The sequence below is a fragment of the Myxine glutinosa genome, chromosome 1 (genome assembly GCF_964187855.1).
Source record: "Myxine glutinosa chromosome 1, kmMyxGlut1.1, whole genome shotgun sequence".
NCBI lineage: Eukaryota > Metazoa > Chordata > Myxini > Myxiniformes > Myxinidae > Myxine > Myxine glutinosa.
Window position 1 is genome coordinate 413,904,905 of NC_136261.1, and position 138,057 is coordinate 414,042,961.

At 43.8% G+C, this 138,057-nt stretch overlaps 2 protein-coding genes across 3 annotated transcripts; both read right to left on the minus strand.

Annotated features, from left to right (window-relative positions):
• Positions 1 to 16,587: 16,587 nt before the first annotated feature.
• LOC144889612 (uncharacterized) lies at positions 16,588 to 28,121 on the minus strand. Its single transcript, XM_078770553.1, has 6 exons — positions 27,883 to 28,121; positions 24,799 to 24,949; positions 24,540 to 24,707; positions 17,261 to 17,330; positions 16,969 to 17,136; positions 16,588 to 16,799 (listed from the first exon to the last, which is right to left on the minus strand). The coding sequence occupies exons 2-6, from the start codon at positions 24,852 to 24,854 to the stop codon at positions 16,764 to 16,766; spliced, it is 498 nt and encodes a 165-aa protein (XP_078626679.1). The 5' UTR covers positions 24,855 to 24,949; positions 27,883 to 28,121; the 3' UTR covers positions 16,588 to 16,763.
• Positions 28,122 to 29,693: 1,572 nt separating this feature from the next.
• Positions 29,694 to 76,299, minus strand: LOC144888255 (uncharacterized). Of its 2 annotated transcripts, none has more exons than XM_078770544.1 (3): positions 75,008 to 76,299; positions 66,062 to 66,199; positions 29,694 to 30,205 (listed from the first exon to the last, which is right to left on the minus strand). In XM_078770544.1, the coding sequence occupies exons 1-3, from the start codon at positions 75,426 to 75,428 to the stop codon at positions 30,171 to 30,173; spliced, it is 594 nt and encodes a 197-aa protein (XP_078626670.1). In that variant the 5' UTR covers positions 75,429 to 76,299; the 3' UTR covers positions 29,694 to 30,170. The 2 variants fall into 2 exon arrangements, with proteins under 2 accessions (XP_078626670.1, XP_078626669.1); XM_078770543.1 differs by lacking the exon at positions 29,694 to 30,205 and adding an exon at positions 62,917 to 65,885.
• Between the last annotated feature and the right edge of the window lie 61,758 nt (positions 76,300 to 138,057).

Below are 138,057 nucleotides of genomic sequence, written 5' to 3' on the forward strand. Positions count from 1 at the left end.
GTCATTCTATCATTCTATCATTAACCCTATGATCACTCGATCAGTCTACCCTCTCTGAACGTAGAGATCAATTCTCTGCCCATTCTTTCGTTGATCCAACAAATATTTTGTCATTCATCATTTTCTTTAATCAATCTATACTCCTACTCGACTCATCTCCATCCAATATATTCACAAACAGAACCCGATCGCTATTCAGTCTCTGTGCCTTTATAAAGTGAAAAATTTCCCTCAATGATCGAGTCTGTGCGCCACCAGATCCACAAATCATTTTGAGATTATAATAGATGGTCTGTCCTCCAACGATGTGGCGTCTATCAAAGTTCTCAGACCATTCATAAATACTTTTCCTTCCTCCTTCTAGAACTCCCATCTTAAGATTCAATCTTTGATCAGTCTTCTCAATAGGAACTCCCATTAACGTTTCTAACAAATCAATCTAGTACTTTTCACATTCATTTTGTTTTCCATTCTTGTACCAATTTTGGCTTTTCCTCCACTCTTTAGTTTGATAACAACTATCTTCTATCATTTATACTTTGTTAAATCCGAATGGAATACAATCAATTCCACCCTTTAAAATGTACCTTTTATCATCATAGGCACTCAATGCTTGTTTGTTTACCTCTTCCGTATATATATCGTGTTTATAACTCCTAATTCCATTAATCTTCCTAAATGATCCCTTTTTAGTTTTCAAACAATCATAATAATCACTAAAATTTATAGTCTCCTTAATAACACCCTTTTTAACCCCCTTTAACTTCTTATCCGTCTTTTCAATTCCTCCCACGATATAAAGACTTGGCATTTAATATGGAATATATATTTTTTCTTGACTTGGGTTTACTTTCTTAACTCAGTATATCAATCGGGCGAGTTTCTTTTACACTTTGGTGATTTCTTTGTTAAAAGAACCATGTCACTGATTGTCTGTCATCGCAATAAGTCAACAACAGGATTATATCACAGGTGGCGTGGAAAAATGTACGGACAGGTGCATTTGATGATTGGCTTCACAGTCGGGTATACAAGGGTTGTTGCATTCTGTATTAGTGGAAAACAACTGCTGCACATCTCCAAAAGTTATTGCCGCTTCCTCTGGAGATGGTCCGTCAACTCGACAATGCTGTTTGTCATGGAGTGGTGGCTTTATAAAATTACGGCATGAAACAGCATGCTATTGCTCGGCAGTATGGCATCACTCAAGGTCAGGTGTCAAAGATCCTGAAAGGAAATGCTCAGAGGGGTGTCCCTACTCCAATACCGAGGCCAGGACGTCCCCGCAGAACCACAAGGAGGGATGATCGCCAGCTGCACCGGTTAGTCCACAATGGCCGTACCAAATCAGCTAATCGGCTTCGGGCTGATTGGCAGCAACTGACAAATGTGCCTGTATCCAGAAGGCTAGTCAACCAATGACTGGTTCAAGCAGGCTATCGTGCCAGGCGTCCCCTGAGAAAGCCACACCTGACCAGACAACACCGCCAGCGCCGATTGCAGTGGGCCAGAGAGGACCGTCAATGGCAGCCAGGACACTGGAAACATGTGATCTTCAGTGACGAGTCTAGATTTCTGGTCTATCGTCAAGATAGCCGCGTCCGAGTGTGCAGACAAGTGCATGAAGCGTACAACAAAGATTGTATAGTGCCAACAGTCCAAGATGGAGGTGGTGGGGTGACCGTTTGGGCTGCTTTTCATGCAGGGGCAAAACTGACCTGGTTGTTCTGAATGGAAACCTGAACCAGTTCAAGTACACGGCCATTCTGGAAGAAACATTGCTTCCATTTGCTCATGCAGCCTTTCGAGGAAACTTTGTCTTCCAAGATGACAATGCACGGACTCATCGTGCTCGCATGATCCAACACTTTCTTGCTGACCGTGGTGTAGAGCATATGGAGTGGCCTGCCATGTCCCCGGATATGGATCCGATAGAGAACTTGTGTGCAGAATTAACACGTCAAATCGACCACTTGGACCAGTAGCCGACCTCTGTACGTGAATTGCAGAAAGGCTATTGTCACTGCATGGCAAGCGATTCCTGTCCAAACCTTGGCAAATCTCGTGAACAGCATGCCTCAATGTGTACGTGCTCTCCTGAATGCTCGTGGGGGTTACACGAAGTACTGAACTGTAATTTTACTGTCTGTAATCCCAGCCGTAATTTAACTTTTGTTTTTGTTAAAAAAAATTTTGACTAATGTGCAAAATAAAGAGATACTTCTGGAAAACGTACAGAAGTTTAACACAGTACTGTCCATGAATTGAGTTTGATATCAGTTTACATCACTTTCAAGGATCAATTTATTTGTTTCGAAATGTCAAATGTGGTTTTTGTTTCTTTTAAAGGTCACATTAACAAAATCTAGAATAATTTCAACATAATTTCAATGAACTTTTGGTTCTAAGACATCTTGAAAAGTAAGTTCACCCCCACAAAAAAAAATTCCATATTAAATGCCAAGTCTGTATTTATAAGCATATGCTTTTGATCTCAACCCCACAAACTCTGTCATAACATGTCCTCCCATCTCTTCCTTAAACTTTCCAATAACCTTCTTATTCTTTGTTGAAAACATTTCACTATCTGGTGTATAATTACTCGTATCATATACAGCAAGATCCTTCTTCATTTCAGAATAAACATCATCAGTCTTAATCTCTAGGATGAAACTGTCAGTATCCATATACAACAAAGTCACATTGTTTTCATATCTTGGTTTGAGGTTAGTATAATAATAATCATACATCAAGGACTTTGATAAATCAAGACTGTCGTCCCAATGTAGATTGGCTTGTCCATTTCAACACTTTCTTTCATCATATGTATAGCACAAAAATTTTCTGTGAAGATTTCTGCTCTGGAGAAGCTTGGTCTGTTGATCAATTTTGAAGCTTGTTTCCATGATGTTGATAGACGAATATTTTGTCTCTTGCGGACATTCTCCATCATCTTTCCAAATACAGCATTGTTCATCAGCTTGTAAAAGTCTTTCTCAAAATCATTCTTTGATTCAGTCCGACACCTAGTATTGTAATCAATGTATTATTTCAACCAATGACTGGTTAAACTTGAGGATTCTATGAACTTTCTCAACCTCCAATCCAGCCTCCATGCACTGTTTCAAATTGCATTGATGAAGAACATAATTCTTCTCATCATAAAGTGTAGTCAGCAGTTTCTCTGTAGGCTTTACACTAAATGATTTTTGATAATCACTCAGCCACTCTTTCTTTGGTGTTTCCTTTTCACAAGCAAATGGAAGATCTTTGTGGAGGTTATGGAGTTTCTCAGGATATTTCAAATCAACTTCAAAATAATATCCAGAATCTGAATCATCAAGGTGTGAAGAGTTAAGAACCTTTTTTAGAATGTGATTGTAATGCTTTTCCTTTGACCACTTCAATCCACCATAAGGAAGTGCTTGAGACATTGCCCAGCCGTACAAGTTGTTCGCATCATAATACATCAGGTAGGAGCTCTCTACCGATGGATCATAATTAGGAATATGCTTGTTATTTGCTGTAGCATATCTCTTTGAGCACACTTGTGAAATGCCACCTCTCTTTGCCTTCTCAATCATCAGAAGCATATCAACATCCGTTATGAGATCCAACTCTTGTTTGGTCATCTTTAGCATCGCACTCCAAGCCAGTCCGGGGGCAGTGTAGTAGTGAGCAGGGTCCAGCCCGTACCCAGTATGGCAGATTGTTCTGAAAGCCTCAAAAACATCAGCTAGAAGAAGAACATCAGTTTTCAGATATAGATCATGATATTCACCCAAATCGTTAATATTATAATGGCTCCAAACATCTTGTGCGTGTTGGTAATCAGAATCTGAAATATTTGAACGGTTGAGTTGGTTGTAGAATGAATCCTTTGAAGGGAGTTTTGTCTCAGCAAATCTCTCAAATGAATCCATATAATCATAGGGGTAAATTCCCTTTTGTGTCAATAGACTAGAGTCTGGGTAATATTCTGAAAGACATGGGAAATCATCGAGATTATTAACTAAAGTAGCAAGAGGAGACGCCATGAATTTATAAGTATCCAGGAATCTGATTTGTGTAAATGGAGTGGTATGAATTGTTTTTGTGAATGAAATATATTTCTCATCTGTGTTTGGAATTGCTGAGATACTTCCAGAGGTCTTTGAGAGTTCCTTGATAAATAGATGCGTATCATAATGAGCATTGTTATGAAGAAAGACAGGAATGAAAGAGGGGAGTTTATAATTAATATTACAACTTTGATGAGCCGGACCTCTATATTTACCAGTGAGATGACAATGATCTCTAACCTTTAAACCTTCACCAATTTTCTCCTCACAAATATGGCAGACAGCCTTTGGCTGCCCAAATTCTCTTTCTTCTTCTTTTGTTATGGACATTGGTTTATTGGTTTCTCTCATTATCTTGGTTAATCGAACACAGTCTTTTTCTAGTCGTTTCACAAACTCCTCTGGGGCATCTGGGCCTCTATACTTTACCAACTTATTATACTTCTTATCCACAGACGATTTAATATAATAACAAAAACCACAAGGAGTATGTTTCTGATATTTGCTTGTGTAAGATTCTTATGGGTTTGATGAAACGGTGTCAATATTTTCCAAGATGCTTTCAAAATCAGCGTATATGACAAATGGATATTTTAATGTTTTTTTCTCATCCTTGAATGAAATTTTTGATCCTTTCTTAGGCATGTTAATTACTATTGACACATGTTCACTACAATATGCAATATGTTTATCTAACCTATCTTGTGAGTAGAAGGAGTTAAGACACCGTTCACAAACGTATGCTTTACTCCCCCCACTCTTAACTTGTGTGCACACCAATTTAGAAAGATCTTTAATGTATGCATAATGTGATTTCTCATCAGAGTTAAATGATAGGAGGTTAACATGACAAGATTTATGATCATCAGTGAGTTTCAGAATCTGTACTTTATTTTTCTCAGTCAATCCGTAAACGTTAACGGATATATTATTCTTCTTCTCAAATTTTGAAATGTCATTAAGTGTCATAGGGAAATCAAGATCAGGGACATCCAGTTCACTCTCAAATTTATTATAGTGGGAGACTCGTTCAACATGATGGTTGGATGGAAGAAGATGAGCTAGGATAGACCAGAAGAAACATTTATTATCCTTATTCTTAATATTAATAATAGCTTTTTTATTTTGAATCACAGGAGGTAGATCAATATATGAATCAGAGTGAAGAGGGTCAGATTTAAGAACGTGGATATCAATAAACAGTATTCCATCAATATTGAAACCACTTCCAGTAATAGTATGCTCAAGTTCTTGTTCTTGTTTGATCAGTTGATCATAAACGGGATTGACCTGATTGTATGTTGTTATAAAGTGTGTGTCTGTTCTCATGTAAGCTGTGTCAGTGAAAACATCACCAGTGAATGGATCTTCTATTGAGATTTTCATTTTAATACCCATATAGAACTTGATTGATTTCAACTCAATAAGAGTCTTTTCAATAAAATCTTTCACAGAGGGTTTGATGATATCCACAGCCTCAACAATTGAGTTGGGGCCAGGAGGATGAAAGTCAAATATGCGTATTCTGATATGATTTTTGAAAGAACCATCAGTATTCTTAATAGTAAACAATTTTGACAAGTGTTTGTTTGTTTTAAGATGGGCTTTAACCCCCTTCTTGAGGATGGTTGTTTTACAGACCTTACAATATTTTGTTTTAGGTGGAAGAGGGGAAAGTTTGTGAAGAATGTTGTATGTATGTTTTGCTGTGAGCATATGTTGTTTATAATATTTTACTTCCTTCTCGCAAGTATCACAATAAACCATATTTATAGCGTGAGAAAACGTGGTGTTTTATATATATCGCTGTGCTTAAAATAAAACACTTTTGAGCTTTACAGCTCCATTTTATATATATCGCTGTGCTTAAAATAAAACACTTTTGAGCTTTACAGCTCCGTTTTATATATATCGCTGTGCTTAAACTAAAACACTTTATCACTCAGAATCATCTGAGTCATAACTATCACATGAATACTCAGAATCATACTCGGAGTCATCAATAAAGCTACTCTCATAACTATCATTTGAGCACAAACTATTAGTATCATAACTATCATCTGAGTTCAATGAAATACTATCATCACCATTGTCCGAGTTCAATGAAATACTATCATCACTATCGTCCGAGTCAATGAAATAGTAAAATCTTCACTGCTGTAATGACTCATATTTAATTAGCAGAAAAAACCTTTCCATCCATATCAATATACTTTCTTTCATTAACGGATTCAATCACTACATTTTTAATATCGAAAGTTATCTTAAAATAATCTCTAATTATATTATCATAGAACGAAATTACATTTCACCAGAAATATTAACGTCATTCATTTTACGTAGATCTACACCCTTTGGATTATTAAAGTAAATACAAATTTCTCCACGAGTATTGTTGATGGTCTTATCATTCTTTTTCAAAGTATCGCGATGGATCACTTTTTCAAGCTTTGAATAAATTGCCAGGAGTAGAGGAGAAACTTTTGTTAGATTTACTTTAATGGATGTCTTTCCTGACATATTTAGAGCTCTTCCTTTAAATGAAATAGAGGGGCTCATGCTATTCTCCATTATTGGTTTAATCCAAAAATTCCCATATTCATCTTTATTCAATTTTACATCTTTGACATATTTTTCCATATCTTTCCATAAGTAGAGATTGATTGAAATTTGTCTTTTGTGCTTTGAAACATTGTATTTATTAACTAATAAACTTGCGTTTAGTTTAAGTAAAAATTTACTGTTTAAATATGATAAATTCTGAAGGAGATTGAGAATTTCCAGACTCTCCATATGATAATTTAGAAATCTGCCACCATTGTGGTAGAATAGCGCTTAATAATGAGGGTTCATATAAACAATGTATTTTCTTTGATTTAATTTTAATTAATGATAATAAATAAAAAAATATATATATATAACTCCTTTAAATTAGAACCAAAAATGAATTACTTTGCAAGATTAATAAGAGAGATGAATGTTAAGCATTATGATGATAATACACCATTTCTTACAAGGGAAGAGACTATTTGTATGGAGGAAATGTATAAGGGTTTAATGATATTTATTATTCAAAATAATTTTAATGGAAATGTTAATACAAGATACTATATAAATATAACCACCTTTAGAGGCCATTTTTCCCCGCAAAGCGGGGGTTGGCCTTTTTTGGGAACCGTGGTTGTTGTTTTTTGGTCCCCTTTTTGAAGCAATGTTTTACGGCCGGATGCCCTTCCTGACGCCAACCCTTTTTGCCGCCTTTAACGACAAACAGGGAATTACCAGTGAACTGGTACTCAATTAGCTGACCTCGGAAGGATGACAGGCTGAGTCAACCCCCCTGGCGTTAATTCAGTGATCGACCGGGATTCGAACCCAGGATCCTAGGATCCTAAGCTGGCACCCTAGCCGCTAGCCCAACACCAGGTGTACGCCAAAAGAACAAGATACTATATAAATAAAATAATGAATTATTTTGAAATTAAACCTGAACTCAGGATAAAATATAGAGTTTCTAAAATAGCTCAAAAAAAGTTAGATGACTTGTTTTCCAAATATATAAATGAATGATTTTTTATCCGTTTGGGAAAATAAGATAAAATTTAATAACCATAAAAATCTTCCAAATTCGTTGAGATGTCTAATAGTTGGTTCAAGCAGATGTGGAAAAACCTGTTTACTTTTAAAGATGCTCCTCAGCCCTAATTTTTTAGATTATGATAATTTAATAATTTTTACAAAGTCAAGTTTTCAACCTGAGTATCAACTACTCTCACAAGGTTTTAATGCGGGTCTTAAAAAGGAAGACATTATCGGTTTATTTAAACTTCAAAACAAACTAAATGATTATAATATTGAAGATATAATACAATTATTTTGTGATACACAGAAACCGAAACCAAAACCCATAACTTGTATTCTCAGTGATAATATGGATGATATACCTTCACCCCAAAATCAAAAAAGAACCTCGTTATCTTTGGTGATTGTGTTAATGAGAGAAACCAAACAGTAATGGATAGCTACTGTACAAGAGGGAGACATTCTTCTTGTAATTGTATTTATCTTAGTCAGTCATATTTTCAACTCCCTCGGCGCTCAATAAGAAACAATGCTAATACTTTTATTTTATTTAAGTTAAATTCAATAGATGTAAATAATTTTTGGAGAGATAATTGCTCTACGTTATGTAGTAAAAAAGAATTTGAAAATTATATGAAACACACGATTGGAAAATATAAATATATTGTTGTGAAACAAGATGAGATACTAACTGATATTTTACACACATAAATGACAACAATTATTATTAATCTTTTGGGTAAATCTGCTTCAGGAAATAACTTTCATAAATCTAAACTCTTGAATAGTAAAAATGAAAAGATTGTAAGTTTTTTTTTTTAAACACCCTATGATTCGTTTTGTAGGTACGACAACCAGAGCAATGCGACCAGGAGAAGTAGAAGTGAAAGTTTATTACTACATTTAAATGGAGGAACATATGCGATTGAGGAACAAAGGTCAAATATTTGAGGAGGTCTCTCTTGGTTCTACAAAATATTCACATTGTAAGAGTGAGTTAAAAAGGGTAAAATCTAACGGTCTTGGGATTTTAGACCTGAAGGAATGAGACAAATTATTAAACATTTGCGTGGTGATGGAGTTAAGATTTTATCATTCAGTTTTGATATCGATGAGGAGACTCAACTCAAACGTATGAAAAGCAGAGATACAAGTATTAGTGCAAATTAATACCAATAAAGAATTTGATGAAATATTTAAAGAAAAGGATTTATTTCAACACATTTACTATAATGACGAAGAAAAGGCCCATTGACCTTTACAATTCATTGAATGATATTTTTCAATAAATAAATACAGAAGATGAATACTGAAGAAAGAGCAAGAAAGTTTAAAGAACATCAAGAGTTGGTTTCAAAAGTTGTAAAGCAACAGGAAGACATAAAGAAGAAAAGGAGACAGAAACTGACGAGTGAAGAAGCGTTTGAAAGAAAACAAGAGAAATTTTTTAAACCACTTTTAAAAACTCAACAAATGATTTCACCTACAGTTCCCACGGTAGAATTTACTCCAAAAAAACTTCAAATGCTCAAAGATTTTAGTCAAATGACAGAGCAAGAACTTGGAGAATTAGAATATGATGATGAAGGATTATTTTGGAAACTTGAGGAGGGAAATCAACCCCCTAATTATATTGTGGAAGCTCTTCAAAACAATGAATATTCAGCGGATTCAAAAACCAGAGCAGGTCTCATTCCAACAGAAGAACCAGCACAGTTCTATCTTGTGAAAGAAAAGGTATTGATATTTAATGATAAATTGGTGTTCTTAAGTTCTGTTCAACCAAATGTTAAATTATCCACTAGATTAATGTTTCTTCTCACAAACTCCGGATTCAGCGGTTCAAAATATTTTCATGAACCACGTGATATAGAAAGAGAGGAAGATAGAGAGTATATTGAGTTGCTAAATGCACTTGACTATGGAGTTTCTGTTGCTGGTAAAAGTAAGCAGAATGAGAAGGAGAAACATTTTATTGATGCTTTAAGTAAGCTTGGTTCGGGTGTTAGTTTTCTTCCAAATGACCCATCACAATTAGTTAATAGCCTATTATTGCTGTTCGGTAGGAAGAAGGCTGGAAACAACAATTGTTTTAATGAAGCCTCAGCCATTTTAGATCAGTTGATGAATATGAAAATAATTAATAAATGTCAATACAAAGATATTTTATTTCATATTAAATAAGATGAGGAGCACAATTCTTAGTTTTAATTTCACGACAAGTGATTACACAGCTTCATTCCCTTACCCACTACAACTTAACCCCACAAAAGAATATGAGGCATCTTTATTGTCAATGGAAACTTATAATACCTTGTTTAATATCACAGAGAAAAACAACAAGTTTAGTTATAATCCAGGAAGTGGATATAAAACTATAACCGTTTCACCCGGAGCTTACGAGATTTCTCAAATATCTTCTGAAGTCTCTCGCCTTATGAAAGAACAAGGTGATGAACCAAAAAATATTGTAATAGATATTCAAAAACACACTTCAAAATCAACTATTAAACTTAAAAATAATTATAAAGTTGATTTCACGATTGAAAAATCGTTTAGAGAGCTATTGGGTTTCTCTTCAAAAAAGATTGAAACTAACGGGACGTTTTACAGTGATAATGTCATTCAAATATCCTCCGGTATAAATTCAGTATTAATTCATTGTGATTTGATTGATGGTGCTTATAACGATGGAATAAGAACAAATACAATATTTCCATTCAGCGCATACTCAACCCCGATTGGTTATAAATTTAATATGGAACCAAAAAATCTTGTCTGTTTACCGGTGTCAGGAAAGACCATATACAGACTAAATTTTAGGATAACCGATCAAGATAATCATATGATTTCCTTTAATGAAGAAATTATATCCATCAGAATTCACCTACGTGAAGTTTTTCAACAAATAAATAATGGTTATTGTGAGAAAACACGAGTTGGGAAAATATAAAATAATTACAGGGGATGGGATGTTCCTTTCACCATACTATAAGGGTGAAGGTATGTTTCTTGGTAGAGGATACTATAAACCGAAGAGACAACGGGGTGTGGGGCATCAATTTAGAAATAAAGGAGAATGGATAATTAATACTCTAATGGGTATTGGTTCAACCATTCTTAAACATAAAGACCTAATTGGTTCAACTGCTTCTGCCGTGGGCTCAGTTGCGGGTGCTATAAAGAGTGTAAAAGATGCTCAAAAGGAGTCTCATAAATTACAATCAATCAAAGAAATTAAAAAAGGTAAAACTCAACTATCTTCACAAGAACGACAAAAAAATCATTAAAATACTTGGGTCAGGGTTTCAACGATTTTAATGCTACATAAATACAAGTATGGAAGCGATTGATAGTATCTATGATTTGGATGATACGATTATCATTTCAAACTCCACTAAAAAGGAAGACTATTTTAAGGTAAATGCTATAACAGGAACAGACTGGAATTCAAACGGAACAAAAAGTTTTGAAATAAATAATCAACAAACTTACTTGAATCTAGCTGATAGTTTCTTGCTGTGTAAATTTAAATTCACTAAGGCTGCGAATAATACTAATGCTACACTCGTAAATGATTTCTTCTGGAAAATGTTTGATAGTGTTCACCTGTATATTGGAACACAAGAGGTTGAAGTGGTTGATTATGTCTCTGCTACATCTGAAATGATGAAATTTACACTATATTCGTTTTGTGATAGAATGGGTAAGGGAGCTGTTGAAGGTTTTATTCCTGATATGTCAATGGGTACAAACGCAGACCTTGGTTATAGTCAAAGGAAGGCAATGTATAATGATGAAACAAAAACAGAGAATAGTTTTACCGTAGCAGTACCTTTGAAAGGTATATTTGGATTTTGTGATTATGACAAAGTTTTGTATGGGCTTAAAATTAGATTTCAACTCCAAAGGAATGATAATGTAAATAGGTTGCTTTTTGGGGTTGAAAATGCTTTTGGCGACAATAATAAATTTGTTATTAATGATTTGTGTTGGTATATCAGTGAATATACTCCTAATCTTAAAACGGAAGAGCTGTTAAATAGAAGACTTAACTCGAAGAAACCGCTAAATGTATCATACCTTAAAAGAAGATCTCAACACGTTAAACTGGAAAACATTATCTCCACTTGGAATTTAGGTGTTGTTCAAGGAAAGCCACGATACCGATGGCTCATTTTTTTAAAAACAGATGGAGAGGATGGTACTGATAAGAATAATGCACTGAGTGATAATGCTAAGGTGAAACAACTTCGGGTTTCTCTTGATTGGCACATTTCATCCGCGAGATAGATTGGAAGTTGATTGGGGAAAAAATGATTATGCGGAAGCCTACAAGTCTTACAAAAAGGTGTGTGAAAGCAACGGTAATAATGATCCTATTTTGGATATGACTGCGTTTCAAAAACTTTATACAATCTATGCAATTGACCTGAGTTCTCAAAAGGAAACTATAAGGTCTAATAGAGTGGATACTTCTCTATACATTGAAAGAGGAGAGAATGAAGAAGTTGATGCTTATTGTTTGCTTTTGGAAAAAACAGAATTACAGATTAATACAGATAATGGTGTTATGATTAATATCACATAGGTTTTTTCTCATAAATAAATGAGTAGGAAAGAACCGGTATATGTTAATCAAATCAATCTTAATAAATTAACATCTTGTATTCAAAATCAAAAGCCTTGTATTATTAATGTTCATACAATTCAAAGAAAAGGAGCAGTAAGAATTGATGTTTTACTCACAATAGAGCAGGTAAAAACACTAAATGATGCTGGATCACTTAAAATTAAAATGTCAAAACCTATGTTAAAGAAATATTCAACAAGGGAAACGAGTGGAGGATTTCTCCCATTTCTAATTCCTTTATTTGCTGGTTTAAGTGCGGCGGGAGCATTGACTGGTGGTATTTCAGCAGCGGTAAAAACTGCAAACGAAAGGAAGGCACAACTAAAAGCACAAATAGAATTGGAAAGACATAACAAGGAGTTGGAGAAACAAATTAGTGGAAGTGGTCTAATTGTAGATTTTGTTCAAAAACTTGAAAGCCTACCTGATAAAGCCAGATTGTTGGTTGGAGATATGCTTTCCTCTATCACTCAAGCGGGTGTTAAACTAAATAAAAGGGGTAATGGGTTATATCGTTCTCATAAATAAATGGATGAATGGTTTAAACAATTTGGAAAGAATACAACGTCAAATATTGAACTTGCTAAGTATTGTAAAAAAACAAAAAATTGATAATGTGGTTATTTGTATGAGAGATGAATTAACAAAGTTGCCCAAGAATACAAAGAATATTATTATGAATTTAGACACACAGAATGGTTCTCATTGGGTTTGTATTCATAATAGTCAGGATAAATATTATTTTGATAGTTATGGTATGCCACCACCTGTTGAAGTAATACAATTCTTACAGAATGGTGTTTATCAAACATTTCAAGTTCACGAAGTTAATTCTAAATGTTGTGGCCAATTATGTTTATATGTATTATTTCAACTCAACAATAAAAAAAAATTTATGATGTCATTTTTAATCTAATATAAATGACTTATGTTGGAAAAGATGGTTCTATCTTTGGAGAATCCCCTCAGGATATTGATTTATCAAATTATTATACAAAGGCACAGGCTGAAGGACAAAAATATAGTATAAGTAAAAATATTAATATGAAAAATACTTATAAATTAATCAATTACCCAAACCCTACAGATGCGAATGACTTCATTAGATTCAGTGATTTATCACAATATATATCTTTAAATAAAACAGCACGTTTTGTTAAACAAGTAAAATTTACAACCACAACACCTGGTTATACCGCCGTACACCTTTCCTCATTCAATTTAACTATCTGCTTACAATTGAATTTTATAAAGAAGGACATATAGTTAATATGCGAATTAATAAATGGGGGTATGATATGCCTGATTTAGGGTATAATTGGTCTTTTTCAATAAACTTAGAAGACCTACATGATTTAAATCAGTCTCGTAAAGAAGAATATTATCCACTTGGTGAGGATAAGGAGTTATGTGGAAGTACAATTAGCAAACAACAAATACATTATTTTAAGAATAGAAAATCATATGACAGCAAAACAATAGTTTATATGACAAAGAAGGAAGGTAATGAGATAAGGATAGAAAGTCGAGGAATACAAACCGATTTGGTAGTGGGAAGGTGGAGTGGTATTACCTGTCATAATATTAATCTCACATATATTTCTGATACATAAATGGCAGGAAGAAGACTACAAGAGAATTATAATTTTTGTATTCAAGGATACCTACAAGAAAAGGGTGCTCAATTTTACATACCGTATGAATTGGAACATATACATGGAAATTTTGTCATTAAAAACTGGCCTTTGCTAAACTCACATACTGATATTGCTAAACCCACAAATAGAGACTTGATTAAAATATTAAATAAAAATGAACCTCTCAAAGTTATGAAATATAAAACTCTTTTAGAAATCATCAACAAATCTTATTGGTATCCTATTATGAGAAAAATAATTATAGATACAAGAATATCTCAATATCCAGATGAATATATGTATAATATTCTTTGGGGCCCAAAGTCAAGGGTAGCAAGGGAAGGAGTTGAAGAGGAGGAAAGAGAGAAAAGAGAGAAGGAAGAGAGTGAGAAAAAGGAGAAGGAGGAAAGGGAGAAAAAGGAAAAGGAGGAAAGGGAGAAAAAGGAGAAGGAGGCGAGGGAGAAAAAGGAGCAAAAGGAGAAGGAGGAGAGGGAGGAAAGGGAGAAGGAGGAAAGGGAGAAAAAGGAGAAGGAGGAGAGGGAGGAAAGAGAGAAAAAGGAGAAGGAGGAAAGGGAGGAAAGAGAGAGGGAGGAAAAATATAAAAATATGACCATTCCTGAGATTCAGAAAAGATTGGATGTATTATGGCAAATAAATCAATCTCAATGCACCGAAGAGGAAAATAAAGAAATGATGACTCTTACGAAGATATTGATTTTAAAATTTGCTGATGTGAGTTCAGGGAGAAGATATACATGATGAAGAAGAGAAAGGTCATAGAGTTGATGATGTTGGTGTTATTGATTTTAGTTAGTTTTATTTGTAAATAAATGGAGGAGAGAGTGAAGACATTTCTGAGGATTCTTTATGTTTTAAAAATAAAGATCGAAATGTATATCTTGAAAACCCAAAAGGCTTTGGCACTATGTAGGACTTTTTCTAATAAATAAATGAGTTATTGTGTTAAGTGTAAAAAGAAAATTAATACGAAAAATATATCGTATGTTAAAGCTAAAAATAATAGAGTTTATCAAAAAGGAATATGTCAAGTGTGTGGGCTCTAAAAAGTGCCAATTCATCTCTCCTAAAAGTGGAGGAGACACACAAAAGTTTCTGTCAGGAAGTAAATTTACAACAACTGGAATTCCTGGGGAACTACATCTACCTGGATATTCTTTCTGTGGTCCAGGAACAAACTTGGACAAAAGATTAGATGAGGCTGACAATCCTAAACCTTGGTCTAAACCTATAAATAGGGTTGATGAAGTGTGTATGAAGCATAATATTGCTTATGGGAATTCCACTACATTGGATGAAAAACATGAAGCAGATAAAGAAATGTTGTATAATTTGTCTTTGATAGGAAATCCTACATTGAGAGAGAAAGATGATAGGTTTATTGTGAAAAAAATGATAAGTGCCAAATTGAAATTTAGTCTTGGTTATTCACCCTCAAAAAACTATTAGGCTCTAATGATGTCATCAAAACTGAGGAGCTTTTGGCTGAAGAATTACACAAACCTATAATCACCAAGTTTAAAAGAAGGAAGGTTTATTCCAGACACTGACCACATATGGTCCGCTGATTTAATTGAATTGAATAATGACAGGTATGCTTTAACCTTTATTGATTTTAGGAGTAGATTTACCTGGGTTGTTCCTTTAAAAAATAAAAAGGGTGGTACTTTAATGTTAGCCTTTAAGCTAATATTTGATCGGGATAAAAGGAAACCAAAGAAGTTATGGACTGATGAGGGAACAGAGTTCTATAATAAAATATTTATGAAATTTCTTAAGGGGGAGGGTATTAAATTATACAGCACCTTTAATGAAGGAAAGGCAGTTGTTATTGAGCGTTTTAATCGCACTTTGAAAGAGAAATTATATAAAAAATTCACACAACTCGGTTCTCAACAATGGGTATATTTAATTCAGGATATTGTAGATAATGACAATGTTACAGTTCATTCATCAACAAAATCAAAACCGTCAGAATCATTTACAAAATTAGAATATGAAAAGGAGATTAATTTGAGAAAATCGAAGTTCAAAGTTGGTGATATTGTAAGAATATACAGATGGAAAAGTCATTTTGAGAAAGGTTATACAAAAAAATGGACTAATGAATTATTTTAAATCATTGATGTAATGGATACAGTCCCTTGGACCTACAAATTATATGATATGAATGGGGAAGAAATCTTGGGTTCATTTTACTCACAAGAATTACAAAAATCAAAACTGATAAGCCATTAAACAACAACCATTCATACTTTTATCCACCCCACCCAGATGAGTTAATTTAATTAGTAGTAATAAAAAAAATAAAAAATAAAAATCATAAGCCACGCCCACAAAGACCCCGCCCACACAGACCCCGCCCACACAGACCCCGCCCACACAGACCCCGCCCACACAGACCCCGCCCACACAGATCCCGCCCACACAGACCCCGCCCACACAGACCCCGCCCACACAGACCCCGCCCACACAGACCCCGCCCACACAGACCACGGCCACACAGACCACACCCATCATCCCCCACCCCTCTGTGTGCCCCCACCCTTGACCCTTCACCCTCCTCATCCCACCCCCACCTTCCCCACACACACAAGGGGAGGGGAGAGGTGGGATGAGGGGGGTGAAGGGTCTTTGGCAGGGGTGCACTTCCCTTTCTTTTTTTCCTTTATTCTCTTTTTGTAATTAAGAATGAAATAATTGTAGTCAAAACAAATATAACCATATATAAATAGTGAAAACCTAAAAATCCTTATATTAATAAAACATTTTTCTTGAGGTATATATTCCAATTCCCCCCAGCACAAGCCATCAATTTCTCCCCAGCAGAATTCAAAGGCAACAGATGTCTCCAGGTTTTGAATCTTTCTGTTAAAGACAAGAGGGGAGAGAAAATATTAATATAGGGTGAAGCAAGGAGAGGATATGAGCATTGTGATTATGAATTGATATGAGCATTGTGAATTGAGATATGAGCATTGCGATTACAACAACGATTTTAAATAATGAGCATTATCAATCGCACACACACACATACCTCTAAAAGATCAAGCTTTTTGTCAAGATCATTGAGTTGAAAATTTAGGGTATCACAGGTTGGCAGGAAATAACCACTCTTTGGTAAATCATGGGCAGCCCACTCATAGTTGTGGTCATCGAGGTCGTGATCGTGGTTGTGGTCATCGTTCTCAACAGGTGTTGTATTCTGTTTGAAAAAAGAAAGAAAAACATGAGGAGAAATGATTAAAAGATACATCGTATTGATAATGAATAAATAAATGTCAGCTCCCGTTTATTGGTGCCAGTCAGAGAGATGAATAATGAATTACCAGGGTCAGACTCTGATGGTCGTTTTGGACAAGAGACAAAATCTCGTTTGTGTCTTCTTCGAGGTTAATACTACAGACCAAAAAAAAAGAGAAATTACTTCGTTGAAGAAAGCCACACAAAACATATATATATATATATATATATATATATATATATATATATATATATATATATATATATATATATCTATCTATCTATCTATCTATCTATCTCTCTCTCACACACAGACTTGGCATTTAATATGGAATATTTTTTTGTGGGTGTGAACTTACTTTTCAAGATGTCTTAGAACCAAAAGTTCATTGGAATTATGTTGAAATTATTCTAGATTGTGTTAATTTGACCTTTAAAAGAAACAAAAACCACATTTGACATTTCGAAACAAATAAATTGATCCTTGAAAGTGATGTAAACTGATATCGAACTCAATTCATGGACAGTACTGTGTTAAACCTCTGTACGTTTTCCAGAAGTATCTCTTTATTTTGCACATTAGCCAAATTTTTTTTTAACAAAAACAAAAGTTAAATTAAGACTGGGATTACGGACAGTAAAATTACAGTTCAGTACTTCGTGTAACCCCCACGAGCATTCAGGAGAGCATGTACACGTTGAGGCATGCTGTTCACGAGATTTGCCAAGGTTTCGACAGGAATCGCTTGCCATGCAGTGACAATAGTCTGCTGCAATTCACGCACAGAGGTCGGCTGCTGGTTCAAGTGGTCGATTTGACGCGTTAATTCTGCCCACAAGTTCTCTATCAGATTCATATCAGGGGACGTGGCAGGCCACTCCATATACTCTACACCATGGTCAGCAAGAAAGTGTTGGATCATGCGAGCACGATGAGGCCGTGCATTGTCATCTTGGAGGACAAAGTTTCCTCGAAAGGCTGCACGAGCAAATGGAAGCAATGTTTCTTTCAGAATGGCCCTGTACTTGAACTGGTTCAGGTTTCCATTCAGAACAACCAAGTCAGTTTTGCCCCCTGCATGAAAAGCAGCCCAAACGGTCACCCCACCACCTCCAGCTTGGACTCTTGGCACTATACAATCTTTGTTGTAGGCTTCATGCACTTGTCTGCGCACTCGGACGTGGCCATCTTGACGATACACCAGAAATCTAGACTCGTCACTGAAGATCACGTGATTCCAGTGTCCTGGCTGCCATTGACGGTGCTCTCAGGCCCACTGCAATCGGCGCTGGCGGTGTTGTCTGGTCAGGCATGGCTTTCTCAGGGGATGCCTGGCACGATAGCCTGCTTGAACCAGTCATTGGTTGACTAGCCTTCTGGATTCAGGCACATTTGTCAGTTGCTGCCACTCAGGCCTAAGCCGATTAGCTGACTTGGTACGGCCATTGCGGACTAAACGGTGCAGCTGGCGATCATCCCTCCTTGTGGTTCTGCGGGGATGTCCTGGCCTCGGTATTGGAGTAGGGACACCCCTCTGAGCATTTCGTTTCAGGATCTTTGACACCTGACCTTGAGTGATGCCATACTGCCGAGCAATAGCACGCTGTTTCATGCCGTAATTTCGTAAAGCCACCACTCCATGACAAACAGCATTGTCGAGTTGACAGACCATCTCCAGAGGTAGCGGCAATAACTTTTGGAGACGTGCAGCAGTTGTTTTCCACTAATACAGAACGCAACAACCCTTGTATACCCGACTGTGAAGCCAATCATCAAATGCACCTTTTTTTTTTTTTTTTTTTTTTTTTTGTATACAAGATCGAGGCTCGTGAAAGAGCTAACATTAATCACACAAAAAGACAAACCGACACACAAAACACAAAAAACAAGGGGAGCGGTAGACAAGATGGGGAGAGAGGGGGAAGGACACAAAAGAGAGGGGGAAGGACACAAACACAACATTTGAGAGCAGGGACATCGGGAGGACTTGGGGGGAGGTGGGAGAGGATTAAAACATATGAACACTGCAAGGACTCTGGGGTGAATTACCGGGGGTAGAAAAGATCAACGTTTTCGATGGGGGAAGATAAGAGATGGTGGTGAACAGCTGTTTTAAAGACCTGGAGGGAGGAGTGGGTTGAAGGGAGTGGGGGAGTTTGTTCCAGAGGCGGGAGAAAAGGGGAATGAAAGAGTGAAGGTGAGCAGAGAGCCTAGACTTTGGCAGTTTAACCAGAAGAGGGTTGCAGGCAGATCTTGTGCGACCTGAAGGAATATTGGGGGGACAGAGCACAGAGAGAGCTGGGGGAGCAAGGCCGGAGAGGAGTCGGTAGAAGACAGAAAGACCACCAACCTGCCTGCGGTGAGTGAGTGAAAGGCCCTCGGCGTTGACTACATCGCAGGAGATTCCAATGATTCTGAAAGCTTTGGCCTCAACAGCGTGAAGCCGAGCAAGGTGTGAGGCAGGAGCACCAGCCCAGGGGGGGGGAACAGTATTCCATTGAGCTGCGGATGAAAGCCTTGTATGTGGTGAGGAGCTCAGGTGTGCCAAGGAAGGACTTCGCACGATGGAGGATGCCCAGTCGGCGACTGGCTTTGGAGGCCAGCTTGGAAATGTGGTTTTCCCAAGAAAGATCATGGCAGATAGTGAGACCCAAAAGCTTGAGCGACAGAACTTCTTGGAGAGGATTGTTGAGAAAGTAGATGGGAGGGTTGTCCAGTCGGTCCTTTCGGAGAGACATTGTAAGAGTGTGAGATTTGTCAGGATTGAAAGACATGTTCCACTTGTTTGACCAGTCTGTGATTTTGTCCAGGTCTGCAGAGAGTGAGGAGGCTGCAGACTGCCGATCTGAGGGATGAGGAATGGAGCGACAGAGAGTAGAGTCGTCAGCAAAGAGATAGAGAGGATTTTCAAGAGAGTCAGAGAGATCATTGATGAAGACCAGAAAAAGCACAGGGCCCAGAACACTACCTTGGGGAACTCCAGCCTGAACAGGAAGAGGAGATGAGAGAAACCCATTCAGGGCCACACGTTGACTACGACCAGAGAGGAAGTCCGCCAGCCATGCGTGGAGATTTCCATGGATAACAAATTAGGAGAGTTTGGAGAGCAGAGCAGGGTGCCAGACCGTATCGAAGGCACGTGAAATGTCAAGGGAGACAGCTCTAATTTCCTGTTTGGCGTTGAGGACCTCCATCCATTGTTGAGAAAGCAGAAGCAGCATGTCCAGAGTAGAGTGACCAGGTCTGAAACCAAATTGATGATCAGAGATCAAGCCATTGGAGAAGAGGAAAGATTTAATATCTGAAGCAATGATGGATTCCATGACTTTGCTGATAATTGGGAGAAGGCTGATTGGTCTGTAGTTGCTGGGATCTGTTTTTGCACCTTTTTTGTGCAAAGCGGTGATGTTGGCTGATTTCCAAGCAGATGGCAGATGACCTTGAGCAAAAGAGAGGGTGAAGAGAACAGAAAGAGGGAGTGAAAGTGCAGAAGAACATGATTTTAGGACCCGTGGGCTGATGCCGTCAGGACCAGTTGCAGAATCAGAGTCGAGGGTTGACAGAAACTTTTCCACCTTGTCAGGAGGAAAGGACACAGAGTCCAGGAGCAGCTGGGTACGACTGGGTACGGTGGGTACAGAGAGGGATGGGTTTGGGACACAAGATTTAGAGGCAAACACAGAGTTGAGGCATTCAGCTTTTTCACGTGCGGAGTCAGCCGTTAAGCCGTTTGAGGTGAGGGAGGGGATGGAGGGGGAACAAACACCAGAAACAGATTTGACCAGACGCCACCAGGATTTGGAAGAGGGAGACAGATAAGAGAGTTCGGTCTTGAGAATGGTGAGATATTGTTTCCTGGCTCTCCTGAGGGTGGACACACACTTGTTTCGGGCTTTGTGAAAGGAAATGAGATTTCCTTCCGTTGGATTTGCTTTCCAGGAGACGAAAGCAAGTTGTTTCAGGGCAACAGCCTCACCACAAGATTCCGTGTACCATGGACGGGAGGAAGGGTATGACAACTGAAGACGAGATGGTATAAATCTGTGCATGAGAGAGAGCAATTTACTTTGAAAGAATTCCCAGGATGAGTTGATGTCAGAGGCGGTAGAGATGGGAGACCAGTCCAGATGATTGATGGCTGCTTGAAGACCGTGCCAGTTGGCCTGAGTGAAATGCCAGACTCGTCGACGCTGAGGAGGCTCTCTGAGAATGGTCAGAGAGATGTCCACTTTGACAAGCACATGATCAGATGAGCCGATTGGAGCAGAAGAAGAGCAGCAGACATTTTCAGGGAAGTTTGTCATAACCAAATCCAGAAGAGAAGATGCTCCGTTGACTGAGATCCGGGTCGGGAAATTGACAGATTGTGTCAGTCCCAGTGAGTCGCAGAAGTCCTTTGCTGAAGAGCCATGGCTGGTGAGAGAGGTACCCACACCCAGCCAACTGGCATGGTGACAATTGAAATCACCACATATGAGGAAGAGAGAGTTGGGATGGGTAGATAGAAGTTGGTCCATATTATCAGACAGTGAGATGTAGATGGAGTCATCGCTGATTGGTGGACGGTACAACAAACATATGAACAAAAGGTGGGAGCGAAGGGGAAGCCGTAGCCAAAGGTATTCCTGGGGGTGAGGTGGAGAGAGGGCAGTGGAGGGCGAGTGAGGAAGAGAGTTTTTTATAAAGATAGCAACCCCACCTCCAGGACGAGGCTCAGGTCTATCATACCGGAGGAGGGAGTAACCTGGGAGAGATACCAAGGCATCAGAGACATCATGAAGGAGGAAAGTTTCTGTTAAGCAGATCACATCTGGTTTGTCAGAAGCAACCTGTATGGAGAGGTCAGTCAAGTTTGAGCGAAGGCCCCGGATGTTTGAGGTCCATACCGTTAATGAAGAGGAAGGGGGAGCATCGGGTCCAGAACAGGGGGGGGAGGGGTAGGGTAAGATGTGGAAGAGGAGGAAGAGGTAGGGAGAGCTGTTGAAGGTGTGTCAGAGATTTCAGAATAGCTTGGAGAAAGGGAAGAATGGGGCGGACAAAAGGTTTGATGGAGATTGGGTGAGGCACAGTGAGGTGTTATTTGAGGAGGGGGAAGAGCAAGGCAGAAGGTTTGGGGAGATGAAGGTGAAAGTTGGAAGGAGGAAGAAGCAGGGAGGATGCTTTGAGGAGGAGGGGTGAGAGGGGAGACTAGGAGGGGAGGAGCGAGGGAGAGTCTCAGAGGGGAGGGGTGTGGGGGGAGTTTAGGAGGGAGGGGAGGGAAGGGGCAAGGGGGGAGATTTGAAAGGGATGGGAGATGGGGAGGATTTGGAGGGGAGGGGTGAGATTGGATTTTGAAAAGTGTACGATTCATGGGAAACGAACATTTTTTGCAAAATGAGTTTGAGACCTTCGAGTCAAAAATACGTTTGAGGACACTGGAGGAGGGATGGAGTTCTGGATAGTTTAGGGAATGTAGAAAGGAGGAACTGTAAGAGATGGTATTATATATATTTTTTGGAATGAATAGATTTGGTGAGCAAGACGAAAGCATCCTTTTGTAGGAAAAGAAGAAAAGGGTGTTATAATATATGAGAGAAAATAGTTGTTCAGGGGAGAGATTATACATTTCTAACCGCGTGATCGCGACCGAAGAACGAACGAACAAAAAGAACAAATAAACGAATAAGACCTGGGAAGGAAATAGTTTTTTTGGGGGTTTTTTTTTTTTTTTTTTTTTGTGTGAGTACAGATATTAAACAAGGAGGTACGGGGTGAACGACTGGGACGAAACAGTGAACGAAAATAATTTCAGCGCATTCGACGAATCGCTGAGAGAAAAACAAACCACAAGGTCGGAGACGGTACGGTAGTCCAAGCCTACGAGTACTAGGCCGCAGAATACTCGATACCATTAACCGACGATTGTGTATACATGTACGAAAAATTAGCACCGAAAATTTTCCAAAAGATACGCTATAGGTACATACACCGAATGATAGATACAGTCTCGACAAAAACACGATTGAGAAATATCACTTAGCTTCGAAAGCGTGAGCGCATGGAGCAGCTTCGAAAAGACGTCAGGCCTGTCCGTACATTGTCCGTACATTTTGTCCGTACATTGTCCGTATTTTGACCTGTCCGTACATTTTGCCATGCCACCTGTGATATAATCCTGTTGTTGACTTCTTGCTGTGACAGACAATGTGACATGGTTCTTTTAACAAATAAATCACCAAAGTGTAAAAGAAACTCACCAGATTGATATACTGAGTTAAGAAAGTAAACCCAAGTCAAGAAAAAAAAAAAATTCCATATTAAATGCCAAGTCTGTACATACACACACACACACACACACACACACACACACACACACACACACACACACACACACACACACACACACACACACACACACACAAACACACACACACACACACACACACACAATCTCGTTTTTTCATTTCTGTTCCTCACAATTCCATCTCTCTCTTTTATTCACAGACACACACACACACATACACACCCTCACACACACACACACACACATACACATACACACATCTCGTTTTTTCATTTCTGTTCCTCACAATTCGATCTCTCTCTTATATTCACACACACACACACACACACACACACACTCGTTTTTTTCATTTCTGTTCCTCACAATTTGATCTCTCTCTTTTAGTCAGACACACACACACACACACACACACACACACACACACACACACACACACACACATCTCGTTTTTATTTCTGTTCCTCACAATTGGATCTCTCCCTTTTATTCACACACACACACACACACACACACACACACACACACACACACACACACACACACACACACACACACATACACACACACACACACACACACACAATCTCGTTTTTTCATTTCTGTTTCTCACAATTCGATCTCTCTCTTATATTCACAGACACACACACACACACACACACACACACACACATACACACACACACACACACACACACACACACACACACACACACACACACACACACAATCTCGTTTTTTCATTTCTGTTCCTCACAATTCGATCTCTCTCTTTTATTCACAGACACACACACACACACACACACACACACACACACACACACACACACACACACACACACACACACACAATCATCTCGTTTTTCATTTATTTTCCTCACAATTAGATCTCTCTTTTATTCACACACACACACACACACACACACACACACACACACACACACACACACACACACACACACACACACACACACACACACACTCACTCTCGTTTTTTCATTTCTGTTCCTCACAATTCAATCTCTCTCTTTTATTCACAGAAACACACACGCACACACATCTCGTTTTTTATTTTGTATCATACCTTTCACATGAATCTTCTAAGAACGGTGAAACATTAAATTCATTCGTCGGGTGAATATTCTGAGCCCTCCATCTCGGAGGTAGGTTGTTCAAACCCGTATTCAGTTCGTTGTGAAACTCTTGAGGAATAACTTGAAATTCTGCCAGGATATTCACAATATTTGAATTGCTGTAATAAAGAGAAAAAATATATCATGAGTCATATAATTAATCACATACAAAGCTCTCATTAACAGTGTTTAACACCAAACGAAACTTACCAATGTCCTGGTGAGTATTCTTCATCAGAGGAAAGACTGGAATAATACAAGCTCATCTTCGTTCGCAATGTTTAAAATTGAACTGAATACGGCTTTTTATAATGAACAAAATGTATTTTCGGGAAGGAACTGCTTGTCAGCATTTGGGAAACTGAGGGCGTATGTGTGAAAAACAGGAAATGAAACAATGAGAACCTTTGGGAAGTGATCCAAGTCATAAAACATGTCATTTCTCAAAAGTGAGCTATTAATTAGAAAAGGTTCGAGTATGGTAGCCTTGGTATATAAATGGTAATATCTAAAAAGTTAATGTTAATGTTAAAAAAGTAAAAAGTTAAAGAAAGAAAAGCTAATGGGAGTTCCTATTGAGAAGACTGATCAAAGATTGAATCTTAAGATGGGCGTTCTAGAAGGAGGAAGGAAAAGTATTTATGAATGGTCTGAGAACTTTGATGGACGCCACATCGTTGGAGGACAGACCATCTATTATAACCTCAAAATGATTTGTGAATCTGGTGGCGCACAGACTCGATCATTGAGGGAAACTTTTCACTTTATAAAAGCACAGAGACTGAATAGCGATCGGGTTCTGTTTGTGAATATCTTGGATGGAGATGAGACGAGTAGGAGGATCGATGGATTAAAGAAAATGATGAATGACAATATATTTGTTGGATCAATGAAAGAATGGGCAGAGAGTTGATCTCTATGTTCAGAGAGGGTAGACTGATCGAGTGATCATAGGGTTAATGATAGAATGACCATAGGGTAGATTGGTAGAATGATCGAATGATCATAGGGTTAATGATAGACTGGGTAGATTGATGAACATCGGGAGAAAAGAGGGCGTAAGAAAAAAGGGTAAGATTTTTGGGTGGCAGAGAGGGTATATGAGAAAACCCCATGTAAATAGATGGGATGGTCTGGTGGTCCAGGATCACCCTTATTGATCTACTCAAGGGTTTTAACCAAGGCTCTACCAAACTATTTCCAATTTGAACTCAAAATGCTAGTTAAACAACATTTCTAAGAATTAACTTCAAAGGGTCAACAAATTCATTTTATAACAGATCTAATTCTCATCCAATAATTTTCCTTACCAACTGTCATATTGTAACACTTTAATAAACCTTCGAAAAATGTCTCCCAAATCAATAAATTCCCTTTTTACTTTACAAATACTCATCTGTAAATGATGTATTCAATTACAGTTTCTCCCAATTTGTTTGGCCTAAATGGCCGCAAAAGTGGCTGCCAACATGCAGTACCTTTTTATCTACCAAGCAAGTATTCTCCCACTTAAGACCTCCACCAAATTTTTTTAAATCTGGGATTTCTAATTATATGGATGCACACTCTCAGGACATTTCAGGCTGCTGTTAACAATCCACTACGATAAATTAATTCCTTTACCCACAATTAATTAATGAATACAAATTGAGGATATTATCCTTATCACATTCATTTAAAGATTCATTGTTTTATGAAAATCAATATTCGTTAAAATCTGGTGTTACCTTTTTTTCGGTATCAATTTCAGCAAGATTTTCTTTACTAATCTTTTTTTCCCATATGATCTACGTCTAATACACATAAACACAACACAATTTATATGCTGATAAAATTCAAGTTCATATATATCAAAAATCCGTGGACAGAGTATTCTGATAAATCCATATAAGATCTCTTACAAATTTGGCTAATTTTGTACTCCCACATTTTTTATTTTTTTTTAAACATGAAGCTGATATTCATAAATAGCTTTTATTCTCATATAAATTCTATCAAAAATGCAATCCCAAGGTTACTCACAATTCCTTACTATCAATTAATGGCTGCTTACTACTCAGCACATCAAATCTTTGTATTCCATCTGCCTTGACAAAAGAGATTATCTTCATAATCAAATTGTCTTTTTATTTTATTTTACGGATTTTATGGATATTTAATCCCATCCACATCAAACTATCTATTTCAAGAGAGGCACACTGTCAGTTTTAGCAATCTTTTAAGAGAAAAAATACACAAATTCATACATTATGTATATTTGTTTGCGTTGGAACCATTATTTGCAGATCAAGATGGGTGTTTCATAAAATTTGTCCCTCAATTTTAGAAATGCAGTTACACAAACAGATAAAAAATAATAATTTATTCTTAGAAAACCCCTATAATGTCCACATTGAAATCACCCTTTTGGTTCCCACAATAACTTATCCAAATTTGACAACACACCCGTTTACATGTCAGTCGACCACTGACCAATCAATCATGCAAAGCAATTAGTCCGAAATTCCCGCCTGATCATCATGTGACTCTTGTCACTTGGTTCCCCAAAAAAATTGCAAAGCAATTGTTCCAAACTCTGTAAATTCAAAAAAAAAAAAATTTTTCCCCCAAAATGCTCCCTAAAGCCACATTTATAATTGGCAAATATGAGGCTTCCAGAATGAACTCTAATCTTGGATCTTTTAATTCTATGTTCCAAAAAATGTCCAATTTCGGCATTTGATCAATTAATTATTATTTTGTTAATACGCAAAAAATAAATCATTCTTGGTCCGAAAACTTTTCAGACACAAGAAGCATCGACAGTTACTCATGTTGGTCTAGTGATCTTATCTGTTGAGGCCAATCGTCATTTGGGATCTGCAGCAATGAAGGCCTAATCGTTGTCTGAGGTACCAGTAAGCACTGGTACCCTTGATCTTGGTTTTTCCCTATGAACCTGTCTCCTATTTGAATATGGACAACGTCGTCCCCAGTGTCCCATATTTCCACAATTAAAACACCTGGCCTTGTCATTGCCTGTTCTTTCAGGGCTACCTATCCTATTACTTCCTAGTTTTCAATTCTTGTCCTAATCTATCCAATCGACTTCGCTCAAATGTACCATTTCTTGGAAACTCCTTGGCATGTCCCTTTGTCCACAAATACCAATTCTCGATCTCCCTAATGGCCTCTACACCATAAAGATTGTACATAGAATATGTACAAGTACCTTTTCGTGGAATATCTGGTTCAACTTTTCTACCCTGACAGGCCCTATTTCCCATTTCGCCTATAGGAATGTATTAGGCAAACCGCTGTGTGGTGTGTCTTCTGAGGTTGGTATGACAGTCGTTCTTCACTGGTGATTCCAGGAAGAGTCTCTCCAACTTTCAATTGATGATGGCAGCTGAGTCCAGGAACACCTCCTTTTTGTACCACCGTTTCACCAACCGATCCCCAAACTGATCGGACAGGTAAATGACCACCGACAGGTGGGGAACCACCTATCGGTCCCTTGTCACCAAAGCCAAAACACTTTTGCGGAGGCCAGGTAATTGTGTTCTCTGTCAAAAAGGCACACCAGATATTAAGCATAAATATAAAATATATATTCGGACCTTTCCTTCACTTTTGTCAACTTACCACCTTGCTCATTTTTGAAGGTATCTTCACATTAACATAAATATTCTGATTCCACATTGATTTCACAATGTGGATTTTATCACATTTTTAATCAAACTATCTTCGAATGAACTCAAAAATCAAATCAAAAATCAAATCAAAATCAAATCAAAAAATCAAATCATCTTCCTCTAAAAAAAAATTTTCCCTAAAAAATCAGTTATTTCCCAATCTTCTGATATCCACTCTAATCCATTTTCCTATCAAGTCTTACAAAAGAGCCTGGAAGAGAATGGAAAATCAAAAGCTCTATCAAAAGAACAATAGTGTGTTGTTCCAAACCCACCACAACAAAAAAACATCAGCCAAAAAAAAATCCTACTAAAATTCAATAGAACACCATTTAGCTCAATGCACCCTAATTCCTCATTTCACGAGTAGGAAACACAATGCCGCCTCTTGGGGGCCCTCCAGGGAGCGAAAATATGCTTCCCACTCATCCTATTACCTCCATCAAAAAAGAGGATATTACATTTAAATCCGTTTGTTTGTCTGTCTGCACAGAACAATTTTGATTTTCTCTGCATTCGTTGATATGAATTACAGGAAAATTCCATCACAGATAAACCTCACATGTACAATTTTGTAAAATCATAATCATGTCATTGATGACATGGTATAGGCACCATAATTGTTTTAACACAACAATCTTAAAATCACCGAGAAAAAAATCCTGGCAAAGATCCACAATCCCCGATTGCTGTGTCAATGGTAATATTACCGACATAACATATCAATATTGATTTATAATAAAACAATAAAATTAAGATATAATATCTCATGGCAAGGGGCAATGCCACCTCATGCCATGCCCGATGGTTCAGGGAAAACAATAACGTTTACCTGCAGGACATATGTCCACCCAGGCAAAACCTACCCCAGTCAGTTCAACAAAACCCCCCAAAAAACCCGATATAACGCTGATCTGGACCACACCCTACCACAAAACACCCACCAGCCTTTTCGGTGGGGTGGGTGGGGGGGGGGGGGGGGTGTAGAATGATGGATGATGAAAGGGATAAATTGCATCCAACACCAATCCATGTTGAACAAGGGAGGAATTCATGGTTAACATGCATCACATAGATTCATTAGTGAGACGAAATTAATCAGACAGATGTGAGACAGTTCATTGGAAAAAAAATGTCTCAAATGTTTCAGATGTCATGTTGCACTATGGCTGCATAATGAAAGCCACACTTTCACCAGTGGCTGCAGAATTGTCATCCTGTTGACAATTAAAAGTTGGAAAACCATCTCAAAATGTTTTGCCAAAAATCATAACCACTTCAAAATATTAACAATTTTGCTCCAATCATGCTCAAATTATTTTGAAACTCTATTTAACCAAGAGAAAAAAATGGATGGAAGAAAAAAAGAAGAAAATAAGACTAAAAAGGGAAAACGAGAAAAAAGAGAGAAAAAAAACAAGACCTGGACTCAGTAAGAGGCTGCAATAAGGGTTTGAGGGGAGGGGGGCGGGAGCTGGCGGGAGGGATGGGGGGGAGGGGAGGGCAGGACAGGTAATACAGGTGTTTTTTGGCCTCGGGGATGTTGGATGCTTCCATTGTGATGACTGCAACTTGGTTTCTGGGTCGTACCCATAAACCCAGGACTCATCACCAGTGATCACTGTGTTGAGGAAGCTGGGATCGCTGTTCACAGTCTCCAGCATGTCCTGTGCGATCTCCAAACGGAGTTGCTTCTGCTCAATCGTTAGCAGCTTTGGTACGAACTTCGCTGAGATTCTCCTGAAGCCCAAATCCTCCTTCATAATGGAATGAACGGTGTTGAATCTTGCAGATCGTTTCCACTTGGGAATCACCAAGCTTTACACAAAATTTGATGCAGTAGCGTTGTTCAAGTTTTTCCGTCATTTTGTCAAAAACGAAAATCCAACGGCGCTCACTTACATGTCCTCACTCATCGGCGGTCTGCCGTCGAATGACAGCTTCTGCAGGTGGGAAAAAATTCACGCGTGCGCATTAGGATCGCCTACATATGTGCACCAATCAACGCCTCCCTAGCTTCTTTTTTTTTACGCACGAAAAATAAAGGTCGGATACTTTTTGAACACAGTAGTATCAGCGACAATACTCCCAGTCTTAAAATGGAAGAGATGTTGAATAGAAGACTTAACTCAAAGACCCCCCTAAATGTATCCTTCCTTAAAAGAAGATGTCAACACGTTAAACTGGAACACGCTACATACAATGGGAATTTGGGTGTTCTTCAAGGAAAACCTCGATACCTTTGCTCATTTTTAAGAAAACAGATGGAGAGGAAGGTACTGATAAGAATAACGTGGTGTGTGATAATACTAAGGTAAAACAACTTCAGGTTTCTCTCGATGGAACACCTTATCTGTGAGATAGAGTGGACATTAATTGGGAAAATAATGATTATGCCAAAGCCTACAGGTCTTACCAAAAGGTGTGTGAAAGAAATGGTAATCAGGATCCCATTTTGGATATAGTCATGTTTAAAAGTCTATATAAAATCAATGCGATTGACCTGAGCGCTCAAAAGGAAACTATAAAGTCCAATAGAGTGGATACTTCCCTATACATTGAAAGAGGAGAGAGTGAAGAACTTGATGCATATTGTTTGCTCTTGGAAGAAACAGAACTACAGATTAATACGGATAATGGTGTTATGACTATCATCACATAAGTAAAAACTAGAAAATATATTTTCGTAATATATAAAAATGAGTAAAGTAACAACTGACGTATATATTAATCAAATCAATCATGATAAACTATCGTCTTGTGTTCAAAATCAAAAACCTTGTACGATTAATGTTCGTACAATTAAAAGAAAGGGTGATATAAGAATTAGTGTTTTGCTCACAAAAGTGCAGGTGAATTAAATAGTACCGGTTCACTTAGTTTTAAAATGTCAAAACCTATGTTGAAGAAATATTCACAAAAGGAGATAAATGGGGGATTTCTTCCATTTTTAATTCCTCTATTTGCCGGGTTAAGTGCAGCAGGAGCTTTGACGGGTGGTATTTCAGCAGCGGTAAAAACTGCTAATGAAAAGACGGACCAACTGGCGACCCAAAAAGAATTGGAAAGACATAACAAGGAGATGGAAAGACGCAAGGGGTCGGAGAAACAAGTTAGTGGAAGCGGTGTAATTGTAGATTTTGCTGAAAAACTTGAAGGCCTGCCTAATAAAGCAAGATCGTTAGTTGGAGATGCGCTTTCTTCTATCGCACAGATGGGCGTAAAACTAACTAAAAGGGGGTAATGGACTATATCTTTCTCCTAAATAAAAAGAAAATTTATTTTCGAAAATAAAATGGAGGAGTGATTTAAACATTTTGGAGAGAATACAACGTGAAATATAGAACTTGTGAAATATTGCAAACAGCGAAACCTCGATAACGTAAGTAGTTGTATGAGGGATGAATTAACAAAGCTGCCTAAAAATACAACGAATATTATTATGAATTTAGAAGCTAATACTGGGAATGGCACGCATTGGACTTGCATTCATAATAGTCGGGATAAATATTATTTCGACAGTTATGGGCTTCCACCGCCTCTTGAAGTAATTAAATTCCTACAGTATGGTGTTTTTCAAACATTTCAAGTCCAAGAAGTAAATTCCAAATGTTGCGGCCAATTATGTTTACACGTATTATTTCACCTCAACAATAATGGAAAATTTTATGGTATTATATTAAATCTTATGTAAAATGACCTACGTTGGAAAAGACGATTCTATCTTTAGGGGATCTCTGGAGTCGGATTTTTTTTTTTTTTTTTTTTTTTTTTTTTTGTATATTGAATCGAGGCTCGTGAAAGAGCTAACATTTACTTCACAAACAAATCAACCAGACAAACAAAATATATAAAAAGCGGGAGCGGAAAACAAGATGGGGAGAGAAGGTGAAGCACACAAACACAACATTTGAGAGCAGGGAGATGTGTGGAAGGGAGAGGGCTTGGGGGGAGGAGGCATGGGAAGGGGGGGGGGGTGGAGGGAGAAGTATAAAACACAAGGACACCAATGACTTCCAGGACAGAAGTTGGGATTTCAAAAAAGTGGAATTGGGGTGAAATTAGCGGGGGTAGAAAAGATCAAGGTTTTGGATGGGGGAAGATAAGAGATGGTGGTGAACAGCTGTTTTAAAGACCTGGAGGGTGGAGTGGGATTGAAGAGAGTGAGGGAGGTTGTTCCAGAGGCGGGAGAAAAGAGGAATGAAGGAGTGAAGGTGAGCAGAGAGTCTTGATTTTGGCAGTTTGACCATAAGAGGGTTGCAGGCAGATCTTGTGCGACCTGTAGGAATATTTGCGGGACAGAGCCCAGAGAGAGCTGGGGGGGCAAGGCCAGAGAGGAGTCGGTAGAAGATGGAAAGACCACCAACCTGCCTGCGGTGGGTGAGTGAGAGGCCCTTGGAGTTAGCTTCATCACGGGAGATTCCAATGATTCTGAATGCTTTGGTTTCAACAGCGTGAAGACGAGCTAGGTGTGAGGCAGGAGCACCAGCCCAGAGGGGAGAGCAGTATTCCATTGAGCTGCGGATGAAAGCCTTGTATGTGGTGAGGAGCTCAGGTGTGCCAAGGAAGGACTTCGCACGACGGAGGATGCCCAGTCGGCGACTGGCTTTGGAGGCCAGATTTGAAATGTGGTTTTCCCAGGAAAGATCATGGCAGATAGTGAGACCCAAAAGCTTGAGTGACAGAACTTCTTGGAGAGAATTATTCAGAAAGTGGATGGGAGGGTTGTCCAGTCGGTCTTTTCGGAGAGACATCGTAAGAGTGTGAGATTTGTCAGGATTGAAAGACATGTTCCACTTGTTTGCCCAGTCTGTGATTTTGTCCAGGTCTGCAGAGAGTGAGGAGGCAGCAGACTGCCGATCTGAGGGATGAAGAATGGAGCGACAGAGAGTAGAGTCATCAGCACAGAGATACAGAGGATTTTCAAGAGAGTCAGACAGATCATTGATGAAGACCAGAAAAAGGACAGGGCCTAGAACACTGCCTTGTGGAACTCCAGCCTGAACAGGAAGAGGAGATGAGAGAAACCCATTCAGGGCCACACGTTGACTACGACTAGAGAGGAAGTCCGCCAGCCATGCGTGGAGATTTCCATGGATACCAAAAGAGGAGAGTTTGGTGAGCAGAGCGGGGTGCCAGACCGTATCGAAGGCACGTGATATGTCAAGGGAGACTGCTCTAATTTCCTGTTTGGCACTGAGGACCTCCATCCATTGTTGAGAAAGCAGAAGCAGCATGTCCAGAGTAGAGTGTCCAGGTCTGAAACCAAATTGATGATCAGAGATCAAGCCATTGGAGAAGAGGAAAGATTTCATATCTGAAGCAATGATGGATTCCATGACTTTGCTGATAATTGGGAGAAGGCTGATTGGTCTGTAGTTGCTGGGATCTGTTTTTGCACCTTTTTTGTGCAAAGCGGTGATGTTGGCAGATTTGCAAGCAGATGGAAGATGACCTTGAGCAAAAGAGAGGGTGAAGAGAACAGAGAGAGGGAGTGAAAGAGCGGAAGAACAGGATTTTAGGACCCGTGGGCTGATGCCGTCAGGTCCAGTTGCAGAATCCGAGTCGAGGGTTGACAGAAACTTTTCCACCTTGTCAGGAGGAAAGGACACAGAGTCCAGGAGCAGCTGGGTACGACTGGGTATGGTGGGTACAGAGAGGGATGGGTTTGGGACACAAGATTTAGAGGCAAACACAGAGTTGAGGCATTCAGCTTTTTCGCGTGCGGAGTCAGCCGTGTGGCCATTTGAGGTGAGGGAGGGGATGGAGGGGGAACAAACACCAGAAACAGATTTGACCAGACGCCACCAGGATTTGGAAGAGGGAGACAGATAAGAGAGTTCGGTCCTGAGAACGGAGAGATATTGTTTCCTGGCTCTCCTGAGCGTGGACACACACTTGTTTCGGGCTTTGTGAAAGGAAATGAGATTTCCTTCCGTTGGATTTGCTTTCCAGGAGACGAAAGCAAGTTGTTTCTGGGCAATAGCCTCACCACAAGATTCCGTGTACCATGGACGGGAGGAAGGGTATGACAACAGAAGACGAGATGGGATAAATCTGTGCATGAGAGAGAGCAGTTTGCTTTGGAAGAATTCCCAGGAAGAATTTATGTCAGAGGCAGGAGAGATGGGAGACCAGTCCAGATGATTGATGGCTGCTTGAAGACCGTGCCAGTTGGCCTGAGTGAAATGCCAGACTCGTCGACGCTGAGGAGGCTCTCTGAGAATGGTCAGAGAGATGTCCACTTTAACAAGCACATGATCAGAAGAGCCGATTGGAGCAGAAGAAGAGCAGCAGACATTTTCAGGGAAGTTAGTCATAACCAAGTCCAGAAGAGAAGATGCTCCATTGACTGAAATCCGGGTCGGGAAATTGACAGTTTGTGTCAGTCCCAGTGAGTCACAGAAGTCCTTTGCTGAAGAGCCATGGCTGGTGAGAGAGGTACCCACACCCAGCCAACTGGCATGGTGACAGTTGAAATCACCACATATGAGGAAGAGAGAGTTGGGATGGGTAGATAGAAGTTGGTCCATATTCTCAGACAGCGAGATGTAGATGGAGTCATCACTGTTTGGTGGACGGTACAACACACATATGAACAAAAGGTGGGAGCGAAGGGGAAGCCGTAGCCAAAGGTATTCCTGGGGGTGAGGTGGAGAGAGGGTAGTGCAGGGCGAGTGAGGAAGAGAGTTTTTTATAAAGATAGCAACCCCACCTCCAGGACGAGGCTCAGGTCTATCATACCGGAGTAGGGAGTAACCTGGGAGAGATACCAAGGAATCAGAGACATCGTGAAGGAGGAAAGTTTCTGTTAAGCAGATCACGTCTGGTTTGTCAGAAGCAACCTGTATGGAGAGATCAGACATGTTTGAGCGAAGGCCCCGGATGTTTGAGGTCCATACTGTTAAGGAAGAGGAAGGGGGAGCATCGGATACAGAACAGGGGGGGGGAGCGGTAGGGTAAGATGTGGAAGAGGAGGAAGAGGTAGGGAGAGCTGTTGAAGGTGTGTCAGAGATTACAGAATAGCTCGGAGAAAGGGAAGGATGGGGCAGACAAAAGGTTTGATGGTGATTGGGAGAGGCGCAGTGAGGTGTTATTTGACGAGGGGGAAGAGCGAGGCAGAAGGTTGAGTGAGATGAAGGTGAAAGTTGGAAGGGGGAAGAAGCGGGGAGGACGCTTTGAGGGGGAGGGGTGAGAGGGGAGTCTAGGAGGGGAGGAGCGAGGGAGAGTCTCGGAGGGGAGGGGTGTGGGGGGAGATTTGAAAGGAATGGGTGATTGGGAAGATTTGGAGGGGAGGGGCAAGGGGGAAGATTTGAAAGAGATGGGTGATGGGGATGATTTGGAGGGGATGGGCAAGGGGGTAGATTTAGAGGGGAGGGGTGATGGGAAATGGGATTTTGGGGTGATGGGATTTTGAAAAATGTACGATTAATGGGAAACGAACATTTATTGCAAAATGAGTTTCTTGAGACATTCGAGTCAAAAATACGTTTGAGGACGCTGGAGGGAGGATGGAGTGCTGGAGAGTTTAGGGAATGAATGAAAGATGCACTATAAGAGATGGAATTTTTTTTTGGAATGAATGGATTTGGTGAGCAAGTCGAAAGCATCCTTTTATAGAAGAAGAAGAAAAAGGTGTTATAGAATATGACAGAATACAGGTCTTCAGGGTTCAGATGAGACATTTTTTAACAACGTGATCACAAACAGCGTGGTCGAAGAATGAACGAACGAACAACTAAGAACGAATAAACGAATAAAAACGGAAGGAAATGTTTTTGGGTTTTTTTTTTTTTTTTTTTTTTTGAGATTTTAAAACAAGGAAGTATGGGATGAAAAGACCGTGAAAACAGAGACCGGAAAAAAATTTCAGCGTGATCGGAGAACCACTGAGACAAAAACAAAGCCTAAAGCCAAGGTTGGACACAGTAGCCTAGTACTACACTTAGGCCTCAGAATACACGATGAGAAAGACCGACGATTCTGTACACAGGTACAAAAAACAAACGCCAAGAATACTATTAAAGACACCCCAATAGGTACATACAAGACCAGTTTCGACAAAAACACAATTGTGAAAAGTTACTTAACTTCGAAAGCGAGCGTGCATGGACAGCTTTGAAGAGACAAGACCTCCAATCTTGCGCATCATTGTTGATTTATCAAATTATTATGCAAAGGCCCAGGCCGAATGACAAAAATATGATAGAACTAAAAATATTCATATGAAAAATAGTTATAAATTAACCAATTATCCGAGCCCCACAAATGACAATTACTTGGTGAGATTAGGTGATTTATCTATATATATAAAGCAGTAAAGTATGTTTGTTTGTTTGTCCTCTTATAACTCGAGAACTACTCATCGCAGAGAAAAACCAAAGGCATATTCGGAATCAGTACGTCTCAGAGCAACTACAGCACACCTTAAATTTTAAAAAACTTCGGGTTTTAAAATTAGCGTATTAGTGCAGAAGCGCTAGCAGAAGAGGGAGGGAATCGAAGGGAGGGAGCGCAGCGCTCCCTCCAGCGCCACTGTATGTTCGTTTAATACGTACGCGCTTTGATGGGCGGGGCGTATGGCGTTCATGAAATGGTCGAATGCGGAAGTGCTTGAAGCCGTTGCGAGCGACTCGCACGATCTCTTGTCATGGTCCACAAGATTATCACAGAGACGTGCAGCTTCCAGCATTACGAGATATGATCGAGACCTAACTTTTGAGGCCAGTCCCAGCCTTCTAGGCCCCGTGGTTGGTTCAGACGACCCCGACAAAGGACGTGTTGGATTTTATCGCGAGCCGATTCGAGCGCCGACGTGCTGGCGAACAAAACCAGTCATATCTTTTTAACGCGTGGTTCGATTTTTTACAAAATAAACTTTTTCTTGAAGGGCTGAACCGTGCGCTCACAACGATACCGAGTTTGACCCTGAGAGAGCCGTTTTGCGCCGGCAAAGGCGCCTTGTTTTCCGTGATGACCATGTCGTGCTGCATAGATTACCATAAATTATAATGTATTACCGGCGGCGCGTTCCGTGACGTCACGGCTCACTTAATTGCAATTATCTCTGGGATTCCTTGGCCGAATCGTACCAACTTCTATATATATAAAGCAGTAAAGTATGTTTGTTTGTCCTCTTATAACTCGAGAACTACTCATCGCAGAGAAAAACCAAAGGCATATTCGGAATCAGTACGTCTCAGAGTAACTACAGCACACCTTAAATTTAAAAAAAACTTCGGGTTTTAAAATTAGCGTATTAGCGCAGAAACGCTAGCAGAAGAGGGAGGGAATCGAAGGGAGGGAGCGCAGCGTCTCCCTCTAGCGCTTCGCAGTGCCAGTGCTTCTGTTAGCGTAATTAGCGTATTTCGGAATGTTAATTTTTCAACTTCATTATTCGGAATCAGTACGTCCCAGAGAAACTTCGTAATGTTAATTTTTCAACTTCATCCGATTGACATGGGACCAACGGCATGTGACAGAGAGTGAAACATACATGCTACATTTATTTGACGGCAATGAGTTCCGACTTCCGGGTTCGTGCCGCCAACCCTGTTAGGCGCCTCTTGCGGCACACAGGGAATTACCAGTGAACTGGTACTCAATTTGCCGACCTCGGTAGGATGACAGGCTGAGTCAACCCCCCTGGTGTTAAGGGGGAGGAGGAGGGGAGGGGGAAGAGGAGGGGAGGGGAATGGGGGGGGAGGGGGGAGGGGGAGGTGAAGGGGGGAGGGGAAGGGGGAGGGGGGAGGGGCCCTTCTTCCCCCAGGCACCCCCACACCCTCCCCTCCCCCCCTTCCCCTCCCCCCTTCCCCTCCCACCCTTCCCCCTCCCCCTCCCCCCCATTCCCCTCCCCTCCTCTTCCCCCTCCCCTCCTCCTCCCCCGCCCGGCAATGCCGGGTACTTCTGCTAGTTACAATATAAATCCACAGAGAAAACGGCAGATTTTGATAAACAAGTAGAATTTACAGCCACAACACCCAGTTCTCCAGACCATACACCTTTTCATATTAAATTTAACACGTCACTTACAATTAAACTTTATAAAGAAGGACATGTAGTTTTTTTTTTGTTTTTTTTTTTGTATACAAGATCGAGGCTCGTGAAAGAGCGAACATTAATCACACAGAAAGACAAACCGACACATAAAACATATAACATCGGGAGCGGTAGACAAGATGGGGAGAGAGGGGGAAGGACACAAACACAACATTTGAGAGCAGGGACCGAGAGACATGGAGACATCGAGAGATCTGAGAGAGGGCGAGGGCTTTGGGGGGTGGGGGGGCAAGGGAATGGGGCGGTGGGAGAGGTATAAAACATATGGACACTGCCAGGACTTCCAGGAAAGAAGTTGGAATTTCAAACAAGGTGGATCTGGGGTGAATTAGCGGGGGTAGAAAAGATCAAGGTTTTGGATGGGGGAAGATAAGAGATGGTGGTGAACAGCTGTTTTAAAGACCTGGAGGGAGGAGTGGGATTGAAGGGAGTGAGGGAGTTTGTTCCAGAGGCGGGAGAAAAGAGGAATGAAAGAGTGAAGGTGAGCAGAGAGCCGAGATTTCGGCAGTTTAACCATCAGAGGGTTGCTGGCAGATCTTGTGCGACCTGTAGGAATATTTGGGGGACAGAGCACAGAGAGAGCTGGGGGTGCAAGGCCGGAGAGGAGTCGGTAGAAGACAGAAAGACCACCTACCTGCCTGCGGTGAGTGAGTGAAAGGCCCTCAGAGATAGCTTCATCACGGGAGATTCCAATAATTCTGAAAGCTTTGGTTTCAACAGCGTGAAGCCGAGCTAGGTGTGAGGCAGGAGCACCGGCCCATAGGGGAGAACAGTATTCCATTGAGCTGCGGATGAAAGCCTTGTATGTGGTGAGGAGCTCAGGTGTGCCGAGGAAGGACTTCGCACGACGGAGGATGCCCAGTCGGCGACTGGCTTTGGAGGCCAGCTTGGAAATGTGGTTTTCCCAAGAAAGATCATGGCAGATAGTGAGACCCAAAAGCTTGAGCGACAGAACTTCTTGGAGAGGATTGTTGAGAAAGTAGATGGGAGGGTTGTCCAGTCGATCTTTTCGGAGAGACATAGTAAGAGTGTGAGATTTGTCAGGATTGAAAGACATGTTCCACTTGTTTGACCAGTCTGTGATTTTGTCCAAGTCTTCAGAGAGTGAGGAGGCTGCAGACTGCCGATCTGAGGGAAGAGGAATGGAGCGGCAAAGAGTGGAGTCATCAGCAAAGAGATAGAGAGGATTTTCAAGAGAGTCAGAGAGATCATTGATGAAGACCAGAAAAAGCACGGGGCCCAGAACACTGCCTTGGGGAACTCCAGCCTGAACAGGAAGAGGAGATGAGAGAAACCCATTCAGGGCCACACGTTGACGACGACTAGAGAGGAAGTCCGCCAGTTAATATGATAATTGATAAATGGGGGTATGATATACCTGATTTGGGGTATAATTGGCTCTTTTCAATAAACTTGGAAGACCCAAAACGTTTTACTTGGTCCCGTAAAGAAGACTATTATCCGCTTGGTGAGTATAATGAGGTATGTGGAAACTCAATTAGTAAACACCAAATACATGAGTTAGGAAATTAAAAGAATATATGATAGCAAAGCAATGGTTTGCATGACAAAGAAGGAAGACAACTGGGTAACTATACAAAGTCAGGGAATACAAACCGATTTGGTAGTGGGAAGATGGAACGGTATTACCTGTCATATTATTAGTCTCCTTCCGGTGTACACCGGAGGGGAGTATAGGTTTGCACTCCATCTGTCCGTCTGTCAGTCTGTCAGTCCGTCATGCAAAGACAGTCTTCCGGACTTTTTTTTTGCTGATCTCCGAATGGTAATTATTTCAAACTTGGTACATGGTTTTCTCATGATAAGTTACAGATCAAATTCGAACCTCATGACGTTTCGATCATTTTTGACAAAGTTATTTCACTTTGAACTTTGGTAATTTCCCCAACAGTTTTCCGGACGACAGACTGCCGGTAGGGGACATGTATTGCAGCGCAATACTCAGAATGCTTGTTAATCTTACTTATATTTCAAAAACATAATTTATTATTTAATTTGAAATTAAATAATTTCAAATTATTTTTTATCAATTGTATGTATTCACTCCTCATCCCTTGTTACCCCTACTACCTCTTCCCTTGCTGCCTTTACCACCTCTTCGATTGTTGCCCTGACTTCCTCCTCTTCCTTTGCTACCCCTGCTACCCTTGCTATCCCTTCCCCTACCCCCTCCTCTACTACCCCTGCTATCCTTGCTTCCATTTACTTCTCATGCCTTGCTTCCACTTCTTCCTACCTCTCCTCTTCCCTCTTCTCCTCTTCCCTCGCTTCTAATTCCCTCTTCTCCTCTTCCCTCGCTTCTGATGCCCTTATACCCCTTTTACCCTCGCTTCTTCCTCCTTCATCTTCTTTCTTTCCTCCTTCATCTTCTCCCATTCCTCCTTCATCTTTGCCAATTCCTCCTTCATCTTCTTCCATTCCTCCCTCTCCCTCTCCTCCTTCTCCCTCTCCTCCTTCTCCTTTTTCTCCTTTTCCCCCTTCTCCCTCTCTTCCTCATCCCTTGTTACCCTTAAAGCATCTCCCCAGAGAACATTATACACATATTCATCTGGATTTTGAGCTATTCTTGTATTTATAATTATTTTTCTCACAATAGGATACCAATAAGATTTATTGATATTTCCGAAAAAGAGCTTTATATTTCATAACCCTGAGAAGTTCATTTTTATTTAATATTTTAAACAAGTCTCTATTTGTGGGCTTTACAATATCTGTATATGGCCAGTTACTAATTACAAAATTTCCCTGTCTATGCCCCCAATTCATAAGAAATAAAAAATTTTACCCCCTTTTCTTGCAAGTATCCTTGAATACAAAAATTATAATTCTTCTGAAGTCGTTTTCTTGCCATTTAATATAAAATATAAAAATTATTAATCATCTTCAATTGGGTCAATAAAATTTTTGAGCGTGCCAAAAACGCTATTACAACGTAAAAATAACGGTTTGGGGGTAATATTCTCATTCATTTCTGCATATATTGCAATAGGATTACTCGAAATAGAACCAAGTTTCCCAATACGCATAAATTGTTCTGATTTAAAATAACCGTGATAATCAAATTTATTAGTTATCCACTCCTCATCCTCCTCTCTTTCTTTCTGAATTAGTGTAAGAAACAATCTTTTTTAGCATATGTGTCATCTCAAAAATAAAAGAAAGAGTATTATTACTACATTTTATTTTGATGGTTGGTGCTTTAAACGATCGACAAAGTGAATTAAAACTTGACGGTGAAATAGGGGTTGGAACCGTTGGATACGTTTGAATATTTGCGGGAATTATATTTTGAACAGATTCTATATTAATCCCGAGCCACAAACTAGAATTATCAACCAATGATTTAAAAAAGTTCATTAGTTCATTTTTGTATATCCCTTCTCAAAATGACTTTTCCATCTGTATATTCTTACAATATCGCCAACTTTGAACTTCGGTTTTCTCAAATTAACCTTCTTTTCATATTCTAATTTTGTAACTGTTCATGTCGGGTTTTTTTTTGTCGATGAATGTACTGTATTATTGTAATTATCAAGAATATCCTGAATTTCCGATACCCATTGTTGAGAACCAAGTTGTGTGAATTTTTAATACAACCTCTCTTTCAAAGTATGATTAAAACGCTCAATAACAACCGCCTTTCCTTTATTAAAGGTACTGTATAATGTAAGACCATTCTCAAGATATGCTGTTGTAGAACTCAGTTCCCTCATCGGTCCATAACTTCTTTGGTTTCCTTTTACTTTTATTAAATATCAGTTGGAAGGCTAACATCAGGGTATTACCCTTCTTGTTTTTCAGGGGAACAACCCAGGCAAATGCACTCCTCAAATCAATAACGGTTAAAGCATACTTATACCCCTTATCATTATTTAGTTCAATTAAATCGGTAGACCAGATGTAATCAACGCCTTTGGAATAAACCTTTCTTCATTTAAACTTTGTGATTATAGGTTTATGTAACTCATTAGCTAAAATGACTCGTTCCTCAGGTTTAATATCATCCTTAGAGGTTAGTAGTTTTTTAAAGGCTTTGCCCCTTGTGAAACACCTGGATACCCAAGCCCGAATCTCAATTTAGCGCCTATCATCTTCTTCACGATAAACCTATCAACTTTCTCTCTCAACGTTGGATTTCGAATTAGACACAAATTATACAGCATTTCTCTATCGGCTTCATGTTTTTCATCCAATGTAGTGGCATTACCACAAGCAATATCATGCTCTCGACACATTTCATCAACCCTGTTTTTAAGTTTAGACCAAGGTTTAAAATTGTTTTCTTCATCTAATCTTTTATCCAAGTTTGTTCCTCAACCACAGAAGGAATACCTCGGTAGATGTAGTTCTCCTGGAATCCCCGTTGTTGTAAATTTAGTCCCTGACAAATACTTTTGTATATCACCCCCGCTTTTAGATGTGATGTATCGACACTTTTTAGCGCAGCATATTACACATTCTCCCTTTTCACAAACTCTATTCTTTTTATTTATATCGTGATATATTTTTAGATTTAGTTTGCTTTTTACACTTGACACAATAACTCATTTTATTATTACATTAATTATTATTATTTTAATTATGTACATGTTTCCATTAGATCGACAATCAATTCCATTGTTTAAAATAAACATTTTATCATCATAAGCTACCAGGGCCTTCTTGTTCATCTCCTCTGTATATAATTGGTGTTTATAACTTATCGTATTCATTTTTCTAAACTCCTCTTTCTTTAAAGTCAAACAATTATAATGATGTTCAAACTCAATTTCTTCTTCGATAACACCCTTCTTTTATTCCTTTTAACTTCTTTTCACATCTTTCAATATTATTATCATCAATATATTTATAAGCATAAGCCTTAAGCTCTCAACCCAATATATTGTTACGGACCGCGGATAGGATGTTGATTTGCCGAGCGGATGGCGCCGCGGCCCTAACAGTTACCCCGACTAACCCGATTCCTGAACGTTGGCCAAAATCGCGCCACAGATATTCAATGGGGAAAAGACAAAGGCGACACGGATGTGAAGAAGAGGAAGACAGAAGTAGGGAATACGAATATAATTTATTTGCTATTTACAACCAAAAGTAACCAAGGAGAAAGAAGGATAATAAAATAATTTACAGAAGAAATCAGAGACACAGTGCAATGCTAGCTTACCTACAGTCTTAATTAACCCAGGACAGAACAAACAAAAACGGACTCACACGGGGAATTGCAGAGTGGATTGGCTGGAAGGAGGTGGGTGGCTGGAGGGGGAGGAAGGCACGGAGCTGGCTGGAGCTTGATCCCGCACGAGATGTCGGGCTGGACCTCGACGGCCGCTGATGCCACCAATCCTGTCGTGTGCGCGGGTAACGGGTCGGAGCTGCTTGGTGGAGCCAACACGCTGGTGGGGGGTCTGGCATGACGGGTTCTCTCCTCTCGCTTTCTTAGTCCAACCCAGTCCAACAACTTCCTCTTTTGCTTAGTCCAACTACTTCCAGGCCTTTCTTTGTTCTGATCTCCTCCCTCCTCAACTCTCTCTGGGGGCCTCTGCCTCGGGTTATATCAGCCCCACCCTTGACCCTTCTGCGAACCTCCCCCAAACGTTCTTTCTCCGCCCTCTAAAGCCAAACCCTCGTTCTCGGTTGGTCGGCAAGGGCTGGTTCACTCCTCCCCTCTATGACGAGGTGGAGACACGCCCTTCTTCCCCGACCTTGCCTCGTGGCCAATGGTGGTTTTGGGGTGATTCGAGCTAGCCCCAGCCAAAGGGCAGCAATGGCGAATGAAGAAGACCGCCCAAAATGCAGTTGGCAATTGCAGCAAAGTGGACGGCAGATGAAATGCAGCAAAGTGGCTAAACCTGGCACTTGGAAGATGCCATGTCGGAGGGATCTACTTTATTTAATGCAGTGCAATGGAGTGTCAAATTAATGGAAGACAAACCCTTAGCCTAATACACATAATAAGATATAACTGTCAACAAGGGGGAAATCTATGATTGGCTAACGTGTGGTGTTTATGAACTAATTACGGGACGCACTTTGACCTTTATACATAACTGGAGCAAGGAGGGCGATACTTTTACAACAATTTACACAACAACAACAAAAAAAAACATTCTCATATCCGCAACACTGCACCCTCCTCCTCTTAGGCACGTCCCGGGCCTATGAACTTTTACCTTAGTGTGGCACGTAGGTGTAGTTCCCTCTACATTTAACCTGACCCTGAGTGCGACAGTTTTAAAACATAAATAAATATGTCCCGCTGCTACGTTGCACCCTACCTAACAGACTCACGCCCACAGCTAACCGAATTGCGGGTTGGTCTTCAAACTATACATTTACGGTGGGGGCGCATTATTTACAATGGCTCTGCTTTTATTTACAATACTAACCCAGGACCTGTGATTGTTCTTTTTGGGGGGGAGACAGTCTGCCCTGCATTGATGCACCATGAAAGCACCCAAAAATGCACCAAAGCACCCTCAAGCACCAATCGGTGCACAGTCATCACAATTCTCAATAATAAAAATAACTAAACAAACCCTGCTGGTGGTCTCTTGCTCTTCGGCTCCCTCTGCTGGCTATTGCTATCTTCCTGATGTTGCCATCTTCTTTGCTGGCGGCCTATTTGCAATAATAAAATGCACCCAACGTGTCCATTTTTATTTATTTATGGCCCACAGGGCCGACTAGTGTGGTTCACCTGTGGGGCATAGGTGCCCTGTGACCCGGGTCCGCCAGCAAGATCTCGGGCCTTCATGGCCGGTTCCAGCAGAGGGGCCATGCCCCAACCCATGGGGTCCATAAGTGGTGCTCGGCCACAGACATGTGGTCCATAAGGTGGTGCATCGATGCAGACAGCTGTGGTTGCGAGAGGTTCGGGCGCACAATGGCGGACTCACGCACGCTCCCCTCGGCGCCCAGTGGCGCACAGGTCCTCATGTGGGAGACAAAGGGGGAAAAGACAGATGAGCGAGGGGTAAGGTCACAAGGGTACACATCAATACAGGCAATGCAAGGCGAAGTGCGTATGGAGAGCGAAGTGAGAAAACCTCGTCCCTACCGTACGTCACCACACCGTCACCTACTCTACCCTTGCCCTTACCCCATATGTACAAAATCTACACATTTACAAATTCGTCGCTAATGTCACGTCTTCCCCATATTTCCCCTATACCAAATTCGTCTCCACAATCCCTCTATCCAAAATTTGCCATCACCCAATTCATCATCAATCCTCATAAGGAGGAAGAGATGGAACAACAAAGCACAATGTCACACCCACGTCATGATGCGTCTCACATTCCAAACATTTGCATCAAAAATAATTTAAAAAACCAACAAACCATGGCATGGTGTGGAGTACCATCGTTACCTCAGGTGAGTGGATGCAGATGGTGCGAGGAGACCTTCATCCTAACTACTTTCTAAATGACTTTAACACACTTTACACTACCCGGGGTCTTTCCCTGCCAATCCATTGGCCAACTTACACTATGGGTTCTAAAAACCAATTCCCATTGACCAAACTGTGGTGCTTCTCAATTTGGGGTCTCACTCCCCCGATTCATCTCCCTGTGCCCTTGCACAATTTCCGGGCTGAGTCGTGTAGCTCTCCCAGCAGGTCTACCCACCTGCACACATCCACCACTGTAGTTGCCACCCGAGCTTACCTAGCTCCTCACCCTAACCTATCTAATTGGGGAAGGCCCCTCCTGGCTCTGTCACCCCTTGGTGCCCTCTGGCACTGGGCTACCCGGGTCCGTCCTCCGGATCCTCGGGCCCCATCCACAACAACTACCGGCTCCCAGAGCCCACCTGCGGCCTCACCTGGCCGACATCCTCACAGTGGTGGAGTGCCCAAACCAACTACACACACTAACAGGCTACACGCCCAGCCATTTCCACGTCACTAATGCACCCAATCAAATACCATTCCTCCACCACGCACCACAGATGCCAATATCCAACCACAATTTACCTGTACCCTCTAACTAACACTTAAACTACCCTCCCCGGGTATTCGTGATGGGGGTCCATTCTTCCCCCATTCACACCTTCGCACCATCCACTCCACTCCACAGTTTCCACCATACTCACTCCACGACCATCCATTCCAATACTCCATGTATTCCACACTCCATGTAATCCATACAACCATTCGCCATTCACCTGTTGTTGCACACCTGTGCAATCACACCTGGTGCCACCTGCACCCTCCTTCCTTCCTGGACCATTTGGTCAACACAATACACATCACTATCACTCACTCAAACACTGCTCCACACACCTGTTCAGTTGCACACCTGTGCAATCACACCTGTTCCTCACACACGGCATCATCTGAACTACCTGTTGCCCTGCTAACTTAGTGCTCCCCGTCTTCCCTTTAAACTAAGCACATACCACATCATTATCATCCAAACTAATCTACCTGCGTCCCCACTACAGGTATCATTGTCACTACCTAATCTTACCGTTACCTAAGGTCATCTTCTCTAGATCCCTATCATTATCCTAACCCTCCCAGGCTAGTTTTCACTGCCAAACGCCATAAGACTAGTGCTCCTTTGCCCCCGTCTGTGAGAGATGGCAGAGTTGCCATCCCATCACATCGGGTATCTCAAACTACCAACCCCCCCAGTCCTCTGACGCTACGAGCCCCCGTCACAAGAGGTACTGGGTCCTGCCTCGGCATCTAGAGCCGAGGCGATCCAAGAGGGCGCCTGCTCGCTGGCATAAGGTCTTATCCGGTCAGCATGGACGATCCGAGGGAGGGCCCGTGGCCCCATTTTGATCTTAATGACCACGTCACACATTTGTGATAGGACGACTCCTGGGCCTTGCCAGGGGGAGGTGAGTTTTGGGCACCTACCCTTCCGCCTCCGAGGATTAAAGAACCAAATCTTCATCCCCGGAGCGTACTGACTCCCCTGGCTCCGGTCGTCGTACCTGCGCTTCAACTTGGCCCCCGCCAGATGGAGCTGGCGGCGGGCGAAGGCATGGACCCGCTCCATGCCTTCCTCCAGGTGACGTGCGTAACCCTCCCTCGGCGGTGTATCCGTGGTGTCTGGCACGGGACCGCATAGCAAGTCGGCGGGAGCCCGTAACTCCCGCCCATACATAAGCAACGCTGGACTGCATGCGGTGGCCCCGTGCTGGCTGGTTCGATAGGCCATTAATAAGTACGGGAGATGTTCGTCCCAGTCATCCTGACGGGTTGTGGTGAACAATGCCAGTTGTTGGATCAATGTTCGATTGAACCTCTCCACCATCCCGTCAGATTGTGGCCGCAAGGGCGTGGTTCTGGTTTTTCGAATTGACAGGAGTCTGCACACATCTTTTAGTAATTGGCTTTCAAAATTTCGACCCTGATCGGTGTGCAGCTCCTGTGGAATCCCGTGCCGACATACAAATCCTTCCACGAAGGCCTGCGCTACAACCCCGGCTTTTTGGTTGGGGAGGGCGTAGGCCTCCGGCCACTTGGTGAAATAGTCCAGTATAACAAGGATATACTTATTACCTTGGCGGGTGCAGGGCAGCGGTCCTAGAATATCCATAGCCACCCGCTCAAGGGGGGCCCCCACCTGATGCAATTGAAGGGGGGCCCTTATCCTCCGTGCTGGTCCCTTTTTGGCAGAACAGGCGTCGCATCTCCAACACCAGTCCTGTATGTCGCGCCCCATATTCACCTAATAGAACCTCCGACGGACCCGAGATATTGTCTTTGACCTGCCCAAATGGCCGCCGGAGCGGGTACCATGCACCTGTTGTAATATGACGTTCTTGAATTTGTCGGGGACTATCACCAGCCAGGAAGTCCTATCAGAGGGAACCTCCACCCACTTGCGATACAAGATGTTATCTTTCAACTCCAGGGTCTGCCACTGAGCCCAATACGCCTTTGTCTGCACCCCGAGGGGGGTGACCTCTTCCCCTTTTGGTCTTTGCCCCAATCCCACTCCTGACACCAATTGTTATGGACCGCGGATAGGATGTTGATTTGCCGAGCGGATGGCGCCATGGCCCTAACAGATACCCCGACTAACCCGTTTTTCACCCCCTCTATCTGATTCTCCTGGGCAGCCATTCTATTTTCCACCCCCGTTAACCCATTTTTCACCTCTTTTATCCCGTTGTCTAACCCCTCAAATTTATTGTCCATCTTCCCAATTTGGGCACTGGTACCCCTCGCTTCGTCCCTCATTGCTCCCATTTGGCCCTCCAATCGCTCACTATTCCTTTCCATCATTTGTCCCATTTCTCTGCTTTCCGCCCTTGATTTATCCAACTTTTCATCTATTTCCTTACTTTGCACCACGAAGCTTGCCCTGATTTGCGCCATAAAGAGGTCCAATTTCCCCAATGCCGCGGACATGGCTGCCGCAGCGCCGCTATTTTGTGCCTCTGCAACCACGGGCACGGCTAAATTTGGTGCCGCTACACCCACGTGCGCGAGGGCGCCATTTTGTGCACCTGACACCTCCTCAACCACCTCATTGCTCTCCTCCTCCATTTTTCCCACTTCGTCCCTGGGGTCCTGGGTCAATTCTACCCCCTCTAACTCTACCCCCACCAGCATCCGATCGCCTTGACTATCCATGGCACGACTCAATTTGGGATTTAAAAAAACAAATTTTGGCCACTCCAAATTTTGACCAAATTTTTTTTTTAGATGTTTAAAAATTTGGTTCGGGCCTCGAATTCCACTCCCAGACACCAATTGTTACGGCCAATTGTACAATTGGTGTCCCAAAATTTGGGCTAAATAAATTTAGTCCCAGGTTCGAATCCCACTCCTGACACCAATTGTTACGGACCGCGGATAGGGTGTTGATTTGCCGAGCGGATGGCGCCGCGGCCCTAACAGTTACCCCGACTAACCCGATTCCTGAACGTTGGCCAAAATCGCACCACAGATATTCAATGGGGAAAAGACAAAGGCGACACGGATGTGAAGAAGAGGAAGACAGAAGTAGGGAATACGAATATAATTTATTTGCTATTTACAACCAAAAGTAACCAAGGAGAAGGAAGGATAATAAAATAATTTACAGAAGAAATCAGAGACACAGTGCAATGCTAGCTTACCTACAGTCTTAATTAACCCAGGACAGAACAAACAAAAACGGACTCACACGGGGAATTGCAGAGTGGATTGGCTGGAAGGAGGTGGGTGGCTGGATGGGGAGGAAGGCACGGAGCTGGCTGGAGCTTGATCCCGCGCGGGACGTCGGGCTGGAGCTCGACGGCCGCTGATGCCAGCGATCCTGTCGTGTGCGCGGGTAACGGGTCGGAGCTGCTTGGTGGAGCCAACGTGCTGGTGGGGGGTCTGGCTTGACGGATTCTCTCCTCTCGCTTTCTTAGTCCAACCCAGTCCAACAACTTCCTCTTTTGCTTAGTCCAACTACTTCCAGGCCTTTCTTTGTTCTGATCTCCTCCCTCCTCGACTCTCTCTGGGGGCCTCTGCCTCGGGTTATATCAGCCCCACCCTTGACCCTTCTGCGAACCTCCCCCAAACGTTCATTCTCCGCCCTCTAAAGCCAACCCCTCGTTCTTGGTTGGTCGGCAAGGGCTGGTTCACTCCTCCCCTCTATGACGAGGTGGAGACACGCCCTTCTTCCCCGACCTTGCCTCATGGCCAATGGTGGTTTTGGGGCGATTCGAGCTAGCCCCAGCCAAAGGGCAGCAATGGCGAATGAAGAAAACCGCCCAAAATGCAGTTGGCAATTGCAGCAAAGTGGACGGCAGATGAAATGCAGCAAAGTGGCTAAACCTGGCACTTGGAAGATGCCATGTCAGAGGGATCTACTTTATTTAATGCAGTGCAATGGAGTGTCAAATTAATGGAAGACAAATCCTTAGCCTAATACACATAATAAGGATATAACTGTCAACAAGGGGGAAATCTATGATTGGCTAACGTGTGGTGTTTATGAACTAATTACGGGACGCACTTTGACCTTTATACATAACTGGAGCAAGGAGGGCGATACTTTTACAACAATTTACACAACAACAACAACAAAAAAAAACATTCTCATATCCGCAACAATATTCTGTCATTACCTTTCCCCTTAATTCATCCTTAAACTTTCCAATAACCTTTTTATTCTTTGAGGGAAAACAACTTATCAGTTGACTTATAATTGCTTGTATCATACGAGTCACTATCCTCAAGCATATCTGAATAAACATCTTCCATCTTAATTTCTAAAATGAATCTATCTGTATCCATATAAAGTAGAGAAACATTATCTTGATGTTTCTTCTTCAAGTTATTGTAAAGGTAATCATACATTAGTAATTTTGATAAATCAAGAACCGTCATTCCTATATAAATAGGTTTATCCATTTTAATACTCTTTTTGCAAATGAATAGCAACAAAGTTCTCTGAAAACACCACTTCTCTTTGAAAACTAGGTTTATTAATTAATTTTGCTGCTTGCTCCAAAGATGTAGTAAGTCTCATGTTTTGTCTATTTCTAAGACTTTCCATCGTCTTTCCAAATACAGAATTATTCATCAATTTATAAAAGTCTTTCTCAAAATCAGTTTTTGCTTCGGGTCTCCTTTGAGTGTTAAAATCAATATACTCCTTCATCCAATGACTTTGGTTAAACTGTATAACTCTATAGATTTTCTTTACTATCAATCCTGCCGATACATATTGCTTCAAGTTCCTTTGGTGTAAAACATAATTTTCTTTATCATATAATGTAGTAAGTAATTTTTCTGGTGGTTTACCTTTTATATTAAATGTTTGTTGATAATCACTTAGCCATTCTTCTTACGGGCATTCTTTGGTTGGGGAATATGGTAGGTCATCGTGTTTATTATGCAGGTCTTCAGGATATTTCAAATCAACCTCAAAATAATATCCAACTTCCGAATCGTCCAATTCTTTTTGTGAGGATGTAACAATGTTTTGTAACACCTTTTCATAATCTTCCTCTTCAACCCATTTAAGCCCTCCATAAGGTAGAGCTTGAGTAATAGCCCATCCATACAAATTATTAGCATCATAATACATCAGGTAAGAACTATCTTTCGTATCATCATAAGTGGGAAGATACCTATTGTTTGCTTTAGCATATCTCTTAGAACATACTTGTGATATTCCTCCTCTTTTAGCCTCTTCCATCATCAAAAGCATATCTTCATCACTGATTAAATCCAACTTCTGTTTTGTCATTTTTAATATGGCACTCCAAGCAAATCCAGGGACGGTGTAGTAGTGGACAGGATCTAACCCGTATGACTGTTTATTATGGCAAACTGTTCTAAAGGTTTCAAAGACGTCAGCTAGTAGTAAGAAGTCGGTTTTAAGATATAAATCATGATACTCTCCAAGGTTCTTTATGTTAAACGTTTTCCAAATATTTTGTGCTTGAGTATATTCTTTATCAGTTATATGACATTTATTTAACTTGTTATAGAAACATTATTTTGGGGGAAGTTGTGTTTCTTTAAATCTCTCAAATGAATCCATGTAATCATATGGGTATATTCCCTTTTGTGATAAGAGTTAAATTTCTTTTTTGGCTGATATATACTCTGAAAGACATGGAAAGTTTTTAATATTTGATGCCCATGTAGATAATAATGGACTTGCCATAAATTTAAATGAGTCAAGAAACCTGATGTGAGTCATATCATATATATCTTTACCTTTTTCTTTGTCAAATCCTATTTTTGTGTGGATTGTTTTTGTGAATGAAATGTAGTCCTGATCCATGGTAGGAATTGCTGAAATGTATTCGAACGTCTTTGAAAGCCCCTCAAAAAATAGATGTGTGTCATAATGAGCATTGTTATGAAGAAAGACCGGAATAAAGGTGGAGGATTTATAATTAAGATTACAGTCTCGATGGGCCGGACCTCTATATTTACCGGTGAGATGACCATGGTTTCTAACCTTTGGCCCCCCAGTAACTATCTTCGCATCAATTTCTTTTCCACAAATATGACAGATGCTATTTGGTTGCTTAAATTCTGTTTCTTTTTCTTTTGTTAGGGGGTTCATCGGTTTATTGGTTAATCTCATTATCTTTCTTAAGCAAAGACAGTCCTTTTCTAATAGTTTTATAAACTCAGAAGCCACATCTTCTCCTCTATAAAGTCCTTGTTGGTTGTATTTGTCACCAACGGATGATTTGATATATTAACAGAAACCACAAGGAGTATGTTTTTGATATTTATTAGTGGATGTTTCGTTTGGTTTTGAAGAAGCGTCATTTATCTTTTCAAGAATACACTCAAAGTCAGCATATATCACGAATGGATGTTTTATAGTTTTATCGAAATCTTTGTACGTTATGTTTGAACCTTCTTAAGGCATAGTAATTCTGATGGCTTTATGTTTACCACAGAATTCTGAGTGTTGGTCTAACGCTTCTTGGCTCCTGTGGGAGAGGGAGTGACATCGCACTGGTAAACCGGTAACATTTAAACCGGTGGTATATTTTGCCATGATGTTTACTTGCTTGTGAAGAAATTAATCTTGAATTTTTTTTGATGTAAGCGTAATGTGAATTTTCTCCGGTAGTATATTTTGCCATGATGTTTACTTGCTTGTGAAGAAATTAATCTTGAATTTTTTTTGATGTAAGCGTAATGTGAATTTTCTCCTGAATTATAACATAAAAGGTTAAAATGAGTTTCATCATTTTTATAGTTATCAGAAATGTACAATTTCTGAACATTGCTTTTATCCATTAGACCATAAACATTAACAAATAGATTATTCATCTTCTCAAATTTAGGAATATCTTTCAAGGGCATTGGAAATGGTAAACCGGTAACATTTAACTCATTTTAATATTTCTCATAATGCGATACCCTTTGGACATGATGTTTAGCGGGATGTCGGTGTGCAAGAACAACCCATGGAAAATATTTCTTATCTTTGTTTTGAATATTAATAACTGCATTTTTATTTTTTATAATTAGGGGGTTTGATTTTAGACATGTATATCGATGAAAAGTATTCCAGTAATAGTAAATCCACTACCCACAAGCGAATGATCCACCTGTTCTTCTTGTTCTACAAGTTTATCATAAACGTCCGTTAATAAGAACCCCTGGAGTGATGCGATAAAGTAATGTTTTGTTCTCATACAGTGTTCTACAACAAGATCCTCTTTTTCAGTAATCGATTTTTTCAATTACATTTTGACTCCCATATAAAATTTAAGGGGCATAATCTCAGCCAACGTATTCTTTACATAGCTTTCAACGGCGGGTTTGACTGCGGGTTTTTATTCTAATATGGCCCTTAAATGCTCCATCACAGTCCTTAATAGTGTACCCCAACAACTTTATGTGTTTTTTTGATTTAGGATGAGAGGGAAAGCACGTCTTCAAGATGGGCTTACTACCACATACCTTACAATATATTCTTTCTGGTTCAGGTGGGGCAATCATGTGTAAAGATTTGCATGTGTGTTTGTGGGATTTAAGATGTCATTTTTTTATACAAGATCGAGGCTCGTGAAAGAGCTAACATTAATCAAAAGTCGAACCGACACATAAAACACCAAATAAGTGGAGCGTTAGACAAGATGGGGAGAGAGGGGGAAGGACACAAACACAACATTTGAGAGCAGGGACATCGAGAGAAATTTGGGTGGGGGAGGGCTAGGGGGGGGGGGGGGATGGGAGAGGTATAAAACATATGGACACTGCAAGGACTTCCAGGAAAGAAGTTGGAATTTCAAAAAAAGTGTATCTGGGGTGAATTAGCGGGGGTAGAAAAGATCAAGGTTTTGGATGGGGGAAGATAAGAGATGGTGGTGAACAGCTGTTTTAAAGACCTGGAGGGAGGAGTGGGATTGAAGGGAGTGGGGGAGTTTGTTCCAGAGGTGGGAGAAAAGGGGAATGAAAGAGTGAAGGTGAGCAGAGAGCCTATATTTTGGCAGTTTAACCATTAGAGGGTTGCTGGCAGATCTTGTGCGACCTGTAGGAATATTAGGGGGACAGACCACAGAGAGAGCTGGGGGAGCAAGGCCGGAGAGGAGTCGGTAGAAGACAGAAAGACCACCAACCTGCCTGCGGTGAGTGAGTGAAAGGCCCTCGGAGTTAGCTTCATTGCGGGAGATTCCAATGATTCTGAAAGCTTTGGTTTCAACAGCTTTAAGCTGAGCTAGGTGTGAGGCAGGAGCACCGGCCCAGAGAAGGGAACAGTATTCCATTGAGCTGCAGATGAAAGCCTTGCATGTGGTGAGGAGCTCAGGTGTGCCAAGGAAGGACTTCTCCTGGTGGAGGACGCCCAGTCGGCGACTGGCTTTGAGGGCCAGCTTGGAAATGTGGTTTTCCCAAGAAAGATCATGGCAGATAGTGAGACCCAAAAGCTTGAGTGACAGAACTTCTTGGAGAGGATTGTTGAGAAAGTAGATGGGAGGGTTTTCCAGTCGGTCTTTTCGGAGAGACATAGTATGAGTGTGAGATTTGTCAGGATTGAAAGACATGTTCCACTTGTTTGACCAGTCTGTGATTTTGTCCAGGTCTGCAGAGAGTCAGGAGGCTGCAGACTGCCGATCTGAGGGATGAGAAATGGAGCGGCAGATAGTGGAGTCATCAGCAAAGAGATAGAGAGGATTTTCCAGAGTCGGCGAGATCATTGATGAAGACCAGAAATAGCACAGGGCCCAGAACACTACCTTGGGGAACTCCAGCCAGAACGGGAAGGGGAGGTGAGAAATCCATTCAGGGCCACACGATGCCGACGACCAGAGATGAAGTCGACAAGCCATGAGTGGAGATTTCCATGGATAACATAGGAGATTTTGGTGAGCAAAGCTGGGTGCCAGACCGTATTGAAGGCACGTGATATGTCATGTGAGACAGCTCTAATTTCCTTGTTTTAAATGAGAAATATCATCCAATTTCTTCTTGGTTAATGTTACATATATTAGATTAATATTATCAAAATGTTTCGTATATTTTCATTCTTTTAGAAATATAGTTATATGAAATTTTGTAATGGTTGAATATTTCTTCACACTTTCCTGTTCATCATCTAACAAAAGTCTATATGTTTTAAACTTTTCATTGAGATCGATATAAACCTTTTCTGGTATTTTACAATATTGTTTACCTTGATATTGAGTAATACATTTTTGAAAATGAGAAACTCTATTGTAAATATATTTCCCTATTATATTTACTCTCTTATAATCATTACAAGTCATATTAGTGTCAAAACTTAATTGTTGGTTATTACACCGCAAACACGTTTTAATATTTGTGTTAGTTATTTCAAAATCAGAGAAGTTTTGATTTTTACAAAATGTATAAGGTAATATTAGTGATAGGTTTAATGTCATATAAAATGGGTATATTCCATAATTTTAACCTTATTATTTCCCTAGCAATATCTAAAAACGCATTTATAATAGATACTTTCTTTTTAAAGATTGGATTATGTGTATTCATCGGTGATAATGGTTTAGATAAAATTGATTTATATTCATGTATCAATAATACATGCAATGTACATGCAATAATAATACATGCAATTATACATGCAACACATTTTATCCTGATTAATATTCTGTAATGTTTGTTCAATATTTGCAATATTTGTTTTAATATCAACTGATGTTTCATTATAAGTTAAAATTAAATCTTTTATCTTATTTCATTTTCCATGAAGTACATCAAATTCCATGTTGAATTTATTAATTATTTCATCATTAATGTTAATAATACGTATTTTTTCATTTAAGTTATTCATTTGTATTATAATTCTCATCCCGTTCAATAAAAAATTCAATTTTTAATTTTTATAATTATTTTAGTGAAAAATCAAGAAAATCGAGAAATTCGGAAATTTTAGACATTTTGGAAATTTTGGGAAAATCATGAAAATCATGAAAATGTGAAAATTGAAAAATAAATAAATAATTATTTCGACCACTTCCGGTTTGTAACCCACAACTTCCTGTTTGGGGGGCAAGGGGGATATGGGGATTCTGCTCCTGGCCTGGTCTGGATCTCTCCTTTTCTATCGACTCACATATCATGTTTTTAAAATAATAAAAATATACAAAATATTATGATGGTGTTAATTTAATATAAATAACGTTAACGAAAAAGAAATTAGATAATATTTCTCATTTAGAGTATGATTTGGTTAAAGATTTTAAACAATTATTAAAATTTTACGATGAAAAACATGGTAAAAATAAAGATGAAGAATTAGATAGGAATTTTTAAAATGAATATACAAGAATTATTATTTCATTTATTATGTAAGCATAATCATAAATGTAATGAAGATTTTACGATTCTTAAAACGGTCGAAAGAAAACAATTTCACAATAAAATATGTAAGGGTTTATTTAATATATTGGGTTGGCAATTCACACCTACATTTTAACCATTGGATGCATTTGGGGGTCTTTTTGGGCCGGCATAATTTTGTTTTGCGATAACTTGGTTATAAAAATGTTTACACCCTTGATCTTTCATATATGCTTCAAATAAAGGGTTATACATATTTTTATGTGTGTGTGTTTTTTTGTTTTTTTTTCAGGGTCAGGGAAAATGTATTTTAAAAATGTTACCCCCATTAATGCATTTGTGGGTCTTTTTTGACCCAGGCCAAACATGATTTTTGTTTCGCTACAACTTTGTTATATTAACTTATATTTGCATGACCTTTCATATATGCTTTCAAGAAAGGGTAGTGCATGCCCCCTGTGTGTGTGTTTTTTCCATTCAGGATTGGGGGAAAATTTATTTATTACATTTTTATCCCATCACATTGCCTTGGGGCATGATTTTGTTTTTGCGATAACTTTGTTATAAAAACGTTTTTACCCATCATCTTTCATACGTGCTTTGAATAAAGGGTAATACATATTCCTTTGTGAATGTTTTGGTTTTTTTATTTTCAGGGTTGGGGAGAATGTATTTTTTTAATTTTACCACCATGAATGCATCATGGGTCTTTTTGGACCCGGGCCAAACATGATTTTTGTTTCGCTATAACTTTGTTATGAAAACGTTTTACCCATGGTCTTTCATGTTTGCTTCAAATGAAGGGTAATAAATACATGTTCCTGTATGTGTGCTTTTGGGGGTTTTTTCTTTCAGGATCAGGGGAATTTATTTTTGAAATTTTACCCTGTTGAATGCATTCGTGGGTATTTTTGGACTAGTTTGACATTGTGTATAACAGGTTGTGATATCACAAGTCACAACCTCACAGGAAGTGGTGACAAGTTAGCCTGCCATTTTGCAGTCCTTGTCAATCTCTTGCAATCCTTGTTTGTGAGCCTTCAAAAACATTGCCTGGAAGTATACAAATATATTCCAACCGTTCATCTTGTTATATCCATCAGAATTTTGCACAGATGGTTTGCACAATTGAAACATTGCTCGTGTGCTGAATTTATATTACCAGCTCAGTCAGCCTAGTCTGATATTGCATGTCACAGGGCACTAGTTGACACACTTTTGTTACGTAGCATCACTGTGGATGCGCAACTGGTAACATTCAGAGGCCGTTGTAAATGTATCCAATATATGCTGAGCAAACCGGCAAAATATAGCATCAAGATATTTTGGGCTTGTGATGCAAAGACCTCGTATGCTGTGGATGGCATGGCAAACACAGGTAGACAGCCTGGGTAATCCGTGCAAAAAAAAAAAAAACTCGGATCAAATGTCATACAGACATTGTGTGGTCCATTGAGGGTTTCAGGACGAAATATCACCATGGACAACTTCTTTACGAGTGTTCCACTTGCTCGGACACTGCTGGAGAAAGGTCTGATGCTTGTGGGAACACTTACGAAAAATAAAGCCGATATCCCTGCACTGATTTTTTATTTTTTTTAATACAAGATCGAGGCTCGTGAAAGAGCTAACATTAATCACACAGAAAGACAAACTGACACATAAAACATATAACATGGGGAGCGGTAGACAAGATGGGGCGAGAGGGGGAGGAACACAAACACAACATCTGAGAGCAGGGACATCGAGAGATCTGTGGGAGGGAGAGGGCTTTGGGGGGGGGAGGCAGGGGAAGGGGGGGTGGGAGAGGTATAAAACATATGGACACTGTCAGGACTTCCAGGAAAGAAGTTGGAATTTCAAACAGGGTGGATCTGGGGTGAATTAGTGGGGGTAGAAAAGATCAAGGTTTTGGATGGGGAAAGATAAGAGATGGTGGTGCTGTTTTAAAGCTGTTTTAAAGACCTGGAGGGAGGAGTGGGATTGAAGGGAGTGTGGGAGTTTGTTCCAGAGGCGGGAGAAAAGAGGAATGAAAGAGTGAAGGTGAGCAGAGAGCCGAGATTTCGGCAGTTTAACCATCAGAGGGTTGCTGGCAGATCTTGTGCGACCTGTAGGAATATTTGGGGGACACAGCACAGAGAGAGCTGGGGGAGCAAGGCCGGAGAGGAGTCGGTAGAAGACAGAAAGACCACCTACCTGTCTGGGGTGAGTGAGTGAAAGGCCCTCGGAGATAGCTTCATTACGGGAGATTCCAATGATTCTGAAAGCTTTGGTTTCAACAGCGTGAAGCCGAGCTAGGTGTGAGGCAGGAGCACCGGCCCATAGGGGAGAACAGTATTCCATTGAGCTGCGGATGAAAGCCTTGTATGTGGTGAGGAGCTCAGGTGTGCCGAGGAAGGACTTCGCACGACGGAGGATGCCCAGTCGGCGACTGGCTTTGGAGGCCAGTTTGGAAATGTGGTTTTCCCAAGAAAGATCATGGCAGATAGTGAGACCCAAAAGCTTGAGTGACAGAACTTCTTGGAGAAGATTGTTGAGAAAGTATATGGGAGGGTTGTCCAGTCGATCTTTTCGGAGAGACATAGTAAGAGTGTGAGATTTGGCAGGATTGAAAGACATGTTCCACTTGTTTGACCAGTCTGTGATTTTGTCCAGGTCTTCAGAGAGTGAGGAGGCTGCAGACTGCCGATCTGAGGGAAGAGGAATGGAGCGGCAGAGAGTGGAGTCATCAGCAAAGAGATAAAGAGGATTTTCCAGAGTCGGAGAGATCATTGATAAGGTTAAAATGGCAGCCAGAAAGGACAGAGCGCGGCACAGCAGCGAATTTGGATTCACTGAAAATCTAATTATGGTGAGCTATGTGCCAAGACCCAACAAAGCCGTAATTTTGCTCAGCACACTACACCATGACAAGGCGATCATGGAAGGAGCGAGCAGGGGAAAAAAGCCCAAAATAAGCGGCTACTATCACACCACCAAAGGCATCGTGGATACCATGGATCAAATGGTTTGCACATATTCTTGCAAATGACAAACCATGAGGTGGCCCATGGCACTGTGGTATAACGTCCTGGATGTTGCCTGCCTGGATGCATTTCTGCTGTTTTCATTACAACATCCAGAATTCCATCTAAAGGTATCCAACAAACGCCACTTGTTCCCGAAAGAACTTGTCGTGGAAATGGTAATGCCTCATATGGAAGACAGGCTGAATAACAACACTTCACTTCCAAGCAGCGGAAAATATTCCATGAAGGATTTTTGGCATTTGATGCCCAAAAGCCGAGATGTCCACAGGTGGTGCCAAAAAAAGGAAAGGTGCACATACTGTCCAAAACAGGAGGACAGAAAAATCTCCACAACATGCCAAAAATGCTCACAGCATGTGTGCAAGAGGCACAGCCTGCTTTTGTGCAACAAATGCCATCAATAAGAATGCCATGCCATCACTAAGATGCCATCAATAAGAAATAAGAAATGAGAATAAATTTACTATTGAAAATGTTTTGTATCGATTTCTTGAAAATGCATGTCCTGGATATACATCTGTGTTTTCAGGGGTTTCTTTATCTATCCCACCACCCATACATTCAAGATGGGGGGGGGGGGGGAGTTAAATTGCAAAACTATTCTGGGGAAGCAAACATTCTTCATGCCAAGTTTGAGCCCTGTGGGTCAGAGGGTGTGGAAGATGCATCAGAACACATCACACACACACATTTAGTGATACTATGTAAAGGAGGGAGGAGGAGTGGGTATTAATTAATAATGATAAAAATTAAAAGAATACATCCAAAATATAACAGCAATAAAGTAAATTACATCGCATTGGTTTGTTTTTACCATCAATAACCTAAATACTAAACCGGTCCAAATAGACCCCCAAATTAATTAATGGGGTAAAATTTTAAAAATACATTCTCTTGGACCCTGAAAAAAAAAAACCAAAACACTCACACAGGAATATGAATTATGGTTTATTCAAAGCACATATGAAAGATCATGGGTAAACACGTTTTTAAAACAGTTTTTTTTTTTTTTTTTTTTTTGTATACAAGATCGAGGCTCGTGAAGGAGCGAACATTTATCACACAGAAAGACAAACCGACAAACCGACACATAACCGACAAACCGACACATAAAACAAAAAGCATCGGGAGCGGTAGACAAGATGGGGAGAGAGGGGGAAGGACACAAACACAACATTTGAGAGCAGGAACCGAGAGACATGGAGACATCGAGAGAACTGTGGGAGGGAGAGGGCTTTGGGGGGGAGGCATGGGAAAGGGGGTGGGAGAGGCATAAAACATATGGACACTGCCAGGACTACCAGGAAAGAAGTTGGAATTACAAACAAGGTGGAGCTGGGGTGAATTAGTGGGGGTAGAAAAGATCAAGGTTTTGGATGGGGGAAGATAAGAGATGGTGGTGAACAGCTGTTTTAAAGACCTGGAGGGAGGAGTGGGATTGAAGGGAGTGTGGGAGTTTGTTCCAGAGGCGGGAGAAAAGAGGAATGAAGGAGTGAAGGTGAGCAGAGAGCCGAGATTTTGGCAGTTTAACCATCAGAGGCTTGCTGGTAGATCTTGTGCGACCTGTAGGAATATTTGGGGGACAGAGCACAGAGAGAGCTGGGGGAGCAAGGCCAGAGAGGAGACGGTAGAGACAGAAAGACCACCTACCTGCCTGCGGTGAGTGAGTGAAAGGACCTCAGAGATAGCTTCATCGCGGGAGATTCCAAAGATTCTGAAAGCTTTGGTTTCAACAGCGTGAAGCCGAGCTAGGTGTGAGGCAGGAGCACCAGCCCATAGGGGAGAACAGTATTCCATTGAGCTGCGGATGAAAGCCTTGTATGTGGTGAGGAGCTCAGGTGTGCCTAGGAAGGACTTCGCATGACGGAGGATGCCCAGTCGGCGACTGGCTTTGCAGGCCAGCTTGGAAATGTGGTTTTCCCAAGAAAGATCATGGCAGATAGTGAGACCCAAAAGCTTGAGCGACAGAACTTCTTGGAGAGGATTGTTGAGAAAGTAGATGGGAGGGTTGTCCAGTCGATCTTTTCGGAGAGACATAGTAAGAGTGTGAGATTTGTCAGGATTGAAAGACATGTTCCACTTGTTTGACCAGTCTGTGATTTTGTCCAGGTCTTCAGAGAGTGAGGAGGCTGCAGACTGCCGATCTGAGGGAAGAGGAATGGAGCGGCAGAGAGTGGAGTCATCAGCAAAGTGATAGAGAGGATTTTCCAGAGAGTCGGAGAGATCATTGATAAAGACCAGAAAAAGCACAGGGCCCAGCACACTGCCTTGGGGAACTCCAGCCTGAACAGGAAGGGGAGATGAGAGAAATCCATTCAGGGCCACAAGTTGACTTCGACCAGAGAGGAAGTCCGCAAGCCATGCATGGAGATTTCCATGGATACCATAGGAGTAGAGTTTGGTGAGCAGAGCTGGATGCCAGACCGTATCGAAGGCACGTGATATGTCGAGGGAGACAGCTCTGATTTCCTGTTTGGCATTGAGGACCTCCATCCATTGTTGAGACAGGAGAAGCAGCATGTCCAGAGTAGAGTGACCTGGTCTGAATCCAAATTGATGATCAGAGATCAAGCCATTGGAGAAGAGGAAAGATTTCATATCCGAAGCAATGATGGATTCCATGACTTTGCTGATAATTGGGAGCAGGCTGATTGGTCTGTAGTTAAAAGGATCTGTTTTTGCACCTTTTTTGTGTAAAGTGGTAATGTTTGCTGATTTCCAGGATGCTGGCAGATGACCTTGAGCAAAAGATAGGGTGAAAAGAACAGAGAGAGGGTGAGATAGAGCGGCAGAGCAGGATTTTAGGACCTGTGGGCTGATGCCGTCTGGTCCAGTTGCAGAATCAGAGTCGAGGTTAGACAAAAACTCCTCCACCTTGTCAGGAGAGAAGGACACAGTGTCCAGGAGCAGTTGGGTTCGACTGGGAAAGGTGGGAACAGAGAGGGATGGGTTTGGGACTAAAGATTTTGAGGCAAACACAGAGTTGAGGCATTCGGCTTTGTCATGTGCGATGTCAACTGTGTGGCCATTTGAGGTAAGGGAGGGGATGGGGGGGGGAACAAACACCAGAAACGGATTTGACCAGACGCCACCAGGATTTGGAGGAAGGAGACAGGTTTGAGAGTTCGTTCTTGAGTGAGGAGAGATAGTGCTTCCTGGCACTCCTGCGGGTAGACACACACTTGTTCCGAGCTTGGTGGAAGGAACTGAGATTGCCTTCAGTTGGATTAGCCTTCCAAGAGGCAAAGGCAAGTTGTTTCAGGGCAACTGCCTCACCACAAGATTCGGTGTACCATGGACGGGAGGAAGGGTAAGACAACTGAAGACGAGATGGGATAAATCTGTGCATGAGAGAGATCAGTTTGCTTTGGAAGAATTCCCAGGAAGAATTGATGTCAGAGGCAGTGGAGATGGGAGACCAATCCAGACGATTGATGGCTGCTTGAAGCCCGTCCCAGTCGGCCTGAGTGAAATGCCAGACTCTTCGACGCTGAGGAGGCTCTCTGAGAATGGCCGGAGAGATGTCCACTTTGACAAGCACATGATCAGAAGAACTGATTGGAGCAGAAGAAGAGCAGCAGACATTAGCAGGGAAGTTTGTCATAACCAAATCTAGAAGAGAAGAAACTCCATTGGCTGAGATCCGGGTCGGGAAATTGACAGATTGTGTCAATCCCAGTGAGTCACAGAAGTCCTTTGCTGAGGTGCCATGACTGGTGAGAGAGGAACCCACACCCAACCAGGTGGCATGATGACAGTTGAAGTCACCACATATGAGGAAGAGAGAGTTGGGATGAGTGGATAGAAGTTGGTCCATGTTGTCAGAGAGTGAAATGTAAATTGAGTCATCACTGTTTGGGGGACGGTACAGAACACATATGAACAAAAGGTGGGAGCGGAGAGGAAGCCATAGCCAGAGGTACTCCTGGGGGTGAGAAGGAGAGAGGGCAGTGCAAGGAGAATGAGGAAGAGAGTTTTTGATAAAGATAGCCACCCCACCACCAGGACGAAGCTCAGGTCTATCATACCGGAAGAGGGAGTAACCAGGAAGAGATGTTGAGGAATCAGAGACATCTTGAAGGAGGAAAGTCTCTGTTAAGCAGATTAAGTCTGGATTGTCAGAAGACGCAGATTGTCAGATTGTCAGATTTTATCAGAAGAAGATTGTCAGAAGTTATCGCAAAAACAAAATCTTGCCCCCAGGCAATGTGATGGGATAAAAAAAAACAGAACAAAAATTTTCCCCCAATCCTCAAGGAAAAAAAAATCCACACACACAGGGACATGCACCACCCTTTCTTCGAAGCAAATATGAAAGATCTTGGGTAAAAACGTTTTTACAACAGTTATTGCAAAACAAAAAAACAACAGCCTGAGGGCATAAAAGACCACCGAATGGAGGAGTAGGGGTATCGTACCCAAATGCATCGTAGGGTTAAGTAATCACTTTGGGTTTTCTTGATCATCCATATTCCCTGTTGCTCCGATGATCACTGGGACAATTTCAGGTTTATTTTTTTTGACTTTTTGAGAGAAACCTTTATCACATATCAAGCATTTGTAAGGTCGCTCTCCTGTATGGATCCTCATATGTAATTTCAAATTGCCTTTTTGAGAGAAACCTTTGTCACATATCGAGCATTTGTGAGGTTGCTTGCTTTCTTCTATGGGTCCTCATGTGTAATTTCAATTTGCTATTTTGAGAGAACCCTTTATCACATATCAAGCATTTGTGCGGTCGCTCTCCTGTATGGATCCTCATATGTATTTTCAATGTGGTGTTTTGAGAGAAACCTTTATCACATATTGAGCATTTGTAAGGACGCACTCCTGTATGGATCCTCATATGCGATTCCAAATGGCCTTTGTGAGAGAAACCTTTATCACATATCGAGCATTTGTGAGGTCGTTCTCCTGTATGGATCCTCATATGTACTTTCAAACCGTTGTTCTGAGAGAAACCTTTATCACATATCAAGCATTTGTGGGGTCGCTCTCCTGTATGAACCCTCATATGTAACGTCAAACTGCCTTTTCGAGAGAAACCTTTAACACATATCGAGCATTTGTGAGGTTGTTCTCCTGTATGGCTCCTCATATGCATTTTCAAACTGCCTTTTCGAGAGAAACCTTTGTCACATATCGAGCATTTGTGGGGTCGCTCTCCTGTATGGGTCCTCATATGTAGTTGCAAACTGCGTTTGTCAGAGAAACCTTTATCACATATCGAGCATTTGTAAGGACGCTCTCCTGTATGGCTCCTCATATGTATTTTCAAACTGCCTTTGTGAGAGTAATCTTTATCACATATCGAGCATTTGTGAGGACGCTCTCCTGTATGGATCCTCAAATGCAATTTCAAACTGTTGCTTTGAGAGAAACCTTGATCACATATCGAGCATTTGTAAGGTCGCTCTCCTGTATGGATCCTCATATGTGATTTCAAATGGTCTTTGTGAGAGAAACCTTTGTCACATATCGAGCATTTTTGAGGTCGCTCTCCTGTATGGATCCTCAAATGTGATTTCAAATGGCCTTTTTGAAAGAAACCTTTTTCACATATCGAGCATTTGTAAGGTCGCTCTCCTGTATGGATCCTCATATGCGATTGCAAATGGCCTTTGAGAGAGAAACCTTTATCACATATCGAGCATTTGTGTGGTCGCTCTCCTGTATGGATCCTCGTATGGATTTTCAAATTGCCTTTTTGAAAGAAACCTTTTTCACATATCGAGCATTTATGAGGACGCTCTCCTGTATGGATCCTCATATGTGATTTCAAATTGCCTTTTCGAGAGAAACCTTTATCACATATCGAGCATTTGTGTGGTCGCTCTCCTGTATGGATCCTCATATGTAATTTCAGACTGCCTTTTTGAGAGAAACATTTGTCACATATAGAGCATTTGTGTAGACGCCCTCCTGTATGCATCTTCATATGTTTATTCAAATTGTTTTTTGTCAAGAAACCTTTATCACAGACAGAGCACTTGTGGGGGTGTTTTCCATTGTGGATCCTCATGTGTATTTTGATGTTAGTAATTGAAGCAAAATCCATTTTGCACACATTACACTTATAACGTATTCCCCTTTCTCGAACCGTTTTGCATTTGGTTAATTTAATATTAATCTTGGTGTTGCAAGGCCCAGACTTGCACTTGTATTTTACGGGAAGCGAGTCTTGATTTTGTAATTGTTTCTTCAAAAAAGGCTTCTTCTTCACTGTCAAGCTGTGTCTGGACCTTATTTGTCCCAGATTACTTCTGGATTGTTCTACAGAAACAAAGAACACACCATTTTTTTTTTGGGTCAAAATCAAAATGCAAAATACACACACAAAATACACAAAATACACACCTCACACACACACACAAACATTTTCCCAAAACTTTTATAATTTATCAACACAAAAGTTCGTACATGTGTAAATTGTTTACATTTCCACTCACCAATTGCAAAACGGGATTCACTTCCGTTTGTCATGTGACTATCATCTGAACCTTCCTTTGCAGGAGGACATTTTGAATCTTCTGTGACAGATGTATCGTTGTGTTGTCTGCCTTCCACATTTACAGGATGGACATCACCTGTATTCAAATCAGCATCAGTCTTTTGCAGGGTAATGAGATCGAGAACCATCTTGAGAGTTCATCGAACATGTTACGTCATGGAATGTATACTTCAATTGAAATATAAACATAAGGGCAATACCCATGTGTGCTCACCTGGTAGAATAAAGCAGAATTAACAACCCAACCCCCCCCCACCCCCCCCCCCCCACCCCCTTCCACCATAGACTACCTAAGACCCCGTTTTTGTAAATGCCAGGAAAATCTGGTGGATGAACGGAATGTTGTGGTCAAGTTTCATTGGAATTGTACGTGTAGTTTCTGAGAAGAAAGGAAATACCTATTTTAGAGGGCAGCCCCTACCACCCGTACAACCCCAAAGGGGAAAAGATTTTTTTTAATGCCATGAACAAATTTGGTACAGCATGGGTGGTGTATCCACCCCCCTCCCCTCCTCTCCGCCACCCCCGTTGAGCCCCTTAGACTTCGATTTTCTTTGTGCCGTGAACAAACATTGGTACATCACAGGTGATGAAGGTTGTGGTCAAGTTTCATCGAAATAGTTTGTGTAATTTCAGAGGAAAAAGCTAATTCCTATTTTGGGGGAAGGGGGGGGGGGGAGGTCAAACGTGGATCCACTTTGACCCCTGGTAGACCCCATTAGACACCGACTTTTTTAATGCCGTGAACAAACTTTAGTTTTGCCCGGCATGGACTGTTAACACACAAGACATGCAGTGTGTTGAAATGTGACCTCCCTTGGACCTGTACGGATTACAAACCTGTTCTTTTTAATCTCCCGCACACAGGACCAGAACATCCCAGCATCTAAAATATTTCCCGTTCGGGAGGCTCAGCCCTCCCCTCAGTCGAGCTAATGGTTACGCCCGTCTGAGTCAGTGCAAGACTCGCTCTCGCTCTTGCAAGTCTCTCGCTCTCGCTCTCGCTCTTGCTCTTGCAAGTGCAACTCTCGCTCGTTCATGCACTCCACTCTGCATGCTCGCGGCACACACTCTGTATGCTCGCGGCACACACTCTGTTATACTCAGGCTCGGCATTCAAAGGAACCCCAGGTTCGTTATTGCACCCAAGCTCAGCACACACCCTTTCACAACATGAATTTGCTCCAGCTTACACATCCTCACCTCGTCATGGTCCGCTTTGATCGCTCCTATCCTCTCCACCTGCACCTGCCATGCGTTATCCTGATCTTTACACATTGTTTCAACACATTCCATGATCTGCTCCTTAACATTCTTTTCTCTCTCACTTGTCTTCTTGTGCTTGAGATTACTTTTGTGTCTTCCATTCTTTCTTTCATTTTCCGTTCTTTTGTCTCTAATCATTCATCCCATTTCTTTTATCTTCTGTGTTCGGCCATTATGTCCCATTTTACATTCTTTTCTTACTTGCCAGCATTTCCCTTTTTACATCCTTCTGAGCTGCCCTTAGATCCTGTGTTTCTTCTGATTTGCTTCTTCAGTTCTTTTTGCTCCTCCACATGTCCTTGTACTCCCTGTTTAAGTCCATTTACCTCTTCTTTTATCGAAATTATCTCCATCATTCTAGCCTCACCTGCTCCCATCTCGTTCCGTACACCATCCACATGCTCACCTATCCCCGTACAGCCTTGAGCGTTGTGGCTATCTCATTGCCCATAACCTTCATATCAGCCTTTACCTCTGCCTGCTCCGCATGCATGTCACTACGAATGCCAGTCAGCCTGTCCCTCCTGCATTTTCATCATCATCTGTGCCATTAGTGGACTAATCAACAACAGCACCTACTCAAACGCAACGGCGACCCACTCACTATTCCGAGCCATTAGGGGCTGGTGGTGGGGTGGGGGGGGGCGGAAGGGGAGGGTTGGGTCCTCGATCGCTTTCGGCACCTCTACTACTGCCCCTCTGGTCCTTCTCCCACAATTTTACACTCATATGCAGCTTCCTGGGCCATGAGCTCTCCATATCCTTCTCAAGTAAGCCCACCAGGACCTGCTCACCTCAGCGTGACATTTTTTTTGGTATACAAGTTCGAGGATCGTGTAAGAGCGAACATAAAACATATTGCCGTGTGGACGCTCTGTGAAGACAGAGCGTGCATGGATGGAATCGAGCTTAATGAGGCGACAATCAATTCAATGGTGGATCATACACAAGAGGGGGCTTTGGGGGAAAATGCTGCGGCTTACCTTCACGGCCCCGATGATGTCTTCTTCCTGTGGAAATTAACTCAAGCGAGAACCAAATTCAATGTACAAAAATAAACTATTTATTGTACGGATACCGATAAATCCAAAATAAAATGCACCGGTATAATCCCTCTAACTCGAGCAATCGTATTACAAACACACACACGTACAGATGGTGAGGATATATGAAAAATAAACGTTGTATGTTTCTGCGTGGTGCGTCTTATCTGTGTCCTCGTCAAGGATAGTCTGGAACCGAGCACGTTCATCTAACACAGCGCTGGTGTTGGCGGGAACTGCCTGGTCGTTGGCGCGGGGCGGCCCTCGGCGCGCACGCGCAATCGCTCGTCAGCGCTCCAACCACAAGCCTCGCACGTCATTCGTATGTGAACACAGGGGAAGTGAATCGTCGGTGCTGGTCTCTCCACCAACTTTCGAACTCCTCGTTCCTCCACCAAAGTCCGAAGCAAGAAGGTCCAGCACAGAGAGACAGTCCAATGCAAGAGGGCAAAGGGAAGAGCTCAAAATGCCAGCCAGCAAGAGGTTTTACTGGCGATCATCTGACGTCAACTCGCGTTCCCTCCAACCAGAGTGTCGCTTGTTGTGGCTCTTTTTTGCGCCTTCCTCACTGATTGGCCGAGGTGTCATCGGTCGGTGGCCAATCAGTCTGCCGATTCCTTCCACCTTCCTTCCACCAATCAGTGGCCAGCTTCTTACCCCATGGTGTGATCCTCCCATCAAAACCCTTTTGACCAATCACGTGTGAAGTGGGCGTGGCCCCAGCCTGCCTTGCAAGATGTTTGCCTGCTATGCCAGCTGGTGATGTGGCTGACTGCGGCACCATCGGCGGTGCCCAGAACTGGTTTCCTACCCGTGGTTCTGAACGTCTTATTGTGGGAGAGGGAAATTAATTAATGTGTGCAGCTAAGGGTCTGGCTAAGTGTCTATAGGAGTGCGTTGCCATACAGGACGATGGATTGATCACCAGGTTTGATACAAAGGGGAATTATCTTAGTCCCTATTCTACCTATTACTGGATCATCATCGTATGATCACAGGTACACACTTGATCCGACAAACCGGGCTAACATGACTTCACGTCGAGATTGTTCCAACTTGACAGACAAAGCATGATACCTATACAGATCTACCTAAATCTATATATGCCCTACCCCAAAATTCACAACAATATTATAAAGAGAGCAGGAGACAAGATGGGGAGAGAGAGGGAAGCACACAAGCAAAACAACAGTCGAGAACAGGGACATCAGGAGATCTGTGTAAGGGAGAGGGCTGGGGGTGGGGAGGGAGGGGATGGTACACTGTATAAAACAAATTGACACTGCAAGGAATTTCAGGAATGAAGTCTGAGATTGAAAGAGGTGGATTTGAGGTGTATCAACGGGGGTAGAAAAGATCAAGGTTTAGGATGGGGGAAGCTGAAAGATTATTTTTTTTGTATACAGGATCGAGGCTCGTGAAAGAGCTATCATTTATCACACAAAAAATCAAAACAGACACACAAAGTATATAATAAGGGGAGCGGTAGACAAGATGGGGAGAGAATGGGGAAGCACACAAACACAACAGCAGGGACATCGGGAGATCTGTGGGAGGGAGAGGGCTTGGGGGGGAGGAGGCGTGGGAATGGGGGGGGGGGGGTGGTAGTGGTGGTAGAAGTATAAAACACAAGGATACTACAAGGACTTCCAGGAAAGAAGTTGGTATTTCAAAATTGTGGATCGGGTGAAATTAGCGGGGGTAGAAAAGATCAAGGTTTTGGATGGGGGAAGATAAGATAATTGGTGAACAGATGTTTTAAAGACATGGAGGGAGGAGTGGGATTGAAGAGAGTGTGGGAGTTTGTTCCAGACGTGGGAGAAAAGAGGAATGAAAGCGTGAAGGTGAGCAGAGGCCAGAGAGACTTGATTTTGGCAGTTTCACATGAAGAGGTTTACTGGCAGACCTTGTGCATCCTGAATGAATATTTGGGGGAAAGAGCACAGACATTGCTGGGAGAGCTAGGCCGGAGAGGAGACGGTAGAAGACAGAAAGACCACCAATCTGCCTGCGGTGAGCAAGTGAAAGGCCATCAGAATCGGCTTCATCGTGGGAGATACCAATGATTCTGAAAGCTTTAATTTCTACAGCGTGAAACCGAGATAGTTTTGAGGAAGGAACACCAACCCAGAAGGTAGAGCAGTACTCCATCAGACTGTGGTTGAAAGCTTTGCATGTGGTGAGGAGCTCAAAGGTGCCAAGGAAGGACTTCAAACGACGAGGATGCCCAGTCCTCAACAGGCTTTGGAGGCCAGCTTTGGAAATGTGGTTTTCCCAGGAAAGATCATGGCTGATGGTGAGACCCCATAAACTTGAGTGACAGAACTTCTTCGAGAGGATTGTTGAGGAAGTCGTTGGGAGGTTTTTCCCAACAGTCTTTTCAGAGAAACAAAGTGAGAGCGTGAGATTTGTCAGGATTGAAAGACATGTTCCACTTGTTTGACCAGTCTGATTTTGTCCAGGTTTGCAGAGAGTGAAGAGGCCTGCCGATCTCAGGGTTGAGATATGGAGCGGCAGAGAGTGGAGTCCTCAGCAACGAGATAGAGTATTGTCTGGAGAGTCGGAGAGATCATTGATGAAGACCAGAAAAAGCACAGGGCCCAGAACACTGCCTCGAGGAACTCCAGCCTGAACAGGAAGGGGAGATGAGAGAATTCCATTCAGGGCCATATGTTGACTGCGACAGAAGAGGAATTCAGCAAGCCATGCGTGGAGATTTCCATGGATACTATCGAAGGAGAGTTTGGAGAGCTGGTCGGGGTGCCAGACCATATCGATGGCACAATATATGTCAAGGGAGATGGCTCTGATTTCCTGTTTGACATTGAGGACATCCGTCCATTGTTGAGACCGCAAAAGCACCATGGCGCGAGTCGAGTGTCCTTGTCTGAATCCAAATTGATAATCAGAGATCAAGCCATTGAAGAAGCGCAAGGATTTACTAGAGGATGCGATGGATTCCATGACATTGCTGATGTTTGGGAGTAGGCTGATTGGTCTGTAGTTGCAGGGATCTGTTTTTGCACCTTTATGAGTGAAGCGGTAAGGTTGGCTGATTTCCAAAGAGATGGCTGATGGCAGATGACCTTGAGCAAAAGAGAGGGTGAAGAGAACAGAGAGAGGATGTGATTTAGCGGCAGGGCAGGATTTTCGGACCCTTGGGCTGATGCCGTCTGGTGTAGTTGCAGAATCAGAGTCGAGGTTTGACAGAAACTTCACCTTGTCAGGAGAGAAGGATACAGAATCCAGGATCAGCGGGGTACGACTGGGTAAGGTGGGTCCAGCGAGCGAGGGTTTGGGACACAAGATTTAGAGGCAAACGCAGAGTTGAGGCATTCAGAGTTTTCATGTGTGGCATCAGCTGTGTAGTCGTTTGAGGTAAGGGAGGGGATGGAAGGGGAACAAACACCAGAAACAGATTTGACGACGCCAACAGGATTTGGAGGAGGGAGACACTCCTGAGGTGTAGTGGAGTGAGGGCAATGCAGGGAGATTGAGGAATAGAGTTCTGATATAGAGAGCAACTCTGCCACCAGGACAAGGCTCAGGTCTGTTATACCAGAGGAGGGAGTAATCAGGAGAGATACTAAGGAGTCAGAGACATCTTGAAGGAGGAAAGTTTCTGTTAAGCAGATCAAGTCTGGTTTGTTAGAAGCAACCTCTATGGACAGATCTGTCAGGTATAAGCGAATGCTGCAGATGTTTGAGGTCCATACCATAAAAGAAGAAGAGAAGAAGACCTCGACATGTACGCTGGAATATACGGTATTCTGAATTCAAAAGATAAAGGGCTGAATTTACGAAAGGTGTTTAAGAATTACACGTGTGTAGAAACACTAATGTGCGATGGTCAACAGTTCAAAGTTAGTCGCCAATCGCCGAAGAGTGATTATCTGATGCGCTGTCAAAACCTAATCATAAGCGTTTAAATAACAACAAAACTTAAAATGTTGGCAACCGCATGTTTAAGAGTGTATTGTAGGACTTGAAGCAAGCAGTGCAGGACTTGTGATTGGGAGTTAACATGGGATGGTGAATATCGTATAGATGTGTTAGGAGTGCTTGAATTAGCTCAGGAGGAGGAAGAAGAAGAGGACAGTAATAGAGCAGTTCACTGACATGCATTGAGAATATTTGAGGATAGATGCAATCCTCTGAAGAAATATGGCAATATTAAATTTGTCAAAACTTAGACCCTCAAAGGAATCATTTTGGTCACTGCTGAATCTTGTGTAAGTTCACCTGGATCAACCTACGATGAGGAGCAATGTGCTGAATCCCCTTCAACAATAATTGTCTGTGAGGCCGCGATTCTATGCAATTGCATCATTTAAATTGGATGTTCAAGATATGTGCGGTGTGTCACAGGCTAATCAGATGTTTCAACATGTACAACTAATTGGCTGTTTATCTCCCATCACAAATTGCGATCTGGACGGGCGGATTATGTGTGCACGTGCAAATATATTTACCTCCGCCACCAAAGGCGGATGGAGGTTATGTTTTCACCCCTGTACGTTTGTCTGTCCGTCTGTGAACAAGATATCATAAAAAGTTATTGACGATTTGGACGATATTTGGCAGAGGTAGTTTATGTGACAAGGACGAAATGATTCGATTTGGGTGAAGATCCGGATTCGGATCCGGCTAGTAGAATTTTTAAAGTGATTCTTTACTATTGGGAGCTGGGACCAAAAACGATATATAACATGATATCTCAAAAAGTTAAGAACGGATTTGGACGAAACTTGGTGGACAGGTTGTATGTGTGACAATTACAAATAGATTCGATGTTTATGAAGATCTGAATATGGATTCAGATACGAGAATCAGAGTCGAGGTGTGTGTGTGTGTGTGTGTGTGTGTGTGTGTGTGTGTGTGTGTGTGTGTGTGTGTGTGTGTGTGTGTGTGTTCGTGGTCTGGGAAGCTTATACATTGAAGTTCTGAATGTCCTGAACAAAGTTCAGGGGAGCTTATGCAATGGCGCGTCGTCCGTCCGTCCGTCCGTCCGTCCGTAAACACATGAAACTTCTCCAAAACCACTAATGGGATTGCGAGCAAATTTGGTGCAAATGATATTTGTTGTGTTGTGCCTAAAGTTTGTTCATGGCATTAAAAAAAATCAAGGTCTAAGGTCTTCCAGGGGTCAAAGTGGCTCCAGGTTTGACCACCCTCCCCCCTCCCCTCAAACAGTAATTTGCTTTTTCCTCTGAAGCTGCACACACTATTTCAATGAAACTTGACCACAACCTTCATCACACCCATGATGTACCGAAGAACTTGAAAGTTTCATCGAAATAGTTTGTGTAGTTTCAGAGGAAAAAGCAAATTCCTATTTTGGGAGGTTAAACCTGGATCCACTTTGACCCCCGGTAGACCCCCATAGACCCCAATTGTTTTAATGCCGTGAACAAACTTTAGTCACAACACAACAAATATCATTTGTGCCAAATTTGGTTGCAATCCCATCAGTTGTTTCGGAAAATAAGTTTCATTGGAAGTCATTACAAGAATTGGGGTCTGAGGAAGTATGCGGGATGGGGGGAGAGGGGGGAGGGGGGTTTTTCCCTCGAAATAGGTATTTTTTTTGTTTGTTTGTTTAAAGTCTTATGATTATGGTTGTATGATTCTACATGTTTCCCTGTCTTCTAGCGATCATTGAAACTGGTTAAAAATACCTTTTGTCAGTGTAATATACTGTTTATTCCACCAGGTGAGCGCCAACATTATTGCCCCTATTTTTGGTAATGTACCCAGGTGGCAGGGTCAAAATGATACTGCTCTTGCACCTTATTGCCAGGTGGTGATCATAACAACCAAGTATGTGAATTTTTACACAACTGTTCAGGAGGAGACAGAATGACAGACAGACAGACAGACATACGGATGGAGCCGATTACAATGACTACGATGAAGCGTCTTTATATTTTTTAAAAAGCGTGGGATAAGAAGGATAAGCCTTCCATGGCTAAAGAGAGGGAACAAACTACTTTCTGCTTGCAGATAACTTAAATGCACCGTTAAACACGGAACACCTTGGAATTCAATGCAATTTCCAAAAAAGAAAAAAAAAGGGGGAAATAGCCCCGATTATTCAAATTCCCGAACAAACTTTTGCACATCACGGGTGATGAAGGTTGTAGTCATGTTTCATCGAAATCGTTTGTGTAGTTCTAATTTCGGGACCTGGGTGGGTCAAACCTGGACCCACTTTGACCCCCGGAAGACCCCCTGAGACCTCGATTATTTTTTTAATGCCCTGAACAAACTTGAGTTCCAACACACAAAATATAATCTTCGCAGAGTTTGGTCACAATCGCATCAGCAGTTTCAGAGAAGAACTTGCAAGTGTCTAAGGACGGACTGACCATGCGCCATCCCATAAGCTTCCCAGAAATATGTTTCAGGTGAGGTAAAAATTTAGCTTGTACCCTACATCAAAAAAACATTCATACTAGACAATACAAAACTGCACCAAAAGAGATTACACAAGTTCAAAGTATGCAAAACAAAACAATGGCGGAAGACCAAGATATTTGTTTACATGCGATGTGGTATAAAAAAAAGTCTCATACCAGACGTGGGTCTTGACGCTTCATGCTGAGAGCGGAGACTGCAGACATCACTGAACCCGACTCCAGAGAAACCAGAAACGTTGTCCCGGTGCACATTTGGAGATCCAAAAATCTTTTCACAGAAACTGGAAAGTTCCCGAATAACATTCTCCAAGTTGACGAAAATACTTCCCAAAAGAGAAGAACCTGCAATCTGGACATCTTGCGGCTTTGAAAAAGAATTCATAAATTTACAGAAATCAGCATACATTGCAAATTGTAATTTCTCTTTGGAGAGGGAGAGGAGCTCGGTCCGCAATGCATCCGACTCAGTACAAGCTCGAATAACCTTCTGATTCTCAATTCCAAGCTTATCGATCACTGCTTGGGCTGTTTCTGCTCTGAGGCCTTGGAACTTCAGCCATTCCAAGAAACTCTCCATTTCAACGATGACCTGCGAAGGATACAATGCTTATGTTAATCACAGAAAAGTTATACATGCTATTTTCTTTACTCTGTTTGCAATTTTTGTGAGTTATTTCCATTGACAATCCAATACATTTTTATCCAATAAATGCAGGCTTTTGCATCGAGTTTGTTCACCCGCTGTGTCCCATTTTGTACGTTTGCTTATCAATCAGCATCTAATGAATGTGAGTTATTATATACAGAGACAAAAATAAACCCAGAGCAAACTAGAGGAGACCATTCGGCCCATTATGCTGCGCCACATCAACACCAGACAAAGTTTATCCGCCAAAACGATGCAATTTCATTTGGTGAATGAGGGGAGGAATGTAGATGAGATGATGTGGCACAACCAGGGATATGCCAAGCGCATCAACTACAAATGGGGAAGTACAATTATTTTAATTGTTGAAATAAAATAAAAATGAGAAAAAGCAATCTTTTGTGTTATTTTTTCAGAGGTGGGTGGGGTGGGGGGAGGGGATACGTTTGGGCGATGGCAGTTCTTGGATGAAAAAAAAACACACAGCATCAACCACACACTACCCTTTGACGAGATCCCCCGCAGACACGACACTCCACTCCACTCCAATTCACTTCACTCAGATGCACACAATCACCCAATCCATACTCAAGACACAAACGTCTTGCCAATATCCCGATACTCTTCTATCTCTAAAGCTTCCAGGTATCTATCTAATCCGAATTTAAACTTATTTATTGGTTCTGTTGTCACTGCCTTTCTCGGAGACCATACCATGCATTAACTACTCAATGAGTGAAAGAGCCTTATAGTCAGGCAGATTAGGACCGGATTTGAGATGGATATGGACGTTCCGGACAAAAGCGTTAACTTTTCCCACTTGTTACCAGTTAACTTAGCTTTCCATTTTTGATAGGTACCACTTCCTCCGAATACAATATGGAGGCCATCTTGGATTTCCAAGATCGCTGACACGTAAAAAACCTATGTCTACCAATATCTCAGCTTCTAGGCCACTTAGGATCACAATCTTGATGTCTAAACATCAATTTTCTGAGCCAAGGTTTACAACTATACCATTTAGAAAAGTACCAGACGATTTTTAGTAACACAAAAAAGAAACTGAACATCAAACTTGAAAAAAAAATTAAAACGGAATACTGTTAATGTGCTATAGTCACTGAAAATACTGCAAAAAAATAATGTATTCGGAGGAAGTGGTTCCTACCAAAAATGGAAAGCTAAAGCTATGGGCAGCATGTGGGGAAAATTTAGTGCTTTTGTCCAGAACATAGACATCCATTTGCTGAGCTGCCTGACTATTACCTTACGACTGTATTAACTCTTCTTTTCTTTATGAGGCTACGGCCCCTGGTCCTGTCTCTATCTCTGCTGAATAATTATTCTGCACTTAATTTGTCTATGCCCTTCATATCTTAAACATCTATCATATCCAATCATAACCGCCTCCTTTCTAATGCATGTTACAGGAAGGGGCATTCTTGGGGGAAATGCCATCGGCATAGAAAAGGCCCCTTTATAGGGTATGTGCCATGTGGCAAAGTATAGAAAAGAAGGGACATTCCATAGCTTGTAGAAAATGCCAAACAGAAAATAAGGGACATTCAAAAAATTGTGTGTGCATGCTGGACTGCCCTCGTGTTCTTAGGAAGAACCAAGCAATGCTCTAGAAAAGTTCATATAAAGGGGTGCCCTACGTCTGGCATATAAAATACATCTACTTCTTCTTATGTAAAGTGTAAAGGTATTGTGTTTTTTGTGGTCGTGAGGTTGGAAATGAACTGTGATTGAGTTATTATTGTGATGTGTTTGGAAATCTTAATGTGAATGGGGATTTCACATGGAAGCAGGCCATGGCAGAATGTTTTTGGTGACATCTTCTATGGAAATATGTTGTGGATAATTTAATGGCGCCCCTTTATTGGCCTAATGAGTGAGGCATCAGACTTCCAAGCTGGGGATTGTGGGTTCAAGCCCCATCTGGGTTGAATATTTTTTTCCTTCTTTCTTTTCAAATCTTTTATATAGTCTTGAATAAAGTTTTGTGCGATGAACAAAATGCAATTTGTTCGTCTTTAAAACGTATTCATTCTTAAACCTGATTTTCAGCATCATTATGAGAAATGTCCACAGTGGTATTGTGCCAAATTTTGAGGTACCGGAGCCATTCAAAAATGTGTTGGCCGTGACATCATCACCAGATCTTATCTACCATCACATCAAATTTGAACATGACAAACTATTTGAGCTCCCAAAATGAGCGAGAAAATGAAATATGTACCTTTTACCCTGATAAATAAATGATATGCCAATTTTAACACACACACACACACACACACACACACACACACACACACACACACACACACACACACACACACACACACACACACACCTTGTTTTAAAAAAAATTTTGTTTCTCACAATTCTATCTCTTATGATTTTCAATTCTTATTTATTTTATTCAGTTCTTATTTAAAAATGCATTTAATTAATTGTACAGTATTGGTTGTTCCTAAACTTACATATAAATAATTGAAAGAATTGCTGAAAATGATGCTAATTTCACAACATCCCATATCAACTTTATTTAAATTCTAAACCTCAAAACATAGTTCCCTTACTTAAACCAAGAACCTTAACCTGTGTGAAATTGACTAGTTTCCCGACTGCATGGATCATCAGATGGGCACCGTTCTTCCTCGAGGTTTCGATCCTTTCAGTCCAGAACGTCTCCAAACGGCGGATCCACAACCTCGATCATGGATCCACATCAATAGATGGTACATCAGTAGATCCACAACCTCAATCATGGATCCACATCAATAGATGTTACATCAGTAGATCCACAACCTCAGTTGCATCCAGGCAGTCAGTCAACTCATTAATGAAACATCATTTATTCCAACTTCACTCGCAATAGGATTTAATGTATTATCATCTATATTATAATAGGCTACGGTGATTCTGTCCGTCTGTCCGGGGGTGTGGCTTACTCCGTTGAGAGAGTAGCTCCACCCATTCTAGGAGAGGCTTCAAATAAACAAATATCCACCATTTTATTAACTCGCATAGCTCTGAGGCCTGTTTTGTAGGCCTGTGGTGTCTTGCTCTCTCTCCCAGTTTTATTTCAAATCAAATTCGATATATCATTTCATTTTTCACAGTCGCTAACATAGTTTTAGACTCGATTGAAAAAAAACGGGAAGAAAATCCGATGAAAGTTTCCGTTTATAGAACGAAATGAATTCTCAAAGGCCTGTAACTTCAAGGCCATTGAGTCTCTCTCATGCCTTTATCTCCAATCTAACTCACCATCTGATTTCATTTTTATCGATGGTTTTAGACTCGGTGTCAGCAATAATTGAGAACATTCACACACATGCGGGAAAATGCAGATATATTTTTAAAAATCACATCATGATGTATCATACGTTGTCGTTGCCCAACATGACACCGACGGCAACGTGTCGACATATATTAAAAATTCGCTTTTTCTTTTCTGTTAAGATATATTACTTTTTCGTTTGATGACAGTCGTCACAAAAACGTCAACAATGATGCCGACATATATTTCTTCGTTTTTATTTCATTCAACATTATTATCCGGAAGTAAAATATGTTTCAGGAAATTACCGAGAGATATTTCTTCGTTTTTTTTTATTAGTTATGTGCGCATACACTTTAAAGAGATTTATTTGAAATCTTCAATTTTCCACAATATAATTTACTTGCCATTTGTCATTTGATGATTACGAGATTTCTCGTGAGGATCGTGACAATTCATGCGTTGCATGGAAACTTCTATTTCCAAAATGAATGAGACGCTCGATGAAGAACGCAGACTTGAACAGGATGCAGCAAGAAAACGAATGAGACGGGCGAACGAGTCCATCGACGAACGTCAATGCAAACTTGAACATGATGGAGCAAGAAAAAGAACGAGACGGGAGAAAAACGAGAGAAACAAGACGTGGGAAAGCCGATTGGAGAGGCGAGTGAGGAGCAATTGGAGAGGAGAGTGAGGCGCGATTGGAGAGGAGAGTGAGGCGCGATTGGAGGGGAGTGTGAGGCGCGATTGGAGGGGGTGTGAGGCGCGATTGGAGGGGGTGTGAGGTGCGATTGGAGGGGAGTGTGAGGCGCGATTGGAGGAAAGTGTGAGGCGCAATTGGAGGGGAGTGTGAGGCGCGATTGGAGAGGAGTGTGAGGCGCGATTGGAGAGGAGTGTGAGGGGCGATTGGAGAGGAGTGTGGCGCGATTGGAGAGGCGTGTGAGGCGCGATTGGAGAGGGGTGTGAGGCGCGATTGGAGAGGCATGTGAGGCGCGATTGGAGAGGAGTGTGAGGCGCGATTGGAGAGGAGTGTGAGGCGTGATTGGAGAGGAGTGTGAGGCGCGATTGGAGAGGAGTTTGAGGTGCGATTGGAGAGGAGTGTGAGGCACGATTGGAGAGGAGTGTGAGGAGCTATTGGAGAGGAGTGTGAGGAGCTATTGGAGAGGAGTGTGAGGAGCTATTGGAGAGGAGTGTGAGGAGGTATTGGAGAGGAGTGTGAGGAGGTATTGGAGAGGAGTGTGAGGCGGTGTTGGGGAGGAGTGTGAGGTGCTATTGGAGAGGAGTGTGAGGAGTTATTGGAGAGGAGTGTGAGGAGGTATTGGAGAGGAGTGTGAGGCGGTATTGGAGAGGAGAGTGAGGCGTGATTGGAGAGGGGTGTGGGGGATTGGAGAGGAGAGGAGTGTGACGGATTGGAGAGGAGAGGAGTGTGAGGGATTGGAGAGGAGAGGAGTGTGAGGGATTGGAGAGGAGAGGAGTGTGAGGGATTGGAGAGGAGATGAGTGTGAGGGATTGGAGAGGAGAGGAGTGTGAGGGATTGGAGAGAAGATGTGTGTGAGGGATTGGAGAGGAGGTGTGTGTGAGGGATTGGAGAGGAGGTGTGTGTGAGGGATTGGAGAGGTGTGTGAGGGATTGGAGAGGAGTGTGAGGAGGGATTGGAGAGGAGTGTGAGGAGGGATTGGAGAGGAGTGTGAGGAGGTGTTGGAGAGGAGTGTGAGATGTTGGAGAGGAGTGTGAGGAGGTATTGGAGAGGAGTGTGAGGAGGTATTGGAGAGGTGTGAGAGGAGGTATTGGAGAGGCGTGTGAGGAGGTATTGGAGAGGTATGAGAGGAGGTATTGGAGAGGCGTGTGAGGAGGTATTGGAGAGGAGTGTGAGGAGGTATTGGAGAGGAGTGTGAGGAGGTATTGGAGAGGAGTGTGAGGAGGTATTGGAGAGGAGTGTGAGGAGGTATTGGAGAGGAGTGTGAGGAGGTATTGGAGAGGAGTGTGAGGAGGTATTGGAGAGGAGTGTAAGGAGGTATTGGAGAGGAGTGTGAAGAGGTATTGCGTTGTGCAATTCATGCGTTGCATGGAAACTTCCATTTCCAAAATGAATGAGACGGTCGATGAAGAACGCAGACTTGAACAGGATGCAGCAAGAAAACAAATGAGATGGGAGAACTGCACAGGATGCTGCTGCAACAACGATGAGGAGGGTTGGAGAGGAGCAAGGAGTTGGAGAGGAGATAGGGGTTGGAGAGGAGATAGGGGTTGGAGAGTGAGGAGCTAGGGGTTGGAGAGAGGAGCTAGGGGTTGGAGAGTGAGGAGCTAGGGTTTGGAGAGTGACGAGCTAGGGGTTGGAGAGTGAGGAGCTAGGGGTTGGAGAGGAGCGAGGGGTTGGAGAGCGAGGAGTAAGGGGTTGGAGAGTGAGGAGCTAGGGGTTGGAGAGTGTGGAGCTCGGGGTTGGAGAGTGAGGAACTAGGGGTTGGAGAGTGAGGAGCTTGGGGTTGGAGAGTGAGGAGCTAGGGGTTGGAGAGTGAGGAGCTAGGGGTTGGAGAGGAGCAAGGGGTTGGAGAGCGAGGAGCAAGGGGTTGTAGAGTGAGGAGCGAGGAGTTGGAGAGTGAGGAGCGAGGGGTTTGCGAGTGAGGAGCGATGGGTTTGTGAGTGAGGAGCGAGGGGTTTGCGAGTGAGGAGCGAGGAGACGGAGAGCGAGGAGGGAGGGGTTGGAGAGCAAGGAGAGAGGGGTTGGAGAGCGAGGCGTGAGGGGTTGGAGAGCGAGGTGCGAGGCGTTGGAGAGCAAGGCGCGAGGGGTTGGAGAGCGAGGAGCGAGGGGTTGGAGAGCGAGGAGCGAGGGATTGGAGAGCGAGGAGCGAGGGGTTGGAGAGCGAGGAGCGAGGGGTTGGAGAGCGAGGAGCGAGGGGTTGGAGAGCGAGGAGCGAGGGGTTGGAGAGGGTGGAGCGAAGGGATGGAGAGCGAGGAGCAAGGGGTTGGAGAGCGAGGAGCAAGGGGTTGGAGAGCGAGGCGTTGGAGAGCGAGGAGCGAGGGGTTGGAGAGCAAGGAGCTAGGGGTTGGAGAGCAAGGCGGTTGAGGAGCGAGGGGTTGGAGAGCGAGGAGCTTGGGGTTGGTGAGCAAGGAGCGAGGCATTGGAGAGCGAAGAGCTAGGGGTTGGAGAGCGAGGAGCTAGGGGTTGGAGAGCGAGGAGCGAGGGGTTGGAGAGCGAGGAGCTAGGTGTTGGAGAGTGGGGAGCGAGGGGCTGGAGAGTGAGGAGCAAGGAGTTGGAGAGTGAGGGCTGATTGGAGCAGAGAGTGAGGAGCGATTGGAGAGGAGAGTGAGGAGCGATTGGAGAGGAGAGTGAGGAGCGATTGGAGAGGAGAGTGAGGGGCGATTGGAGGGGAGTGTGAGGAATTGGAGAGGAGTGTGAGGGATTGGAGAGGGATTGGAGAGGAGTGTGAGGAAGTATTGGAGAGGAGTGTGAGGAGGTATTGGAGGGGAGTATGAGGAGGAGTGGGATTGGAGTGGCGTGCGGGTGGAGAGAGGAGAGTGTCAGGTGGAGAGGAGTGAGGGGTCACATATTATGTGAAATAAATAAATTGTGTTCATTACACCATTTCTGGATCTGATGAATTGCCAGTAACCATTTTGTAAAATTTAATATGCAGCATCTCAATCAAGATGTCAAAATGTCACACACGTCCATGCCCGTGGGATTCCCATGGGTGACTCCACTAGACTGCAGCAAGAAAAAGAACGAGACGGGAGAACGAGACCCTCGACGTGATCACAGACTCACACAGGATGCTGCTGAAACAACGATGAGGAGGATTGGAGAGGAGAGAGAAATTGGAGAGGAGTGAGGGGTTGGAGAGTGAGGAGCAAGGAGTTGGAGAGTGGGGAGCGAGGAGTTGGAGAGTGAGGTGCAAGGGGTTGGAGAGTGAGGAGCAAGGAGTTGGAGAGTGAGGAGCGAGGAGTTGGAGAGTGAGGAGCGAGGAGTTGGAGAGTGAGGAGCAAGGAGTTGGAGAGTGAGGAGCTAGAGGGTGGAGAATGAGGAGCTAGGGGTTGGAGAGCGAGGAGCGAGGTGTTGGAGAGCGAGGAGCTAAGGGTTGGAGAGTGAGGAGCTAGGTGTTGGAGAGGAGAGTGAGGAGCGATTGGAGAGGGGAGTGAGGAGCGATTGGAGAGGGGAGTGAGGAGCGATTGGAGAGGAGAGTGAGGAGCGATTGGAGGGGAGTGTGAGGATTTGGACAGGAGTGTGAGGGATTGGATTGGAGAGGAGTGTGAGGGATTGGAGAGGAGTGTGAGGGATTGGAGAGGAGTGTGAGGGATTGGAGAGGAGTGTGAGGGATTGGAGAGGAGTGTGAGGAAGTATTGGAGAGGAGTGTGAGGAGGTATTGGAGGGGAGTGTGAGGAGGAGTGGGATTGGAGAGGCATGGGGGTGGAGAGAGGAGAGTGTCAGGTGGAGAGGAGTGAGGGGTCACATATTATGTGAAATAAATAAATTGTATTCATTACACCATTTCCAGATCTGATGAATTGCCAGTAACCATTTTGTAAAATTTAATGTGCAGCATCTAAATCAAGATATCCAAATGTCACACAAGTCCATGCCCATGGGATTCCCACGGGTGACCCCACTGGTATATGTATAACTTTCCTTACACACTAAATTATATGATATCATTAAATCATGCACATCTTACCTTAAATACACCATATCTACCAACCAGCACGGCCACACCACCTACATCTGGATCAAACTGTATTTCGAATGTTGAAACTGTCACCTATAACGGTTTTTGGCATGCTGCTGTATCCTAGCAACAACCGATTCCTAGCAACATTGATTTGTAGTATATTTAATTCTTATATTGTACTGTATTTACATAAATATCTCGTGAATAATATTTTTACAATTCGTATTGTATTTTACTAATTCGATTTAGTGCCTTTTTGTGATATTAAAGAAAACTTGTTTTTAATCTACCAACTGTAGCTCCCTGCGCTAACATACGTCTGACTAGTTGTTGTAATTTATTGACAAGCTCCGAGCTGTGTGGTTGCTCTCACAGTCCTAATTATTTCACCTGCAACCGTACCATAAAATAGCTTTTTAGGAATGTTGCTGTCTAAGAAAGGCATTCGGACAATGTGGAATGGAAAAGCATAGATGATGAAGGTGCACACACAACACACACACACACACACACACACACACACACACACACACACACACACACACACACACACACACACACACACACACACACACACATGCTGGGAGCTATTATGCCCCTCCCCCTTTGTATTTACTTACTGCTTTACCAATTACCAAGTGTAACCTATTATATGTTTTGCTTTGACTGATTTCTGTACTCTTTTATAATACTTAGTTCTTTCTTGTGCATTGAGGATGTGCCAGGCCCTAATAAGGAGTTCTGTGCTCTGAAGCTTTTGCCCTGTGTGGGCACAATCTGTTGTTCCCCTTTCCAGCCTTGGTTGCAGCTGCAGTCTCTCGGCCTCCTACACATGTCTTTCCCAATATCCTGCATTTTGACACATTTACGAGTGTCCACTCCCTTTGTACTTTCCCAAACACAAGTTTCTATACAGAAAGTTGTAAACTTGTTGCCACATATCACTGACCCTTTTCCTTATCTGTACTTACTCATGAATGGCCTTGCTGTGCTGGCTTTACTTCCTTTAACTAACTGAACAACAGGATGGGACTATGGTGGGAGGGTCAATGAGCCCATTCTGTCTCTGCATCTTGTGAGCTAAACCCAACCCTGATATTTCTTATATAAAGCAAGTTCTAATTGAATTATTTCAGAGCATCTTGTTGGTGTGTTGGTCACTTTGTGTGAGTATCCAGTGACATTTTGCTTCTCCGCAAGCTTGTGTAATCGAGTTCTAATAAATATATCCGTTGCTCCTTTACCCTGAGTCCTTTGAGTCCTCTGGTTCCAAGTTCTAAGTCTCGTTCTCGGCAAATGGTGGCAGCGGTGGGATCAGTCGAGCAGTCCGGGACGCGGTCCCAGGCAAGTGAGTGGTGAGACCAGCGCTGGCAATTGATCCGGGTCAGGTGAGCAGTGGTTTTCTTTTGTTTTTCCTTTATAGCCTGGGGTCAGCCCAAATTGTGAACCACTCTCTTGCTCGGGTGCCGTTTGTTCCGTTCCCTGTTCATACCTGTTCCACGAACCTAAATTTAATTACGGACCGCTTGGGTCCTGGAGCAACTGACTGTTTATGGACTCGTCAGGGTAACGTTACATAAGAGGATAGTGCCCCACGTTGGGCGCCAAGGGGTAAGGGGTGATAGATCTCTGGGTAGTAAGGGTAAAGATAAGGGCGGCGTCCCGACCCGAGGCCTACCTGGGAGACGTCGGAATTTTAAGTAAGATTGGAAGTATTTTAAGGGCGTAAGGTGCCAGGAAATAAGGTTAGGATAGACAGCCGTACCGCGCGAGGCGGGCGATCCTCACGGGTACAAGGCTGTGAGCTAGGTAGCGTGTCTGTACCGCGAGGCGGTCGATCCTCACGAGTATAAGGCTACGCGCCTCTCGAGATTAGATAGACGGCCGTACCGCGAGGCGGGCGATCCTCACGGGTACAAGGCTACGTCGGTAAACTAAATTTTCCTAGGATGGGTAACAGAATGGGTAATAAGACTGTAAAGGCAGGTGAACCGCTTAGAAATACTCCAGCATTTTTTATGTTTCGGAGGTATGGCTATGCTGCTGCGAGACCAGGGAAGTCATGGGTTGCGCTGACTAAGGACTTAGGTGAACCGTGGCCCGAAGAAGGGTCTTTTGCGTTGGAAAAGTTGGATGTGTTGTATGAGGCATTAGAAAAGTTTGAACAGACCACGAAGCACTTCCCGCCTGACTATTGGAAAGTCTTTGGCTGGTGGAAGGAAGAAGCGATGAAGCGACACGCAAAGTCGAAACAGGCCAGCTTGGCTGGGGAGGTAACCAAACTTAAGGGTCTGAGGAAACAGGCGAATAAAGTGCAGGATGAAGCAATTAAAGAAATAGAAAACCAGGCAAACGCGCGACTGATGCCGCTCGTTGAAAACCCAGACCCCGCGGGAGGGGAGGTAGTGACCCATCTATCCTCCCCAGCCCCAGACCTAGGCCCTGTCCCGGGGCTTCAGGCACCACCTATCCTTTCTGCGCTCCCGCCACCACCTCCCTATAACCCCGCTACCATCGCGCCCCAGTTACCCCAGGGTTCGATACCCCACGGCATGATGGCCGTTACCCCCCAGAACTATTCAAGCCAGGGAAACCTGTTTGCACAGCTCGGGGCTAACGGGATAGATGACGGGACCGATATCGCAGGGTTCCCACCACCGATAGGACAGGGAGGGCTACACCCCTCGCTGCTAGGTTGCAATGGGATAGAGACCTCACCAACCGCCCCATTGGAATGTCAGGAAATAAAGGGAGAAAAGTTGTGCCCCCTACAAACTATAGGAGTCAATGCTCAAGGTCAGGGGGTTCGAGAAAGGGTACCATGGAAAGAGTCCTCTTTAACGGTAATGCGGGAAAGGGTTCAACATTTGCTTATTGAGGACCCACGGCAGATAGTGCCAACCATGTCGAATTGGTTTTTAGCTGGCGAGTGCGACTACCGAGACATAACACATATGGGAGCGTCCGTGCTCCCACCCAAAGTATGGGAGAAGGCTAGAGTTAGAGCACACTGGCCACCGGTCAACCCAAGGGCAGCAGGACAGGGCCAGATAACACTAGCGCAATGGGATGCACTGAAGGTCCGGCTGCTGGATGCAGTTGGGGAGGCACTGTTGCCAGCAGGGGGTCCCGATTGGGGAAAAATCGGGGCCATAAAACAAAAACCAGGCGAACAAATTGGAGATTACCGGGAAAGGTTGGAAAAGGCGATCGCGCGTTGGGGAGGACTGGGTCCGATGCAGCTGGGAGGGCTACCCCAACCATTGGTAAATCAATATTTAATCGAGGGGCTTCGGCCGGTATTAAAGAAACAGGTACAGTCCGTCCTCTTCGGCTGGAAGGGAATGACAACCAACGAATTATGCGACAAGCTGGAACAATGCCCGGGCTCCTCCTTAGAGGAGAAAAAGGATATTAAGGAGGAAGTATTGCAAATGCTTGTTCAGGAGAAACGGGCTCAATTTAATCAAATTGCAAAAGGGGATCAGAGTCAGAGCCACATACGCGAACAGTGCCAGAAGTGGGGGCCTGTCCGGGGTTATGATGAGGACCGAGGGAGGGGGTGTCCGATTTTCTATAAGGGCCAATTCCCTAACGGAGAGTGGGTCCACCACGAGACCCGCCATTGCGATGATGGTTGTACGGACGAAGACTTTGGAATAATTGATATGGACGAGATAAAACAACAATGGACAATACCTCCCCCTCTTCCCCCTCCTCCTCCAAACCCTCAAACTTGGACTGTACCAGGGCCCCCTCCCCAAAACTGGTACCCACCAAGACCCCTTCTCCAAACCCCTGGGCCACCCCCCAATAGTGGGATGCAAAATGGACCGAGGGGAACCTGGGCCCCGCCTCGGGGTCTGCCGCAATGGCAACCAGCGAACCAGTCCCAGTGGGGGCCGCCAGAACGCCGACAGGGGGGAAGGGGCGCCGTAGTAGGACGACCTATGCCCTCCGCACCGTCGGTTCCCCAGGAGCCGTGCCATTATTGCAAGCAAATGGGACACTGGAGACGTGATTGCCCAAGTGCTCGCAAGGGGTTTCCACCCCAGTACAATAGTCCACCGCAGTACAATAGAGGGGCCTATTGACGGGACGCTGGCGGGTCGCCCAAGGAGTGCCCTCTCTTGACCATGACACCGGAAGAGGAACCGACTTTGACGTTGGATGTGGAGGGAAAACAATTAGAATTTCTCGTCGATACGGGTGCGACTCGCAGCACAATTAACGAGGGGCAGTTGCCATCTTTGCGCCCCACGGCAAGGAACGTTCAAATACTGGGCGTTTCAGGCTTACCCCAAGCGCTTCCTATTTCGGAGGAAGTGCGAGTAACATGCGGCCCGCTGGAGGCTAAACACGCTTTCTTGATGACCACTACCGCCCCGACAAATCTGTTAGGACGGGATTTACTGTGCCGGTTGGGCTGTCAAATTTCATGTACCGAGGAGGGAGTTTTCGTAGACGTGGCGGAGTCTAAACGCGACTTGTTGATGACGGCACTGGCTCGTCCCGGCCCCACCGCGTATTGGTGGCGCTTGGATCCAGGGGCTTTGTCTGCTTGGACATATATCATAGATAATGTGTGTTTGGACAGTTCAGTGCTGCGAGATTGGATGCAACTGCACCAAATTTCGATAAAGGACTTAAAGGATAATCCACCCCATTGCACTGCGTACTATGATGCAACGGGTGAGGACGAGAACTACCGGGAAAGGGTTAAGGAAAAGCTGGGCAAATGGACGCCTCTACACTTGTCACGGGTATGGATCGGGCGTGAGGGAATAGGAATTGAGGTAGTCCTAACCCCGAGTCAACATGCGTTGACCCAATACCCCGAAGGAGCGGTCGCCCATGTTACCCTCACTACTGCCAAAGGGTGGCCGCCGGAAAGTGTAGGTTGGATGGTAGGGCGGTTACGAGAAGTTCCCTTACATGGTTATCGGTGTAAGAGGGGCCGCTGGACTTTGAAACGGCTCGAAAACGGTGAAGGGTTCTCAATTGACATTAAGGCAGAACGGAGGGATGGAAAGTTCGAAGAGGCAGAGTTGCCCCCCAAAGGCACCTATCCCGTGAGGGCAGTGCTAACGGACCCGGGTGAGTCAGATTACCTCCTAGCGGAGCTGCCAGATCATCTATGGCCTCAGACAGACGGTGAGGTTGGGCGGATGCGAGACGCCGAACCTCTAGTGATATCAGTGCAGCCAGGGATGCGCTTGCCAAACGTAAAACAGTATAAGCTACGACCTGAGGCCGACGTAGGCATAGCTCCAGTAATTCAATCCCTAGTGGAACAGAAAATTATCGTGGAAACTAACAGCCCATGTAATACACCAATTTTGCCAGTAAAGAAGCCGACAAAGGACAAATGGAGGTTTGTACAGGATTTGAGGGAGGTGAACAAGGTAATACAGGGCATACACCCACTAGTTCCAAATGGAGAAACCCTCATGATGTCAATCCCGCCGGACGCATCATACTTCACAGTTATCGACCTTTGTTCTGCGTTTTTCTCTGTGCCCATTGCGGCTGAGTCACAATACTTATTCGCTTTCACCCATAGGGGGCGCCAGTATACTTGGACAGTACTACCTCAAGGGTTTTCAGATAGCCCCACTCTGTTTTCCCGGGCGCTGCACCGCGACCTGGCGGACGTGGAATTGACGGGAGGGTCAGTGTTGTTACAATACGTTGACGATTTGCTGATTTGCTCCCCTTCTAAGGAGGCGTGCGAAATAGATTCCATGGCCCTATTAAAGGCCTTGGCGGCCAAAGGCCACAAAGTAGGCAGACCAAAACTTCAATTTGTGCGGAAAGTTGTAACATACTTGGGACACGCCATTCTCGCACGGGAAACGAGAATTGGATGCTGCACGGGTGACCACTATCACGACGTTGCCTCGCCCTCGCACGCAACGAGAAATGCTGCGCTTTCTAGGTATGACGGGATATTGCCGCACTTGGATACTTGATTTTGCGCTGCTAGCTAAGCCACTGTATGAGGCGACCAAAGCAACCGACTTGGATTATTTGGTGTGGACGGATGAATTGAAGCGATGTTTTGACGGGTTGAAACGGGCGTTGGTCACGGCACCGTCATTAGGACTTCCGGATTATGCGAAACCATTTACCCTTTACACTCACGCCGTGGGAGGTTTCGCCCAGTCAGTTTTGACACAGACCCATGGGGATAAGGAGCGTCCGGTAGCCTACTTTAGTAAGAAGTTAGACCCGGTCGAACGAGGGTTTCCGGTGTGCCTGCAAGCCGTGGCGGCGGCCAGGTACGCAGTAGAAAGGACAGCGGACATCGTTATGGGACACCCAGTAACGTTACGGGTACCACATTGCGTCACTTCACTGTTGTTACAGCGAAGCACACAGCATTTGTCTAACACTAGATTAATGCAATACGAATCCGCACTGATCACTGCAGCCAACATCAAGATCGAACGTTGCACGACACTCAACCCAGCCTCACTGATGCCCACCCCAGACGAGGGTGAACCCCATGTGTGCACCGACGTCGTGCAGCTAGTCTCCACAGTGCGATCGGATTTAAAGGACCATCCCTTAGAATACCCGGATTGTACATATTATGTCGATGGATCAGCTAGGCGTGCATGGGACGGGTCCCTGTTGTCCGGGTACGCTGTGTGCTCGGGTAGCGAAACGGTAGAAAGCGGGCGTCTTCCACCTACATTTTCCGCACAGCAGGCGGAGCTGTGCGCCCTGACCAGAGCGTGCAGCTTGGCGGAAGGCCTTGCCGTCAATATTTACACAGATTCGGCCTACGCTCACGGCGTAGTCCACGATAAAGGAGCCATTTGGAAGATGCGAGGTTTTCTCACATCTGCCGGTTCAGTGATAAAAAAATGGCGCGTTGGTAGAAGGGCTCCTCCGAAGCATTTTACTTCCCCGCGCTATTGCGGTAATTAAATGTCGTGGTCACCAAAGGGCGGACACTGACGTTGCCCGGGGCAATGCAAGGGCGGACGAGGCGGCAGGAATGGCCGCCAACCAACAGGTAGAACGCAACATGCCCATGGTGACACGAGCACAGAAGACATCCGCACAGATTGCTGACATACCGACTGTGGGACCACCCGCCACACCAACTAAGGACGATATCATAAATTTGCAAAACGCTGCACCGACGGCCGAACACGAGGTCTGGCTCAAACGAGGAGCGATACGCCCTGGGCCAGGGGAAATGTGGACCCTCGATGAGAAACCTATAGCACCTCAGGCCCTACTGCCTTGGCTGGCACGCATGGCACATCAAAATGGTCATGTGTGCCAGAGGGGGGTGATGGGTCAGATAGACTACACTTGGGCAGCGCCAGGACTGTCACGGATTGTATCCGAAGTGTGCCGATCGTGTGTGGTTTGCCAGCAACACAATAGAGGGGCGCCGCCGAGACATGCACATGACGGGGGACGGCCCCCGCCAAGTGGGCCGTTCGCCACTATCGAGTTCGATTTTACAGAATTGGAACCAAGCATGTCGTTTCGCTATGTGTTGGTAATCGTAGATACGTTCACCAAATGGGTCGAAGCATACCCATGCGTCAAGTCCGATGCCCCGACAGTAGTGAAGCGCCTCGTGCGGGATTTTATGTGCAGATTTGGCATCCCCCAGATAATTTCGTCAGATCAAGGGGGCCATTTCACGGCGCAAGTGGTTAAGGGCATCCTGAAGGCGTTGGGCGTTAAACAGTCCTTCCATTGCGTTTACCACCCACAGTCATCGGGACTTGTGGAACGAACGAATAAGACCTTAAAGAATAAACTAGCGAAGCTATGCGCAGACACAGGCTTGAGGTGGCCGGAGGCTCTCCCGCTTGCATTAATGAGCATCCGTTCCACCCCGGGTCGCACTACGGGCCTTTCTCCCCACGAAATATTAATGGGACGCCCTATGAGCTTGCCCGTGTCAGCACCAACGGACATGTCCACCCTTGCTTTGCCAGTAATGGATGACATGCTTTTGAGATTTTGCATAGGCTTGTCCAATGTGGCACGCAGCATTCATGCTCGAGTACGAGAGGCGCTGCCTGAACCAATAGGCCACGCCATCCACAACTTCCAGGCCGGCGACTGGGTGCTCGTAAAGCACTTCACCCGCAAGGCTGCCTTGGAGCCACGGTGGAAGGGACCATTCCAGGTGCTACTGGTCACACCGACGGCAGTCTTCTGCGAGGGTAAACCTTCGTGGATCCACGCCACTCACTGTAAGTTGTCCATTCCCGCACCACAGGCCACACAAGACACCGCACCTCACACGGCTGAAGACAATGCACCGGTTAGGGCACTACAGTCTCCTAAGGGCGGCGACGATGGTCATGATGATGGGAATTCTGGGCAGCTGCCTAACAAACCCCGCCAAGGATAGGCTTCTGCAGTTTAACCCACTGAGAGAGGATCTCCCCAAATACCCAGGACACGACAACTACACGTTATTTAAACTTTACTCCGTCAAATACATAACGGCTCCCCGGGGACAGGGGATAGTAGTACATTGCTGTGAGTTGGAGACACATTTCAAGTGGTTATCTGTAAGATGGATGGAAGCTATGGTGGTACACAATGGGACACCACAGGCACGCATGACAACCCCACGCATAGTCTTAACTAAAGTTAGAAAGGTGAAAAATGGAAGGTTTACTGGGACCGTGAATAGTCACGCCGCCGCAGGATATCAATGGGGCACGGGCATCGACAATACTACTCTCCTACTGTCGCATGCCCTCGTCGGCCCACACACCACGATAATACTTGAATGTGGAATATGGCCCCCGCGCACGCTGATTAGAAGGAACAAAAAGAGGGGAGAGACCCAACACCAATTCCGGCCTAGTTGTGCCGCCTACGTCATTAAACCCCCTCCTGCCCAGGAAGTAAGAAGGAAGCCAGAGGAGAACACATACTGGAAGGTCGCACGGCACATGGCCACAGTACAGAATAGGACACAGTGTTGGATGTGTATGCACCTTCCCCGCACCAGCACAGCAGGCATACCAATGGTAGTGTTACCCCTATCACTCAATGATTTGTGCTCAAAGCCACTAGATACCAAATGCATTAGTACAACTCTGACAAGCCAAGGTTCTGATGAAACCGCGTGTAAACGAGTTTTCCAGTACTCCCCCCCAATCCTGTCCCGACACTTTGAGGAACGTCCGGCGCCGGTTTGGGTCAAGCCGGCATGGGGGGCCCTCTGCTTAGAAGGAAAGGGCCAAGTAATGGTAGGCAAATCCGTGTGTAGAGATACCCTTCCCGCGGACCCGAGGAGAGGGAAACACACGCTGCTAGTGAATGTTACAAGCTCGCCCTTGCATAACCTCACACACCTCCAGTTGGCATGGAAACTGGAAAACGGGACAAACACTATCCCAGGCCTTCTCACTTGCATGACCACCCATTTAGTGGCTCCGCACGGGACCATGTTTGTATGCGGGAACAAAGCTTACCCGTACTTACCTGATAATTGGGGAGGAACTTGCTATTTAGGATCAGTTTTCCCAGAAATGGAAATGCGACAACACTTGCATAATACCACCGCACTCATAAGGACACAACGAAGCACCTATTGGCACGACGACGACACCACTACTTTACACGGCGCTGATTGGGAGAAAGCCGTTAGCTTCTTCTTCCCATGGGCTGGGACGGTCATGAACAGTTACCGCATTGACAAAATTGCGTTAATCTTAGAAAGGGTGGCCAACGACACCGCTACAGCACACGACGAAATGTTGGACACGGTTGTACACCTGCGTACAATGGTTATGCAAAATAGGGTTGCGTTAGATATGCTATTGGCAGAACGAGGAGGGGTATGTGGGATAATTAAGGGTAAATGTTGTACTTTTATTCCTGACCCTTCACAAGGGGTCAGTGCTGCTATTATAAGGTTAAGAGAAAGTGCTCACATATTGACAAGGGATCGCATGGATCGGGAAGCCTCCCACCAGTGGCTTACCGACTGGTTTAAAGGATGGACAGGGACGATAGTAAAGTGGATATTGACCGCCTTGGCAATAGTCCTTGGACTAGTGGTTTGTTGTGTACTAATCAAGGCTTTAGTCCTTGCGTGTGCGAGAAAGTTTACCACAGGATGGACACTGAAGACGACACCGGAAAAGACCATGGTGATGATCGACCAGCGGACCGTGGGTCCAGACGACACTCCGGCCGTCGACGTGACTGCAGATCGCGGATCCTGGAACAACAACCCGAACGAGTCTCTGGGCCGCGACAATGAGATCTCCGCTTCCGAAGATTGTTCTTCCTTTGTTGATATTACTGATAATGATGTTGATTACACAATTGCGGACCTCAGAGCATTTCAGGCTGCCAGGAGGCCGATTACTCCGGACCCCAACATGTCGCATGCAGACGCCAACAAGTTCCTAAGGGACTCTGCTCGTTTCTTCTCAATGTGTAAGGCTATGACTGTTGCTGGCCGCCGACGCCGCAGGCCTACGCCACCTGAGAATAATGTTACTGATGATGATTCTGATGATGATGAGGGCCACTTGCCAAGGACCCCGACTGATGTTTATGTCTCAATGCAGGCTTTGCCTCTTTATGTTTCCCGGGCTCACCTTTATGTCTCACCAGCTCACAGTGAGTCAACCGTCACTGACCCTGGCCTGGATTTGGACCCACCTGCAACCCCAAGCCCGGATGGAGAGGAACTCAACATTGGAGATACTTTGAGTTCCGAATCTGATCGTTTTACGAATTCGTCCAGGGATAACAGCGATGGAAGCAGCATCGCCTCGGACGATTTCGACTTTGACCCAAAGGAAGTTTCTCTCCCTCCTTTGGATCGTTATGCTTTGTTTTATGGCCATAGGTTTGAGCCACCTGATACTGACGATGTTGTGTCTTCCCCAGATCCACAGCATGTAAGAGACCTCATGAACATGAATATCGATTGAGCACTGAAGATCTCCAAGGATTTCACCTGGGGAAGCCTGGGCGAGCTCCAGTCAGGGGGGAGTCCGGCTGCACCTCTGAGGTGGGAAGGGTGGGTCGGAGATCTCCCTGGGTGTGGACCCCGGTGGAACCAGAGGTCTTCGTTGGGGATTCAACGCGCTATTCGATCTTCATGCTTCTACGGCCTCACCTCATACACCCATCTACACCTGACTTACATCATACAACCACATACACCCACTTACACCCACATACCCGCGGATTCCGCTGAGTACGGTGTGGTGCCTTGGGTGGGTACGAGACATGCTCACTGGGCTGCATCCGCGCGGTATGTTTAGTGAACATTTTACACTGTCTGTCTCACCTCTCTTGGAGGATTTTTTATGCCATTTGATCACCTTGCTTTTACGGCCTTACATTGCATATTCACATACAGACGCGAATCATCCTGCCGGTGCTGTGTGGTGCTTTGCGTACGGGACATGCTCGCCGGGCTGCCTTCGCGTGATATGTTGAAGGATTTTTGATTTGATTTGATTCTGCTTTGTTTTTGAAATAAAGGCCTTTGATTGGCTCGTAGATAACTTTGTATCTTAGATCCAAAAGGGCGGTATGCTGGGAGCTATTATGCCCCTCCCCCTTTGTATTTACTTACTGCTTTACCAATTACCAAGTGTAACCTATTATATGTTTTGCTTTGACTGATTTCTGTACTCTTTTATAATACTTAGTTCTTTCTTGTGCATTGAGGATGTGCCAGGCCCTAATAAGGAGTTCTGTGCTCTGAAGCTTTTGCCCTGTGTGGGCACAATCTGTTGTTCCCCTTTCCAGCCTTGGTTGCAGCTGCAGTCTCTCGGCCTCCTACACATGTCTTTCCCAATATCCTGCATTTTGACACATTTACGAGTGTCCACTCCCTTTGTACTTTCCCAAACACAAGTTTCTATACAGAAAGTTGTAAACTTGTTGCCACATATCACTGACCCTTTTCCTTATCTGTACTTACTCATGAATGGCCTTGCTGTGCTGGCTTTACTTCCTTTAACTAACTGAACAACAGGATGGGACTATGGTGGGAGGGTCAATGAGCCCATTCTGTCTCTGCATCTTGTGAGCTAAACCCAACCCTGATATTTCTTATATAAAGCAAGTTCTAATTGAATTATTTCAGAGCATCTTGTTGGTGTGTTGGTCACTTTGTGTGAGTATCCAGTGACATTTTGCTTCTCCGCAAGCTTGTGTAATCGAGTTCTAATAAATATATCCGTTGCTCCTTTACCCTGAGTCCTTTGAGTCCTCTGGTTCCAAGTTCTAAGTCTCGTTCTCGGCACACACACACACACACACACACACACACACACACACACACACACACACACACACACACACACACACACACACAACAAAATCCCCTTTTTCTTAAAAAGTCACCCTTTTTCGGTTTTTTCAACAAAACTGTGTATTTTAAGAAAGAGAGAAGTTTATGTATTTATTTATTTAGTCCAATGTGGGAAGGGCTTGTAGTATTGTCTACAGGTATGTGCACTCACCTTTAAGCTGTCTAGTCTGGGCCCTCGGATGCACGATAAGCTGGCTGTCCAGTCTGTTAGCATTAATTATTGTGGAAAATGCCAGGGGCATGGAAAAGGCCCCTTTATATGGTATGTGCCATGTGGCAAACTATAGAAAAGAAGGGACATTCTTGGGGAAAATGCCAATTTCATTCACACAGCTGCATGAAGAAGTAAATGTATTTTATTTGCCAGATGTTGGGCACCCCTTTATATAAACTTTTGAAGAGCATTACTTGGTTCCCCCTCTGGAACTTGGTTCTTATTCTTGGAACTTGGAAGTTATTGACATCCCCCCCCCCCCCCCCCATCTCATACGCACATACCATATAAAGGGGCCTTTTCTTTGCCCCTGCCATTTCCCCCAATATATATTGTTATGGAACTGGGGGACGGCACTCCCGTTAGCAAGGGGGGTTAATCCCCTTGTCCTGTTAAGCTGGCCATCTCCGCCGGTCCTGGAAGTATGACGTCACGCCCGGTCAGCGCTGAATAGGGTATTGGGCCTATCCTTCCTATGACCTAAGTACCAGCGCCTTCCGGTATGCGAGGAAATACTCCCGCCCGTGCCGCAGCGTAATTGATTGATTGCGCCGAGCGAAGCGAGCTGCGACGCAGGCCGTTATCAATGACTAACCCGATTATAAAGCATTGGCCGAAATTGCGCCACAGGAACTCAATGGGGAAATCACTAAAGCGATCGGATGAGAAGGAAACCAAACGGGTAAGAAATAACAGACATTTATTAATTATTTACAAAACCAAAGAAGAAGAGCAGAAATAAAAGTAATATACAGGAAATGGAAGGAGCAGAAGGACACAGAGCAATTCCTTAAACAAGCTTACTTATGGAACCCCAGGACAAGACAAAACAAGACAAACTCATGTATACCAATGGGGAATTGCAGGCAGGAATTTAATGGAGGGAAGAGTGAGGTTCAGGTGGGACAACCGGGCTGGAAGGATGAGGTTCAGGTCCGTGCAGAACGGCAGGGCTGGAGGTGAGCGGCTGCCGACTCCCCGCACTCTGGTTCACACGGCGGGGTTGCTTGCGGCAGGGTGTTAAAGCTTCACGCGGCGGGGGGGTGGGGGGAGTGTTTGAAGCAGCGTCACTCTCTCGTACCTCACTCCACAGAACTCCGAACTTGGTCATCACTCAAGCGCCTCCCTCCACATAACTGCTTGGTTCGTGCTCCCTCACTCAACTGCATAAGCAGTCCCTCACTCCTCTTTTTATTGCCCTCCCCGAAATCCAGCCGCGGGCTACGAGGGCACGCCTACCTGGTCGCTCACCGCGGTGCTGATTGGCTGTTAGGGCTGGCTGACACCACCTCTGATGACGATGAGGTGCCACGCCCCCCTTCTTCCCCGAGATGAGCACATGGCAATGGCGGCTTGCAGGAATGGAAAACCACTCGCACCCTGTTGAAGGGAACGAAAGGGATCTATCTTATTTGATTGATGCAACGCAGATTCAACTATGGGAAACATGGCCTTACCTGAAACAGAATAACGATAAAACTATAGAGAGGTCCTATGATTTGCTACGTGTTGCAATGTGGACTAACTAAGGTGCAATTATTTCAATTAACAGCCAATTAAGGGGAAATGTACACAGTGGTTTATTTATAAGGCCAGATAAAAAAAGAGTTGTTGATCGTCCCCGCCCGACCCTACGAAACACACCCGACCCGAAACTTTTTTTATTTTTTATTTTGAAAAAAATCATAAAAAACGATCTTTTCACATTCAAATTTGGCGCCGTTCTGCACCGCATGCGCAGTGCGTGCTGCGCAGAGCGTCGCAAGTGCCTCGGGCAACTTCACCCATTTTACGTTGGCCATTCATGGCGGCTATTGTGTGAGATTTTTCCCGCTGAAATCTGTATTGATTCGTGCTAGATTCGGCTTGAAATGCCTATTGTGATCGCATCAATAGCCCATGAGGGCTCTTCCAAGACGGTGAAGGACTGGTTTGCGTGCAATATCGAGTTGGATGTTACAATCTCGGACGTCTATGCCGAGTTCTCAGACGGCAAGTATGATGGGGATAGGGAGCCATTGCCTGACCATACACGCGGTACTTTTGTCAAAGTATTCGCCGGCCCCAGTAAAACTGACATGACGAAAGTTTCACCAGCTTGCAAACTTTCTGATGTGACAATGACTCTTGGCTCATTTCTCAAATTTGTGTTGGCTGCAGACACGGCCACGGATCACAGGATGGAACCCGATGAATGAAGAAATGAAATCATTTTGAGGAGAAAGGAGTCTATTTCATATTTTTCCATGTCAACAAAACTCAATGGAAAGTAGGAAAAAAATAAAAAAAATAAAAATAAAAACCTCCCTCCCTACCCGAACTTTTGAGAAAAAAGGACGCTCAACAACTTTTTCTTTTTATGTGGCCTGAGGGAATTTAATACTAAATTTACATGTGAAGGTTCTAAAAACCGCAACAATATCTAAAAAAAATTGATAATTTATGTCACGTGATCGAACGTCACTCTGTATCGCACAAACCTCCACCAGGATAAACAGGTAACGTTTTGTATCCACTGACAGACCGGATCTGGATTCAGACCTGAACCTAAATCGAATCAGCTTCTTCTTCTTCTCAAAAAACCCATCTCATCCCACGAGTTTCGTCATAATGATAATCCATCCACAACTCTTTGTCATATCGTGCTATGTATAATCATAATGTTCGCCCTATCTCTCTATTAATATTATAAATAATCACTTCAAATGATCGTATTACAGAATATCTTTCTCAGTATTAATAATAAAATGAGAATCTCCGAACAAACCTTTTCCTCAGAAGATCCGAACCGATCACTGTTTCAGCCGCTTGTGGAAAAAGACACGGAGGACAAAAGGACACGGAGCCGAGCACGGAGGACAAAAGGACACGGCGCCGAGCACGGAGGACAAAAGGACATGGAGCGGAGCACGGAGGACAAAAGGACACGGAGCGGAGCACGGAGGACAAAAGGACACGGAGCCAAGCACGGAGGACAAAATGACAAGGAGGCGAGCACGGAGGACAAAAGGAAAAAGAGCCGAGCGCGGAGGACAAAAGGAAAAGGAGCCGAGCACGGAGGAGAAAAGGAGCCGAGCACGGAGGACAAAAGGCCAAGAAGCCGAGCACGGAGGACAAAAGGACAAGGATTGGAGCACGGAGGACAAAAGGACACGGAGCCGAGCACGGAGGACAAAAGGACGCGGAGCCGAGCATGGAGGACAAAAGGACACGGCTCAATCCGATCCGATCGCGGGGATCTTCGACTCTTCGTCACAGTTACAGTTCAACGTTTACAAGATCACCCGGAGGTTCTCGTCGTTGTTGAATCCTTCCTGTGAACGCAAGTCATTCTTCTTCTTCCTCCTCCTCAGAATCACCGATATCCATCACGTGGTCGTTGATGGCTCATTGGCCAATTGGCGTCAGATAAAGAACTGAAGCCACAGATCGGCCATTTTACCACTCCCGTTCATGGTGCATGAGAATAATTACATTTAGTTCCGTTGTTTTTCAATCGTGGACTTGGCACGAAGTTTGTAGTTGCACAGAACCCCTTATATTGACCTAGTAGTGAACGAGAGAAAAATCAGAACCTTCTCCAGCATGCCGCGCCCTTCGGAGTGCCACTCGCCTCTCACGCCCGCCCCGTCCCGTCCCGCCCCGGCTCGTCCCGTCCCGTCCCGCCCCGTCTCGTCCCGTCCCGTCCCGTCCCTCTCCTCCTGGATTGTAATCCTCGATCCGACTGTTCTTGGAAACACCGAAACCGAAATCCTGGTAGATCTATGACCCTACACAAACAGCACATTTTTATTTTTGTTTTCTCCTTTACGATACCAGCTCGGGGGAAAGTCTGTCAAAAAGACGGGTGCACAAAAATAAACAACACAGAGGATTACAATAAATACAGTTATGGATTATGTCCGATGGATTATTTGCAATAAATAATACATTAATGCAGTGCAGGAAATGAGAGTTTCCCTGGGAAGGATTAGAGGTGAGGACAGAAATTTGTTTAAACATCGCATGTTGAAAAGAGAGCATTGTAACATTAGCATGTCCCTCCCCCTCCCCCTCTGCCCAACAGGACAAAGACATCTTTAGAATTACCCCTAACCCCCACTCCACTAACAGGAGCACAAGGTGGTCTCCAGCATCTCCCCTCCCCCCCCCCACCCCACCCCAGGAGTAGGGAAAGGCGATCTCTAGCATCCCCCTCCCCACCCCCACCCCTCCCCCTCCCCACCCAAATATTGGGGAAGGCGGTCTCTAGCATACACTCCCCCCCACCCCTCACCCTCCCCCCTCCCCCACCCCAAGAGTAGGGGAAGGCGATCTCTAGCATCCCCCTCCCCACCCCCACCCCTCCCCCTCCCCACCCAAATATTGGGGAAGGTGGTCTCTAGCATACCCCCCCCCCCACCCCCACCCCAAGAGGAGGGTAACGCGATGTCTAACATGTCCCTCCCCCTCTCCCCAACAGGACAAATATATCTTTAGAATTACCCCTCACCCCCCACTCCACTAACAGGAAGGCAAGGTGGTCTCCAGCATCCCCCCCCCCCCACTCCCCACCCCAAGAGTAGGGGAAGGCGATCTCGAGCATCCCCCCACCCACACCCCAAGAGGAGTGTAAGGCGATCTCTAGCATCCTCCCCCAACCCCACCACCTCCCCCCTCTCCCCCACCCCAAGAGTAGGGGAAGGCGACCTCGAGCATCCCCCCACCCCCACCCTAAGAGGAGGGTAAGGCGATATCTAGCATCTCCCCCACCCCAAGAGGAGGGTAAGGCGATGTCTAGCATTTCCCCCCCCCCCCCCCCCACCCTAAGTTTTTTTATGATTAAATTTACAATTTAATTTTAAATAAATTTAATTTTAATTAAATTCATAATTTTTTTCTTTTTTAAATATCGGCTTTCAAGCTAATATGGCTGCTGCACCACATGACATATGACCTGGAAAATGTACAATCTGTATATGTATGGGTCGGGGATCACGTTTGTGAAGTTTTGTGTTGATCGGATAAGGTTAGTTTTTCTATCCAATATGGCTGCCAAACCATGTGACCTATGATGTCATAAATTTAATATTTCAATACAAATGGGTCATAGATCATGTGCATGCAATTTCCGATTTTTAGGATAAGGAATTCGATTAATGGTCTTAGCCGAGTCCAGGTAATCATAACCCAGAATGAGCACATTCCCTCAGGAGAGATAAAATACCTTCCTTGGTACAATCCCTGAACAGGTATTTTTGGTTATTAAAAACATGGAGTTCTTGTACTGAAGGTAATTTCACTTGAAGGTAAAATCATCTCTCCAGGACAATTAAACATTCATAATAATCGATACAGGTATTCGGTTTTGTTTACCTGTTTCGCAATTACTCGCAATTAATTTTAGGAGAACACAAATTATTCCCAGACCGTGAAACACCTGGACTGCAGTTTATACCCGGGTCTGGATTCGAACCCGGACATGTTCAATATCGTCGGTAAAGAAGGATCATTTTAGCCATGATGGTAAATGTCCAGGTGAAGTACATGACATTCCCATTGCTCTCCCTCACACCAATCCCCATTTCTTACCTGTACAGGTGCTTCCAGGTGTTCAAATCGAAGGTTGTTCTTTATAAACGAACGAATACTGTATCAAGCTCCAGGTAAATTGTAATGAGCTAAAGATTCCACCGACAACCACCAAGACATTCCTCCTGGGAGACAAGATCACGTTTACTGATTGTTATCGAGTCGTGAAACGAACTGTTGAAACACCCGTCTGTGACGTCACAGCGCATTATGATGACACAATCCACCGACAACCCCCAAGACATTCCTCCTGGGAGACAAGATCACGTGTACCGATTGTTATAAAGTTCGTTCGATCGAACATTGAGTTGTACAAGGACAGGGAATCGGGACTCCAGGTTACACTTCAGCCATTGTCCGGTGTACACGTTTAAACCAGGTATCCAACAATGGTCTTTGAACGTGATTCACTTCGCTCGAGGAATCGACTCAGAAACGATGGGACACGCGTTACAAACCGGGTTACCTGGTGTGGATCGGGTTTTCAATCACACCTTAATACTCTATGTCGTGATGACGTTTTATTACGTTGGTGCGTGTACGATGACGTAATACGTCGGTGGAACTATCCTGGTGTCACGTGTTCCCGATAATCTAACAAATGCTCGTCGTACCTTTACCTTGTTTACAGGAGTGCCTCGTGGGTTTCAGCAGGAATGTGTAATTCGTTCAGGATGCCGGCGATAGCTTGCCTACTCTTCGCGAAGGAGACCGTGGGATCTTTAACATTCACCAAGTAATGCGAGCACACAGGACGTCCAGCTTCACGTCCATCCGAGGGACGACGGTGAACACATTGATGAATCACCTGCTTGCGAAGCACCTGGACGGCAGTTTATACCCGGGTCGGGATACGAACCCAGCCGCCCGCGGTTGTCTGGAACTTTGGAAACTCGTTGCTCTTCAATAAGATAATCTACAATGTAAAACACAATGTGTGTGTGTGTGTGTGTGTGTGTGTGTGTGTGTGTGTGTGTGTGTGTGTGTGTGTGTGTGTGTGTGTGTGTGTGTGTGTGTGTGTGTGTCCCTTCATAAGGGTCGGCTTTAAAGGCTTTGAATAGTGCTTTTGGAGGGATTTGAAGGGGGCCGGGGGGGGGGTTAAATGGGAAATCTTTGAACACGACTGTGTCAACCGGTTAAAATAACTAAAAGCCTGAGAACCCAAAAGACCCCAAGGACCCAGAGGACCCAAAATACTCAGTAGTCTGTTAAAGACACAAAGGATCATGGTCCAAGAGTAGGCCGGTCGTTGTATAAACAGGTCCCCAAGGACCGAATGTCCCCAAGGTCCAAGGTCCCCAAGGACTGAAATGACAAAGAGGACCCAAAATACCCCAAGGGACTCAGCAGACCCCCAAGGACTCTGAAGATCCAAAATACCCCAAAGACCCAAAAAACTGAAAAGACCCTAAAGACCCAATGGACCCCAAAGACCCAAAATACCCTATAGACTGTTAAACATCCAAAAGACTGAAAAGACCATGTAGACACAATGGACCCAAAAGACCCAAAAGACCCCGAGGATCAAAAGACCCAGAGGAACCAAAAGACCCAAACAACCCTAAGGACCCAAATGACAAAGAGGACCCAGAAGGACCCAGAAGACCCCAATGACTCTGAAGACCCAAAATACCCCAAAGACCCAAAAGACTGAAAAGACCCTGAAGATCCCGAACACCGAAAAGACCCCGAACACCGAAAAGACACCGAACACCGAAAAGACACCGAACACCGAAAAGACCCCAAACACCGAAAAGACACCAAACACCGAAAAGACCCCGAACACCGAAAAGACCCCGAACACCAAAAATACCCTGAACACCAAAAATACCCCGAACAGCGAAAATACCCCGGAGCAAAAATACACCGAACACCGAAAAGACCCTGATGACCCAGAATACCCCGTCGACCTCAAATATTGAAAGGACCCCGAAGACCCAAAATATTCCAAAGACCCCCAAAAAACCCAAAGATCCCAAAAAACCCCGAACAACAAAAATACCCCGAATACGCAAAAGACCCTGAATACCCAAAATACCCCAGAGACCCAATGGACACCAAAGACCCAAATACCCTGAAGACCCAAATTATCCTTAAGGACACTGAAGACAAAAAACATTCAAAATATCAAAAATAACCAAAATACTGAAAAGACACCAAAGACCCAAAATACACTTGAAGGGAAACCCAAATGCAATTTTTTTTCTTTCTGAAAACCATTGACAATCATTAATCAGTCTAATTTGAAGGGGGTTTTCTTTTATTTCATTTGTGAATCATAAAGTGCCGAAAAAAAGCCATAGAGTGTCGATTTTCGAATATGCCAGTGACATCACATTGTGATCTCACTGTGATCCTGCTAGCGACAGTACATAGAGACAGTGCATTCCGAGCTACTCGGATTCTGATAATGATTGGGAATGTTGGAGGGGGTGAGGGTGTGTGGGTTGGTCATTGGTATTGTTAGCTAGGGTGATGTTTGCTGGGGGATGGTGTGGGTTGTTTGTGCGTATTGTTGGCTTGGGTGACGGTTGAAGGGGGATTTTGAGGAGATGGTGGAAGTGAGGAGGGGTGAACAGGTGAGTGTGGTTTGGTCGTGGGTGTGGTTAGCTATGGGGATGGCTGATGTTTGTTTTTTTCTGGAAAATTGAGATGCCTCAAAAACCTAGGCCACCTGAGTTGAACAGAAATCCAGCAATATTACCAAAGGAAATAATCAAGAAACCCAATTCAAAGCAGTTAGTCCGTGGGCTCAGTAGGGTTTACATGCACCCCCCCCCCCCCCACAACTTAACTTCCCGGGTATGTCCATGTACCCCCCACCCTAGGGGTTAGGAAAAACCATGTTAACAGAAAAAAACTCATTCCCTCATAGTCTGACCTCTGGTGACCTCATTAGTGACCTCATTTGCATATAACACATATCATTGTAAAGAGTGTCCCAGGACAAACATTTTGAGGGGTCATATGCAACCATAGGATGACTCGGTAAAAAGTTATGGCCATTTGAATTTCGCCTACCCCTAATTTTCGGAAATCACTGACACAGGGGGGGTAACATCAAAATATGCGTGGGAGGTACCTTGGGAATGAGTTTTTTTAGCCGCGTTGCAGATGCTGCTCATAGAGTGCCCTCTGCTGTTGTTGTTGTTGTTCTTCTTCTTCTTGTTCTTCTTGTTCTTGCAGAGAAGACAAAACCTCAAAGCTCCACCCATTCTGGGAACCATAGCTCCACCCATTCTGGGAGAGCCTTCATATAAACAAATATCCACCATTTTATTAACTCGCATAGCTTTGAGGCCTGTTTTGTAGGCCCGTGGTGTCTTCCTCTCTCACACAGTTTTATTTCAAATCAAATTCGATATATCATTTCATTTTTCACAGTCGCTAACATAGTTTTAGACTCGGTTGAAAAAAAACGGGAAGAAAATCCGATGAAAGTTGCCCTTTATAGAACGAAATGAATTCTCAAAGGCCTGTAACTTCAAGTCCATTGAGATATATTTTTTTTAAATCGCGGCATGGTCAGTCATACACCGCCCGAAATAAGAGACGGGATAATGCCGAGATATATATATTTTGTTTAAATCGCGGCATGGTCAGTCATACACCGCCCGAAATAACAGACGGGAAAATGCCGAGATATATTAAAAATTCGTCCATTTGATGACAATCGTCACGATGAAATATTTAATTTATACGTCGTCACAATAATGTGGAGAGAGGAGCATAGCTTCGTTCACGTGTCGCCACACACGGGAAATTGCCGAGATATATTTTTTTTAAATCGCGGCATGGTCAGTCATACACCGCCTGAAATAACAGACGGGAAAATGCCGAGATATATTAAAAATTCGTCGCCACACACGGGAAATTGCCGAGATATATTTTCGCTTTGCACAAAAATAACATCAAGTAATCGAATCAATAGGAATGTCCTGTGCCTATAACATCGACGTTATAGGCACAGCTGCATCTAGGCATTGTGTAACATCGACGCGGCTTTTGTTTTAATTAAAACTTTTTGTACTTGTTTCTGTTAACATGGTTTTTCCTAACCCCTAGGGTGGGGGGTACATGGACATACCCAGGAAGTTAAGTTGTGGGGGGGGGGGGGGGGGTGCATGTAAACCCGACTCAGCCCATGGACTAAGTTGCATCAGCAAAAAATGTGTTGTATGCTTGGAACAAGATCGCCCATAGGTTCGCTCGTAGGGCGGGTATTCTGCCAGTATTAATAAATGTGCAACTTTACTCACGTGAGGAAGGGAAGGAACAATTCGTTTTATATGGAACACAAATCCACGTCAACCACAATCACGAGCTGAAGTAATACATGGGAAAACATGGAAATACCACAGTGTACCTGGAGAAATACCTTGGCGATCACATTGGGGATTCGGCACACGGATGTTTAAATCGGCTTGGAAGTTGGAAGGCGCGTTGGTAAAAACCAAAGCGAAACTCTGTTTCTTCATTTAATATTCCTTTCAACGTTCTATTATTTTATAATCGTTTCTATATAAAATGTCTTCTGATTCGTTCCTTACTTAAAACCATTTTTATATGATGACAAAAAGCAAGTTTAAATGAAAAGGTAATGGGGAGAAATTACACACGCTGCTGCTCAGATGACGTCAAATTTATTGATCGAAGGTGAGCAATGCCAAGAGTGGTACTGATATGCGCGATCGATCGATGCCTGCGCGAACGATGGATCCATTGATAGCGCAGCACGATCGGTCGATCGATAGCGCAAGTCCAATGATGGCGCATAACATACACATGCATCAAGTATACTTGCATAATGTACATTTGCATAATACATTGTACATTTGCATAATACATTTTTACATTTGCATAATACATAGCCCCTTGCATAATACAATGTGCATTTGCATAATACATTGCATATTTGCATAATGCATTGTACATTTGCATTATAACACAGGTTTCATCGATACCAATAATATCTAATGAATCCCTGTGAAATTATCAATGTAAAATCATATCTGACATTGTGTGACGTAACACTAAATTTGAGGTAAAAATTTTGAGATCATTAATTGATATTTCCCCTTTTTATACTTAAAATAATTAATTGATATTTCCCCTTTTTATAATTAAAATAATTAATTGATATTTCCCCCTTTTATAATTAAAATATTTAATTGATATTCCCCATTTTTTATTATCTATTGATATAAAATAAATGTGTCACTCCCCACGATGCCCACGTGGATTTACATTCGTGTGATGTTAAAAAGGATTCCTAAAAGTTGTTTCACTTTTTACCAAGTAACAAACTCGATTTTAGCTCACCTGGACCTTAGTCCGGTAAATTTATCGATCAAGCAGTGTCCAGGGTAAATAAGTGACTGAGAGAGACTGTGTGTGTCTGTGTGTGTGTGTGTGTGTGTGTGTGTGTGTGTGTGTGTGTGTGTGTGTGTGTGTGTGTGTGTGTGTGTGCGCGCGTCAGTGAGTGAGTGAGTGAGTCCACAAACACTTCAATCATTACTACTTGAACCAAACACACGATTTTGACCAACCTGACCACAAGATGCATACCTGATCCCTAATAAAGGTGGATTGATTGACCGCATCAAAATCTGCGCTCATTGGGGGCGCCTCCTGGAGGGGGAGGGGGAGGTGGATGGGAGGTTTGCCACGACCCAAAATAGGTATTTACTTTTTTCTCCGAAACTACACAAACTATTTCGATGAAACTTGACTACAACCTTCATCAACCGTGATGAACCAAAGTTTGTTCACGACGTTAAAAAAAAAGCAATGTCTGAGGAGATCTGTGGGGTTTCCGTTACTGTTGCTCCTGATCCAGGAAGCTTCAGGACCCGCAGTCCCATTTTTATTTCCACGATTATTCACTTTAATGTTGAACTGATGCATGATTTAACCAACTCATCCATTGTTTGGATTAAATGATGTCGATGTTCGTCAGTGTACGACCACGGTTAACCCATAACGCTCTGAAAACTGAATGGAATTGAGGTTCAGGCCCTTTGGGATGCTGGTTCCCAGGTAAGCAAAGCAAGCAGGGATCGGCTATAAGATAACCTGCGAGACACCGTTGTATGACGAGTAGAAGAAATCCTACAGGATGGATTGTGATTAAAGGATGAAAATGGAAGCCCCATTCCATTTGAAGGATGTTTTGAAGCAGAGTTTAAGCTTAAAAACGGTGGCAGAGAAGAGTCTGTTTTAGTCCCTGTTTTGGTGAGAAAGGGACCGGTGAAAGACACAAGAATTGTCTTCAACGTCATTTCCGAGTTGATGGTTCAGAACAAGGACAAGTCTGACGATACAGTAGTGCCACCTGAGTCATTCATTTCTTTGTTTCCGGAACTGAGCCGATCAAAAATACATACAGTCACCCAGACCGTGCAAAATCGGGAGGAGGGACCAGTTTCCATGTATACAGGCCGTCACTATACTCAAACTCTTCCTGGGAAAACAACAAATATCCCTTATGTTCGTTCTTTTCCACTCGCAGTCAAAACACCCACAATGTGAGAAACTGACAATGAACAGTGGTGGGCAGAAGGGGAGACAGTGACACATTTTTGTATACTTAGTCTCTGCTCCGATGAGAGCTAACACATGGAACATATTGTTACGGATCCGGGGGACAACACTCCCGTTAGCAAAGGGGGGGGGGGGGTGTTAATCCCCTTGTCCTGTTAAGCTGGCCGTCCACCGGTCCTGGAAGTATGACGTCACTTCCGGTCGGTGGTGAGTAGGGTTGTAAGCCCAATCCGTCTTACTACCTAATTACCACCACCGGCCGTAAGCGAGGAGATATTCCCACCCGGGCCGCAGCGTGAATGGATGCGCAGAGCGAAGCGAGCTGTGACTCGGGCCGTTAACAAAAGACTAAACCCGATTCCGAGCATTGGCCGAATCGTGCCACAGGTACTCAATAGGGAAAAGACTAAAGCAATCGGGGGAAGAAGAAACCAAAAGGGTAAGAAAGAACACAGGTTTATTCACTATCTACAAGAGGAAATGAAAGAAGGGAATATACAAGGAGAGGAAGAAGCAGATACACAGGGCAGCCTTAAAACAGTCTTATATTACCATACGCACAGACAGAACAAACAGACTTACACGAATAGGGAATGGCAGGAAGGAATGGCTGGAAGGGGGAGAAGGTCCAAGCAGATGGCAGGGCAGGAAGTTCCGGGCAGATGGCACAGCGTCGAGGCCCGCTCCAGGTCGCGCTCCGGTCCATGCTCCGGGCTTGAGGCGAAACCCGGCGGCAGCTGCACGTATCGGTTTCACGAGGTCGGACAATGCGTATGTATTGCTGTATTGTCGTTGTTAATGGACCGACTCTCCTGCCTTATGATTCAGCTGTATATTCATCTGTTACCTCGTATCTCGGACCTTCACACTCATCTCTTGAAGCAGTCCCTTCCAGCTGCTTTTATTGGGCGTTCTTGTATCCAGCCGCCGGCTCCTAGGACACGCCTACCGGTCGGCTCACCTCGGCCCTGGTTGGCCGGCGAGGGCTCGCTGGCTCCACCTCTTGAGGAGACATTGACAGGCCACGCCTCGTTCCTGGTGCTCGAACCCACTCCTCCCCTTTTTCCTCCAGATTATCGCGTGCGTAATGGCGGCTTGGGGCCAGCAAACAACCAAAAGGGCAGCGAACGCTGCAATACAGCTACTGGCACTTTGAAGAGATGATTGGGGATAATTGAAGGGGCCTATCTTATTTGATTAATACAACGCAGATTCAACTATTGGGAACAGATCCTTACCTAAAACACATAATAATGAGATAACTACAGAGAGGTCCTATGGTGTTCTACGTGTTGTACATGGACTAACTAGGGTGCGATCTTTATTATGAACCAAATAATGGGGATATTTACAGGGGATTATTTATAAGGGAACATTTACCAAAATTTACAAAGTGAAGGTTCTAAAAACCGTAACACAGCACCCGTCTCTCCTCCCGAGCCGCCCCGGCCCGAAAGAACTTTAACTTAATGTGACACTCAGGTGTAGTAACCCTGTACTATTAACCTTACCCTGATTGCGACAGTTTTAAAGCAATTAAGTATGTCCCCCTGCTGCGTTGCATCCTACCTAACAGATTCACGCCTACAGGATAACCGAATCACGGAATTATTTCCAAACTACACATAAAGCCGGTGGGGAGCAATATTTACAAGACACTATTTATGTACACTGCAAACCCAGGACCTGTCTTTTGGGAGACAAAAATATGTTTTGAAATCCAACTCCAATCCCACTGGGATCAGTGAAGAGAGGGAGATAGGCAGCAGATGAACACGACGAGTCGTAAGGCAGGAGAGTGGGTCTGTTGACGGCGACAATACCACAATATATTCGCATTGCCCGACCGCGTGAAACCGATACGTGCAGCTGCCGCCGATCCCACTCCTGACACCAATTGTTGCGGATCTCGGAGTACGGCACTCCCCTTACCGAGGGGGGGTTAATCCCCTCATCTATTAAGCTGGCCGTCTCCGGTCCTGGAGCTATGACGTCACTTCTGGTCAGCACTGAATAGGGTGGTAGGCCAATTGTTCCTATTACCTAATTACCAGCGCCTTCCGGTAAGCGAGGAAATGAGCCTCGCCCGAGCCGCGGCTGTAATGGACACGCCAAGCGAAGCGAGCCATGACTCAGGCTGTTAACAAAAGGACTAAACCTGATTATAGCGGTTGGCCAAATCATGCCACAGGTACTCAATGGGGAAAAGACTAAGACGATCGGACGAGAGGAAGCCAAAGAATAAGAAGGGTAAAGGAAGAACAAATATGATTTATTACTATCTAAAAGAGGAAAGGAAAGAAGGGAATATACAAGGAGAGGAAACAAAAGGACATAGGGCAACCTTAGACAGTAGACACTCTTATATAACATGGCCCTGACAATACAAACAGACTCACACGAAAGGTAGCTGGTAGGGGAGGAAGGTCCAGGCAGATGGTTCCAGGCGAGGGGATGATCCAGGCTCCGTGTCTGCGGGTGAAGGACGGCTGGCAGCTTAACACGCGACCGGACCTTACAAACGCGAGGGGCTGGAATGCGCATACGTTCAGCGTGCCGAATGCTCTCAAAACCACGGCAGTTTGTATTGACAATGAACGTCCCAAACGATCCTCTGTGCAATGTTCTTAAATTCGCTGCCTCTGCGCTGTTCTCTTGCCTCTGCCGATCTCGTTCATCTCCCTCGGTCTCTCCTATTTCCATGGTGGATGCCACCCTCATCTGCTCCAGCTCCCCCTTGTTGGTGTCCAATTTGGTTTCTAGCCCGATTTTTACCTCCTCTATCTGCTCCCCCATTTGTTTGATTTCCCGAGCGGATTGCTCCCCCATTTCCCTCAATTTGCCTTCCATTTGTTTTCTAACCCCTCTAACCCATTCTTCACCCCTTCCATTTGGTTCTCCTGGGTGGCCATCCTATTTTCCAATCCCGTTAACCCATCCTTCATTTCCCTAATTTGGCTACCCATGTCCTCCAATTGGCCCCCTAATTTGCCGTCTAATCCTTCCAATTTGCTGTCTAATCCCTCAAATTTACTATCTAACCCTTCAAATTTACTGTCCAACCCCTCGAATTTACTGTCTAGCCCCAAAATTTTGCTGTCTAGCCCCCTAATTTCATTTCCCAATTGCTCACCCATTCTAGTTTCCATTCCCTCACTATCGGCCCTCATTTCTCCCATATCCTTCCTCAATCCCCCAATTTGGCTTCCCATATCATTCCTCAATTCATTTCTCAATCCCATATTCCCCATTAGTATGGATGCATGAATCTGCGCCATGAGGTCCTGCACATCCATTCCCCCGATTTGTGCAGTGGGTGCGGCTACCACGGCCACGTGCGAGGTGCCGCCATCTTGTGCTGCCGCAACCACGTGCGGGGCGCCGCCAGCTTGTGCGCCTGCAACCCCCTCTACCGCACCTTCTTCAACCTCCTCCTCTATCTCTCCCATCTCCTCTCTGCGGTCCTGGGTCGACTCTACCTCCTCATTCTCCCCTACCAGCACCCGATCGCCTTGATCATCCATGGCACGATTTAAATTTAGTGGTGTTAATAAAATTTCGGCCGCTCAAAATTTTGACCAAATTTCTCAGATGTTTTAAAATTTTGGTTCGGGTCCAAATCCCACTCCTGACACCAATTGTTACGGATCCAGGGGACGGCACTCCTGTTAGCAAGGGGGGGTTAGTCCCCTTGTCCTGTTAAGCTGGCCGTCCGCCGGTCCTGGAAGTATGACGTCACTTCCGGTCGGTGGTGAGTAGGGTTGTAAGCCCAATCCGTCTTACTACCACCACCGGCCGTAAGCGAGGAGATACTCCCACCCGGGCCACAGCGTGAATGGATGCGCCGAGCGAAGCGAGCTGCGACTCTGGCCGATAACAAAAGACTAAACCCGATTCCGAGTGTTGGCCAAATCGTGCCACAGGTACTCAATTGGGAAAGGACTAAAGCAATCGGGGGAAGAAGAAACCAAAAGGGTAAGAGAGAACACTGGTTTATTCATTATCTACAAGAGGAAACGAAATAAGGGAATATACAAGGAGAGGAAGAAGCAGATACACAGGGCAGCCTTAAAACAGTCTTATATTACCATACGCCCAGACAGAGCAAACAGACTTACACGAATAGGGAATGGCAGGAAGGAATGGCTGGAAGCGGGAGAAGGTCCAAGCAGATGGCAGGGCAGGAAGGTCCGGGCAGATGGCACAGCGTTGAGGTCCGCTCCAGGTCGTGCTCCGGTCCACGCTCCGGGCTTGAGGCGAAAGCCGGCGGCAGCTGCACTTATCGGTTTCACGCGGTCGGACAATGTGTATATATTGCGGTATTGTCGTATTCAATGGACCCACTCTCCTGCCTTATGGTTCAGCTGTATATTCATCTGGTACCTCGTATCTCGGACCTTCGCACTCATCTCTTGAAGCAGTCCCTCCCAGACGCTTTTATTGGGCATTCTTGTATCCAGCCGCCGGCTCCTGGGACACGCCTACTGGTCGGCTCACCTCGGCCCTGGTTGGCTGGCGAGGGCTCCCTGGCTCCACCTCTTGAGGAGACATTGACAGGCCACGCCTCGTTCCTGGCACTCGAACCCACTCCTCCCCTTTTTCCTCCAGATTACCGCGTGCGTAATGGCGGCTTGGGGCCAGCAAACAACAAAAAGGGCAGCGAACGCTGCTATACAGCTACTGGCACTTTGAAGAGATGATTGGGGATAATTGAAGGGGCCTATCTTATTTGATTATTACAACGCAGATTCAACTATTGGGAACAGATCCTTAACTAAAACACATAATAATGAGATAACTACAGAGAGGTCCTATGGTGTTCTATGTGTTGTACATGGACTAACTAGGGTGCGATCTTTAATATTAGCCAAATAATGGGGATATTTACAGGGGATTATTTATAAGGGAACATTTACCAAAATTTACAAAGTGAAGGTTCTAAAAACCGTAACAAAATCACAAGGGGAGCGGGAGACAACAAGGGGGGGGGGGGGGGGAGTGAGGGAAGTACAACGACAGTAAGGAACAGGGACATTGGGAGATCTGTGGAAGAGAGAGGGCTGGGGGGGGGTGTATACGGCATAAACAAGATGGACATGACGGACGTTTTATTCAGGAAAGAAATCGGAATTTGAAGGAGGTGGATTTAAGGTGGATTAACAGGGGAAGAAAAGTTCAAGGTTTTGGATGGAGAAAGATATGAGATGGTGGCGACCACCTGTTTTAAAGACCTGGCGGGATGAGTGGGATTAAAGAGAGTGCAGGAGTTCGTTCCAGAAGCGGAAAAAGAGGAATGAAAGAGTGAAGGTGAGTAGAGAGTCTTGATTGTGGTTGTTTCACCAGAAGAGGTTTACTGGCAGAACATGGGCATACTGCAGGAATATTTGGGAGACAGAGCACAGACAGAGCATGGGGTGCAAGGCCGGAGAGGACTTGATCGAAGAAACAATGACTGCCAACCTGCCTGTGATGAGAGTGAAACGCCCTCATAATCAGCTTCTTCGTGGGAGATACCAATGATTCTAAAAGCCTTGGTTTCTACAGCATGAAGCCGCACAAGGTATGGGGCAGGAGCACCAGCCCAGAGGGGAGAGCAATACTCCATCAAATTGAGGATGAAAGCTTTGTAGGTGGTGAGCAGCTCAGCAGTGCTAAGGAAGGTCTTCGCAAGATGGAGGATGCCCAGTTGGCGATTGGTTTTGAAGGCCATCTTGGACATGTGGTTTTCCCACGAAAGACCACGGCAGATAATGAGACCCAAACGCTTGAGAGACAGAACTTTTTCAAAGAGGATTGTTGGGAAAGTAGATGTGAGGGTTTTCCAGATGGTCTTTTCAGAGAGACAAGGTGAGAGTGGGAGATTTTTCAGGATTGAAATACATCTTCCATGTGTTTGACCAGCTTATAATTTTATCCAAGTCTGCAGAGAGTTAAGAGGCTGCTTTTTGCACAGAACTGTCGATCTGAGGGATGAGAGACGGAACGGCAGAGGGTGGAGTCATCAGCAAAAAGATTTTCCAGTGTCAGAAAAATCACTGATGAAGAGGAGAAAAAGCATGGGGCCCAGAACACTGCCTTGAGTAATTCCAGCCTGGTCAGGGAGAGGAGATGAGAGAATTCCATTTAGAGCTAAACGTTGAATATGACAGGAGCAAATCCATGAGCCATGCATGGACATTTCCAGGGATACCATAAGGAGAGTTTGGTGAGCAGTGTGGCATGCCAGACCGAATCAAAGGCACAAGATATGTCAAGCGATTTCCTGTCTGCCAGACAGCTCTGATTTCCTGTTTGGTGTTGAGCACATCCGTCCATTGTTGAGACAGGCAAAGCAGCATTTCCTCAGTAGAGTGGCCTGGTCTGAATCCAAATTGATGATCGAAGATGAAGCCATTGGAGAAGAGGAAGGATTTAATGTCATAAGCGATTATGAATTCCATGACATAGGTGATGATTGGGAGCAGGCTGATTGGTCTGCAGATGCAAGAATCTGTTTTTGGAATTTTTGTTTTCTTTTGACCCGCCATTATATCCTGGCCAAAATCTCAACCTTTTTGGGGGAGGGGAGGAGGGGGGCAGAGGGAGGGGAAGGAGGAGGGGTTCGTTCCACTCTTCACTTCTTTGAAAGTCTGTGTTTAAAGGTATTCCCTCCATCAACAATGCATTAACATTGATGTTGAGAAAAATGTAGAAGCAACCAGCTATGTGGCCTTCCACATTGGGAACTGTGTAACTGAGCTGCTTGGCAGCAATCAGTGATGACATGAAGTGCAGTCATGATGGTAAATGCGATGCAAGGCTTTCAACAGGTTTGGTGAACAACTCTCAGTTTGATCAGGATTACTTATAGGGATATGGACAACTCCAAACTCTCCACTCACTGATAATAATTGATCATAATGTGCCATTACCTATTCACAACTAGATGGTATTCATAGATTACTTACCTTGCGCAGTCAACTTGTTGCAAGCCAACTCTACTGTTTTTGAACATTTTTTTCTTTGATCAAATTTGAATTTGATCCACAGACAGTGCATGTGTACTTCGAGGATCTCTCTTTATTGGGAAACCCTTTACAAATTCAAGTTTCATGAAAAACATAAGCAGAGGTCTTCTTGTGTTAAACCATTTACAACAAGGGTGCTCTCCCCATGTCACACATGGCAATGAAACAAGGACGACAGGAAAGATCGAGTAAAAATTGATGTTCAAACTGCCATGGAAAGATGCCATCTGAGCAAAACCAAAAAAGGACAAGAAAAACAACTCGATCAGATAGAAAACAAAATTCCTAAACACTGGTCATAATAAAAAAAACTCAAATGGAACTTGGCTGAATACATGGCAAGGACAGAGACAATAATTACAAACTGGCAACCTAAGGAAGACCCTGAAAGAAGCACAATGAGATCCAAGATCAGATTGAGAGATTAAGTTCTGTTACCATTTGAGATTTTGGCATCATTTTTTAAACTATCCTCTATTATGAGAATATGGAGAAACAAATTATTAAATTTTACTTTTTTTTTAAAGATGTCACTTTCTTTAAACCTAGTTTGAGGATGCAGAAGGGGTTAGCATTTTGAGATTCTTGTTGCCTTCTGACACCAGTTTGCAGTCATTGTTGTGGACATTCTGGTGACAGCCAGCTGTGTGGCTTTCATCAAGGGGTTCGGGGTGCTGGTTGGTTGCCACGGGATACAGATGGTACTCTGAGACGTTGTGCTGACAAGGTAGATGCCCAAAAGGCTGTATGCTTTCACAATAGCTTTCTCCTTCTGGTTAACTGAATACCTTGCCGATTGCTGAGGATCGCTTACAAGTGGGGCACGTACACCCGGTATGGGTAATGCTATGTGAAATTAACAAACCTTTATCAGCAAAACTTTTCCCACAGTCAGAGCACTTTTTGTGCGAGCACTTCAGCGTGGATTACACTAAGGAAGTTCAAGCTCCATTTGGAAATGAAATCCTTGAAACAAATACAACATTTGTAAGGATGCTCTCTTTGGTTGTTATCTCCCTATGTGGGTTTTAGGAGGTGGTAGTAAGTTCTCCCAGAACTCAAAATTTCCACCTCCAAAGATTATTATTTATGAACCAGTTTGTGAAACTTCATTCCCATAGCTTTCTCCTGAGGGCTCGTTTTGGAATCCTCACTGAAACTCTGACAGCCTCCACCTGCAGATTGTTTGTGGTGATATTCCCCTGAATGCTTCTTAATTATTAAGTTAGGGTTTTCTTGATCATCCGGCTTCCCTGTTGCTCCGACTATCACTGGTACAATTTGAGGTTTCTTCAATTTTGAAATAATCTTAACCTCATTTTTCATTTCCTGATATTTCAGATTTCAGCTCTCCTGTATGGATCTTCATGTGTGATTTCAAACTGCTGTTGTGAGAGGAACCTTTATCACATATCGAGCATTTGTAAGGTCGTCTCCAGTATGGATCATCAAATGTACTTTCAGACTGCTTTTTCAATGGAAACCTTCATCACATAATGAGCATTTGTAAGGTCGCTCTCTTGTACGAATCATCATATTTTCAAATTATTGTTATGAGGGATATCTTTATCACATATCGAGCATTTGCGCAGGTGCTCTCCTCTATGGATCCTCATATGTTTTTGCAAATGGCTGTTACTAGAGAAATCTTTATCACGACAGAGTACTTGTGGGGGCATTTTCCAGTGTGGATCCTCATGTGTATTTTGATGTTACTTGTTGAAGCAAAATCCATTCTGCACACATTACACTTAATACGTATTCGCCTTTGTAAAACCTTTTTGTGTTTGTTTAATTTCATATTAATCTTGGTGTTGTGAGGCCCAGACATGAACTTGTATTTTATAGGAAGTGAGTCTTGATGTCATGATCGTTTCTTCAAACAAGGCTTCTTCTTCACTGTCAAGCTGCAACTGGACCTTATTTGTCGCATATTGCTTCTGAATTGGTCTACAGAAATAAAGAACACAACATTATATTTTTTTGCTCAAAATCAAAATGCAAATTAAATTTCCGAAAATTATGTATTTTCTCAACACAAAATATTGTGCAGAATGTTAATTTTGTACATTTCCACTCACCAGTAGAAAAACAGGAAGCACTTGCGTTTGTCATTTGAATATCATTTGAACTTTCCTTTGCAGAAGCACATTTTGAATCTTCTGTGGCAGATGAATCATTGTTGTGTTGTCTGCCTTCCACATTTGTAGGACAGACATCACCTGTGTACAAATCAGCATCAGCCATTTGCAGGGTTTTGAGATTGAAAAACATCTTGAGGATTCACAGAACATGTTACATCATGGAATATCTATCTATAATTCCAGTAATCTCTGTGTGTTTGTTTGTACGTTTGTTTGTCTGTGACCGCTGTTTCTCGACAACTACTGGTCCGATATACTTTAAACTTGCCAGGTATATTGCTGGGGACCCGAGGATGTGCCTTTTCAAGGTTTGAAATTAATCGGACAAGTAGTTACCGAGTTATGGCGATTTAGCCGTTCGCCGTTCACTTTGGCGCTAGCGAATGGACCAAACCATTTCATGTAAATAGAGGGGGGGGGTTCTGTGGTCGTTGCGAATGGACCAAACCATTTCATGTAAATAGAGGAGGGGGGGATTGTCACCGTACTCGCAAGCCGTTCGCCGTTCGCTTTGGCGTTGCGAATGGACCAAACCATTTCACGGACCAAACCATTTCATGTAAATAGAGGGGGGGGTTCTACCATACTCGCAAGCCGTTCGCTTTGGCTTTGAGAATGGACCAAACCATTTCATGTAAATAGAGGGGGGGGGATATAATTTTAGTTATATATATAGTACGGGCAATGCCCTAGTATACTTCAATTTAAAGATAATAATGAATTAAAAGATTGTTAAAAAGAAAAATTCCGGATGTCAAGCATTATTGAAGCAGTCTTCTACTTCAGCCTTAATCACCACCCTATTTAACATGTCCAAGTACTGCTACACTGGAGGTTATTGGAAGTAACAAGAAGGCCATTTGTGTTCAACAGTGTTCAAGTATTTAAATCCATTTCAATGAAATAGAGGTTGTAAAATTCATCGAAAAAAAAATCTGAAATTTAATGGCGTTAAAAATTCCCCAAAATTTCCTTTCACAAAGCTCGGAACAAGTGTGTGTCCACCTTGATGAGAGCCAGCAACTAATATCTCTCTGCTCTCAAGACTGAACTCTCAAACCTGTCTCCCTCCTCCAAGTCCTGGTGGCGTCTGGTCAATTTCGTTTTTTTTTTTTTTTTTTTTTTTTTGTATACAAGATCGAGGCTCGTGAAAGAGCGAACATTAATCACACATAAAGACAAACCGACACATAAAACATATAACATCGGTAGCGGTAGACAAGATGGGGAGAGAGGGGGAAGGACACAAACACAACATTTGAGAGCAGGGACCGAGAGACATGGAGACATCGAGAGATCTGAGAGAGGGTGAGGGCTTTGGGGAGGGGCATGGGAAAGGGGGGGGGGGGTGGGAGAGGTATAACACATATGGACACTGCCAGGACTTCCAGGAAAGAAGTTGGAATTTCAAACAAGGTGGATCTGGGGTGAATTAGCGGGGGTAGAAAAGATCAAGGTTTTGGATGGGGGAAGATAAGAGATGGTGGTGAACAGCTGTTTTAAAGACCTGGAGGGAGGAGTGGGATTGAAGGGAGTGAGGGAGTTTGTTCCAGAGGCGGGAGAAAAGAGGAATGAAAGAGTGAAGGTGAGCAGAGAGCCGAGATTTCGGCATTTTAACCATCAGAGGGTTGCTGGCAGCTCTTGTGCGACCTGTAGGAATATTTGGGGGACAGAGCACAGAGAGAGCTGGGGGTGCAAGGCCGGAGAGGAGTCGGTAGAAGACAGAAAGACCACCTACCTGCCTGCGGTGAGTGAGTGAAAGGCCCTCAGAGATAGCTTCATCGCGGGAGATTCCAATAATTCTGAAAGCTTTGGTTTCAACAGCGTGAAGCCGAGCTCGGTGTGAGGCAGGAGCACCGGCCCATAGGGGAGAACAGTAATCCATTGAGCTGCGGATGAAAGCCTTGTATGTGGTGAGGAGTTCAGGTGTGCCTTTCAGGGTCGGCGACTGGCTTTGGAGGCCAGCTTGGAAATGTGGTTTTCCCAAGAAAGATCATGGCAGATAGTGAGACCCAAAAGCTTGAGCGACAGAACTTCTTGGAGAGGATTGTTGAGAAAGTAGATGGGAGGGTTGTCCAGTCGATCTTTTCAGAGAGACATAGTAAGAGTGTGAGATTTGTCAGGATTGAAAGACATGTTCCACTTGTTTGACCAATCTGTGATTTTGTCCAAGTCTTCAGAGAGTGAGGAGGCTGCAGACTGCCGATCTGAGCGAAGAGGAATGGAGCGGCAGAGAGTGGAGTCATCAGCAAAGAGATAGAGAGGATTTTCAAGAGAGTCAGAGAGATCATTGATGAAGACCAGAAAAAGCACAGGGCCCAGAACACTGCCTTGGGGAACTCCAGCCTGAACAGGAAAAGGAGATGAGAGAAACCCATTCAGGGCCACACATTGACGACGACTAGAGAGGAAGCCCGCCAGCCATGCGTGGAGATTTCCATGGATACCAAAGGAGGAGCGTTTGGTGAGCAGGGCGGGGTGCCAGACCGTATCGAAGGCACGTGACATGTCGAGGGAGACAGCTCTAATTTCCTGTTTGGCATTGAGGACCTCTATCCATTGTTGAGACAGCAGAAGCAGCATCTCCATATTGGAGTGACCTGGTCTGAAACCAAATTGATGATCAGAGATCAAGCCATTGGAGAAGAGGAAAGATTTCATATCCGAAGCAATGATGGATTCCATGACTTTGCTGATAATTGGGAGAAGGCTGATTGGTCTGTAGTTGCTAGGATCTGTTTTTGCACCTTTTTGTGCAAAGCGGTGATGTTGGCTGATTTCCAAGCAGATGGCAGTTGACCTTGAGCAAAAGAGAGGGGGAAGAGAACAGATAGAGGGTGAGATAGAGCGGCAGAGCAGGATTTTAGGACCCGTGGGCTGATGCCGTCGGGTCCAGTTGCAGAATCAGAGTCGAGGGTTGACAGAAACTTTTCCACCTTGTTAGGAGGAAAGGACACGGAGTCCAGGAGCAGCTGGGTACGACTGGGTATGGTGGGTACAGAGAGGGATGGGTTTGAGACACAAGATTTAGAGGCAAACACAGAGTTGAGGCATTCAGCTTTTTCACGTGCGGAGTCAGCTGTGTAGCCATTTGAGGTAAGGGAGGGGATGGAGGGGGAACAAACACCAGAAATGGATTTGACCAGATGCCACCAGGATTTGGAAGAGGGAGACAGATAAGAGAGTTCGGTCTTGAGAACGGAGAGATATTGTTTCCTGGCTCTCCTGAGGGTGGACACACACTTGTTTCGGGTTTTGTGAAAGGAAATGAGATTTCCTTCCGTTGGATTTGCTTCCCAGGAGACGAAGGCAAGTTGTATTTGGGCAACGGCCTCACCACAAGATTCCATGTACCATGGACGGGAGGAAGGGTATGACAACTGAAGACGAGATGGGATAAATCTGTGCATGAGAGAGAGCAATTTAATTTGGAAGAATTCCCAGGATGAGTTGATGTCAGAGGTGGTAGAGATGGGAGACCAGTCCAGATGATTGATGGCTGCTTGAAGACCGTGCCAGTTGGCCTGAGTGAAATCCCAGGCTCGTCGACACTGAGCAGGCTCCCTGAGAATGGTCAGAGAGATGTCCACTTTAACAAGGACATGATCAGATGATCCGATTGGAGCAGAAGCAGAGCAGCAGACATTTTCAGGGAAGTTAGTCATAACCAAGTCCAGAAGAGAAGATGCTCCGTTGACTGAGATCCGGGTCGGGAAATTGACAGATTGTGTCAGTCCCAGTGAGTCGCAGAAGTCCTTTGCTGAGGAGCCATGGCTGGTGAGAGAGGTACCCATACCCAGCCATCTGGCATGATGACAGTTGAAATCACCACATATGAGGAAGAGAGAGTTGGGATGAGTAGATAGAAGTTGGTCCATATTATCAGACAGCGAGATGTAGATGGAGTCATTACTGTTTGGTGGACGGTACAACACACATATGAACAAGAGGTGGGAGCGAAGGGGAAGCCGTAGCCAGAGGTATTCCTGGGGGTGAGGTGGAGAGTGCAGTGCAGGGTGAGTGAGGAAGAGAGTTTTTGATAAAGATAGCAAGCCCACCTCCAGGACGTGGCTCAGGTCTATCATACCGGAGGAGGGAGTAACCCGGGAGAGATACTAAGAAATCAGAGACATCATGAAGGAGGAAAGTTTCTGTTAAGCAGATCACGTCTGGTTTGACAGAAGCAACCTGTATGGAGAGATCAGTTAAGTTTGAACGAAGGCCCCGGATGTTTGAGGTCCATACCGTTAATGAAGAGGAAGGGGGAGCATCGGATACAGAACAGGGAGGAGGAGGGGTAGGGTAAGATGTGGAAGAGGTGGAAGAGGTAGGGAGAGCTGTTGAAGGTGTGTCAGAGATTTCAGAATAGCTCGGAGAAAGGGAAGGATGGGGCGGACAAAAGGTTTGATGGTGATTGGGTGAGGCACAATGAGGTGTTATTTGAGGAGGGGGAAGAGCGAGGCAGAAGGTTGGGGGAGATGGAGGTGAGAGCTGGAAGGGGGAAGAAGTGGGGAGGACGCTTTGAGGAGGGGGAGTGAGAGGGGGGAAATTGAGAAGAAATGAGGGTGGGGAGATTTGAAGCGGAGGGGCGAGGGGGGAGTTTGGGAGGGAAGGGACAAGGGGAGGGATTTGAAAGGTATGGGATATGGGGGAGATTTGGAGGGGAGGGGTGAGGGAGGAGTCTAGGAGGGGAGGGGCGAGGGGGAGTCTTGGAGGGGAGGGGTGAGGGGGTAGTTTAGGAGGGAGGGGGCAAGGGGGGAGATTTGAAAGGGATGGGTGATAGGGAGGATTAGGAGGGGAGGGGAAAGGGGGAAGATTTGAAAGGGATGGGTGATGGGGAAGATTTGGAGGGGAGGGGTGATGGGAAAGATTTGGAGGGGAGGGGTTATGGGGAAGATTTGGAGGGGAGGGGTGAGATTTGAATTTAGAAAGTGTACGATTAATGGGAAACGAACATTTATTGCAAAATGAGTTTCTTGTGACCTTCGAGTTAAAAATACGTTTAAGGACGCTGGATGGAGGATGGAGTGCAGGAGAGTTTAGGGAATGTAGAAAAAAGGCACTATAGGAGATGGAATTTTTTTTTGGGATGAATAGATTTAGTGAGCAAGTCGAAAGCAGCCTTTTAAAGAATAAGAAGAAAAAGGTGTTATAATATATGACGGAATACATAACTTGAGGGGAAAGTGTAAACATTGAAGTTTAATAACAGTGAAAACTATCTGGGGAAATGGGGGAGAAACACGTGGTCGAAGAACGAACGAACGAATAAGAATGAATAAACGAATGAGAACAGAGAAGGAAATGTTTTTGTTTTTGTTTTTTGTGAGTTGAGATTTACACAAGGAAGTAGGCTATGGGGTGAAAAGACTGGGAAAACAGAGAACGAAAGTTATTGGATCACAAACGACGGACCGTTGAGAGAAAAACAAAGTCTCAAGGTTGTACACTGTACAAGGCCTCAAGACACGACACGAATTAACACGATTTTCAATACAGGTATGAAAGATTTGCACCGAAAATCTTCGTCGGGACACAATATACGTACACACACCATAAAATAAACAGTTATAACGAAAATACAAATGGGAACAATTACTTATCTTTGATTTCAAATCGCTCGCGACGCGGCAAACAGACGATTAACTTATGAAAGATAAACACCGAGAAACTTCCAAGGTGCACACTATAACTTCACACACCAAAGGATAAATACAGTTTCGACAAAATACAATTGTGAACAGACTTAACTTTGAAAACGTAGAGACCGTGTGGAGCTTCGAGAATCGCTGCCGCCGTCTCCAAGATCTCGCAAGATCTCCAAGTCTCCGAGTTTCTGGTGATTGTTCCCCTTCTCCGAGTTTCAGGTGATTGTTCCCCTTCCATCCCCTCCCTTACCTCAAACGGCCACACACCTGACACTGCACGTGAAAAAGCTGATTGTCAACTCCATGTTTGCCTTAAAATGTTGTGTCCCAAACCCATCGTTCTCTGTACCGACCTTAACCAGTCATACCTAGCTGCTCCCGGCCTCTGTGTCCTTGTCTCCCCACAAGTGGAGAAGTTTCTGTCAATCCTCAAATATAATTCCGCAACTGGCCGAGATGGCATCAGCCCACCGTTCCAAAATCTTGCTCTGCCGTGCTATAAAACCTCTCTGTTCTCTTCACTCCTTCTTTTGCTCAAGGTCATCCATCTGCTTGGAACTCAGCCAACATTACAGCTTTACACAAAAAATGTGCAAAATCAGATCCCTGGAACATCATCCCAATCATCAGCAAGGTCATGGAATCCATTATCGCTTCTGATGTTAAATCCTTCCTCTTCTCCAATGACTTGATCACTGATCATCATTTTCGATTCAGACCAGGCCACTCCAATATGGACATTCTGCCTCTGCTGTCTTATGAATAGATGGAGGTCCTCAATGCCAAACAGGAAAATGAGAGCCGTCTCCCTTGACATATATCGTGCCTTCTATATGGTTGGGCACCCCGCTCTGCTCACCAAACTCTTCTCTTATGGTAACCATGGAAATCTCCACGCATGGCTTGCGGACTTGTTCACCGGTCGCAGTCAACATGTGGCCCTGAATTAAATTCTCTCATCTCCCTTTCCTGTCCAGGCTGGGGTTACTCGAGGCAGTGTTCTGGACACTGTGCCTTTTCTGGTCTTTATTAATGATCTCTTTGACTCTCTTGAAAATCCTCTCTGTCTGTTTGCTGATGACTCCACCCTCTGCTGCTCCACATCTCAACCCTGAGATCGGCAGTCTGCAGCCTCCTCACTCCCTGCAGACCTGAACAAAATCACAGACTGGACAAACAAGTGGAACATGTCTTTCAATCCTGACAAATTTCACACTCTTACGATGCCTCTCCGAAAAGACCGACTGGATAACCCTCCAATCCAATTTCTGAATAATCCTCTCCAAGAAGTTCTGTCACTCAAGCTTTTGGGTCTCACGATCTGCCATGATCTTTCCTGGGAAAACCACATTTCAAATCTGGCCTCCAAAGCCAGTCGCCGACTGGGCATCCTCCGTCGTGCGAAGTCCTTCCTTGGCACACCTGAGCTCCTCACCACATACAAGGCTTTCATCCACAGCTCAAGGGAATACTGCTCTCCCCTCTGGGCTGGTGCTCCTGCCTCACACCTAGCTCGTCTTCACGCTGTTGAAACCAAAGCGTTCAGAATCATTGGAATCTCCCGCGATGTAGCTAACTCCAAGGGACCTTCACTCACTCACCGCAGGCAGGTTGGTGGTCTTTCCGTCTTCTACCGACTCCTCTCCGGCCTTGCCCCCCCCCCCCCAGCTCTCTCTGGGCTCTGTCCCCCAAATATTCCTACAGGTCGCACAAGATCTGCCTGCAACCCTATTATGGTTAAATTGCCAAAATCAAGACTCTCTGCTCACCTTCACTCCTTCATTCCTCTTTTCTCCCGTATCTGGAACAAACTCCCTCACTCTCTTCAATCCCACTCCTCCCTCCAGGTCTTTAAAACAGCTGTTCACCACCATCTCTTATCTTCCCCCATCCAAAACCTTGATCTTTTCTACCCCCGCTTATTTCACCCCAAAGCCACTTTTTTGAAATACCAACTTCTGTCCTGGAAGTCCTTGGTGTCCTTGTGTTTTATTCTTCTCCCACCCTCCCCTTCCCACGCCTCCTCCCCCCAAGCCCTCTCCCTCCCACACATCTCCGGATGTCCCTGCTCTCAAATGTTGTGTTTGTGTGCTCCCCATTCTCTCCCCATCTTGTCTACCGCTCCCTCTTTTTATATATTTTATTTGTCTGTTTGATTTGTTTGTGAAATAAATGTTAGCCCTTTCATGAGCCTCGATTCTGTATACAAGAAAGAAAAAAAAGGGTGATTCATCAATGTGTTCATCTTCGTCCCTCGGATGGATGTAAAGCCGGACGTCTTGTGTGCTAGCATTAGTTGGTTAGCGTTAAATATCCCACGGTGTCCTGCACGAAGTGCAGGTAACCCACCTGGAGTGCCATGGGTAAGTCTCGCCCTGCGGGCACCACCTGTTTGTTCACGGTTTTGCCTCCCACCAGGTAACAGGTAAGTATGATTTGTTCATCACAGGACATGATGGAGGATGGAGATGCACCTTCTCAGGATTCCATCCTCGCATGATGACGCGACCTTTACCTTTGTGACGTCACCATGCCCATTGTTGAATCGTGATTTTATCTTTCGATGGTGACGTCATCACAAGAATCTCTTTAATGTGATTTGTTTGCACAGGTGACATGACACTACCACCAGGTGTACATCCTGACGTGTACAGAGAATTCTCCTCCGGTAAATTTGTTGTGAAGAGGACAGTTTTGTTTAATTTACTATATTAATTTATTTAAGCGAACAGTTTGTTATCTTGTAGAACAGTAAATTATCATTCCAATATAAGTGTAATGATTGATCTCGCGAGATCTTGCCGGGGAGGTCACGGTTGTTTTGAAGCTGTCCAGCTCTTCACGCACGCTCGAAGTTAAGTCATTGTACACAATTGCATCTTTGTCGAAACTGTATTTATCTCACGTGTGTGTACCTATAGTGCGTTCCTATGAAGATTCTCGATGTTAATCTTTCATACATGTATAAAATAGTCGAGTATTTCGTGCCACAATATTTGCGGACCAGTTCTTGAAGCTTCCTACCTTGAGGCTTTGTTTTTTCTCAGTGGTCGATTGTGGTCCATCTACTCTCGTTTTCTCAGTTTTTTTACCAGTCTTTTCACCCCATACTTCCTTGTTCAAAATCTTAACGAAAAAAAAAAAAAAAAAAAAACTTCACCCCCATTTCACCCTCATTTTCACCCCATTAACCAGATCATTTCACATTTCCTGTAACTCGTAATAAATTAATCATTACTGTTTGCCCTGCGTGTGCGGCCTTCCAACTTTTGCCCTGTTCACATGACTCGTGGTTGTCCCTCTAGGCTCCCTCTCCCCATTGGTAATTTTGTGAATATTAGATTGTTCTTCACGGTTCTGTTTAAATATGTTTAAACCTTCCCCTGCAGTGTTTTATTCAGTGGTACATTACAACATGCTGTTTTTCTTCCTAATTAAAAGGCTCTTTTCAATTTCCTCTTCAACTCACTCCGCTTCAAAAAAAAAAATCAATCTCTTATAATTCATACTCATGACATGCTCTAAATTCACATTCATTCCACCCCTCCTCTATCGTTCTTAAATGGTTCTCTAACTTGAAAATCACAACAAACCCAATTTGTTATATATGTTCATCTTTCATTAATCATCCACTTTCTAAACTCCCCCCTTTCCCCTCCCCTCCAAATCTCCCCACTTGGCCCTCCCCTCCTAAACTCCCCCCTTGCCCCTCCCCTCCGAAACTCCCCCCTGCCCCTCCCCTCCTAAACTCTCCCCTTGCCCCACCCCTCCAAATGTGGGGCCTTGCCCCTCCCCTCCAAATCTCCCCCCTTGCCCCTCCCCTCCTAAACTCCCGCCTTGCCCCTCCCCTCCTAAACTCCCCCCTTGCCCCTCCCATTCAAAACTCTCCCCCAACCCCTCCCCTTCAAATCTCCCCCCCAACCATCCCTCCCAAATTCTCCCTCCTCCCACCTCCTTCTCAAACCTGCCTCCCCCCCACTTCATCTCCCTTCTATGTCATACCTCCACCTCCCCCAACATTCTACTTTCCTCTGCCCCCCCCCCCCTCAAACAACCCCTCACTGTGCCTCATCCCATCACCATAAAACCTTTCGTCCTCCTCATCCTTCCCTTTCTTGTAACTCTTCTGTAATCTCTGACACACTATCAACTGCTCTTCCTACATCCCCCTCTCACCCTTCATCTGACCCTACCCCTCCCCTCCCCTCCCCTGTCCTGCACCCGATGCTCCTCCTCTCTCCTCATTAACGGTATGGACCTCAAACATCCGGGGCCTATGCTCAAACCTGATTGATCTCTCCATTCAGGTTGCTTCTGACAATCCAGACTTGATCTGCTTAACAGAAACTTTCCTCCTTCAAGATGTCTCTGATTCCTTAATATCTCTTCCTGGTTACTCCCTCCTCCGGTACGATAGACCTGAGCCTCGTCCTGGTGGTGGGGTGGCTATCTTTATCAAAAACTCTCTTCCTCACTCTCCCTGTACTGCCCTCTCTCCACCCCACCCCCAGGAGTACCTCTGGCTACGGCTTCCTCTCCGCTCCCACCTTTTGTTCATATGTGTTCTGTACCGTCCTCCAAACAGTGATGACTCCATTTACATTTCGCTGTCGGACAACAGGGACCAACTTCTATCAACTCATCCAAACTCTCTCTTCCTCATATGTGGCGACTTCAACTGTCATCATACCAGCTGGCTGGGTGTGGGTTCATCTCTCACCAGCCATGGCACCTCAGCAAAGGACTCCTGCGACTCATTGGGACTGACACAATCTGTCAATTTCCCGACCCGGATCTCAGTCAATGGAGTATCTTCTCTTCTGGACTTGGTTATGACTAACTTCCCTGCAAATGTCTGCTGCTCTTCTTCTGCTCCAATCGGTTCTTCTGATCATGTGCTTGTTAAAGTGGACATCTCTCTGGCCATTCTCAGAGAGCCTCCTCAGCGCCGACGAGTCTGGCATTTCACTCAGGCCGACTGGCACGGTCTGCAAGCAGCCATCAATCAACTGGACTGGTCTCCCATCTCTAATGCCTCTGACATCAATCCTTCCTGGGAATTCTTCCAAAGCAAACTGCTCTCTCTCATGCACAGATTTATACCATCTCGTCTTCAGTTGTCTTACCCTTCCTCCGCCCATGGTACACTGAATCTTGTGGTGAGGCAGTTGCCCTAAAACAACTTGCCTTTGCCTCTTGGAAGGCAAATCCAACTGAAGGCAATCTCAGTTCCTTCCACCAAGCTCGAAACAAGTGTGTGTCTACCCTCAGGAGTGCCAGGAAGCACTATCTCTCCACACTCAAGATTGAACTCTCAAACCTGTCTCCTTTCTCGAAATCCTGGTGGCGTCTGGTCAAATCCGTTTCTGGTGTTTGTTCCCCCTCCATCCCCTCCCTTACCTCAAATGGCTACACAGTTGACACCGCACGCGACAAAGCCGAATGCCTCAAATCTGTGTTTGCCTCAAAATCTTGTGTCACAAACCCATCTCTCTCTGTTCCCACCTTTCCCAGTCGAACCCAACTGCTCCTGGACTCTGTGTCCTTCTCTCCTGACAAGGTGGAGAAGTTTTTGTCAAACCTCGACTCTGATTCTGCAACTGGACCAGATGGCATCAGCCCACGGGTCCTAAAATCCTGCTCTGCCGCTCTATCTCACCCACCCTCTCTCTGTTCTTTTCACCCTCTCTTTTGCTCAAGGTTGTCTGCCAGCATCTTGGGAATCAGCAAACATTACCGCTTTACACAAAAAGGTGCAAAAACAGATCCTTGCAACTACAGACCAATCAGCCTGCTTCCAATTATCAGCAAAGTCATGGAATCCATCATTGCTTCGGATATCAAATCCTTCCTCTTCTCCAATGGCTTGATCTCTGATCATCAATTTGGATTCAGACCAGGTTATTCTACTCTGGACATGTTGCTTCTGCTGTCTCAGCAATGGATGGAGGTCCTCAATGCCAAACAGGAAATCAGAGCTGTCTCACTTGACATATCACGTGCCTTCGATACGGTCTGGCACCCAGCTCTGCTCACCAAAATCTCCTCCTATGATATCCATGGAAATCTCCACGTTTGGCTTGCAGACGTCCTCTCCGGTCGTAGTCAACGTGTAGCCCTGAATGGATTTCTCTCATCTCCCCTTCCTGTTCTGGCTGGAGTTCCCCAAGGTAGTGTTCTGGGCCCTGTGCTTTTTCTGGTCTTCATCAATAATCTCTCCGACTCTCTGGAAAATCCTCTCTATCTGTTTGCTGATGACTCCAATCTCTGCTGCTCCATTCCTCATCCCTCAGATCGGCAATCTGCAGCCTCCTCACTCTCTGCAGACCTGGACAAAATAACAGACTGGTCAAACAAGTGGAACATGTCTTTCAATCCTGACAAATCTCACACTATTACTTTGTCTCTCCGAAAAGACCGACTGGAAAACCATCCCATCTACTTTCTCAACAATCCTCTCCAAGAAGTTCTGTCGCCCAAGCTTTTGCTTCTCACTATCTGCCATGATCTTTCTTGGGAAATCACATTTCCAAGCTGGCCTCCAAAGCCAGACGCCGACTAGGCATCCTCCATCGTGCGAAGTCCTTCCTTGGCACACCTGAGCTCCACACCACATATAAGGCTTTCATCCGCAGCTCAATGAAATACTGTTCCCCCCTCTGGGCTGGTGCTCATGCCTCACACCTAGCCCGGCTTCACGCTTTTGAAACCAATGCTTTCAGAATCATTGGAATCTCCTGCGATGAAGCTAACTCCGAGGGCCTTTCACTCACTCAACGCAGGCAGATTGGTGGTCTTTCTGTCTTCTACCGACTCCTCTCTGGCCTTGCTCCCCCAGCTCTCTCTGTGCTCAGTCCCCCAAATATTCCTACAGGTCGCACAAGATCTGCCAGCAACCCTCTTATGGTTAAACTGCCAAAATCTAGTCTCTCTGCTCACCTTCACTCTTTCATTCCCCTTTTCTCCCGTCTCTGGAACAAACCTCCACTCCCTTCAATCCCACTCCTCCCTCCAGGTCTTTAAAACAGCTGTTCACCACCATCTCTTATCTTCCCCCATCCAAAACCTTGATCTTTTCTACCTGCGCTAATTCACCCCAGATGCACTTTTTTGAAATTCGAACTTCTCTCGTGGAAGTCCTTGCAGTGTCCATATGTTTTATACCTGTCCCACCTTCCCCCAGGCCATCTCCCTCCCACGGTTCTCTCGATGTCCCTGCTCTCAAATGTTGTTTTGTGTCCTTCCCCCTCTCTCCTCATCTTGTCTACCGCTCCCCGTATTTTGTGTTTTATATGTCGGTTTGACTTTTTGTGTGATTAATGTTCGCTCTTTCACGAGCCTCGATCTTGTATACAAATACAACAAGGTCCAGAAGGGAAACAAACTTTCCAACCATTTTATATCCTGATTTCATGGAATATCTTTTATCTTCAAAAGTATTTGCACCTTGGAAGATGTGACGTCATAGAAAAGCGTGTACGTTTCCAACTCGTTAGAGTTTGGGGCTCTGTGTGGATCAGTTCTCATGAAGAATGGCGATCAGCTGGTTCGAGCAAAGGTAGCCCTCTAATACAACAATGACAGACTCATGTTATCGAAGCAGGTAACATGGTGTTATACAGTCACGTGAAAAAGTAAGTACCCCCCACGTAAAGTTTTGACTTTTTCAACACATTTCAACATACAGCAATTTGATCTTCATTTCAACAATATTGATAGATAAAGGTGATATAATGTAACAAATATCATGAAACATTTACATTTTGTCGCGCATTGTATAATTTAAATAAACATAAATGCAAATTTCGCATGTGGAAAAAGTATGTACACCCCTACAATCCTACATTTATCACTACTTCAAATACCTAAAATTAGATTCAGGTGCACCAGCTCAGGTGCAAATGATTAGAACATCGTTAGAGAGGATCTTGGAGGAACCTGCCTTATTTAAACCTCAGACATTTCGTTTGGTTTGCTCTTTGTTGTTGAAGTGTGCGGCATCACCATGCCTAGATCAAAAGAGCTCTCCGAGGCCTTCAGAAAGAAGGTTATAGATGCCTACGAGTCTGGGAAGGGATTTAAAAAGATCTCCAAACAATTTGAAATCAATCATTCGACTGTCCGGAAGATCATCTCCAAGTGGAGAAGATTCCAAACAACTGCCAACTTGTTCAGGCCAGGCCGCCCCCGCAAGTTCAGCCCGAGAGCAGACCGCAAGATGCTGAAATAAGTCTCTAAGAACCCCAGCATGTCATCACGGGACATACAGGTAGCTCTTGCCACTGTTGATGTCAAAGTACACGAGTCTACCATTAGAAAGAGGCTGCACAAATTTGATCTATATTGGAGGTGTGCCAGGAGGAAACCTTTGCTGTCCAGAAAGAACATCAGGGCAAGACTAAAGTTTGCCAATGAACACCTAGGCAAAGACCAGCACTTCTGGAACAATGTGCTCTGGACAGATGAGTCAAAGGTAGAGCTATTTGGCCACAGTACCAGAAGACATGTTTGGCGAAAACCAAAGACAGCATTTGACCACAGGAACCTGATACCAACTGCAAAGCATGGTGGTGGAAATATTATGGTTTGGGGCAGCTTTGCTGCACCAGGGCCTGGGCAGATCACAATCATAGAATCCACGATGAATTCTTCATTGTAGCCGAGGGTGCTTGAGGATAATGTGAGGCCATCTGTCGGAAGTTGAAGCTCAACCGAAAGTGGACCTTGCAACATGACAATGACCCTAAACATACCAGTAAATCCACCAAGGAATGGCTGAAAAGAAAGAAATGGAGGGTTTTGGAATAGCCAAGTCAAAGCCCGGATCTAAATCCCATCGAGATGTTGTGGGGGGGATTTGAAACGATCTGTGCATTCCAAAAACCCCTCAAACATCGCACAGCTGAAAGAATTCTGCATGGAGGAGTGGGCAAAATTTTCTCCCAGTCGATGTCAGAGACTGGGAGACAGTTATAAGAAATGCCTACTTGAGGTTGTTTCTGCCAAAGGGGGCAATACCACCTATTAGAGCCAAGGGTGTACTTACTTTTTCCACATGCGAAATTTGCATTTATGTTTATTTAAATTATACAATGGACTACAAAATGTAAATGTTTCATGATATTTGTTATATTATATTATATCCCCTTTATATATCAATATTGTTGAAATGAAGATCAAATAGCTGTATGTTGAAATATGTTGAAAAAGTCAAAACTTTACATGTGGGGTACATACTTTTTCACGTGAATGTATACTGTATATTAACATCGATCACGTGGTATGAGCCAAGGTAGCCCTATAATGCAATAACCCGGACTCATGTTGTCAAAGCAGGTAACCATGGTGTTATATATTGTATATTAACATGGATCGCGAGGTACGAGTAAAGGTAGCCCTGTAATACAATGACACAGACTCATGTTGGCTGAGCAGATTAACATGATGTTATACACTGTGTATTAACATCATCGTTATCTTCTTTAACATCTCCGTCAATCCCCTAGAAAACATCAGGGAAAAACGTTTTTTTAAATCTATTAATCACGTGACAATGCTTTCTTTCCTCGAGATGGATCATTCCCTTCACGCTGTGTTTATCACCACTCACAAGGTGATGTGTTTTGTGGGTAAAGTGAGACCCACCCTCGGTCTCACCTCGAAACATTGTGGACCACGATCGGGCTCGCGTTATCTCTCCTCTCTTGTGATCTCGGGTTGCATTGATTGCTTGACGTCATTGAATTTGGGGGCCCTGGTCACGTGACCATTATGCACGTGCGTTAATCCGCCATTGCGGACAGAGCAGCATTCACTCGCACGTGGTTCACTCCTAACCCGGAAGCAGTCCCTGCTTCTTCTTTATCTTTACCTTTTATTTTCGCACTTTAATGTGGCGGCGCAAACAAATTGCTGACGTCACAAACAATCCAAAGAGGAAGAAGTACGATGTGCGTAACCAGGAAGTATTTAATAATGTTGAAGAACTTCCGGGTGATCTTTCAAACCTCGTGCTGAAATTGTGACAAAGAGGTCATCGGATTTGAAGAGGTTTGTTGGAGATTCTCATTTTATTATTAATCCCGAGAAAGATCTGTAAAACGTTCATTTGAAGATAAAATAATTTTCTGTTCGTTGATGATGGGAATGAAGATAAGTTAAACGAGTTTTTATTAAATTAATGTTGAGGAATTTGTTTGTTCATTTAATGAGGTGTTTTTCACTCATTTTGTTTTATTCACTGCATTGTTTTATATGACGTCATCACTAAACTTCATACAACGATGGTTAAACCTCATTCTTCCTTTTAACTACAAACCAGGCAGAAAGTTTTTATAATTAACTAGTATATCCAATGTCACCTCTAAATGAGGAGGTGTTATTAAGGTTGTAGATGATGGATGGATGAGGGATCTATGTAGCGTTGGTATCGAAAAAAATGTCGGTCCCATCTGCTACATCCAAAACTAAAGTTGGATTATCTTCTCTGAAAAGTCGTTTAGACCAGAGATTCTCAACCGGTGGGTCGCGACCATCAGTGGGCCGGAAGGTGCAACCTCGTGGTCCACGGACATCATACCCACCTGAGAAGGCAGGTGATTCGTTTACCTCTCGAAAAAAAGTTATATTAATGCTATTGTATTCATTTATGATTGAAATGATGCTGTTTCAAATTAAAATGTAGAGAGATTGAGTTCAAAGGTGAATTAGAAAATGGCGTGAGGGTTTCCATCCGTAACATTCGCGAATTTCGGTATTTGCAGTTTCGCCATTGACCGCATTTGGTTGATCGAAGGTGTTTCCGGTATGGAAAACGTCTCGGGAATCTCGTGTTCACACCAAAAGGTAAGCTGCTGTATTTTACTTTTGCTGCATTTTATTTTAACAAACATGCACCGTTAACTGAAAAGAAAAACCGATGATTGTGACGAAACTTCAGGAGTTGCTAAAAGGAGGTGAAACGCATCGTCAGAAAATACGACCCCAGATATATTAAGTTTGCATTTACAGTGGAAGGGGATTCAGTCAGAGCAGTCAAGCAAGTTCCTGTTACCTTTCACCACCACATACCAGTGTGAGTCAGGGTTTTCACGTGTGACTGGCACAAAATCAAAGACCAGGAATAAACTGAAAGCAACTTTGCCGACGTCACAAACAATCTTCTTTGCGAGTTCTCTGCGAGTCGGCCTCTCACCCCTCCCACCTCAGATTGATCTGATTGGTTCTCAAAAGCAAACCAGGTATCTCACTAACGTAAGCATCACTCTGTATTTAAGGCTTAAATGTTTATTTTAGGCCAACACATCACCTTCTAACTAGGATAACATCCATGTGCTACTCAGGTCTTTAAAGGCAAAGATTTTTGGTCACAAATACATGGAATTAGTGTGGCCGACGCAGCTTCCCGCCTTATTTTGGGCTCATCAGGATAACCTACTGTCGAATCATTTATTTGGGACCATGCTTCACAGCTCAAAGGCGAGCGTGGCTGTCTTTTACGTTTACTGTCTCTGTAAATGTGGTGATCAAGCGTAATATGTTCACCATTTAGCTGGATACATGATCAAATTGGATAAGATAATAACTCGCAAAACATTCCAAACTGAGCAAAGAAAATAACTTGTATTGTAGCGGTTACCGCTGGATGCACACAATCGCCTTGCACCGGCCAGAACACGGCCAGACGCGCCTCTCCCGGGCATGCCCGGACTCACTGTTCCCGGGCACGCCCGAACCTCCCGGGCACGCCCGCTCTCGCCTTTCCAGGGCTCGCCCAGAGCGTCCGGGCATGCCCGCTATCGCCTTTCCAGGGCTCGCCCAGAGCGTCCGGGCATGCCCGCTATCGCCTTTCCAGGGCTCGCCCAGAGCGTCCGGGCATGCCCGCTATCGCCTTTCCAGGGCTCGCCCAGAGCGTCCGGGCATGCCCGCTATCGCCTTTCCAGTGCTCGTCCAGAGCGCCCGGGCACGCCCAGCCTCGACTTGCCAGGCCGCAGCCAAACACGCCCGGGCAGGTCCAGACTCGCCTTTCCAAGGCTCGCCCTTGACAGCCGGGCATGCCCGGTATAGCTTTTGCCGGGCAAACTTCCCGACATAAATGTGTATGTATATTGCTGCCCGATAAACGGGCTTGTTAGAATACCTGAGCTGTTTTGTTTCAATAAAGCAACTCGGACGAATTCCGTCTTTGGTCGCGTCAATTCTTTTGACTCGCATTGGAGCGCAGTTCCTTCAGTATAACCTTTCTGTGATTAACATAAGCATTGTATCCTTGGCACGTCATCGGTGAAATGGAAAACTTCTTGGAATGGCTCAAGTCCCAGGGCCTGGGAGCAGAAACAGCCGAAGCAGTGATCGATAAGCTTGGAGTTGAGGATCAGTAGGTTATTCGAGCTTGTACTGAGTCAGATCCATTGCAGACCGAGCTTCTCTCTCTCGTCAAAGAAAAATTACAATTTGCAATGTATGCTGACTTATGTAAATTTATGAATTCATTTTCGAAGCCACAAAATATCCAGATTGCATTTTCTTCTCTATTGGGGAATATTTTCGTCACCTTGGAGTATTTTTCTGGAACTTTCCAGTTTCTGTGAAAAGATTTTCGGATCTCAAAATGTGCACCGGGACAACTAGTCAGGTTCACTATGTCAATAAATTATATTTCGTTCAAAATCATGGTAGATTAGCAAACCTATACATTTTTGGAAAGGTTATAGCATAAGGAAACTAAAAATCAATGTTTACATTTGGAGAGATACCTGTATGGCGGCCATTTTGGATTTTCAAAATGCCCACTGTAAAATACATATTTTGTTCTATTTCTGCCTCTAATTACCCTAAAAACTTTTTAAAATATACTAAACCTATATTTTCAGGGACAAGGAATCCAATGAAAGTATAAAATTAGTGCTATGGGGAATGGTAAGACACGAATCAAAGGTTTTGAATTGCAAAATACTGTCTTTATATTCGCGATAAGTTGCATAATCAAATACATGTTATCATTTTGTACAGGCAGTTAATAACATCAAAATGTGTCACAATAATTCATATCACCAAACATACACAGGCAGTCAGCAAAATCATATATACACATGCAGTCAGTATAACTTCACATCTACACAGGCAGTCAATGACAAAATATACACAGGCAGTCAATGGCATCAAACATACACGATTACAGAATATGCCATTTAGAGTTCGTCATCACTGTCCTGTGTGTCGTATCCGACAATATAGTCCGCATCGTTTTCACAGTCCGTTCCACACAAGCAAAGGTCTGTCAAATTGATTGGCAAATCGAATTGGTCGAATGGTCGATCGAATCGAATTCGATGAATCGAATCGAATCGAAATGGTCGAATGGTCGAATGGTCGATCAAAGCGATTGGTCGAATGGTTGAATGGAATTGGTCGATTGGTCGAATTGGTCGAATTGGTCGAATCGGCAAATGTAAACATTGATTTTCAGATTTTCCATGTAATAACGTTTCCAAAAATGTATAGGTTTGCTAATCTACCATGATTTTGAACGAAAAAACATAGTGAACCTGACTAAACGTTTCTGGTTTCTGTGGAATCGGGCTCGGTGATTTCTGCAGTCTCCAATTTCAGGATGATAGATTAACACCCAAGTCTGCTACGTGACGTATTTTTTTAAATACAACATCGCATGTCAAGAAGTAACCTTTATGTTCTGTGATTGATTTTTTTTATTTTTACCTCTGCCACCAAAGGTGGATGGAGGTTATGTTTTCACTCCTGTCTGTTTGTCTGTGAGCAGGATATCTCAAAATAGTGGTGGGGCCTATGTACTCAATTTCAAGTTCGTTTGCAGTTCATGTTAATTGTGGCCAACCACAACAAATGTATTCTACTGGGTCGTACTAATCGGAAAAATGATGTCGCCATTTTTTGTCCCCCGTCGCTCCGTGGAGCGAAAGCGGGACTGTGGTTTTCCCGTCCGTGCGTGCGTGCGGGTGTGCGTGCGTGTGGGCATGTGTTCGTGCGTAAGCGAAGGACTGCATTCGAATTTGGTGTGTGGGTGCACCCCACGTCAAAATCCAAGATGGCCGCCGCCGTGTATGTCTGATGCCATGGAGGTCTGAACGTTATGAGCTGAATATCTTGAAAAATAAGCGAAGTACCAACTTATAATCTGGTGTGTCAGTGTATCTCGGCATAAGGAAGAACCCTATTGAAAATCGGGTCGCCACGTCAAAATCCAAGATGGCCGCCGCCATGTATGTCTGGACCTTCTGAGTGGAATATCTTGAAAAATAAGCGAAGTACCAACTTCTAATCTGATGTGTGGGTGTATCTAGGCATAAGGAAGAACGCTATTGAAAATTGGGTCGCCACATCAAAATCCAAGATGGCCGCCTTGCGTCTTCCACTTTGTCAACTCGCATCACTTCACCGACGGGGGACCTAGGCGTAACAACGGGGGACCTCGGCGTAATGCTTGTTTCTGTTGACCTTTAGGGACCTTGACTCAAGGTCAAAGTGCAAATGTCATTACAGTGACCATACTTCATTCAAAGTATATCGACCTTGGTACCAAAATCTATATATCTACACATCTGGGCAGTGTATGTGTTGTCACTTGACGACTCCCTCAAACTTTTGTTTCCGTGGTTGTGAAGTGTTTTTAATAACGTTGTGGTGGTTTTGAATCACGTGGTGGTGAGGTATTTTGAATTAGTTGGTGATGAGGTGTTTTTAAATCACATGGTGGTGAGGTGTTTTGAAATACGTGGTGGTGAGGTATTTATAATTACGTGGTGGTGAGGTTTTATTTATGTGGTGATGATGAGGTGTTTTGAATTATGTGGTGGTGAGGTGTTTTGAATTACTTGGTGGTGAGGTGTTTCTAAATGACGTGGTGAGGTGTTTTTAATTTTGTGGCTCTGAGGTGTTTTTATTTCGTGTTTTATGGCTGTGAGGTGCTTTTATTTCATGTTTTATGGCTGAGGTGTTTTTATTTCGTGTTTTCATGGCTGTGAGGTGTTTTTATTACGTGTTTTATGGCTGTGAGGTGTTTTTATTGTGTTTTATGGCTGTGAGGTGTTTTTATTTTGTGTTTTATGGCTGTGAGGTGTTTTTATTACATGTTTTATGGCTGTGAGGTGTTTTTA

Bases quoted from the DNA above. Each gene is read 5' to 3' on its own strand.
- LOC144889612 (XM_078770553.1), bottom strand. From the start codon at position 24,854: ATGAGCTTGTATTATTCCAGTCTTTCCTCTGATGAAGAATACTCACCA. The intron at 24,708-24,798 runs GTAAGTTTCGTT...TCTTTATTACAG, and splicing joins GAATACTCACCAGGACATTG to CAATTCAAATATTGTGAATA. The intron at 17,331-24,539 runs GTATGATACAAA...TTTGGTCTGTAG, and splicing joins TTAGAAGATTCATGTGAAAG to TATTAACCTCGAAGAAGACA.
- LOC144888255 (XM_078770543.1), bottom strand. From the start codon at position 75,428: ATGGAGAGTTTCTTGGAATGGCTGAAGTTCCAAGGCCTCAGAGCAGAA. The intron at 66,200-75,007 runs GTATGAGACTTT...ATTTGAATACAG, and splicing joins AGCGTCAAGACCCACGTCTG to GTGATGTCCATCCTGTAAAT. The intron at 65,886-66,061 runs GTGAGTGGAAAT...TTGTTTCTGTAG, and splicing joins TGAATCCCGTTTTGCAATTG to AACAATCCAGAAGTAATCTG.